Source organism: Parasteatoda tepidariorum, chromosome 1 (assembly GCF_982258835.1).
Source record: "Parasteatoda tepidariorum strain Cologne lab strain chromosome 1, Ptep-v5.0, whole genome shotgun sequence".
In the NCBI taxonomy this organism is placed as follows: domain Eukaryota; kingdom Metazoa; phylum Arthropoda; class Arachnida; order Araneae; family Theridiidae; genus Parasteatoda; species Parasteatoda tepidariorum.
In genome coordinates, this window is record NC_141755.1 from 40,551,664 (window position 1) to 40,672,990 (window position 121,327).

At 29.8% G+C, this 121,327-nt stretch overlaps 3 protein-coding genes and 6 long non-coding RNA genes across 13 annotated transcripts; 8 read left to right on the forward strand and 1 right to left on the reverse strand.

Moving 5' to 3' along the window:
- Window positions 1-1,102: 1,102 nt before the first annotated feature.
- On the forward strand, window positions 1,103-7,478 carry LOC147816403 (uncharacterized). Its single transcript, XR_015433446.1, has 3 exons — window positions 1,103-1,233; window positions 2,180-2,373; window positions 7,351-7,478. It is a non-coding gene; the product is annotated as an uncharacterized LOC147816403 (long non-coding RNA).
- A 3,661-nt stretch (window positions 7,479-11,139) lies between these two features.
- Window positions 11,140-14,194, forward strand: LOC147816404 (uncharacterized). Of its 2 annotated transcripts, none has more exons than XM_087162437.1 (3): window positions 11,140-11,289; window positions 12,115-12,332; window positions 13,746-14,194. In XM_087162437.1, exons 2-3 carry the CDS (start codon window positions 12,128-12,130, stop codon window positions 13,877-13,879), a joined length of 339 nt encoding a protein of 112 aa, XP_087018563.1. In that variant the 5' UTR covers window positions 11,140-11,289; window positions 12,115-12,127; the 3' UTR covers window positions 13,880-14,194. The 2 variants fall into 2 exon arrangements, with proteins under 2 accessions (XP_087018563.1, XP_087018574.1); XM_087162448.1 differs by having other exon boundaries at window positions 11,287-11,677.
- A 2,953-nt stretch (window positions 14,195-17,147) lies between these two features.
- LOC147816405 (uncharacterized) lies at window positions 17,148-22,339 on the forward strand. Its single transcript, XR_015433456.1, has 3 exons — window positions 17,148-17,286; window positions 18,742-18,933; window positions 22,145-22,339. It is a non-coding gene; the product is annotated as an uncharacterized LOC147816405 (long non-coding RNA).
- Window positions 22,340-26,980: 4,641 nt separating this feature from the next.
- Window positions 26,981-34,597, forward strand: LOC107438466 (uncharacterized). Of its 2 annotated transcripts, none has more exons than XR_015433465.1 (3): window positions 26,981-27,148; window positions 32,971-33,172; window positions 34,381-34,597. It is a non-coding gene; the product is annotated as an uncharacterized LOC107438466 (long non-coding RNA). The 2 variants fall into 2 exon arrangements; XR_001583372.4 differs by having other exon boundaries at window positions 26,983-27,152.
- A 3,396-nt stretch (window positions 34,598-37,993) lies between these two features.
- On the forward strand, window positions 37,994-60,654 carry LOC107438468 (uncharacterized). Of its 3 annotated transcripts, none has more exons than XM_087162496.1 (4): window positions 37,994-39,709; window positions 42,039-42,216; window positions 44,694-55,293; window positions 60,483-60,654. In XM_087162496.1, exon 3 carries the CDS (start codon window positions 46,959-46,961, stop codon window positions 50,883-50,885), a length of 3,927 nt encoding a protein of 1,308 aa, XP_087018622.1. In that variant the 5' UTR covers window positions 37,994-39,709; window positions 42,039-42,216; window positions 44,694-46,958; the 3' UTR covers window positions 50,886-55,293; window positions 60,483-60,654. The 3 variants fall into 3 exon arrangements, with proteins under 3 accessions (XP_087018622.1, XP_087018629.1, XP_087018630.1); XM_087162503.1 differs by lacking the exon at window positions 37,994-39,709 and adding an exon at window positions 39,716-39,870; XM_087162504.1 differs by lacking the exon at window positions 37,994-39,709 and adding an exon at window positions 39,899-40,476.
- LOC107438467 (uncharacterized) lies at window positions 51,080-73,194 on the forward strand. Its single transcript, XR_015429895.1, has 5 exons — window positions 51,080-51,367; window positions 60,483-60,654; window positions 67,254-67,450; window positions 70,545-70,719; window positions 72,689-73,194. It is a non-coding gene; the product is annotated as an uncharacterized LOC107438467 (long non-coding RNA).
- LOC139425373 (uncharacterized) lies at window positions 73,195-79,905 on the reverse strand. Its single transcript, XR_011636605.2, has 2 exons — window positions 79,740-79,905; window positions 73,195-75,254 (listed from the first exon to the last, which is right to left on the reverse strand). It is a non-coding gene; the product is annotated as an uncharacterized LOC139425373 (long non-coding RNA).
- A 2,484-nt stretch (window positions 79,906-82,389) lies between these two features.
- Window positions 82,390-89,638, forward strand: LOC147816406 (uncharacterized). The gene is made up of 3 exons (XM_087162520.1): window positions 82,390-82,537; window positions 87,628-87,817; window positions 89,369-89,638. Exons 2-3 carry the CDS (start codon window positions 87,652-87,654, stop codon window positions 89,542-89,544), a joined length of 342 nt encoding a protein of 113 aa, XP_087018646.1. The 5' UTR covers window positions 82,390-82,537; window positions 87,628-87,651; the 3' UTR covers window positions 89,545-89,638.
- Window positions 89,639-94,874: 5,236 nt separating this feature from the next.
- On the forward strand, window positions 94,875-99,764 carry LOC139425372 (uncharacterized). The gene is made up of 2 exons (XR_011636604.2): window positions 94,875-95,132; window positions 99,501-99,764. It is a non-coding gene; the product is annotated as an uncharacterized LOC139425372 (long non-coding RNA).
- The last annotated feature ends 21,563 nt before the right edge of the window (window positions 99,765-121,327 follow it).

Below are 121,327 nucleotides of genomic sequence, written 5' to 3' on the forward strand. Positions count from 1 at the left end.
TATATATATATATATATATATATACGGAGAGAGAGGGGGGAGAGAATGGTTGATCTGAGGGGCTTGATAAATCAACATGCCACAATCTTCGCGTCAACTAATTCTGATTGAAAATAAGTTAACGATAAATAATACTGCAAAAATTAAACCCAACCCCATGTTACTATAAATAACCTGGCTAAAACTTGTTCATCAAAAAGACTATTACATGGGCTGTTAAGTAAAGAATTAAATTATATTATATTCCCTTTGTATAAAATAAGATTGTGTTTCTACCACTACAAAAATACAATTCAAATTCACTAGTATATAAGACATGTTAACTCGATTCTATGGTGGGGTATCTTTTCATAGATGAAGGTTGATATTGTCGATAACAGCTAACCCCACATTTGTGACCTCCGGACGTGATGTGAATGCGCCTACCTTGGCAATAACGCCTACTTCGAACTGAACTTCGATGGATGGTCCACTTTGAACAGTTGACTTGCTACCAGGACGGCGACATTATCCACCTCTTCACGCTGTTGCTACTCAGTCTCGACAACACATAACGTGCAACGTATTCTCTCGACTGCCAAAGGCTACACAGAAGTGACCACGACCGTGAACTTAATACAGCTCTCACGATCAGCACGTGAAAAGTATGGTGATCTTAATACAGCTCTCCCGGCTTTTCACAAAACAGCAATAAATCAACTAGTGGTATCCGTGCATCGAATTCTATCACAGATATAATTCTGGTGGGGGATTACTGCAGCGTTTCTACCAATACAAAAATGCAATATGATTTTACTAGTATATATAAGACATGTTAACTCGATTCTACGGAGGGATACTTTTTCATAGATGAAGGTTGACATTATCGATAGCTACCATCACCACAAGATAAAAAATAAAGTAATTGATTTAATTCAATTATAACAGGATTAGAAAGGATTCAGAATAATTAATTTAATGAAATTTAAGAGCTAGGAAATGTGTTATTCCTATAATGAAATCACAACAACTTTTAAAGCACAGTTAGTTTATTTCAGATACTAAAAACTGTCTGTGTTCATTCGCTACGTCTGCACTTCAATTAATGTGTGTTTCCCGAAATAAAGATTAATATGTTCAATCTGAACAAATATATTGCGCATTTTATTATAAAATTACATTTTTATTTAATTCTTATACAAAGAGACTTCTGTTAAGTATGACAGCTGATCTTTTTGAATTTTCACATAAGAGGTAAGATTTTATAGCGTTTTTTGTTACAGAAATTTTAAATTTCTAAGGAACATACTTGCGTTTATTATACTAAGATAAATAAGTGTCAAAAAAAATTCCAATTCTTTTGTTAAAAATATCTGACAGTTAAAAGCTTACTATTTTAAACTGTAGTTTATATGTGTCGGTTTCAATTAGATTCCAAAATTTTATATCTGATGACTTATATTAATAGTATAAAAACTGTAATAATCAATTTAATTGATGCTATACCTCCAAAAATATTCTGCTTTTTTAAAAACCTTTGTTTTAACCGAAAAATTAAGTTCCTTTTATTGTTAAATTATCAAAATACTATGTTGTTTAATTATTCCTAATATTTATTAATCTAATAAAAATAATTTTATTTCTTTGATTGTTTTTTCGAAGTTTTTATTTAGTTATTACATGTAATTTATATACCCAGTCAAACGTCTTAACAGATTTAACAAATATTTTATGATATATAATAAATTTTTATCCCTATTTTCTTTGAAAAATTTCTTAAAAAATCAATGACTGTTCAAAAATTTATATTTCCCCCATAATTTCTAACTTAATGAAAAAGAAAAAGATTATTTTATTTCACATAAAAATTTTATAGACAGTCATATTCTTTTAAGGAAATTCAAATGTATATTTGATTATTAAACCTAATTTCAAAAGTTAATTAATATTACAATTTATTCAGTCTTCTAATGTGTTATCAACGTACCTTCAGTTAAGCGTAATTCTAAAAATCTCTCTAAGGTATTTTACAAACTACAACCTTCTTAAAAAATTCCTTGAATGAAATTAATGACTATTAAAACTTAACAATGGCTTAAAACCTGTGTTGATTAACAATGAAAAAACTACTATTACTTGAATATATATCAAGTCTTAAAATAATGCTTTGAACTATAAAGTTGTATTTTGCTGTTTCTAGAAATCAACAGTTGAGAATGCTTAGAATACTAGTTGTTTTACTGTTAGTAAACTTTGCATTAGTAAATGCTAATTGTACAATTTTCTGTGGCAATTATACTGGTTGCCCGCCACTGAAGTGTGCTGATAATGAAAAGGCACTGCGTACAGGATGCAGCTGCTGTAAAACATGCGTTCCAATCTCAGAATTGGCAGGTAAGTATGATTCAATGAGAATTTATTTATGTTGTTTCTTACAGTTTTAGAGAAAAAGAAAATTTTTCGTTCTTTTGCATTTGAATTTGAATTATTTTAAGGATGTATTTTTATAACATTCGCAGAAAAGTATATTCATAAATGAACCATAGTGCTAATTAAATAAATAAGTGGTATACTTTGACCTATGTAAGCTTACTTATCAAGAACCATTGACGGCTCACTATCACATCGGATAACCTTTCATCCTATTCCTGAATCAAAGGATAACTGCCGTTTGTACACTGCTTACCGTGACTTAAAAAATTGTTTTAATAATAAAATCCACAATGGAGAATTCATTTGTTTTAAAGCTTTTGCAGTTAACAGCAAATTATCTTGCAATACTTTTATTTTTGTCGATAAGAAATTTAGCACAATGAAAAAAATTATAAAAACTCTCTAATTCAAAGTTTAATAATTCGATTGTTTTACTTTTGTGTCAGTTCACGCAGTTCGGTTCATGCTCTATCTTATTTAAACTGTGACACAATTCTTTGCACCTATTGGCTAAGCTACTGGAAACTAAACTCAGTTGCACGACAGCCCACAGAGTGCCAAGGCCTACTGTGCCCATCTCAGTATTCTTGACCTAGGGCTCTGGGGTGCCGGAGCAGATTTTCCGGTCAGGTGGTCAGCCGAACGCAGAACCCCCAGTGTTTAGTTCGCAAGCATGCTTGGTACTCTTTCATAGACCCACTGAAGGGATGAAAGACTGAGTCAATCTTGCCCGATCCGAGGATCGAACCCAGGACCTGTGGCACCTGAGTGCGAAACGCTAACTCTCAGCCACCGGGCGTCATACCGATTGGCTAGTATGTTATAATCTATACATATAACAGTAAGTAACAAACATATAATTTAAAGTCGATAACCATCTTCAATATGAAAAATACTCTAATATGAAAAATACTGATTCTAATATGAAAAATACTGAGTGGAAAATTCTCCTTCTCTTATATAGAGTCCCTACTAAGATCAGGTGACGACTCTTTCCTCTCATCTCACCCAATAAACTTCAGGCTAGTGTCGATGACATCTGCGGGGAGTCAGGTTCCTAACAATCTTTTTAGCTTAGAATCTCTCCTACTTTGTCAAGATTCAGATAAAATTTTATTTTAAGGTCATTTCTTCCCCTGTATAGGAATTAAATTTTACAAATCTTAAAAAAGATATAGCTAATATACTAATAGGTGGGATATGTACGAAATTTCTTGTTAATATGATCTTGACTAAGTCTGTGAGATCAAAGTGATCATCAACTTATACCTAGAATTAGGCTTCAAAATCAGGATATTGAACGATATTCTATTGCCCGACATAGCTAGAACATCTGTAACAGGTTTCAGTTTTCTTTTGCTAAAATTATTCAATACTGATCTTCAGCCACTCACTTTGATTTCTGGGAATCATTTTGTGTTTTGAAAAATTCTAAGAATTTATTTAATGAACCCTTCTAATCTTCATTTCTTTGTGTCTTTTTCAATCTAATCCTATAAATTAAACCATCTTTTCTTATTTCACCCTGTTTTTATTTTTTTCACGTTACATTCTATTATAATGTGTTTGGAAACTGGTGAAATGACTTTGGATTATAGGACCAAAATTGAACCAAATAGCTCAAATATGTTTGCAAAGGATTAGCAAATAAACCATGCACAATGTTAAATTTAACCATGCTAGTTAATGAGCTAGGAGATTTATATTAAACAACTCTTTTACTTCGAGATTAACTTTGCTTTTACAAAACAAGGCTAGAAAAACCTTCCCAAATCAAGAGTAGAAAGCTCACACCAATGATAAATTCGCCTTTCTAAAATCTATCTTGGACTTTATGGCCATCACTGTAATTAGGTTTATTTACACAGGCTTTTGCATACTTTTTTTAACACTTTAAAAGTAAAGGTAGCCTTGATCACTAAATTTTCAACACAAACAAAAGGCTGTTTAGACAATAATACAGTAAAAAAAAATCAAAACATGGTTTATAGTATCTGTAAATAAAAACTAAAAATGAGATTTTTTGTAAAAGTCTTACTTAAATCTTTACAAAAACAAGTTTCGCAAACTAATATTTCCACTCAGTTTAGAAAACGATTAATTTGTCAACCTTTGTATGCCTACCAAACAAAAATGAAAAGTTTGTATTGGATAGCATGTATTTTTTTTAAAACTTTTTCGTCCGAAACTATAATATGTCTGTTTTATTAAAATAACTTATCTTATTTTAAAATGCGACTACCTTGAGCCATAATCTCATGTAAATGTGATGCAACCTTTAAAAGTTCCTAAATAAAACCATGTTTCTCTCCAATAACTGGCAATCAAGCTTACACAGATTGAGTTTAGTTATTTGCATCATATTCACAAAATACGTAATAAATGATGATTACTCCGGAAAATTGAGCTAGGTATTAAATGAATTTTCTTAGGGGACATAATTTTCAATAATACTTTTTGTATATCAACTTCAAATAATTTATCAATGAAAGCGTTGTTTGAAATGAATTATGTTTTTTTTTCTTACCAACTAATATCGTTTTAGAATCAAATCAAAACATTGAAAGGGACATTTGGAGGAAAAATGTTATTTTATTACTTTCAAATCATACGCTAGATTGAAAATAAATAGTTCTGTTAATAAAATTGTACTATGAGGTAACCGTGAGATTTAATAATATTGAATACATTATTATTTTGAATAAAGTAAAATACTGTAGGAAAATCATCTTTATTGACTATTGGCATTTCTTGTTTAGAATTATTTTTCAGTTTAAATTTTATTATGAAAAAAGAATATCATAAAAAGTTGTATGGTAAAAGTTTACGATTACCGTAAAAACGATTTATGATATCCTAATTGTTTCGTGAGAAATACGCAAAAAAATAACATCAAGGGGTTTAAACTTTGGATCACTTTCCACTGGCCAGATTACGTGAACTATATTTCCCAAATAACGATTTCCCCCCTACATTTTGGGCGAAAAATCCGAATCCATTGAAAAACGGTATGTTCATACAGAGAAAGTAAGTTCATCAGTCTAATTTCTTAACTTAAAACAGGATTTGCATTTACTAATTAGCATATTTGAGGTCACCTCCTTAAACGATTAAGATTCAGTACTAGAACGTGAAGATCCGATCACTAGATCAAAAGTTATTCAGGGTGCTCATTTTTTTTGATATACTGTACAAACTTTATTAATGCATATTTAAGAAGCTATGAGCTTCTGCATATTGAAAATTGATTTTCAGGCAAGGAAAAGAAAAAAAAAATAAATAAAAATATTCAAAATTGTTTTACCGTAAATGGGCAAAAAAAATATAGGTTTCAATAACTTAAAACAAAGGAAATTTAGGTGGAAAAAAAATCCTTGCTAACGTCAGATGATTTGATGTTTGGTGATCAAAAATTATCTTTAATAATTTTAGATTTCGCCCTCCTTTCTCCGGTATAAAAATTTGAGCTCCGGTTAAAAAAATTTCACACTTCAGCACCGGTTGTAAATGAGACACACAAACTCTTCATTTTAATTCTGATTATTGAGGGGAGAGATTGAATAGAGAGAAGAAAATGTATTAGTCATTATTTCAGCTCACTTGAAAAACATTGGAATCATTAGCTATTGCAAATAAAGAGTTTCATTACAGTGAAACCTCTCGAGAGTGACCATTCTCTGTTCCACAGTAAAATAGTCGTTAATGGAGGTTGGTCGTTCTTAGGGGTGACCTTCATTGACTTCAAATTGTATTATCAAAGGTACATAAATTCTGGCAAGCAATTTTAATTTTACCCAGTGTCATTTTCCTGGTGCGGAAATGCCATTAGTGTTAACATCATGAAAACTGAATCGATGAATAAAATTTAGCGCCAATAAAAATTACCTTTACTGATATAATTATGTGTAAAAACAGATGTTTACCAATTGTGAATAATAGAACAATTTTAAATAAATCAACAATTATATTTACTGATTAAGTTTTCCATATCATAAAAATGAGTTAGCTTTAAAAAATGACAAGAGGTTTGTTTGAGATGTTTAGTTTTAGATGTTAACTTTTTCTTTCTAATTTAACTTTCAACTCTAAGTATAAATCATGGATACCACCATCTTTAGTGGTCTCTGACTGCAACATGAGGTTGTCGATCACTTTCAGAAATCGTCAGAAAGACCTCTTTAAATAAGACCCTCTCACAAATATTTTGGATTCATTTGAATCTACTTATTTGCTTATTAATATTTTTTGTTTTGATATTTTTCACGTTTTGCTTATTTGCCTTTTTTCACATTTGGTGCATAGGTTTGCCCGGTCACAGGGAAAGGGTTAAATGATCTCTTGTAAAGGTTTTCTTCAACACAAAGTCTATGGAAAAAATTCCGTTCCTCCCTAAAGTGATTAAAAATAGAGGAGGTTGTTACACGGAGGTGGTCTTTACTGAATGTTTCACTATATTATTATTGCTATTATTTGTTAAATGACAAGATATAACTGCTTAATTGTAACTGAAAATTTTTAATACATAAAGAGGATAAAATTTAGAAAATGTTTAAATGAAAATGAAACTTTTTTAAATGAGGGTACATTTTATGCTATGTATAAATAATGCACAAATAAAGCTCCAAAAGCTGATAATATTCAGTCAGTGTTGAAACACAGAATAAGATATGGAAAACAGAGATGTGTAGAGGTAAAATTACGAACATATTGCAACAAAGAAAAGTTTTATTGTAACTTTTTGAGCTATCCTTTTTCAGCACCTTCTTTTTCTTCTCTTGTTCTAATTTAACAAGATGGAGGCATTGTTACACAAAAACTATACAATCTCTGCTTTTGTAGCTATCTTTGTGCTTTATACACATTGTCTAGCTTTGAAAATTTGTTCAAAATGAAACTTACTGATTTTTTTTAATAATATTTGTTTTCTTTTTCTTCTAGTGAAGAAATAATGATATTCTCTTAGTATAAATTGAGATAACTACCAAACAGCATGAAGAAAATTTATGAAATGTTTGTTTCTGATCTCTTGAACTTTCATGTGCAATAAAGAAATTTTTTGTGCTTTATTAATTGTCTTTAGAAAATTATTCTTATTTTCAAACTAAAGAAAAAAAAATTTGTACAAGACTGCCTTCCGAACTGTCTAGGGATCAGGGAGCTGGTCTTACATCGGAAAGGTTCTGAGTTTGAATCCCGGACAAGGTATAAGTGTCCTTTCATTCTCCGTACTGTTTGTCCTTACTGTGGGAGCAACTTTGGCCCACCTAATATGGTGACCCTGAAAAAGTTTCCAACAAATCTACCCAGTAAATGCCAGCATTGACGAAACGTTAACACAGTTGGGCATTGGAAATAAAAAACAATTTGTACAAAACTTTTATTCGTATAAGAATTCTCGCTTTCTAGAAAGGATTTATAATTACCAAAAATGTGAGGGGATGTAATTGTGTGATGTGGGAAAGGTACTTTTTAAATATTGTTTAATTCACTCAGAACCAGACAAATTCCACACTGCAAAAAAATTCCAGATCAAATTTGGGTATAAAGTACCAGCACTTTGGGTGCATCATCCGTAAAATCCTTTTCACCGTAAAATTAATTTTTCCCCTAAAGTATTATACCGACATTTTAACAGCAGTATTTATTTAGTTGGAGTGATTCAGTGATTTGTTATAATTTTTACTGTAAAAATCACGGTACATCAGAAGTTTTTGTTCAGTAACATGTTCTGGTAAAATGTACCCGCACCGTGAGTGCCGGTACTTTTTACCTTTTCTTTTTTCTCGTCTACTCGCTTCGCTCAAATCTCTATGACTAGTAAAACTATTTCTTGTTTCTTGACGAAAATTAACTTTTAATAGTCTTCGATAAAAATTTAGTATGCGTTATTTAAGATACATCTACGTTACAATACAACATTTTATAAGGAAATTAAAAAAATTATATCAGCGACATCAAACAGGGGGCCTCGCTCTTTGAGAAAAGAGATTAAATATTTCAGTAGAAATATTTGACTCGGTAACAAAATATTCGATTTCTTCACATCTGACGTCGTATTCGAAGTTTTAACACTGTAAAATATTCTAAATATAATTATGGTAAAAAGTATCGGTCTCTTACCGAAAAATCCATTTTTACCGGAACATATGTTATGTAACGAAAATCTGATGTACCTTAATTTTTACAGCAATAAATACCGTAAAATCTATGAACCACTCGAATTAAAGAAATATTACTGTAAAAAGTGCAGTACAATATTTTATGGTAAAAAGGGGATTTTACCGTAAAACTGATCTTAAAAGGATAAAATACAAAAGATGCACTCAAAGTTTCGTTACTTTACACCGTAATTCGATCCAGAATATTTTAGAGTGAATTTTGTAAGTACTTGAAATGTAATCCGATTAAGCTGTTCGTTTATCCGAAATATATGCTTAAAACAAATTTTCAGAAATTTAATTTAAATGTCAGAGAATCCTTAAAGTATACACAGTAAAATTTGTGGTGTATTATCTTTAGGAATTTGATGTTGAGCAACTGAAAAAATTGTGCGAAGAAACACATTTTTTCAAGTTAACACTGTATATGGTTCGGTGATGGGCATGTAAGACTTTCAAAAATGAAACAATATGGCAAAGAAACATCCTCTTTAATATTGAAAGATAACAAACCATCTACGAAACTTCACAAACTCCAATTAACAAGTTATTCTTTAAAAACATTAAAAGTTGTTATTAAAAGAACAATTAAAAACTTAAACTTTTGATTGTAAATGTCGCATTCTGCAGGTGGGCGTCACCGGGAAGAAATTGGGATATCGGGACGAAGTCTCGGACGCTGCACAACAACCTCTCTCGAAGGCAAACTGTCATCTGCTTAAATACTGGACTTCAGCCTTTTCACTCCCTGCCTTGGCCGCCGGTTGATGCTCCTCCGCCGGTATTCCTCCGCGCAGGAACTATTTCGGTTCGTCCTCCTACCTTCGTTCCAATCCTCGATCCTTCTACCTCAGTTTTTCATGCAATCTGAGCTGACGCAACCAACAGCCTCTACAAACACCAAATCGGGTACTCTAGTAATAAGTAAATCGAAAACTCTTATAATGGTAAAATTTTACATCAACTTCACGCTCTTTCATACCATACATAAATAATTTTTGCTTTCGAAAATGCAATTTGGATGGTTAATGGTGTAATGCTAAGAGCAGATGACGATAGGAGTTTTGTCGCAAGACTTCCGTTATACTACATCCAACACATTTTTACGCGTAAGCTTGAAAAAACAAACCATTTAATGTTATTATACTTGCAATGTTTTCAATATAACGCTTTATTTCAATATATCTTTCAAGAAAATAAACAAGAAATGAACTCGGAAGACTCAGGAAGCTCGCTGTGATATTATCCAAAAAATAGCCAATGCTGCTTCTTACACAAATATAGCCAAATAAGGGACAACACTCAAAACATGGCTAACCTTACACATTATTTATGCTGTAATATTAATTTTGATAAATTTGTTTTAGGTTCATGATCTGCTAGAATTAATAAATTGCGGAAAACTCTTATGAATGAGAAAATTACTCTTATGAATGAGAAAACACAAACCAAAATTATAAAACTTGCTAGAATATTTAGCCTGTTCACACGTATGCTGGTAAGCATAACATGGCGGAGGAATACACTGTTTTCTAACTTTCTTCTGGTTATAGGAAGCTTGTTATTGTTTACATTCTGTGAACCATCCATTTGCGCACTTTGTTTAGATATCATGCGAAGCTTCTAGATAGTTAGATACCTTGCGAAGTTTTATAGTTTTGTTTGTGAAGTCGAATGCATATTGTGGTGGACAAATTATGATTCTTTTTTATATCGCAAAACCCATTTGAAACCAGTTTCATATGAAAAAAATTAACGTCTTTTTTCTGAATTGTTAATGTATGACTAGTAAATGGAAAATTCTAAAAAAACACGAAAAATTGATTGTATAGGTGAGGCTAAAATCGCAGTTAATAAAATTTGCTTTGAAAAGTGCAGAAAAAACAATGTGATAGTTTTTATAGCAATGACATTTCTCACATCTTTTCATGTTTTTTTTTCTTCCTTAATTTAATTAATGAAGTCTATTCTATAATCCTATCCTACAATCAGCCAATTTTGCTGATTATAGGATCGCTTAAAAAACGATTTACAAATTTGTAGTAATTCTTCTCTAAGCAGACTTCATTTGAAGCTGGTTTCATATGTAAGACCGGTTTCATATATATAAGACTGGTTTCATATGAGTTCCACATTGGTGAAAATTTTGCAGAAAACATTACGTGTCTAAAAACGTCATAATCACATTTTTTTTAAATTTAATTTAGTCCGAAACATGCAAAATTGAGATCATAATAGTCACTAATATTGTCTAGTAAAATGAAAATTCCCTGGTGGAAAATTAAATACGTGCATTAAATATTAAGAATTTAACACTAGCTCCTTTTATTTCTCATTTCTTTGCCAATTTAAACCTTTGCATTAAAGCTTAAAATCAATTGTGCGTAGGGCGAAAAATAAAATCCTATTTGCTCAGAACAATACGAGGAAAACAATACTCAATTATATAATCTATGAACATTTAATCACTTGTATGAAACAAATCATAAAATAACATCATGAGCTAAAATGCATCAAACTTACAGATGTTAATCTTTATTTGTATTTCGTTTTTCAATTAAGGTTCTATAATACAGAGTGGTAACGATATTATCTTTAGAGTTCCAAAGAGTAATAAATAGTGTTTCTTACTTCTAAAATCCTCAACGAATCAAAGTAACACAGTTTTATGTCAATCGAGTTATAGGATGCTGATGAAAAAAGTTATTCAGTGATTACTGTACGTATAGATACTTAATCCATACAATGTTCGTAAATTTCGGGTATAAAGAAAGAGTGATAAGAAATATTTTTTTTTCAGTTTAGAAATAGATTTTTTTTACCATATTAAAATGACGCGAAATATCTTCATAAAAGTGAACCAGTAATATGTTACCGTCTCTCGAAAGAGTCTTGTTGGATATGATTATTTGCGATTTGGATACGATTTTTTTACCACGTTGGTTATCACTTTTTAACCCCATGATTTTCATTAATTAATGACAGCGCTGTTAGCCCTACGATGCATACTAATGTTCAAAAGTCCTAAACTGCAGTTTCTATTTTTCTATGTTATTTTTCTTCACTTGATAACATAACTGTTTCTGAAGTATCAATATAATAGTAAAGTAAGTTGTTTATTCTAGAATCTTAAAAATACGAAAACATAAAACTCAATTAATAAAATAGATTTAAATGTATATATTTGTGATACTCAATTTATGTAAGTGTGTTTATGAAAACAAGAAAACCTGATAAGTAAAAAATACTTAATTTACAGAAAATATTATTTTTCTTCAATTGATAACATTGCTGTTTCTGAAGTATTTTTATAAGCTTATATTCATTCATATAAGTAAATATTTTAATAACAAAGTAAGTTGTTTATTCCAGAATCTTTAATAATACGAAAACATTAAACTCAATTAACAAAATAGACTTAAATATATATATATTTGTGCTATTATATTTATGTAAGTGTGTTTATGCTAAAAAAAAAACCTGATAAGTTCCGTGTAAAACCTCGATTTTTTTCACAATTATAAAAAATTTTGTTTTTTGGTAGGAAGAGCTTTATAATGTCTTACAACCTGTATAAAGTACTGCTTCTAATGCTTCTGATTTCTTATCTGTATGCAATACCAACACGTCGAAGCCGTGTCCGATGCCCACCGGACTTTTGTAAGAGTTTTGATTGCCCGTCTGTCCAATGTGCTGTAAATGAACATGTTAAAGAGAAAGGGGACTTCTGTGGGTGCTGTGACACTTGCGCCTTGGATTTATGTAAGTTTTTTTTAATCTTTTAACGTTACTTATTACCGATAACTTTTTCTTAAAAGTAGTTTGGAAAACGCCTATAGATGATAAGAATAACAACGCATTTTACCGAAGCGCAATTGTTATGTATAAATGATAGTAAAGCATAAATGACAAATCTCTGTGCAAAAGTTTTACTAGTAAGTGATTTAAAATTCTTATTCAATAAACAAAAAAATAAGATTATTTTGTTTCTAAGATAGTGTCATTTGAAAATAGGACGTCGTAGCGTTTATATCTATAGATTGACAAATTGAAAAACTAGAAATTTAAAAGTATGTTTCAATTTGTATGCCAATATTTTGCCAAAAGTATGTTTGAAAAAATTGATTTTCAGAAAAAGCTGCAACAATACCGTGTATGTAGTTAAATTTTCAAACTAATTGGACAGTAATCTAAGAAGTTACTAAGTGACAGTTAGTACATTCTCTTCAGAAAAAATCTTATGACGACATCGGTTATATCCGCAATTTATTTAAAAACAAGCCATTTTAATCACAGTTTAAAAGGTATTCCTAACGTAACACGTTAAAAAAATGAATTTTTCTATAATGTAATATGAAACGTTTTTTTTATAATGTAATATAAAACGTTTTTTTTATAATGTAATATAAAACGTTTTTTTATAATGTAATATAAAACGTTTTATGAAATGGATTTATAAATGAATGATTTTTTTCAAAATCAATGTTTTCTACGTTGTTATTTATGTTATTATCCAAAAACTTACAAAAGTTTGCTCCCGACAATATTGCTATGAATGCTTACAGTTCCTTGCAAATTGCGAATCGGGTATCTGCCAAACCTGATTGATAGCTGAATCATGGCATTAGTTTATGTTGCGATTCATCAGTCAATCAGGTTCGATAACTGCTAATGTAACGTTGGCTATTAAATTCAAATTCACTAGTATATTAGACATGCTAACTCGATTCTATTTTGAGATATCTTTTGATAGATAGCGGTTGACGTTGTTGGTAACCAAAAGAGGCTTTCGAAATATTTAGAAATGTTTTTGAAAACTACATGCACCAAAGCTGCTCAATATATTCAGAAAAGATTCGGGATTTTTTTTGCCGTGCAGATGATTTCAGCGGTCTTCTTCTTCTCGAATTACAGCTACCCAATTCTCTACAACTACATAATTGTTTTCTTTTCTTCTATCACGTACCATTCATGGTAGTTCTGTTTTTGAGTTTGGTGGTTAAGTGGTGCCATAAAGAGTATTTAGAATCTCATAGTCACTTCATCATACCTAGACATGTTTCAAAAGACTTAAGTTGTTGGGAAATAAGAAGGGTGTATGAGTTATAAATGAGCACCTTGCATACTGAAATGAGAAATATTCTATAGAATTATATTTGTTATTTTCTATTTCAGATAAAGGGGACCTTTGTTTCGCACCTCTTATTGGTTTACCTGATGGATTTGAATGCTCAAAAGGATTATTTTGTAACATCGAAACTAAACTTTGCGAAGAGAGGCCTCAAAGTCAAACACAAGAAGTCGCGTGAAGAAAAAAAATCTCAAAATATCATTTATTAATTTATTAATTAACTCGAATTTTCAGATAGTATAATAATAAAAGCATGTGTAGTTGATGTTCTTTACATTTGTAGCTAAATTATTTTAGATTATTTCCATTGCTAAAGTACATGATAGACATTAGAGTTGTTAACTGTTACTTCCTTTAATTAATTTATTATAAATGCTCACATGATGAGCTTAACTAAATACAAATGTTTTCATTTAACGAGTAAGCAGTATGTTGATTAACAAATTGTAATGGTGACACATCACAATAAATTTCTAACTTCTTTTTTCTATTATTATTGCTATTTTGTTCTTAAGATGAAAATATGTGATTCCTTAGCCTTCATGACAAAGAAGATGAGTGACTACAGAATTACAAACTTATACAAAGTGACAATGTAACTTTTTTCAAATAAATGCAATTCCCAAAAGCCTTAATTAATTGATCTCAATTAGAGAATAGACAATAATTCCCAGTCTTGTCGAACGAGGCAAATTGCTGAAGAATGTAACAGTCTCACCAACTATTGGAATGGAATCTTCCGAATGAAACCGACGGGTCATCAAAATCAAGCTATACAGAGAAAGTGCCACCCACTCAAATCTCTGTAATTTATCTGATTCTTTTAACTGCTTCAATTTCAAATGTTGTACTTACACACTTTTCAGAACAGTCACTTCCTGAGCAAAAAGTAACAAATATATAGACCTTTGTGCTTCTACAATACATTTCTCTGACGCTACAGATGACAACTTTAACGTGGAAAGTTCAATTTAACTGTTCCTTCTATTTTTGGAATCCTCATCAAATGAGAAACTCAATAAGAATATGCAGATCGCAAAAAAACTGACCACTCTGAATAACTTTTGATCTAATGATTGGATATTCTCGTTCTAAACTCAACCCTAATGGCTTGAGGGGGTGACCTCAAATAAGCTAATTAATTAGTGCAGACAATATTTTAAGCTACGAAATCAGACTCAAAAACGTACTTTCTCTGAATAAAGATAACTTTTTTTGGCGAATTTGGATTTCAAAACCCCAAAATATCTGCAATCTAGGAAATATGGTCCCTATAGTATGGTCAGGAGAGATCGCCAAAGTTTGAACCCCTTAATGTTAATTTTACTTTTTGCGTGATTTGCTATTTCTTAAAAACTTTTTAAGAGAATTAAAAAACAATTTTAACACAATAAAAAGTTCGTTTATCCGAAAATTCCTTGGAAAAAATTCTTTTTTTTAAAAAATGTATTATTTTTTCAGTATTTCATTTAATAGTAGTGGAAAATATGTTGAATATTAAGGAATGCAAATTTTTGCACCATTTAAAAGAACATAATTTTGTAATGCAGAATACGAAATTTGAGCAAAATCGTTGGAATAGTTTCTGATAAATCGAAATTTAATCATGTGACTTCTTTGAAATTCAATTTCTCAGGAATTACCGATTCATTTTTTGCCATTCAAAATTACATATTTTTAAATGATGCAAGAAATCGTAGACCTTGCAATAAAACTTTTCGACCATTATTAAATAAAATAATAAAAAAATAATAAATATTAACTAAAAGTTATTTTTTGCACGAAATATTCTTTCTATAAACCAATTTTATAATTGTGTGCAAAAATTTTTCAATTCGCTTGTATAGTTCTCGAGATATAGCGAAATACGCAAAAAGTAAAATTAACATGAAGGGGCTAAGACTTTGGAGAGCTCCCATGATCAAACTATTGGCACCATATTTCCTAGATTGCGCCTACCCCCCTATATTTTGGGGATCAGAAATCTGAATTCATTGAAAAAAAGGTACGTGTATTCAGAGAAAGTACATTTTTGTGTCTGATTTCGTAGCTGAAAATATCGACTGCACTAAATAATTAGCATATTTGAACCATATTTAGCCTCCTAGAGCCATTAAGATAGAGTCTTAGAACGCAAAGATTTGATCATTAGATCAAAAGTAATTCAGGAAGGTCAGTTTTTTTCCAGCTCACTGAACATGGAAGTAATCAAAATAATATTTAAGCTAGAATAAAAACATCACAAAAGTTATCGTAATATGACGAATCTCTAGTAGAGAAGTCGGAAGATAAAATTCCAAATTCTATTGCCTTGCAGGAAAAAAAAGAAGAGTCAAAGGATATTTGTTTGAGGCTATTAATATTAATAAAAAACTTAATTAAATTTTTTTTATAAAACTATCAAAATTTTCTATAGTTGTATACTTGTATTCAAAATCCTTCATGGTTGCGAAAATTTATTCACCTAAAATTTATTCACCTAGTTAATAATTCCCTTTTATATTTAACAAGAAATACCGACACTCTTACGTTAAAAGAGATCGTTAAAAACCTTTCATACGCACCACGGAAAATTTAAAAAGTGGTAACAATTTTGATGAACATGATAAAAGTTCGATAATATTAGCTTGCACTTTAGAATTAAAAACTCGAAACCTATAATCTTCACATCTATCAACCTCTTGATAAATTTTAAAATATTTTAGGATATTTACAGAAAAAATAAAAAAAGGAATTTTTAGTTATAATATTCTAATCAATCTCAAATTTTCTCCGGTGCCTATGTATCCTGTTAAATTTATTTCGCAAATCAACCACAAAACATAATAATCAATTAATAATCACTGATATTTTTTATTGTCTGATTAATCAAAGGGATGTGAGAAAAAGTTTTCCCCAAATGCAAATCTTAAAATTTTTTATATATGCTTTTCTTTCCAGTGGAAAAAAAACATCGGCCAATACTTTCGCTAAAACACAATTTTATTCGCCAAATTTACGATTTAATCGCCTTTGGCACTGATTTTTTTTTCTTCATATTTTTTATTTTAGGTAGCACTTTTCGCGGTATTCCCTGTGCGTAGCGTTGAGGTAAAGAGTTGTCTTTGAGATCCCGAATTTACTCATCGTGATTTGTCAATTTTTGACGTCCTTTTTTAACAGATTTATGCCGAATCATTTCATGGGAAAAAGCAATTATTTTATACCAGTTTTACAGCAAAAAATAATTCTTTGATATTTTAATACTGAAAAAAGGGAATGAATAACAATATAAATAACAACATAGAAAACATTGATTTTGAAAAAAATCATTCATTTATAAATCCATTTTATGAAACGCTTAAGCAGTAATAAATCATTTATATTTCTTTTAAATTCATATCAAATTTTTATTGCAATTTTATCTTTACTTCCCATTAAAGTTTCCTCATTAACAGGATATTTGCCAGACAGGAAGTGTGGATCAATTCCAAGGGCGAATTATTGAACTTTTAAACGCCGTTTTAGTTACTTTGTGTATTTTAATAAACATAAATTTTGTGAAGAGTTTGAAACAACATAATTGTGAGAGATACTTAAAAATATGTAAGTAATTTATTCAGTTTTTATTATGCTTGGATGCAATTAAAGAACGCTTTAATTTTACTTATTGTTTAAACAATTGTGGTTTTAGGCCAGAAAATAGAAATTTTTATATGCGATTTATCAACTTTTTTCACTTAAGGAAAATTATAATAATGTTTAATTCCATTCAACATAAGCGCTATAGAAATTTTAAAAAAAGAAGTTATTTATTCAAGTTATTATGTGTATTAATTTTACTTAATTATATTTACTTAATTATATTTACTTAATTTATTATTTACTTAATTATTATTAATTTCAGTCAATGTTTAAGAAATTGTGTTGTTATGACAGGAATTGGGAATTTTTAATGCGAACTATTAACTTTCTTTACTTGAGGAAAGACATAGTATTATTTAATTTTAATTGCCTTTACTCTACTTCTTAATAATCTGTAAATTATATTAGATAGATAAAAAAAATTATTTTAATTTAAGTTTAAAGCTGATTTTTATAGAGAAAAAATGACTTCAAGAAATTTATTTTCCATCTTATACCATATGAGCACCAATTCTTCTAAGAGATTTCAAACGAGATTGGAAAAAATAAAAATCAGCAGGGACTTTCAGCCCATTCTTATCTACAGCCTCAATATTAAACAATAAATGTTTGTTCAACTCTAATGTTGTTTGTAATTTAATTTTTACTTTTGATTTTTTTAACTTGTCTTTCTTTAATTTACACATTAAAATTATTTTTTAATTGTAAGGTAATCTATTTTATAACCGTTGTTGTACAGCCCACCGAATTTTTAAGGGGGTTGTGTTTACTAATGTTCAACTCCGTAGCCTTGCAATTTTGACCCAAAACACAAAACAAAGGAATTCCTTCAGCAAGTATTGAGAGAAATTTGCCTTCGTAGAGGACTTTTTTATTGAACAAACCCGAATTTGCGTTACGTTGAGAAAAAAGTCTCGAAAACCTCCCACGGTTAGCCTGACGGCAAGGGGACTCGAACCCATGATCCGTCTACCACTGAGGATATATTTTACGTCAGCATTCTGTGGTCGGTGAGAGCAGAGTTCTTGATTTGTATCGACCAGCAATCGCCAGGATTCGAACCCAGTTCACCTCATTGGAAGACGAACGCTCTCGCCCCTGATCCTTCACAGCTCTTTAACAAACTTTAAATATTGTAGATATAATTATTTTGTTCATTATTCTTGTAAGCTTTTTATTTATTTCATTTTAAAAATTTCTGTTATACTTTTTTCGCTTGCAATTATGACGTACATAGCTCTTTTTCTCAAATCAAATACCACAGAAAAGACTTTATTTTTCAAAGCAACCGTGATGCAAGAAAAAGAGGTTTGGAGCCTATACGCTAATGTTTTAGAAGCTAGAAAGCGTATCTTTCCTGAAAAATTTATGTTGCCAACACAATTAAGCAGAACTATGTATTTTATTTTCTTTCAGAATAAAAGAAGAAGAAAATGGGTCTGATTAAATTAATTCTTTTCATGGCACTTGTCCATTTCTCAGCATCCACAATCTGCCATGATGGTCCTTGCAGAGTGGAAGATTGTTCGATACCACAATGTGCAGGAGATGAAGTTTTAACGATGGGAATAGGATGCAACTGCTGCCCGTTCTGCAGGAAAATTTCTGGTAAAGGGCTTCTTAGAATTTCAAACGAATTTCGTTTTCAGATTAAATAAATTGTTCTTTTTTCTGTTAACGCTTTGTTAAACTATTTTACTTTAAAATATCTCTTTCCGGTTTAAAAAAGAAAATTAATTAATATGGCTAATGAGATAATCGTACCCTTGCATTGAGTAGTGCCTAACAGTTTAGTTAAAAGCGTAATCTTTTTGGAGCGGCAATGTATTTATTTATATTGAAAATTACTATATTGTAACGATAATACATCAGCTTCATGTAAAGCTCTAAATTTTTTGTTAAAGTTCGACAGTGTTACATTTAAATGGGCCTGCCAGATGGCCAAGTGGTTAGCCTAGCTTACTGCAAAGCCAATAGCAGAGGGTTCGAATCCTGCTCAGGACATGTTTCTCTCAGTGTTGTCCTCCGTTGTGTGTGGTCTGTGAATGTTACCCACCCTATGAATGGGTATCTGTGGCCGCGTGGGTTAGTAATGTTCCATGACTTCGCTTCCATGACTTTGGACACAAGGTGCTCACCAGGCAACGCAAAATGAGCAACACTTACGGCATCTACCCTTACGAAGAGTGATAAGGTCAGTAAGCGCCATAAAAAAAATTAAAAAATTTAAAAAACATCTAAATATTAGTAGTGATGTTGTAATTTCGCCTATTTTAACAATTACCAACTGTACTGCGCAGTCGTAAATAAATAAATATAATCATTTTAAGCTCCAAAAAACTTTAATCAAACTAAAAAAGACTTTCACGTAGTAACTTTGTACTTTAAAAGTTCAAGAAGAGCAAACATTTTATTTGTGATAAATGTACTTCGGCACGGAGAAGAGAAGTTTGATAAAAATTACCGGAATTGTACTGTAATGATATTCCTAGTATATAAAATCATAATTCTTGTAATCAAAACAAATATACGGTATGCAAACCATTCATTTAGTACTTTTCTCTTCGTATGATAAAGGTTTGCTGGAAAAAGCTCTTTGAACACACTACTTTGTTGATTTTGGTGTTCCCATAGACCAAGACATACGCAAAGAGCTCACACGCTGTTCACAAAGTGCCAGAAATATATTGGTAGTTAAAGAAAAAAATTTTCTCATTGTGATTGTACTTTCTCAGAATAGAAGCAATTTTTCGTCACAGATTCAGAAATTTGATAAACATCTGGTAAATTCAGGAAAAAGGAAATAAAGGTTGTAAAAAAAGCAATTTCAACTAGAAGTAATTATAGGGAATTGTATAGAAAAATATATTCTCTCCTAACAGCTGACAAATAATAAGAAATTAAAACATTCTGTATTTCAAACTAATTTTAATATGAAATTCATTTCAACAATAATTTTGGATTTGTTATATATCGTTTTTTATTGCTAAATAGATTACTAAATTCTTCATCATTAGATTATTAAACTCAATTACTTATTTTCCTTTCAAGATTATTCGATAATTTCTTAGAATCATTTAAACAAAATTACGTTTCAAATAATATTTCCATATTTTTTTTCTGCACAAAAGTGCCAAAAATTCCGAGGATATTTTTAAGAAATGTTTCAAATCTCTCTGAAACATATTAAAATTTTTTAATGTTCTGAAAATACCTCCATATCTTTATTGTAATGATAAAGCATTTCTGTAATTCCAATTGGTCTCTGCAGAAATATTTTTATTCTATTCAAATATTTAAATTTGTTATAAAATAAAAGTCTAGTGATTTAATTATAACCAAAGAAAATAAAATTGGAAATAAAAAAAAATTTAAAATTAGAAATTAAAATTGGTGACAATCAACTGTCTTTACTAGGCATTACCAGGATATAATAAAATCACCAAATCAATGAAACCTTTATGGGATCTGCAGAACTTTTCTATCGTTTATAAATATTATCCTCCCAAAGTGATTTAAGCCAGTACGCATGTACGAAATGAGATATAAAATTATGGTAAAAAGCGATGACACCCTGAGTGCAGCATCAATAAATTTCATTTTTACCGTAAAATGTTATATTGTAATTTTTACATTAATAATCAATTAATTAATGTGACTCATAAATTTTACAGGAAATGTAACTACATAATTACAGTATATCAGATTTTTCGTTGCGTAAAATTTTAAGCCACAAATGGATTTTATAGTTAAAAATACTGACACTGCCTTCACTTTGTACCGTAATTCGATCCAGATTTTCTTGCATATCTGAAAGTTTTGATTTAAATTTCGTAAGCTAGTTTAAGCAGTTTTGTGTTTCTTTGTAAATTTTTAGGTTATTAGTGTTATTGAAAATTTTAAGCACATATTTTAAGTCAGGTTTTTATATTTAGCAATGTATAAACATGTTTCTCAGATTATCTGAGACAATACTACCAGGTTTTGTTCACTTCATAAATTATATTTTCGTTTATGTTATTTTTCTATACTTTTGAAGTTACTGGTGTTTTGTTTTCTGCGCATAGTAACTAAGGCAGCAAAACTTCTACCACAAAATTATGGATAATAATATCACAGGCACTGTCGGTACAGTACATTCTGAAATAAACAGTAAGGGACACTATACGTTTCTCTTTAATCTACTCACTAAACTAAAATTCTAACTAACCTCAGCTAAAATTCTATCATTAAATGAAACATATTGAAATATTTTACATAAATTATGCATTTGAAACATAAAAAGAGATGTTACGAAATATACTTTTTAAACTTTAATTTTAACTAACTAATGGGCCCATATGTTTATTTTAGTTTTTTGCTTACACTGTACCAACTGACATAAAGCAAATCCAAGTTTTAACAGTTTTCCTTATTTACCTTATATTAGAGGGTTGCAAAAGCCACCATGTCTTTTTTATTTTATTAATTTTTTTTCATTAATTTTTTTCTTTAATATGCTTTTACTTATATTTTTTTACATATCTAAACATTAAATGTAACTGTTAACTAAAATACTAAAATTTCCCAACAATTAATCTCTAAAGTAAATGTAACAGTAGCCTAAGTGATCCCGATCTCGAATGATATATATATATATATATATATATATATATATATATATATATATATATATATATATATATATATATATATATATATATATATATATATATATATATATATATATATCAAAACAATTAAATTTTTTACTTTATTACTGGAAAACTGGGTTTTTTTATGAAGACAAAAATAATTATATTTATTTTCAATATTTCAGGTCAACACATTGTTCCACTAGTATAGCTGACTTGACAATCTTCCTGATCATGAGTTGAAATCAGTTGTAATTCTTTTAAAATGAACAACACAGATGCTTGCTATGCTTGAAATTAAATATACCATACTGTATTGCCATATATACTATGTACTTTTATTTACCAGATAATGTAAAAATAAAAAATTATGTTCTCTATACTGTGTAGCTGAGATAATAATGGAACTCAAAAAATGCATGGTGTAATTTTTTGACCGAAAAAGTAGTTATGAATGAATTTGAATTTTAATTATTCAGAAATTTAGGTAACAATTTAAAGTCGGTTATTAATTTTCAGTAAATATTTTGATATCTATAATGTTCTATTTAAAACATTAGCGAAGTTAAAAATGCGAACGATTACAAATAATTAAATAACATGAAATTATTTAAAAAAAAAAAGAAATAGGCAATTGTTTAAGCTCAGATTTCATTTTTTTTGCTATATTTTTTTTCTTTTTCATTTTATTTATCTATTTAGTAATTTTAAGACATACATAATATATTTCATATAACCCAACTGATATATCATTTAAGCATATTTTCTTTCTCCTTTCGGAGAGCTGAGGGCAAAGAAATTAACTTTTTTTTTCATATAATTTAATTTTTCGTAAACTTTCACTTTTTCCAGGGTTAAAAAAAATCGAAATAAATTTAGTAAATTTAGTCGAAATAGTAGCAGAATAATTTTATAAACATTTTTGACGACATTTTACCTCCACCAGCCTAACAGTAAGTCAATAAATATAATCCATTAAATATTTTTTCGGTGCAAACGCTTCCATGGAAAATGAATTCCATAAATAAATTGTCTTTCTAAATCATTAATTATATCCCTTAAATATTATATTAAATTCCAGAATGATCACAATAGCGCTGCAATGTTTAGACTTAACAAAGTGGTCTTTATTTATTCTTATCACCTGCCAACTATTTACAAACAGAATCATGCTTGAATCACCTCATGAAAATCACCTTAATTATGTTTAGTGAATATCTTTTTATTGATATAATTTTTATTGTATTAGTTTCATTAAACTTTTTGATTTTACACCACACTGTTGGAATTTTCATTCTAAAATTATGGTAAAACAAACGGCAGCAGTCTGTCCATCCTATTGAATGTAAAGTTTACGGTAAAGAATATTTCTCACCTTTATGGTTTTCAAACCGTATACGACTAGTATGGTTATAAAATCATGAATGCAAAATTATATGGATTTTTAACTATTTACAGCTACCATGGTTTCAAAACCATTAAGAAATTTAACTGGACATAAAAGCTAGGTTTCTCGTTAGATAATGGACATTGAAGAGTGCAGGACACTGGAAATTCTGCATGTGTGTTAAAGGGAATGGAGGTGTCATTGCTGAGACTCGAACCCACCTTTCCCCCCTTCTGTCGGTCAAGAGATTGACAGATTAGCTCCTGCTGCTTTAATATGTACGTAGTTGCTGAGAACTAAGTTGCTTTATTAGGTGAGCTTAGTTGGTGCATCAAAATTCGTGTTATTTAACCGTTTTAGGTAAAAAAAATAGTTAATAAACGATTTTTCTGATTGTTAATGGTTTTAGTACCATCTTATTTATGGTTATTCGACTGTTTTGTTTAAATATGGTAAAATGTCAGATCGTTATTTAGCTTTTTTTCCGGGAAATTTCTAACAGTGTATGAGGATATGTACTGTTAAGTATCCATTTTTCGTGGAACATTCCTATTCGTCATTATAAACTCATGTTTTTAATTTTCCGATTAATTAGAAATTCTATCTCAGACAATATAAAAAAATTACTCATTTTAGCTAGAGTTCAAACCAATATATTATTGCTTTCAAGAATGAAAACGTGATTTAACATCCATGCAACTACTTGATCTTCTTAGTATTATTTGCTTTACATCATTTACTGATGTCACTAGCCTGAACGGAAATGAGGAATATTTTAATTCATAAATAATTTCGTCGATTCCGCAACTAAAACTCACGTTTTCAATTTTTACATTCATTAGAAATGCTATCTCAGACAATATGAAAAAATTACTGATTGCAACTCAAACGAAGATGTTATACTTTTTAAGAATAAAAATATGATTTAAAATCCATACCAAATCCTTTGCCTTCATAGTATTATTCATTTTTCATCATTTACCAATGCCTCTGGCCTGAACGGAAATGAGAAACATTTTAATTCATAAATATTTTCTTCGATTTCGCTACTACAATTTCTTCGATTTTTAAAAGCATTAAGTAATCTCAGTTGATCATAAGAAAATTTTAGATATTTTTCTGAAAAAAATCTAAGTCGAAAGAAGTTCCTTGATAATTGAAGAGCTTAGTGGAAGAACCAGTTAAGTGACATTTTTAAAAAGACATACCGATGAAACATCTACTCCGTGAAAGTTGAGCTTCACCCTGTCTCCGAATCTTGTTTGATCGGTTTTCGGACTAACACAGCTAGAGAAAATTAGATGCCAGTTTGTTTCAAATTAAGGTTGTTAAAATTTATTCAATGAATGTAAACCTAAATATATGTATGTTTATTTTACCTTTTCAATTACAATTATATTCGATGAAAAATATTAAAAACAGTCCATAAAAGCAAGCAAATGCTAAGCTCATAAATCATTATAATCCTCCTTTATAAAAGAGTTAAAATCAAATAAATAGACCCCCAAAAATTTAGTAAGTTATGCCTTCAAAAATATGCACTAAAACATAAGGATTAGTCGAAAAAACAAAAATAAAGAATATATAAACTTTAGTTCTCATTTACTCAAATTCACTAAAACGTCATTTAACCGGTTATTAAAGCATTTAATTGTACTAAAAGTGTTCTAAACTTGCATTTCTATTGCTGTCATATTTTAGGTTCCTTTGAACTCATCTTCTCTTAAAAGTTTTCAGACTACACGCTTTAAAAATATACATACTTAAAAATATACATAAGCTATTATTCCGTCTTTTTTTTCTTCACTTATTTAGCATCGTGTAAGAAAAGACAATTCAAATGTTTCGAAATTATTTGTATAGTGAAATTACATTATAAACTTTTACATATTATGCTCGTGTAATAACTAAATAACTATGCAATATGGATTTAGAGAAATATTTGGCTGTTAAAAAGCCTCATTAAAACGTCGATGATTTTCTTCGATCATGTCAAGAAAGAACGAAGCGTAAACTAAATATTTAAGAAACATTTTAAATTTGCCGCATTAAAATTACGGTGAATGAAAACATTAGAATTCTATGAAGATATAATAATTTGAAGGCATAAATAAATATTAAAGCTGAATAAATATTTTACAAGCGTTGCATTTATTTTACAAAAAGTGGATTTGTAGTGTGATTTTTACTACCAAAAACAGTGTTCAACTTACGGAACCATGTTCAACCTACAAAAATAACTTACGAAAAAGTAAATTATTCGGACATTAAGATTGATTGCTTAAAGCTGCAAAAAAATTTAATCTTTTTAACACCCGATGGATTATTATCAATTCCAACCACTGTAGAAGTGTAATTAAAATTATTAAAATCAGCATATTTTTGTGAATGAAATTTTATTTTATTTTATTACCGTCGCTAAGCAGACCCAATTTTTTGTGCTTACTACTACTATCGTTCAACTCCATAGCCTTGTAATTTTGAATCCAATTCAGAAGGTAAGGGAACTCCTGGATCAAATAGCAGGCGAAACTTTGCCTTCGTGGTCAAACTTTTTAATGGAACTGTGGTCGATGAAACCTGCCATCACTGGAATTTGAACCTGATCCATGTTATTCTAATGCGAACGCTTCCTCTCCTGATCCCCCATGGCTATGTGAAGGAAATTGAATGATTTGAAATTAATTGAATGAATTCAACATTATTTATGCTTTACAATAAAGAAATTATTTGAAAAGCCATAGAGAATGCTTGCATCCAACAAGTTTAAAATTTCGAGGACAGGTTTAATTTAATTAAATTTTGATGTAATTCAGTTGTTCGTCAGTTTTTAGATTTTATTATTTTCCATTTTTTGAGAACCCTTTAATAAATTATCTTTTTACAATGATATAATTTACACCAGCATTTTAATGATTATAGTTTAAATAATTTATTACCCGTTAAATTTGATAATTTTTTACCTTAGAGATGCTCCGAGAACAACTTAGTTAAACTAAAAAGAAGCAAAAAATAATATATCTTAACATAAAAAAAAATGTTGCGCTCCTTTAAATAAAAATTTTCTTATGTAATTTTCCTTACCAAATAAACACCGCAATTTGTTTCTCATACAAACCAACTCAAACCAAAATAATTCCGAATTCATAGAAAAACAATATGTTTTTTTTTTTAAACTTAAAACACTCCTCCTTGGATTTAGCAAATTTGTTTGCATGTAATTATTTAAATTTTTACGTATAAGAAAGATATAGATTTTTGCTCCATCAGCAAAATTTCTTTCGATTAATTGAGCTAGTTTAAACAATAAACAACCTATAAATGCTTTTTAAATCATTAAAGGATTATTTATAATGCTAAAATTTGTCTCGCCACTTTTAAATGAAATCTATTAATTTTCAACTTTTAAAATTAATCAATTATGTAATTATTTGGAAAACCCGATTGCTTACAATATAATTGCGTCATTAATATAAATTTTTTTAACAAATAAGAGATAACAATAAAATCCGATTTATGTGGTCACGATATCCAAAGCTTTCTTCTTTTTCATAGAAAAATGTAACTATTAGTGTTTGCGGTAGACGTTTTTACACTTACGCAATCTCCTTTTGTTTTCTCAACAACGGCTGTGTTTATAAATGTCAGTTTGACGGCCGACTGTTAAATTATCATATCTATCTTCTGTTGAATTTTCTTATTCACCTTTTTCCTCATTATTGCGTTACTTTGCATAAAATCAAAGCAAACCTCTTTTAAACAGTAATACTTGAAAAAAAGTACATCCAGTTAGTAACTTAACGTGAGTAAGTAACTTTTTATTATAATGAAACATATATTCAAAAATATTTAGATAATATAGATATAAATATTTAACATTTTCCTATATAAATATAGTATGTCAAGTAACATTACTTTTGACGCAATTTGGTATTTACAAAAGTACTCTATTTATGATGAAGATTATGATTTTACTACTTTATTTATGATTCTTACATAACTTTTAGGAAGAATATTATTATTTTTTTTAATAAAAACTTATTTTTTTCAAGTCATGCATAAAGTGTCAAAGTGATATGATAGCATGAAAACATATTATACAAAACATATTGATACTACTGAAATAAAATGAAGAAAAGTATGATTTATGTTCATTAAATTCCGATTATTATGTTCATTATGTGCTCATTTGGAGATTTTGGTCACGAAAATTTTGCTGGTATGGCCTATTTTCACTGCGTAATAACTCTCGGGGGGAATCGAATCCTCAAAAGTTAGTATTCGGCAAAATGCAACAGAGGACGATCCAATCGTAATTTTTGTGAAAATGGACGTAAACCGTTCTTCCGACTTGGTCTCCAAATATCAATAAGATTTAGCATTAATTATCATGGCGTTATTTATCGGGATAACACTAATTATTAAAAATTAGCAATATTTACATTAATATCCTATCATACTTATCGAGTTATGTTCAGTTTAATGACATCGATAGTATTAAAACATATCGATATTGGTTTATATTCATTAAAATATTCTATTTACTCTATTTATTTATTCAGTTTTAGTAATTATGTGAATAAATGCGGTTGGCGAAAGTAATATTTCAAACCAAGTGTTTTCAAAAAGAAGTTGAATTTATCTTATTATGGTTTGGATAAGACGGAAATCAAATGCTGAATTATTAGTAGAATTGCTTTAGATACTATGTTTAATCTAACAACGTTTAAAATGCAAAATAAAAACATTGATAAAGAATAGTTATAATGTTTAGTTGATTTTTAAATCTCGTTTTAGTTTTATCTGAGTCTTCCCTGGTTATTGTCAAGAGGTTTAATTCGGTTGCTTAAATTGGTTTAAAGATAAGATAGCGTGTTTGGCATGTCGCTTAATTTTCTGGGAGTGGAAATCATATTTGCTATTGCAATCTATCTAATTGGAATATACCAGTACTACTGCAGTTAAACAAAAGTTATAATTTTTTATCAGTCAATTTTATTGAATGACAAATACCAACAATCAAAAAGAAATATCGATGCTAAGTGTCCGTTGCAGCGAATGTTATACTCTTGCAATATTATTATGTGAATATTTCTTTTACGGTATTCTACTTACTTTAAATATATGTTTAACAATCAATAAAACATTCGAACCAACTAAACGCGAAAACAGTCAATGGTTTAAGACTTCTCAAAATACATCAAGATAGAAAGATATTACTTTTCATATAATAAACTGGACCATTTTAGTATATGTTTAAGCTCATTAATGACCGAAACGCAATTATAATTATATAAACTTCATCTACTTTTTGGAAAAAAATTGAGAATTCAATAAAAATATTTAAGAACGCTTACCGTTTATGTATAGTTTTAAAATTATTTTTAGCCAATTAGCAATATACTGCTCAAAAAACATATTAAAAGATTTATTGTCAAATCATTGCATGTAAAGCATCAAAATCTATGAACGCACTTATATGGGGTTTAACATCAGAAAATACATGGAAATAGTTTACTTGGATTGTTATTTAATTATTGCTTAAAGTAATATGCAATTTAATATTTTATTGACGGACCAGCTGTCATTGCATCTTTTTGATTTTATTATATGTAGTATTTGCTATATTTATAATTCTACAATATTTGTAAAAAATTATTTAAGTTGTGAATTTTTAATCGTTCACTTCATACTAAGGCAATTAAAAGCAAGACAAGATCGTTGGAACTTGCTGACGTAAATGTGCCAACAAATATTTTATTAAAATCTCACAAAAGTTTGCTATCCAACCTACTGCTATAAAATGTGTCAGCGCTAAAACAAGTCACGTGGTATTTTTATGGCTTACACGTAAGTAAACTTTCAGTAATTGTCATGAATATAAAGTTATTTTTACGAAATGAAAGCTTGGTTATAAATGAACTAGTGTTGACATTATCAAGTACTTTTCAAGAAACAATCCATTTTCATTTGGGTTTTGCAACTTTTATTGTTTAGTTTTAACCTTCTAAACACAGCTTAGAAGTTAATATTAAAATTGTTAAAAATTGTTAAAAATTAGAAGCAAAACTCAATTAGCTTACAAAAAATTAATAACAGTTTTCTTAAGTAATTAATCTAGTTACATCTTTTTTTTTCTATAAATCCTTTCTCAAATTAAATGCGTATAGTCATAATTTAAGTTTACTTATTTATTTATTTTACATTTTAACCTAAGATGGACTTACTATTGACTGAAAAACATTTAAATATTATAATCTTTAAAGTTCATCTCTTAACCCTTTCGAAATATTAATATTATTATAAATAACAGAAATAAAAAAAAATTTTTAAAGCATTTTAAAAAAGTACCAGACTGAGATAGCCTGGTCGGTAGGGCACTAGGCCCATGTCCGAGAGTTCATGGGTTCGAGGTAGACCGTCGCCAATAGCCCATTGTGCAGCTCTAGTGCGAGGTAAATAATGTACCTACCTACCGAAAAATTATTTTTCAAAACATGATTTTTCGAAAGATATGAGAAAAATTGATTTTTCTCAAGTACCTACCGAGCAAACTCATTGAAACTTTTTAGCCAGTTTTAGGATCGTGGTCTAAATGTACCTTTTCACCCAATGTCGATATTAAAGATGCTAATACAAACGGTTCTTAAGTTTCAAGAGATAGACACACACGTGCAAACTTGTTCTATTATTATAGCTGTATACAATCATATTAAATTCCACAGTTACTAGCTTTGATTTCATGGTTGTTGAAAATAAATGTCACTGTTTGGAGATTGACCAAACACAGTTAATGTGTCCATATTTTGCAATCCTATAAGTTATGTAATTTGGGGTTAATTACCATATAGCAAAGATAAAGATAAACACGCTCAAACCCTTCGTTTTATTATTATAGATGCATACCACCATATCAAATCAAACAGCTACTTGCTTTGATTTCATTGTTGCTGAAAATGAATGTCACTATTTAGAGATTGGCCAAATACGCTTCATGTGACCATATTTTACAACCCTACAAGCAATATTGATTGGGGTCGCTATTCATATAGCAAAGATAAAGATAAACAAAAGACTACAGTAAGATAGATGCTTTCATTCGAAGCACTGGAGTTATTATTAACTTTTGGAAACATTTTTTTGCAATTTGCATGATTGCCTATTTATTTTATTAAATGCTCATTTGTAATCTCACTGCAAGGAAATTCGCTTAGGTTTTTTTCTTCTTTTTTCTTTTCTTCTTCTTTTTTTTTTTTTTTTTTTTTGCTCTCACAACAAATAAATGCATTCGTCTTCCTCCGAAGTTTTGTAATTATGTATTGGTAACTATTCGAAATACTTTTCTTTTCTCGTTGTTGCGCTCTTATCTATCCCAAGCTTATCCAAATCTGACAATTTATAAAAAAACTTTTGTCATTTTTAATATCTTACTCTCTGCTCCTTGGGCATCCATAAATCAATGAAATAAAACTCACAGGGAAATTAGTTGTAAATTCGTATTTCATGCTTGTTAAAAGTGGCAATGTTATACATATTACTTAATATTACTTATTTCAAACATATTACTAAAAGCTTATAATCAATTCATTTGAAACAAATATTTACCCACCTGAGAATGTTTTTTATTTTCTTTTATCGGAAGGTGGAAGGATAAACCTTGCGTTTATAATACAAAATCTACTCACTTTAATTATAAAAACAAAATTTTACTTATTTATTTAAAAAATTGGGTAAGAATTTGGAGAAAACTCCTTATTCTATCAATATATCTGTATACACCGAAGTGCCATTACATTGTGACTACCCTACTAATTACATGTAGGACCACCTTTAGCCCTCAAAGCTGCTAGCACCCGCAGTGACATTGATTCCACAAGGTGCTGATAGGTAGTCTGAGGTATCTGGTACCAAGCGCTCACCAACTGGTCCTGCAATTCCCTCACATTGCGAGGGGGTAGCGTGGCAGCACGAATTTGGTTTTCCAAGTAGGACCACAAATGCTCTATTGTATTAAGGTCAGGTGAATTTGGGGGCCAAGACATGACTTGAAAGTCACTGGAATGTTCTTCGACGATTCGACCCTTATGACATGGTGCATTATCCTGTTGGTAAACACCATCCCCCGCAGGAAAAACTGTTGCCATGAATGGGTGAACTATGTTCAAGTAGCTTACAGACGTCAGGGATTGTTCTGTGAGGATTATGGGTCCTAATGTGCCCATGAAAACATTGTTCCTGGGCGAGAAACCATGAAAATCTGGGCGAACCCATTGTTGTAGATGGAGTGTGTAATGGCTCTTCGGTGTGTATGTCAATGATATATTTTTTGTGCTATCTTCTATTTTCAGTGTTTTCCGTATTTCTCCTAATAAGTTGAATGCAGCGTTTAATGGAATAAGAGCTAAAATTGACTCCCCTGCACCAAACGCAAATAATATTTTTCAATCTAAATAAACTGATATAATGATGATATAAAAGAAGTCCAATTTAAAAAAGAAAGAATATTATGACTAGTTTGCTTATTAGACTCCCGTAAAATGCAACGGGAGTCTTTCCTGTGTTAATATCTTATTATATTTAATTTATGTTTTTTATTTAACACTTTTTAAAATCGTCTAAATCTTTACTTAAGAGCTCTCTAACTTAAGACTCATCTTATTTATGATCTCTGATCGGCGAGGGTCATAAATAATACAGAAATCATCCAAATAGCATCGAAATTCGAACCTGGGTCAATGGGAAAATATCTCTCTCTGATATGTCCGGGAAAATCTCAGTTCAGATACGATCATTTTATTTTTTTTTATATCCGTCGTTGAACTGCCGACCCAATTTTGGGTTTACTAATGATCAGCTCCGTAGTCTTGTAATTTTGAGCCAATCCATGAGTCAAGGAAACTCCTGGATTAGTTCCCTTAGAGGTATGATTTGTTATTGGAACATGGAGGACTTTGTAACTCGAAATATTTAACTTGCATCAGTCACCCTTTACTACTCTGGGAGCCTTCAGCCGGTGGGTGTTGAACCTACTACCTCTTGGACAAGGGTCCAGTTCCCTAAAATCCAGGCTACACCGGCCCTCGCTCATTGACCATGTCTAAAAATGAACTCATTGTATCCTAAAAATAAAGTACTCTTAGTACGCATGCGTCAATTCTGGTGAAATGCGCATGCACCCGTGAAAAAGTATCAAACTCACGTAAATACGATATTTCACAAAAATTCATCAGTTAAAAAAGCTAAATTAGTAGAAAATCATTTTAACTACAAAATCAAAACAAATTTACAATGGAAGTAGATGATCTCTTCATTTAACCAATTGTTGTAATATCACAAGATTCTTTTCTAAATTTCATCAACTTATTTCTTCAAATTATCAATCCATGTCCCTGTTTTAAGTTAGAAGGTAGGCTTAAGTAGAATCAAAACATTTAACAGCTGTAAACAGTGAGTTAGCAGTTTTGTCTTTGAAGCGTTAGTCACGCCAACATAGCGTGCAGATATGTAGCATTAAAATAAACGCGACCATGCTCAGTTAATTCAAATCTTACATACGGGTGCGTACGTAAGATAATGTTTAAGTTCGAAATATCATTAAAAAGTTACACAAAATTTTTTTTTCAGACTTGGAAGAGAAATAAAATGTATATCATTAAAATCCTCCCTCTACTTCTTGTTGTTGCTCATCTTTCCATGTCACAGCAACTTTGCCCATACAAGTTGCCATGTGACGTCAAGAATTGTCCACCACCGAACTGTGCAAGTGATGAATATCCAGTACTAGGTTTTGGTTGCAACTGTTGCCCTTATTGCCAGAAACGTTCGGGTGAGTTATAACAACATTTATAATAAAGCTGTTATCTGTAAATGTTAAAGTATTGAAAAAATTTGCTATCACATTCTTAACAGAAATGCTGAGTCTTTCAAAAACGAGAGAACGTAAAAAAAATCAAGCAAAAATGAATGTAGATAGAAATAAACAGTTTGATTCGTTCTACTTAGGAAATCAGGCTAATTTCATTAAATTAAAATTTAGTTGAAAATTTTTTCCTCAGATTTTTCAATCAACTTAAAAATCTATGAGATAATGTATTTAAAATACCTAGAATTTTTTCTGTAATAATGTTATGCAGTCGGAGGAAAAATCTGACAGATGGTCAGACAAATAATACTAAAGGTCAAATTAACGTAAATACAATGATTGTGCCAGACAAAATGTAATGATCTGATAGGCAACAAGAAAAAAAACGCTGTTTAATTGTTTTTCCATTCATCAAGATTTTCACACTTTTAGTTTAAGCACTTAATTTATTCCATTTTTGCTGTTGTTGCATACCTCCGTTGATTAGCAACATTAAATTAGGTCTATGAAATATGTCACTCTAAGAAAGTCTAATACTAGAACAAGGTTTTTGAAAAGATCATATTTGAAAATCATCAGGCAAATGTATCATATGGTCAAGGGTGGCCTGATGCCAGCACACTAAACACAGTTTAGGAAAACCTTAGTTCTATTGGAATAAGACAGACATCTCAATTGTCCACTGATAAACCTGGTGATGACCTTCTGGTCTCACCTACAAAATTTGAGTGATAAAGCAACTCCAGGGTATTTTCATTGGGACCATTGAATAAGTGGGATACAGCTTTTTTAGCTCTTGAAAACAGCTTTAAATAAATTAATGAATCAGGTTTTCATGAATTTACTCCATGCACACAATTTTAATTCATAAACCTGTTATTAATTAAGTGAAATCTATAGACGTAATTTCGTAAATTTAATTCACAGTTTGTCCTGTCAATTTTGTACGCAATACAAATCATGCAGACAATTTTACTAATGCATGCAATATGCCACACAAATAATACAAAATATAATTTTTAGACGGAAAAGACATTTTTCACGATGGGTAATGAAATACATATTCACAATTTGACAATAAAGTTAATTTCCGTATGCATAGAAGATAGCTTAAGTAATTTTTAAATTTAATTAAAATGTGTTTAACAACAGTTATTTTATTTTATTTTTAGGTGAAAATAACGCAGTGCCAATTGGATTATAAAGAAATATTTCAAGATCATTATAGCTTTCTGGCATTCAATACAATAATTTACAGAAATTAGTTACTTACTACATTTTGAAGAAGCTTTTAGAAAATCATTGAAAGAATATATTTTTGTGTTTAATGGCATTAAAAATTTACAATATATAATGTACAATTGATTAAAAAAATCTTTTAGATCCAAAGCAAGGAAAAGGGTTTCGTGAAAAGAAAACCGTACCATCAAAAGCATAATTAAAGGAAATCAATATAAAATATACTATGAGTGTTTACTAATACCGCAAATAAAATATAACATATTTCAGGACGATAGAATGAAACAAAAGTAACCAATTAAATATCAGAAGTAACTCTGCAGAGGGTTCCATAGTTATTGCCCTTAATATACATTTTTAGTAGCTTTATTAAAATTAATAACAAAAAAAATTATACACATTTGGGGGTTAATATTTAAGTGGGAGGAAATGCTATCGAAATCTAAAAAATAACAATACATGGAGGCACATACAGTTGGGTACTTGCACTTGGCAAAAGACTATGATACCCACACATGGGACATATGTCAGAGCCAGTTGATTGGTCATAACCTAAATGGCGTGTTAAAGTTGAGCTAAGTTTCTCCGCATGAGTTAGAATGTTAATTAACGTGAAGTTAACTAAATACAGTGCCGTTGATTTATTACTTGTTTTCGTATCTTTGCCTGTTTATCCTGCCTGTCTTTGTGTTAAGAAAGAAATATATTGCGCCATGTGCAAGAAAAATGTCTTGCTTATGGTAAATTTTGACTAATAGGAGTCGACATCGAACAATAGTCTTATTCTAAATTATACTAAATATAATTAATCTTTATTTTGAACGGAAAATCTTCTAATAATACATATAGCTTAATCTGATTTAAAAAAAGCCACCGAGAAGAGTAACTACTGTTTGTTCACCAGGTATTGGTATTTGACTCCGCCTTAGGCACGTGGTATCCGACGATACCATTTCGCTACTTTTGGGAGAATGATTTGAACAAACCCGTGAATGATAACCAGTTGCCGAAGTTTGGAAAAAATATCGGTATTAAAGATTTAATAAATTTGATGAAGTTCTTTTGAGTGCGGGCATATTCATATTTTAAACTTATGATTCGAAATATTTCTAATTTTTAGGTTATGATATATATATATATATATATATATATATATATATATATATATATATATATATATATATATATATATATATATATATATATATATATATATATATACACACACCGCGTCAAGTGCTTATTTAAGTTACTAGTTTACTAGTTTTCATTGTAATTTTTGTACATCCTATGAAAGCATGCAACAAATCTATTGTTGTTTGCAAATTATTAAGTGCCTAAAATAATTGTTGAACAACTTATTCTGTTATCTACTTGTTTCTTTGATAGCTAACTATTATTTGATGCTAGGAATAACGCTTTGTTTAAGAAGTAGCGTAGTTGCCGAAATTGTACTTCCTGTTCGCTTCTAAATAATACTGGTATGGTTTAAGAACTATCCAGAGTCCACATCAACCATATAAGTTTAATATCTTTTAGAAATAATTTCTTTTCTTCCAACAATTTAGCTTGCTGTTAAAAGGTTCTACATTTTGTTCACGATAGTGTACTTCCTGAAATCATATATCACTTTTTATTATTCACCTAAGGATGGAAGTTTACCTACATGTTCGTGTATAATACAAGTTCTATCTCGTTCGGATGGTCATTTTAGGCATTCAAAAAATCTAGACGTTTTGGAGGTGGCAAAGAATGTAAGATAAATTATGTTACAGCTTCGTAGAAAGACAACGCATCCACTCCTACTTCTTTGCCTGTGATTTTTAAACCCTTTTAAACTGCACTTTATTTAAGCAGTTGATAAGTGGTTGCAAAGTTACCCCGGCTAGATTATCACGCAATAGCAAGATTCCAATCTGGTGACCGAGACTTATAATAAACTAGCAACAATTGAAAATTCTATTCAATGATTAAAGTTCTTTTGTGTGTGGCTCATTGATTAATATATTTTTAATGAAATTAATTTTCGTCAGCTGAAATTTTAATCAGAGACGAACCAATCAGATCCAATTGATAAGCTTCTTTGTGATTGCAGTAATCAGGTGTTTAAGACCAATCTACTTTGCCTTTATCTGCATTGTAGGTTTCAATCGAATCAGTCTTTTAGATTCCAAACACATGAGGGCGAATTCGCCTTGAAATAACAAAGAGCTGTAGTTTTAACAAGAAGCCCTTAGAAAAATAAACTGAAACAATCGATTGAACTTAAACTCAACAAAAGAAAAGTTAAAGAGTTTGAGATATAAAAACAAAATTAGATTAAAAAAAACAACCTCAAACTAAGTCTTACGAAAATCGAAAACAGTTAACTAAAATCAAAGAGAAGGTATCAAAAATTTAAATAAGTTAGGTGTATATTAAAACAGCTAATATCTATTACTTTGCAAGATGATGCAACTATTGCAGTTAATCTTAACCAATGGTTTGCTTTGACTGTGAATCTCGCGGGGAAAAAATTATTGACCACGTTAATCTTCATCTACCTACGATCCTACTTCATCTACCTTCATCTACCTACTACGGTACCTCACGATACAATGGAGCTAACACATTTTATATACTAGTCAATTGAGATTGTATTATTGTAGTGGTAGTTACACTACCTTACTCTCCCACTACAATTTTATATAGGATAGAATTCGGTAAATGGATATCACTAGTTGATTTATTGCTCTTTTGAGAAATACCGTGAGAGCGAGAGATCTTTAATTGTAACTGTTCGGAAGAATTCACAGTTCCCAGTGATTGTAATTAATAATCTCTGCTTTTTCAACTAACCTGTGCTATTTTTCATCTAGTAAGTATTGGATGGTCTTTCCCCAAACTATAAATCAGTTCTTACGGGATAATTATTCCTCATCATAACATTGTATAATTAGGTATCATTCGTTTATGGGTCTTTCCTATATTTTAGTTTAGTAAAATGTTTGAAGAATGTAGTTGAAGTACAGTGTGCAAAAAAATAAACGAAACTCCCAGAGTTACTTTAGATTAGATTTTTCATTTTAGTATTACAAGGGATAAAATTTTTCATGTTCTAGAACTCGATGTTCAAAGGGGTGACCACAAATATGCTAATTAGCGCAGACAATACATTTAAGTTTCGAAATCAGACGCATAAACGTACTTTCTTTGAATAAACATACCGTGTTTTCGACATATTTGGATTTCTGACCCCCCAAAAATATGAGGTAGCTGCAATATGATAAATATGGTGGCAGTAGTTTCGTTCAAAGTTTAGACCCCTTAATGTTAAATTTATTTTTTGAGTATTTCAGCATATCTCGGGGATATTGAAAACCTTTTTCACACAGTTATAACATTCGTTTATCCAGAGATACTTCCATGCAAAAATTAACTCCAGGTAAATATTGATCAATTTTTATTATTTTATTCATTAATAGTCGAAATTATTTTGAATTTTAAGGTACACAATCTTTTCGCTTCATTTAAGGTAATGTAATTTTGCATGCCAAAATTCGAAATTTGAGTGAAATCGTTCGAATAGTTGTTGGTAATTCGAATTTTAAAAAGCCGTGTTTTTAAAATACAATTTCTCACTAACTATTTCGCCCAAATTTTGTATTTTGCCATGCAGATTTACATTCTTTAAAATTATGTAAAAATTATATACCTTACAATGCAAGCTTTTTTAGACTATTATTAAATAAAATCATAATTATTTATTAACAGTTATATTTAGCATGAAATTATCATTGCATAAATGAATTTTATAATCGTGCTAAGCGTTTAAGGGACGGATCATTTTTCAAACATTGTGGCTACACTCCTTATATTTGAAGTTAGAAATCGCAAATCCATTGGAAAAAAAGGTATGTTTATTCAAAGAAAGTACGTTTTAGTGTCCGATTTCGTTACTTAAAATATCGTCTGCACTAATTAATTAGCATATTTAAAATCACCTTCTTAGACCACTAAGATTAAATCCTAGAATGTGATGATTCGATATTTAGATCAAAAGTTATTCAAGGTGGTCCGTTTTTTATTTTGTGTACTGTACATTTCGACAATAATGAACTAAAAAAACTATATCAGAAAAGAATCGGCAGCTTGCAGATTTCAAATAAATCAGCGATACGAAAGTATCTGAGATCTGTTAAAAAAATCATCTGAATAATTTGATCAGATTTGAATAAATCCAAATAATTCAATCAACTCATGAGAAAATATTTTGGTAATCAAAAAATAAATTAAATTATTCTTCTAAATTGCCTTAAATAATCATTTAAATAAATATCAAACAAATTTTTACTTTCTTGTAAGCCGTTTGGAATACAGAATTATATTTCTAAAACAAAATCATGACGGATTAGGAAAATTTTATTTCATTTCCTGTATTGAGTAATTTTTCGTGACTTCAAATAGAAAATGAGGAATTCCAATTACTGAGTATGTGATGTGAGTTAACAAAGAGACACGTGAATCAACTAATAAAATATTACCACGCATCATTATCTTAACATAAATTTAGAGCTAACGTCTCAATGATTCGATTTCATCTTCGGCAATATTCCTTTTTCAACTATCTGATTGATATGAGAACCAATTTCATATTTGGATGAAATTAAGAAATATGAGCTATTTAAAAGGATAAGCAAACTTCTACAACGAAATATAATATTTAAAAAAAAAATTGGTACTTTTTGATTTGCCGGCACAAGGAAATTCAACTATTTTTCTTATTTTTTATTTAATTTTTTTAATTTAATTCATTTTCTATTTAATTTAATTTTTGGTGTTTAAAAAAGTAATAAATAAAAGTAGGTGGAGGTCTACATTTTTTGGTGACTTTACGTTTGTGCCCAGCAAACCGAAAAATACCGAACATTTGTATATAATATGCATTTAAAAATTTCAAGAATGAAATCTGCTCAATTTATTTTCTTCTTCGAAAGATAAATGAAAAACATCTCACTAAAAAAAACGCAATAACAGTAACCCTTCCATGTAAAAAAATATATCTCAGATATATATGTGCAATAAAACATTATGTAAAGGACAATTACAGATCAAAATCGTTGTCCTCTACCAAAATTAAATGCAACAAAAACATTTTTCCCTCTTTATTTGTTCAACTGTTGTGTATATTGAAAAGTACAATAAAAATATATTAATAAAACAGCTTAAAGTATATGCTGTTTGATTTTTCTTATCAGCGGAATCATTTCAATTCCTGAAGTAGTAAGTAATAATTCGAATGTTCCTTAATTATCAGTTTAAATTGCAAAAAACAAAAATAAACTTCCATAATTACTTTAGTTTAAAAGCAATTTATGATCGGCTGTAAATATCATTGTAGTATTTATTCTGGCGAGTCTGAATACAGCATATTTTTTCCGAAAGTAATGATCTTGTAAATAATATCTTAATGTTTTCTTGCTTGTATAATTGTTTGCTTCCTTTCTAAAATTAACTGAAATATATCGATGTTACCACTAAAGCTCGGAACCCGTTAATGTGCACACTTTATAGCTAATCTGCAAATTGACTGATTCGTTCCGTTAAAATGTAGAATTAATGTTTTTCAACGATTTATCTAGATAATGTACGCATTAGCGATTTCCGCATCGTTAAAGTTCAAAAATTCGTTTCACTCATTATTTAAATTAATTTGTTGATTTTTTTATTGTATTTATTGATTTAATTCTTTAGATACTGAGAAATAAATACATCACATAATGTTAATTTCATTTATTGTAATAATATTGTAAGCCATTTAATTCTTTGTGCCATTCGATTTGAGTGATTCTATCAGCTAGTGTAAAGATTGTTGAATTGTAATAACTTGACTTTTTTAGTTGTCGAAAAATATATCATTACGTTACGTTACATTAGATTACGTAAATTTGAGAGTACAGAAATATTCTAGTAGTTTCAGCAAAGATCTTATTTTCACTTGAACGAGTGTCCAGTAGGCAATGAGGTGTGTGTCCAGTAATGAGTGTCCAGTAAGTAGGTAATTATCATAATTACAGATTGCCTAGGTATTTTGATAGATGACACAAGTTTTTGATACTTTAATGGATTACCTGAGTTTATTTACATTTTAGCTAGATAATCTGTGGAATTAAGGATTTCTACACTTTAGTGGTAACATGGATATGTTTTAGGCTATTTGAAAGATCTATGAAATTGAAAAGTATTTATTGAAACTTTTTCTGCTTTAAGCTGATTAACTCAAACTGTTTTAGAATTAATTGTGGTTGTAAATATTCATTTTTATTTTGATTTTTAATGAAACTAGCTTAGTTAAAAAATACACATATTTCTAGCTTGTTATCAATAAAAGTAATTTTCATTAACTTTTGTTATTTACGATGATAAACTACCAGTTAAGATAAGTTTTCTTACCTGTGAGTCCGGCCCCCTCATCAATACACACCAATTCCGAAATATTATTAAGCAATCTTAAAAATTTCGCTTTGCAAAGAAAGCTTGCTCCACTCCTGTTGATCTTGTCTTCGCTAAGTTGATCTTGTTTGAAATGTGTCCTAATATTTGAGAACATTATTTGCAATGACTACATTAAAATAGAAATAATTTGTAAATGCTTTTATGATATTTAATATAAATTTAAATAAAAAGTTAGAAGTAAGCTTTACTTAATTGGACTCTATCCAAGGATATTCAATCAACAAACAATTTGTGCCAGGGATGTTAAAAACACAATGTACAATGGCTGTTTTTCTTAAATAAGGGCCGTTTCTAAATAAAAAACAAACGAAAGAAAACTTTCATGAAGCAATTTTATTTTTTGATTCCACATGCGTTTCTCTTTTTTTCAAAATCGTTGCTAAGTTTGCTTAATACTTAACATACCCTAAAACTAGATTTAGAATACTCTCTTCATAGTAACTTGCTGACTGTTTCAATAGCCAAGGGTTACACCTGTTTTTACGTTTTCGTCATCGTTGTACTGGTTGCTGTTAAAATGATGCTTGAAGCATTGGAAAAGATAGAAAGTAGTTAGCGCAAGGTCTGGGCTGTATGGAGAGGTGATCCAAAGCTTCCCAGCCTAAAGAGTCCAATAAATTTCGGGATTGAGCTGTGGAGAAAGTCAAAGTCATGGAGCAGCAAAATTTCCTGTCAGCTTGCCAATAGGAAGCTTCGTAAGCCTCGCAAATGTTCCGGTGAATATATGCAGCAGACAGGTTTTTTGAAGACTAAAAACGCATCACTGACGTACCTCATACGCTGAGGCAGCTTTGTTAACATTGAACATTTTAAAGACACTGAACTGACCGTACAGGTTCCCTACACAACTGTAACTGAGCACAGTTGTTTCCAAGGGATACCAAGACACGATGCAAACACTCGTTGCGACTCACAGCAAAACGACCCTTACTTAAAAAACAACCCTCGTAATCACTTTTAGGAGATAATATAATCTTGGTGTATTAGCTTAACCTCCATCAGTTGAGGTACCTTTTGATAGATGAAGGTTGACATGGTCGATAATTAATTCCCTTCATATTTATAGATTGTATAACTTTTATATTTCTTGGTTTAGAAAAAGATGTGGAAGCAAGTAATTCTGTTGTGTGTATTAATTACTGTGGTGAATGCAATTGCATGTGGAAACTACTGTGCAACCCATAAATGCCCAAAACTACAATGTAAAAAAGGACAAATAGTAATGAAAAGAGGTAGTTTCTGTGGATGCTGCAATACATGTTACACCGTGCTAAGTAGGTTTTTTCTTTTATTTAATAAAATAGACGTTATTCTAATTTTCCGTTTCTCAGAAGCTATTAGACCGACTTTATCTAAATTTTAGATATTGACTGGTAATATCATATCAAGGGACAGTTCCTATCCCTTTTCTACGCTCGCCAACTTCCGGAGTTGCTTTTGCTGTTCTTTTCATGTACCTTCGTTCACTCATAGGGTACTAATCTATCTAATATTTTAATCTAGTTTCCCATGAATAATGATACACTTCTTAAAACGTTCTGAAAACATATAGAATGAAATTCACATTTCATACACTACAATTTTAAGCCTTTATTCAGAGAAAAACTCACAAAATAAAAATCAAAGAAAAGAAAATGAAAAATGAAATGCATAATAATATCCTAAATAGACCTACATACAGCTAACTTTTTTAAGGCCGATTTCTACTGATTTTGTTGTTCTCCAGTTTTAATTCAACGCCTTCCTCTCCTGCGTAAATTAAGTTTCATAGAAAGTAAGTTTGGTAACATAAAGCAGTTTGGTAACATAAACAGTTTATATTAATTACTCGTTTCGCCCAACTTATATCTCGTTTTGTTTCATCTTTACATTGATAACACAATTAACCCCTTCCTTCTAACTCCCGTGAATATGGCGGGGTGAGGTTTCGCTCTCTATTTCTCGCTCCCGTGATATTGACGGGCTGGAGTGTTCAGTAGTAACGCGCCAATAAGAATAAAACTAATTAATTTCCTTTGCCCGGAAAACATTTTATTTCACATTTTACACACCAGATGGCAGTACCAGGATATTTTTAAGGTAATTGAAGATAGTTTGTTTATTTTAAACTAGATGTTAACACTAATCAAATACGTAATACAAACACAAAAGCCAAAAAAATAGGCACTTTTATGACCGTTTTCTTGAAAATTAACCGATCGTTAAGGGGTTAAAGCAATTTCATCAGATTCGTGACCACATACATTTATGAAATGCAAATCGTGTACTGTAAAAATTACTTTTTGCATAAAATCATTTTTGGGATAGTCTTATAAATTAAGATAAAAGTTTTTTGATGTGTGCAATTAGTTTTCAATATATGACAAAAACGGAAGAATGAGGGAAATAACATTAAGGTTCTAAATCTTTAAACCACCAGTCTCCAAAAAATTGGAATTATGTATCTTTAGGATCGGAAATATGAATCCATTAAAAAAACTATTTTTTCAGTTAAAATACATTTTTTGTATCTGGTTTCAGAGCTCCATAATAGTATTTCAGTTGATACTGTATTATTTTTTTAAAAATTGTTTCGTACTTCGCTATGTATTCAACACTATACAAAGCTCAATAAAAAATCGAGCACCTTAATAACTTCTGATCGAATGATCAAATTTTTACATGTTGAGATGTTATTTTAATGTAACAAGGAAAGGATCTTAATAGTACAAGCTAATCATATTTGGGTGATTTTTACGATACGGAAGCATTTACAAAAACGCACTTTCTCTAAATAAGCGTTCCTGTCTTACGGCAAATCTGTTGTTTTTTTTCTCTCAAATTATATGAGTACTGCGATCTACAAAATGTCTCAATAGAAAATAATCCAGAGCAACAATCACCTAAATATGAATTTCTTTCATCCGAATCATGCCACATTTTTAAAACTAAATGTAGAAAATTTTATGCTTTTTTTCGTATTGGATACATTTTAATGTTTATTACATATGTTACAATGAATGAGCAAAATTTGTGGTTATTGACTTATTGAATGTTAACATGTCTTATTGAATGTTGACATGTTGAATGTTGACATGGTGGTTATTGAATGTTGACAGTCACATAATCACTTCGGTGAATGTCCGAAATATACATTAGATCTAGTTAAGTGTCACTGTCCTGTATACATTTGCCCGGTATGCCCTACATGAATGTTTTTTTAAGAGCAAGTGCCATTGCCCAGTATGCAATTAACCGGTACTCAGAACACTGATGTTTCTTCTAATCTATCCTAAGCTCATATCAAAATATCGAATAAATATAATATTATCAACGAATAAGTTAATAGTAAGTAAATATACACTAGGTCCAGTTAAGGGCCACTGCCCGGTATGCCTTGCATCAATGTTTTTTAAGATCAAATGTGACTGACCAGTACGCATTTAACCGGTACACCGAACCTAGTCTATCCTCAGCAGATATTAAAATATCAAATAAATATAATAGTATCAACAAATAAATTAATATAAAATTGGATATAACAAATATTTCGGACATTCAAAGCGACTATGTGATTGTTGTCATTCACGAGTAAAAGTCGACATTCGCTTGATTTTAGTCATTCACTGTAACAAATACACTCTTTTCTATCTAAACATCAGTTGAAATATGCATTGCTTGATTCATTTAAAATAAATAAGATGAAATAAAGCTTTTACATTTATATGTTTGTAAATGTGTTAAGACATTCACATTTTTTTTCTAATTTTAGAAGAAGGACAGAGTTGCTCCACGTTGCATTTCAGAGGTGGTCCTCCCCCAACTTCTGGATGTGATAAAGGCTTAGAATGTGATCCAGAAACTAACAAGTGTGCCTAATGAAATCCTCCGTAAATATGTGAAGACCAAGGGAGTAGAACGGCCTATGTCTACTTGTTTTATTTTTTTATAAATGACGATTGGATTTCCATGTGTTACTTGTTGAGGATTATTAGCTTTTAAGAATCAATACTGAGAATATATGGTTATCCCCGAGATTTATTACGTAATGAAAATGAGTCGTATTGTAGAAAAACTCTTCCTTTACGTGCGCAAAATTCATTTTTCACAAATCAACTTTATGGACATAATCTTATCAAAATTCGTAAAAACTATTTTCAAGAAATTTTAATGCGTAGGTGGATCAAATATAAAGTAGACTTTTTAATAGCAGCAGATGATTTTTATTCTCATTGCTATGGTTATACTGAAACTTTATCAAGAGTCTAAATAATTGTCTGACAGTGTTTAGTTCTTTGTAAATCGTTTTTTAGTAACTTGAATCATGAGTGAGAATAACTTTCTTAGAGCAGTTACACAACGCATAATGATTAAATTTTTAACAAGATAAAGTATCAAATCGATTGAAATTTTGAGAAGATTACAGGCATAGCTAGGCAATAACTGGGAGATTTTGCACTTTTACGTTAGCTTTAGTTCGTAAGATTGACTGCAACTGTACATGCTTGCGTTTATTGTAGATGCTATACTTTGATAGCATCTACAATATCTTTGCTGTATCTTTGTGTTATGTTGGCGTGATTTACTCTACAAAGATAAAGGTACAAGCACGCTGCTTATAGCTGTTAAATGTTGTTATCTCTTTAAGCTTGCCTATGAACTATAAACATGGACATTGAATGTGATTTTAAAGAAATTGGTTGATTAAATTTAGAAATGAATCGTGTGATCTTACAGAAATTGATTCTTTCAATAAAAAAAATAATTTTATTGACTTTTGTTTAACTTTATGGTTGTCTAATTGCACCAATTCAATAAGAAACTAGATCTATTTTCTCTATTTCAAAATGTTAAATAGTATTTATTTCAGCTATGCAATTTAGTGAAAAAGGAGTTCAATAATCAATAAAACTTCAATTATATATTTTTTAAATATTATTAATAATAAAATTGATCTGGATTCTTTATAGCGGAATTCATCAAACTTCATAATCTACCAAATTTTTCTGCTCATGGAACCACAGTTGTGTGTAGAGTAAAGCATCCTGAATCGTATACCACAGCATTAAAGATACAGACTACGTCCGCTGTAATTGTTTGTTTTGATTTTGTGGTCGAAGTTAAAATGATATTCCACGACGTTAGCGTTTTAAACTTACGGATTTTTTTAAGATCTTTTATTTTCACTTGCGTAAGTTAGATATATTTTCACGGGTGCATGTGCAGTTCAAAAGAACTAACGCATGTGCAACCGAAGAGCGCATGCGCAATTACTTGGAATTTTAATAACGGGAAAGTACGGAAGCTAACGCAAATTTGCGAAATCTCCCTAATACTCTGACGAGGGTTCAAGTATGCAAATGGCACAAGTTATTTAAACAAGGCCATGAAGAAGTTAAAAACATGTCTCATGCTGACCCACAGAGTGCTCTTGCAACAATGCGACTCCCCATAAGGCCCCAGCAATAAAACAAAAGTTACACCGGGAAACAGTTAAACATCCTCCATATAGCCAGAACCTTGCACCATCAGACAACCATTTGTTTGAACCCATTAAAGAAGCCTTAGGGGGAGAAAGATTTTCATCCAATGAAAAGATTTTGTGCTCAATTCTTTACTGCACGGCATGTTACGAATTAATTCTTTTTGGCGGCGTCAATTCGTCGCCAATCAAATTATATTTTTTTTTTTGTCAGTTGTTCTCGATACACTCATGCCTGAAGGAGCATTTCTTGAAAGCTCCTATTTCTTATATTTTGTTGTTTTGTTTCAGTCTAATTATTACTTTTTTCATTGTTACGTTTGTTAATAAATATAAAAGCACATATTAATTGTTTTCTTACTGACCAGGGCATCAAATGGTAGAGATATACGCATATCCCGAAACTCGAAATAGATTTTCTATCATTTTTTGGACCTAGAAACCCGGGAATTTTGGATTTTAATTTGTGCTTCATTCTGGATTAATTATTTTCTTGAAATTTTAGAAAACTTGAACTTACAGGTACTGTACTTTTATTTATTTACTATCTCGAAAATGGAAACCATTGATAAACTTAAAGCAAAACGAAAGATTGCTAGAACTAATTGTACTAAGTTAATTACGAAAATTGACACATTTGAACAGAATCTCAATTTTGAAGATGAAATTCATCAGAAACAATTATCAGAATATTTACTAGATCTCGAAGAAAAACGAACTGAGCTAAAAAACCTTAATGAATCAATTGAGGAACTAATCACGGATAATGATGTTTTTGAAACAGAAATTAAAAATTCTATGGAATATGATGAAAACATAGGTGACTCCAAAATGAAAATTAAACTGTTGTTAACAAAGTTTAAAATAAAAGAATCAGTTGCCACTAATAATGTTAATGTTCCAAATGTTAATGTTTCGAATGTTAATGATAGTAAAAATATTCCGATTTCTATTAATTTGCCTAAACTTAACATTCCAACTTTTAATGGTGATTCAACTACATTTTTAGAATTTTTTAATAGTTTCAGTAGTGCTATAGATTCTAATGAATCATTAAGCAATGTTAATAAATTTATTTATTTAAAATCTTTTCTTTCTGGGGATGCTTATAAAACGGTAGCAGGTTTCGCTTTAACAGAAGAAAATTATAAATCGTGTTTGACCTTGCTAAAAGATAGATATGGAAAATCGGAACATTTAATTAATTGTTTTGTAAACAAACTCTTGGAAATCGAACCAGTTAAATCTTCTTCAAATATTCAGGGGCTTAGGCATTTGTATGATGAAAGTGATATCAGTATAAGAAATTTACAATCTATGGGTGTAGCATCAGATAATTTTGGTCATTTATTAATTCCGATTTTATTAAAACAATTGCCCCATAACTTAATAGTAGAATATCATCGTAAAAGAGATCATAATAAATCGGGCGATATTAGTGAATTAATGAAATTCATAAAATTTGAAATTGAATCTCGAGAAGCAGCTAATGCAGTTTCTGTGATTTCTATGAAAACTCACGAACCAGCTAGATTAAAAAACGAAACTAGATATCCTAAAAACAGAAATATTCCTACATCAGCCGCTTTAAATACAATTGTTAAAAATTCTTGCATTTTTTGTAATTCATACTCGCATACAGGGTTAAAATGCAAAACCTTTACTGATGAACAGAAACGTTTTAAATTAAAAAAGGAAGGACGCTGTTACAAATGTTTTTATAAAAACCATTTGCTAAATCAGTGTAAAGTTAAAATCAAACCTTGTGAAATATGTCAAAGTTTTCAACATAATTTATTGTTTTGCCCAAAGTTAAAAAGTAACAATTTATTACAAACTTCTCCCCCAGATAAAACCGAAACTATTCAAATTCAAGAGAATCAAGCGGTTATGTCTTCTGTTTTCAAACCTAATCAATCATTAAATAATACTACTTTATTGCAAACTGCTAAAGTTCATGTCGAAAATGGATTTAAAAAACTAATAGCTCGAATACTTTTTGATTCTGCTTCTCAAAAATCTTTTATTCGAAAAGATTTGGCTAAAGCATTAAACGCGAAAAGTTTAAGAAAAGAAAAACTTTTTGTTTACACATTTTCAAATCGAAATCCTTCGGAAAAGGAATACGAATGTGTTAATATCACATTACGCAGTAGGTTTCCCCCCTACTCAAGTATAAATATTGAAGCATTAATTACCGAGGAAATATGCGCTGCTCAATTATATTCAGAATTTGATCCCCAATTAATAGAAACTTTACTTTCTCAAGGATTTAAAATCGCTGATTCATGGGATGATAAGAAACCCATTCAAATATTGTTAGGTGCTGATTTCTTATATTCTACTTTAAAGGGTGAGTTATTGAAAATAGGCAATAAATTATTCCTTCAGCCGACGTTGTTTGGAGATTCTTTAGTAGGTCAGGTGCCAGATGGTCCTTTTAAGGGTGCGGCTTCTTGTTTTAACATTTGTTGCACTTTAGCAGATACAACTGTAAATGATTTGTCATGTTTATGGAATATTGAATCATTTCTCACTACTAAAGAGTTAGGAAATAAAATGAACTCGGATCATCTAATTAATTTTGAAAACAAGTTGCGGTTTGAAAATGGAAGATATGAGGCGCCGCTTTTATGGAAATCTGAGACAGCTCGTGAAAATTTATGCGATAATTTTGAGATCGCTGAAAAAAGATTTTGTTTTCTAGAAAGGAGATTTAACGCTGACGAATCTTTATTTGAAAGATATAATGAAGTTATGAAAGAACAATTAAAAGAAGGGATTATCGAAACTTGTAAATCTAATTGTTTTGTGGGCTATACAATGCCGCATAGGGATGTTTTTAAAGAAAATGCTTCCAGTACAAAAACAAGAATAGTTTATGATGCCAGTAGTAAACGCGGAAATAATTTAAGTCTTAACGAATGTCTTATATCCGGCGATAATTTATATGCTAATCTTGTAGATATAATTTTAAAATTTAGGGAACATAAAATCGGATTTTGCGGAGATATTGCTCGAGCTTTTTTACAAATACAAGTTTCGGAATTTGATAGAAATTATTTATGTTTTATCTATTATAAGAATTGCGATAAAACTCAACCCCCTACAATGTTTCATTTTAATAGACACTGTTTTGGAGTCACCTGTTCACCTTTTGTTTTGGCAGCAACTATCAAAACTCATATTAAAGCTTATAAAAATGCGCATCCTCTTGCATATGAAATGCTGAATAATTTCCTCTATGTTGATGACCTGTTTTATGGAAGTTCTTCTGTAGAAGAAGCCTTTCAGTTATCAACAGATGCTGTGTCTATTTTAAAGGATGCAAATATGACTATGAGAAAATTTGACACTAACTCGAAAGAACTTAAAAATTTGTGGAAAAACTCTAATTCCGAAATAGGAATTAATGAAGACCCTGATTCTCATTTAAAAGTTTTAGGACTTAAATGGAATAATGAAAGTGATATTCTCGAACTTGATTTAAGGTCGTTATTGTCAAATTTAAATGCAAATAAATGCACTAAACGGAATGTTCTTCATATTGCTGCCAAAATATTTGATCCATCTGGATTTATTTCCCCCATTTTGATTCGTGTTAAATGCATTTTACAAGAATTATGGCAACTTGGAATCGATTGGGACGATGAGTTTAGTGGTGAATTAAAGGACAAATGGATAATATGGTGCGATGAGATTAATGAACTTCAGAACTTGAATATTCCTCGATATTATTTTCCCGATTTAAATTTAGTAGACAAAGACGTGCAACTGCACGTGTTTTCCGATGCTTCACTGAAGTCTTTTGGAGCTGTAGCATACTTCAGGTACAAAACATCTAGAAGTACTTTTAGTACTAGTTTTGTAATTTCTAAGTCCAGAGTAGCACCCCTTAAGAAATTAACTCTACCCAGATTGGAGTTAATGGGAGCTATCATAGCCGCAAGAATGGTGAAACATCTCAAGGAACTATTTAAAAATCTTGATAAAATATCTTTGTGGTGTGACTCGACGATTGTGCTGCACTGGATTAAAGGCTCAGCGTCCAAATGGAAGCAATTTGTGTCCAATAGGGTCACAGAAATCCAAGTAATCACAGATCCTAGTGTTTGGAGACATTGCACAGGCAAGGATAACCCAGCAGATCTCTTAACCAGGGGGATTTCTTGCAAGGACCTGATTTCTTCAAGAAAATGGTTTCATGGCCCCGCATGGTTAAGTAACTCAGAAGACACATGGTCATGTAATCAAGAGTCTGAAATTGAAGCTGACATTGTAGAGTTGGAATCCGAATCCAGAACGAAAGTTTTGGTTTCCTCAACAATTGTTTCTGCCAAGTTAATAGATCCTGATAGATATAGCAGTTTAAGAAAACTATTAAGAGTAACTGCTTGGGTACTCCGTTTTCCGTCATTGGGGTGGACTTTGCTGGTCCTCTCTTTGTTAAAAACAATGAAAGTAAACAATACATCCTGTTGATTACATGTGCGGTGACAAGAAGTGTTCATCTTGAGCTAGTGGGAAATTTATCAACAGATACTTTTCTCCTAGCCTTTCGCCGTTTCATTGCTCGACGTGGTTTACCATCGATAGTGTTTTCTGATAATGCGCGTACCTTCAAACGTGCTGAATTGAAAATAAAATTGATGTGGTCAATTTTGAATGATACAAAGATGAAAGAATTTTGTGCCTATAATTGTATTAAATGGAAATACATCGTTGAGAGAGCTGCCTGGTGGGGCGGTTTTTACGAACGCATGGTTAGATCTGTAAAAGTTGCTCTTCGGAAAACCCTAGGTAAATCCTCCCTAACTATTGAACAATTGATAACTGTTCTTTTCGAAATTGAGGCAATGATAAATTCTCGCCCAATAACTTATGTTGGAAGTGATGCGGAAGAGCCAAATGCCTTAACACCGGCTCACTTTCTTTTAGGTAAAAGAATAACATCTTTACCCCCGGTAAGACTTCACCTTGATACAAACCTCTCTTCTAGGAAAAACCTAATTAGAGCTTACAATTATAGAGAAAAATTAATGAGAAATTTTTGGTCTCGTTGGAAGAATGAATATCTTCTAAATTTAAGATTGATTAATTCAAATTTAGTTAAGGGTAATATCCCTCCATTTAAGATTAACGATATTGTTTTGATTAAAGAAGATCATTTGCTTAGAAATTTTTGGAAATTAGGTAGAATAATTGAATTATTTCCTGGGAGAGATGGCAAGGTGAGGGCTTGCAAGGTAAAAACTGAATCTTCAGTTCTTAAACGCCCTGTACAATTATTGTACAATTTAGAAATTGCAAACTGAAGTTCAAATTTATTAATATTATTATTTAAAATAATTAATTGGCATATCATAATGTTATTGATGTTTAAAAAAAAATATGTAAATAAATATCTAGAATTGCATTTTAATTTTATAATATTTAGTTAATGCAAATGCTTTAACTAATAATTTCTTGATTTACTGTATTAAATGTTGTTCGTTAAACAATATTTTTTCTAGATAACTTTCATTGAATTTTACTGGTTATATTCCTGAACTGAATATGCAGTGAAATTTAGATTTTTGATTACTTTATTATTCTTATATATATTCTTATTCTCGTATTTGTATATGAAAAAGTGTTTTATAAGTGTTTAATTATCTTGAATGTTTAATATTGTTCTCCAGAATTATTGTATGAAAATTTATTTTACCAAAAAATTTTTTAGTTTTTTTTTATAATAGTTTTATGTTTTTAATTAGAGCATAAAATAAGATTTGTTTTGTTGTATTTTTGAATTTAGCTCTAAAATTTGAATGTTGATGTTACAAAACTTTTTGAATATTTGCAATTTGAAATATTGTAATTGAAAATTCTTTAATCAAACTTCTCTTTTTTTATGGTATATTGTATTTTTAACAATTTTGATGAACCCCCATGGTTCATGGGGGGGCTGTGTGTTACGAATTAATTCTTTTTGGCGGCGTCAATTCGTCGCCAATCAAATTATATTTTTTTTTTGTCAGTTGTTCTCGATACACTCATGCCTGAAGGAGCATTTCTTGAAAGCTCCTATTTCTTATATTTTGTTGTTTTGTTTCAGTCTAATTATTACTTTTTTCATTGTTACGTTTGTTAATAAATATAAAAGCACATATTAATTGTTTTCTTACTGACCAGGGCATCAAATGGTAGAGATATACGCATATCCCGAAACTCGAAATAGATTTTCTATCACGGCATACTTCTTTCCATGTCACCAGGATAAAAAAAACTTCAAAGACGTTGAAAAAAATTTATAGAAGTTTACGGAAATTATCTAGAAAAAGTATTTTGTATACGTTTAAAGTACTATTTTAATATTAAATTATTAAATTAGTTTCATTTATTTTTCTCCCTTCATGCCATTTAACTCCACTATTGACTTTAACATTTTAAGTTTATGGTTGCTTTATGTCATAAAATATATTCATGAGTATTTTCAATCTCCAGTGAAAAATAGAAGATTCCTATTACAAGTTTAATTATCCTAAGACCGCTGTGTTATTATATATTGTACTAAGGGACTACTGTGATTAAATATTTACTACGTTAACGAACCCACGTAAATGATTGCTTCGTAAGATTGTTTTTAGTAAATCAGTTATTTTTTAAGATTAGCAAAGATCATTTTGTAACTACAATGCATTAATATTATAAGTCTAGGTAAGCAAATTCTGTTAATATGTTAATTGTAATGAAATAAAGTATTACTAGTATGGAAAAAATAATTAGAACCTTGGGATACAAAATATGACACCATAGGAAGAAATAAAATATAATTACTTTGAATAGAACTATACTTTAAACACTTATACAATTAAAAAATAAATAAATAAGGTTAGTTATGCTTATTCGTGTCAACAAGTTAATAACCGAAATGTAAAAGTATTCTGCGTGCGTTCGACAGGAAATATATATATATATATATTTCTAGATAGATAGACAAATATTTAAAGGAAAGGAAATACAAGTTAGCTGTGCATATTTTCTCTAAGTACTGTAATCTAAAACTAAGTCCTACAATCTGCAAACAATTCGAAAAATGTATCATTTTCTTACGCAATAATTTAAAATAACTATAAAAAATTATTAAATTTAATTAATTGAACATTTTGTAAAAGGTATATTGTGACCGCTTACAACTAGCATGGGAAGAAATCCCAAATATAGAACTATACGGGTTTTTAACCATTTACAACTAGCATGGTTTCAAAACCTTAAAAGAGTAATTTAACTAGACATTTGAGCTATACTTTTCATTAGGTGATGGACATTTCAGTTAGATTGTGGTTGAGTTGCGTTTTATCAAATGAGCGTGGCTTACTTAGTTTATCTGATTATTTAACGTTTCGTAAGAGATTGGAAATACTTGACATTTAGTGTTGTTTATGGTGCTGCCCTCCCTGCGTGAATGAAAATATCGTATTAATATAGTTTAGGGTCAAGAATTGGGAAGTGCAGGATGCTCAAAATTCTTCGTGTGCTAAAATGATTGGAGGAAATATTGTGGTGTCAGCGCAGGGACTCAAACCCCCATTCTGTTGGTCACGAGGTTGACTTGTTCGCTCACTCGACTATAACATGCACCCAGCTGCAAGGAACAGAGAGGCTTCATTAATTGATGCAATAAAATTCTGGCTATTTAAACGTAATAGGAGAAAGCAGTTAAACTGTTTTTCTCACAGCTAACAATTTGAATACCATCGTATTAATGGATATTTGACTGTTTTGTTTGAATATGGTAAAATAACAATTAAATAAATTATTTAACCATTTTCCCCGAGAAATTTCTTATAGTGTAGCAATCATACATGCCGAAAATAAATAAATACTTAGTTATTAATGTGTTTTAATAACAGTTTTTAAAATATGGTCGATTTCACAGACATATATATGGTCATTTCAGGCAAGCATGTAGTCTTTTTCATAGACATACTGGATAAGCTATATTGGAGTTTGCAAATCTGAATTAATATTCGTAATTAGTGACCCTTTGGCAACGCGTTGGACTCACGTTCGTGGTAACAGGAGTTCGAATCTAAACGGCGGAAGACTCCCCATGTAGTAAATGGTGACTGGTGCACGTTAAACCTGTCGGGACTCAAAATCCTCCATGTTCCTATAACAGATTCTTCCTCCAGGGTTGCTGAATTGGAGATTGATCGCTCTCTGGTTCAGATCAAAATTATGCTCTTTGGATGAAGGAAAGGATATTAATGGGTCCGCCCTATAAACGGGCGTGATGCATGGGTGTGGTAGAAGTCGAATTTGGTCATAGATGGCGCCATTGGTAAATAAGAACAATCACACACCTTGCCTAAATAGCCTACGACAACGAGAAAAAACCCTAGGAATTTTATAAAATGCTGTTTATCAAAATACATAGACTTAAGCCAGACTTTTCTATAATTCAGACTACTGTGTGATAACTACGGCGTCGCTCGCGAACTTTGATTGCAATGATTTACAGTTTCGCCAGCTGGTGGTGTTAAGAAATTGCCACTTGCGATGCTGGTTCTAATCAATATAACTCAGTGCTTGCAAAATATTAAAAAAGGGTTATGGAATTATTCCAAATGGACACGTAGAATCCTTTCACAACGTGAATTGACAGAATGATTATAACTAAATCAAAAAATTCCTTTTCAAAATTCGTTGTATCATTCAAATAAATTATATTATCATAATTAATATGCTTCTCACATTCAACTTGTTTGTTTAATCAGCTTATCCAGACTTTTGAAATTCCCAAACTATTCATATAAAGGTGTTGCAAACTTTCTAAAAATGCTTTCTTACTCGTTTCATCTACGAGAAGACACTACCTATTGAAACCATAACTAGTATTCAAAGAGTGAGTAAGAATGTTCTCATTTTAATAGTAACTGTGAAATAAGTTTGTTATAAAAACTATAGGCTTGATGAGTTTTTGGTCTTTTAATTAACATCCATAGTTTTATATGTATTGAAAATTAGATTATTAGAAAATTATTATTAGAAATTAGAAAGTTTAAAGATCTCAATTATTTTTCATAAAAGTAAAAAAAAGTGGAAATTTCGAGGAAATAAATGTTTTTATAAAGTGCACATTGAACATGAACTTATTATGCTTCTAAAAAGAGCATATTAAACATGAACTTATTGTTTTGGGAATATTTTTTAAACTGGTCGCAAATATTTGGGCTCTTTAGGAGCTGAAAAATAAATTAAGCTGATACATTTAAATTAGGAAAACCTGTTACATTTTATGATTAGCAACTCAATCTTGTCTAAACACTCTAATTAAATAATTAAATATAGATTCACTTTTGAATCAATATCATTACTTTCGCTTCCATCTATTCCTTCCCATCTTCAAAACCATTTAACACACATCCATGAGCTGCAGAGATCGACGCTGCCTTTTTTGAAGTTGATAATGTACTACACTCAGGAAAAAGTATTATCTGAACTACTTGCATATGGAAAAAGTCACCGTGTTTCTGGCTGAATGAAAACACCAAAAAACACAGTTGTTTTTACCGGACGGTTTAAGTAATAACTTTTGGTAAAATTAACAAAAAATTTGGTTTTATTAATATGCTGTTTACCAGTAAATGTGGTTTTAACCAAATATTCGGTAATTTTAATAATAGTAGTAGAATTTGTGATGACTAAAGTTTAATAGCCTCTTTTTTATTTAATAAATACTTATTGATGTTTTTTTTTTGCTAGTCAGTTGTTTTTTATTTCCATCTAAGCTATAAGCTAACATAATTATAAAAAACGTGTATTTGTGAATATACAAAAATGTGTATATTAGACGAAACTAAATCAGTAGAAATTTGAATTTCACTGTAATCCTTGATGTGTAACGATAAATAAATGCATTTGGTTTAGATATTATCGCAGGCTCGTGTGCTTCTTATAACTACGAATGATTTGTGTTTGGTCAAATAAAAGAAAGACGGCACAGCGATATTAAACCCGCTAACTGCTGCATTACTTACAATAAATACTAACGGCCTGTCACTTTACCGCCGTTCTAACAACAGCTCTGAAACGTGGAAAGCGGGATATTCCTGCTATAACACTGAATGCATGTTCTTGCTATCTTTCTCAAACTCGTGCTGTCTGCTTTTCAAATTGTGAAAGATTTTAAGCTAATCTTTGTATTTACAAAAAAAAAACTTTATATAAATTTTTTTTTAAATAAATCCTACTTCCAACATGAAAGAGGCATACAACAGACACATTAGCAGAATCTATCTGAGTTGTTGTAGTTCATTTACGTTGCACTAGAGCTGCACAATGGACTGTTGGCGATAGTCTGGGAAACATCACTGAAGATGATCCGAAGACATGCCATCCTAATTTTGATCCTCAGGGGATAGTACCCCTACTTCGGTAATCCGACAATCTGCACTCGAAGTCGAGTACTTTACGGTAGAACAGTCTATCGAGGACTAATACCGCACACCCTCGGTCCCTATGCAGACTGATCTAAGTGATCACCCGCCCGCACACTGACCACAACCAGTGATGCTTGACTTCGGTAATCTGCTGGGAACCGTGTCTCAACGATCAGTAAATTTCGTGACTCAATCTATCTGAGTATAATATCTTTAAAACTCCTGAAAGAATTATTTAGATCCATTCTTCCTCTGATCACTCCTCTCCTCTTATCATGATGCCTTCAGGTATGGTATAAAAAGGTAAGGTATAAAAGGAAAGACATTAAAACCACTTTTTTGATTAAATTTACTTCTTTTTTTTGTTATCTTACTAATTGCGTGAACTATAAATTTTAAGACTATAATTTACCGTAAACCGTTACTATGTGAACGGAAAAATTACCTAACTAAAGATTCAAGTAGCATACCTACCACACCTACAAGTACGAAAACCGCCATGGTTAGCCTAATATTTTGATTTTATTACCAGAATTATGGCTTAGTTATATGGCATAATTATACTTTTTACCCAAAATCTCAGTACCATACCGCTTTTCATAAATTTTACCAAAATTCTTTTCACCGTATACGCACTGTAGAAAAAAATATCTGAGCAATGATTATCGTTTAAGTCAAGAAATTCTATGGTACTACCTCTAATATTCTATGGTTATTCTATGTATTATACATTCTATGGTTAACCTCTTAATATTCTTCATCAGAATATTTAGAGTGTTGTAGCATGGAAACATGAACAGGGTTTTTTCTGATCCCCAAAGAAATGCCGGATATATATATATATATGTTACACAATCTGTCTTAAATGTTGAAAAGTAAAAATTATACTATAATGACTTGTATGACTATATATAAAATCTCTTACTAAAATGCATTAAATTCTAAATCTATCTAGCATTTGAAACACTTTATAAATGAGGCCACTAATTGAAATATGATTTAAAATCTAAAATAATATTTTAAAGTTAATGTATTTATATAGCCATACAATCTTAAGAGTAATAGTGTTTTTTTTTTTTTTTAAATAATTGTCTAAGTGTTTTGAATTAAAAACAACTTTACTAATTTATATGTCAGTGCATGAGCTACGTAAAAATATGGAACAATTGTATCATGCATAACAGTATGTCACAAAATCTTCGTATAGAATTTTCTTTAAAATGAGGAATTAAAAGCCTATTCTCTAGGTTTATATTTCATTGAAGCAAAAATCAGTTTTTATTTCGCACAGAGAAAAGGAGATTTAAAATTATCAATCGATGTTGCCTAATAATACTGAAATACGCTAGCCTTTCATAAATTACAGAATTTAGCATCATTATTTTCTCATGAACTGCTTTTGCTTTTTTTTTCTCTTACATCTTGCTTCCATTCATAGAGCGTGCTTTATGAATTCGATTATAAAAATATTTAAAACTAAGCTATCTGTTAAATACTAAACTTGTCACCTTATAGAGACACTTTACACACTCTTTATAGTCACACTTTATAGAGATAGCTAAACCTACTCTAAAATATCAAGTATGAGTAAAAAAATTAGTTGAATCGCTCCTGAGAAACAATTACAGGCAGGTTAAAGTAATTACAAAATAAAACTTAGAAAAGTTTAAGTCGTTTATTTAGTATTACGTTCGACATCTTTGTATTCTTAAAATTATTTCATACGTCAAACATAATATCAGAATTCCTTACAAATATTATAATCATCCGATTAATATAAAAAATAATGAAAATAGGTTGTTTAAAAACCACTTTACAACTGTAAAAATCAGCGAATTTCACAATATCACCCACATTGAATAAAACTTCGAATTTTATGATTTCAAAATGATATTTTCTTATTAAAGCATTAAAATATCATGAAATTAGTTATTGCATTCATAAAATCATAGTGATGCTTCATTTGTGCTTGAATCAAAATTAGGAAGTTTTGCTTCATTGCTGTTTTACGGAAACGGCATTTTATTTTATTTAATTTTATTATCGTTGTTGAACTACCGACCCAATTCGTTTGGTTTGCAACTACTAATGTTCAACTCCGAAGTTTTGGAATGCTGAACCCAATCCAGAAGAGAAGGGAACTCTTGGATCAAGTATTGGGAGAAATTTGCCCTCTCTTGATGGAACTGACCTGCGTTTGCATTACATGCTGAGAAAAACCACGAAAACCTCCCACGGCTAGCCTGACAGTAAGGGGACTCTAATCCATGATCCGTCTACCACTGAGGATATTTTACGTCAGCACTGTGGTCGGTGCATGCCGAGTGTGGAATCAACCAGCTAGGATTCGAACCCGGTTCACCTCATTGGAAGGCAAAAGTTCTATCCCCTGGCCTCGAAATTACTAAGGTTGAAAAATGAGCGGGGATTACAATGAAATTTGAAAAAATGAGCGTCGATAATTTGTTAGAGAATAGAAAAAATATCATACGGTCCGATCTACAGGCAGCAGCAGTGCTACGTTGTTGTCGAAATTCGACACGCTGAAGGAACCAATTTTTTTTAAAAACTTAACACAGAGTTTTTATCGATATTAAAACTTATTTGAAAGTTACAGTAATTTCAAGCTTCTTTTTTTTTTTTTTTTTTTTTTTTTTTTTTTTTTTTTTGCTTTTTAAATTCTAAAAGGCTTAGATACTTAATTGCGAAGATATGTAAAACAAATATGGAGAGTACGACGAAATAAAGAAATTTCAGAAATGACAACTAGTTTTAGAATTATTATTTGTTCATCTTGTTATAAAAAAAAGTTTGTTTATCTACTGTCCATGGAAATGCAACTACTATATTGAAATTTGATGTGCCATTTTGTTCCATAATTTTAACGAGAGTTTTTTTTTCAAAATTCTTATTTGATCTTTTTAAGTTACTGGATTATTCCTACGTTCTTGGAAATTCAAGAGCTTTTACATGTTTTTTTCCTTAATTTTTCTCTTTAAGTTTTGACTAATAATCCATTGTTGCAAAAAAAATTATTTATCCCTTACGAGGTCTTTATTTCATAAGCTAACGCTGTAGTAGATGCCAATCAAAAGTAGCAGGAGAGAGAGATTACATATTGCCAGATATAAATCTTAGCATTTATAGTAATATTTTTAAAAATAAGAATTAACTTAATAAACTATAATAAAAACCGATCCCTATTTGAATTAAATAATTCTCTTCAACGAATAAAATTACTTCGCATTTATTTCCTCGTATTGAATCTCACAAACTATGTTCCCCACTTTATTGTTTTCAAGTACAGACGATAATTTTTGAAATCTAGGAATTGATTTTACTATGATTAACAAATTAACAAAATGTTCTCACATAAAGCTACAATTATTTTAAAACCAAAATGTTCAGTAATTTTGTGGAAAATATTTACGTTTAGGATTAAAGTAAATACGGGGATTCGCCAGTGGTGCGAGCAAGGACAAAACTTACCTTTATTGTAAAAACAAAAAGACATGCTTACTCTGTGCGCAGAAGGATTTAAGAAATAATCAGATTTTTGTAGAACTATCGGGCAGTAAATGATGAAATCAACCTATTAAATATGTCTATTTATTGTAGTTTTTCGTTAACTATTTACTTGATATTGTTATAGATAAAAATGTGGAAAGAATTAGTTTTCCTCGCAGCAATAATCTCAGTTGTGTATTGTCAATTGTGTGGAGATATTTGTAGCCGCAGTAAATGTCAAAAGCCTGTCTGTGAAGAAGGAAAAGTAATAAAAGAAAAAGGTGGCTATTGCGGCTGCTGTGACGTTTGTGTACCAGGTAAGCATCTTACTATAGTTTACATTTCCTACACATAAGCTAAGTGTATCCCTTTTTACCTTCCCATCACATTTTATATACCACCATGCAACAAATAATGTTTCACTAAAGAAGACGAAAGCTAATCAAAAACTACTTCCCTCAAAAATTTTTACAAATTTTTAATTTTCTATCAAATATCACATAGTAAATGGACAAAATTTTTTCACTATCCATATTTTATCGTTATGTTTTATATATTCTTCCCCTTAAACAAATCTAGACGCTGCTTTTATGTTTACTCCGGTAAATGTTGTACGCAACTTTATTTTCAGTTTCAGAAACAAAGAAATTTCGCTTAGGGATATAATTCAGGGCCTCATCTTCATGCCTAAGTTGACAATCTCACCTATGGCCTGGCAGATTATGGGTAAAAGGTGAAATTTCAAATTTCCTGATTCAAAACTTCGATGTTTAGAATCCAAAAATAGCAAAATCAACACCTTAGCATTAAGAAATATTTTGCTCCCAGTGCAAGTAAAATGTCGAGCTTCATTATGTCAACCAATTCTATAAGATGACCCAAAGATAAATATTTTTTTTCGAAATTGAAAAAATGTTTAAACATGTATATTACTGCAATAAAAATTTATTTACTCGATTACATGCATGATTCCTGTATAAGCTGTGTTGCTTTTTCTAATAGTACATAGATAAGTCTTTGGCCTACTCTTACAAATTAAGTGAAGTTTGACATGAGATCACCACAAGAGTGAAAGTAATTGATTGATTTACCTCAGAATCACACTGATAGATGGCAGCACCACTTACACGTGAGGGTACTTCCTCAGCTTAGACATAGATCTGAAGGGGAAAGAAATTTTTTTCTAGACCCCTGTACCCATGGTACAGCTCAGTGACCGACGACAGAACTTTCTATTCCACAGATTTTAAAGGCACATATATCGCCTGTGCTTAGTGAGTCATAACGGAGTCAGGGATTGAACCCGTACCCATCCGGACTGGAGTCCGATTCTCTAACCACTGGGCTAATGACCCGATTCTCTAACCACTGGGCTGAATATGTTGTTCCTTAAGAAAGATTAGAATAAACGGAATTATAAATTAATCAATTATCTTGATGATGATCTTGAAAAACTATTATCATTTATAGAATCGGCTTCATACACTGAGTGTTAGACAAAGAAAATCAATACAAAATAGAATAATAAAAAATTATCTAGAACTTTTTCATATTTTTGTTTACTTAAGTAAAAATACTTGATGGAATATTTTTGATTGCAGAAAATAAAGAAAACTGTATCACGATAGTTTTCATGGGACTTCCCGAGTGCATTTACATAAATAAACAGACAACCACGCCCAAACCAGTACACACCAGGTTGAAGAGACAAAAACCTTTTTGCCCTGGATCACAGCCTGGAGCCATTTGCAGGATAGATTAGAAATTTGATCATTGGAACATTAAAAAGAATCACTTAAAATGTTTTTCTTTTGACTGTAGTGGCGTTATTTTGCTTCATGTGCTACTGTCCTAAAATGTGAAGCCAAGGTTCATTAATGTAATTTAGGAAATCCAAACTTTGTAATACTTTTGTGTATACTAATGTGAAGACAAAATTTAATTTTACTGTATTACTAGTTTGTTGAATGTTTTATCAATAAAGACTGGATTAGAATTACTTACAATTTTAATGATTAAAACAAAACTATTGCCATACATGAAATTAAAATGCATTCGCTGTTAAACACTGGGTGTTTAACAACAAAAATCAACACAAAATGGGAAAATATTTTCTCCGTGACTTTTTTCCGATTTTGTTTACTTAAGTAAATACTTAGTAAAATATTTTAATTGCAGAAAACAAAGACTGTAAATCGGCATATATCCTTTGTTTATTTCTATAAATTTGTAACCGACAGCCATGCCCTAGTCAGTACACACTAGGAGAAAAAGACAAAATCCTCAATGTCCGGTTATCCAGATTAGAGCAATTGCTTTATAAATTGAAAATTTGAGCATTCCAACACTAAGGAGAGAGTCACGTAATTAATTTTTCCTTTTGAAAAGAAAGCGTCATTTTGCTTTATGCGTTACTGTTCCAAAATATGATGCCAAGATTCTTGACTGTGATTTGGAAAGTTCAAATTATGCTATACTTTTATATGAATACAAAGCTTAAACTTACTCAATTTCATAATTTATGAATTTGTTTTTAATCAATAAAGACAATAGGTAATTACTTAAATGATTAAAAAAAACAGAATTATCACCCATAAAATGAAAATATATTCGGCCTCATGCACTTAATGTTATATATAAAAAAAATAATACAATAATGAGAAAGAAATTTTTTCTCTGACTTTTCACACTTTTGTTCACTTAAGTAATTGCTTGATGAAATATTTTTACTTGCAGAAAGCAAAGAAAACTGTATCCCGATAGTTATCCTGGGACTTCCTCAGTGCATTTATATAAATAGACAGACTACCACTCCCAAGCCAGTACACACCAGGTTGAAAAGACAAAAACCTTTTTGTCCTGGTTCACAGTTTGGACCCATTTGCAGAATAGATTAGGAATTTGAACGTTGAAACTTTAAAAAGAATCACTTAAAATATTTTTCTCTTGACGGTAATAACATTATTTTGCTTCATGTGTAACTGTTCTAAATGTAGAGCCAAGGTTCATTAATCAAGGAAATCCGAATTTTGTAATACTTTTGTGTATACTAATGTGAATACAAAATTAAATTTTACTGTATTTAGTTTGTTGAATGCTTCCTCAATAATTGTATGCATTGTTGAATGCTCCTCAATACAATTTTAATGATTGAAACAAAACTATTGCCATACATGAAATTAAAATGCACTCGTTGTCATACACTGGATGTTAGATAGGCAAAATCAAAACAAAATGGAAAAATATTATCTCCATGACTTTTTTCCATTTTTGTTTACTTTAGTAAATACTTAGTAAAATATTTTGAATTGCAGAAAGCAAATACTGTTGTTGTTGTTACTTTACGTCGCACTAGAGCTGCACAATGGGCTATTGGCGACGGTCTGGGAAACATCCCGGAGGATGATCCGAAGACATGCCATCACAATTTTGATCCTCTGCGGAAGGGATGGCACCCCCGCTTCGGTAGCCCGACGACCTGCGCAAGCAAATACTGTAATTCGGCATATATCAAGGGATTTCCTTTGTTCATTTGTATAAATTTGGTACCGACAGCCACCCTCAAGCCAGTACATACCAGGAAAAAAAGACAAAGTCTCCATTGTCCGGGTATCCAGATTAGAGCTATTTGCTTTATAAACTGAAAATTTGAACATTCCAACATTAAGGAGAGAGTCACGTGATTTTTTTTTGTTTCCTTTTGCCAAGTATAGCGTCATTTTGTTACTGCTCCAAAATATGATGCCAATATTCTTTAATGTGATTTAGAAATTTCAAATTGTGTTATACTTTTATGCGAATACAAAGCTTCATACACTGGATGTTAGATGGACAAAATCAAAGCAAAATGGAAAAATATTTTCTCCATGACTTTTTCCCATTTTTGTTTGCTTTAGTAAATACTTAGTAAAATATTTTTAATTGCAGAAAGCAAATACTGTAATTCGGCATATATCAAGGGATTTCCTTTGTTCATTTGTATAAATTTGGTACCGACTGCCACCCTCAAGCCAGTACATACCAGGAAAAAAAGACAAAATCTCCATTGTCCGGGTATCCAGATTAGAGCTATTTGCGTTATAAACTGAAAATTTGAACATTCCAACATTAAGGAGAGAGTCACGTGATATTTTTTTTTTTGCTTCCTTTTGCCAAGTATAGCGTCATTTTGTTACTGCTCCAAAATATGATGCCAATATTCCTTAACGTGACTTAGAAATTTCAAATTGTGTCATACTTTTATGCGAATACATAGCTTAAACTCACTCGATTTCATGTTTTATGAATATTTTTTTTAATTAATAAAGACTGGAATACCAGACATTAGGTAATTTCTTAAATGATTAAGGAAAAACAGAGTCATCACCTATGAAATAAAAATATATTCGGCCTCATACACTTAATGTTATATATGAAAAAAATAATACTATAATGAGACAAAATTCCTTCTGGGATTTTTTAACATTTTTTTTCACTTAAGTAAATGCTTTGGGAAATATTTTTAATTGCAGAAAACAAAGAACACTGTATTTAGATAGTTATAAGGAGATAGGAGATAGACTAGGAGATTTCCTGAGTGCATTTATATAAATAAACTGAAAACCGCACCAAAATCTGAGTGAGAAAAGACTTATTCCCAAACTTACTTTTTGATAATAGTAAACAAAGGCTTTTAGCACCCATGACATTCCCTTCCTCTCTAATACATTCACAACTGGACATTCAGTGACCGGCGAAATATGCTCCAGGCATACCGTGAAATTAAATTTCTACCCATGAAAATACAGGCCTTAGGATAAATTTCCTCGCGTAAAATACATGCCTTCTAACTGTAAATTAACACTATGCTCTAAAAAGTTATGTTTAATTCGGGTATTAATGTTGTTTAAAACTCTGGCTTTTCTTATTTTGATTGTATTTACTAATTTTTTTGACGAATTAAGGTGAACTATGCAATGAAGATAAATAGTTCAGTGCTGCCCTCTGTTGAGGAGTGAAAGAGTTTCGCTTTCGCTGTCCGTTACCACTAATGTATGGATAGTACGAGAAAGTTGATGTTTGGCTCCGACTGTATCCAACGCTGTGACTTTTGTGTCCACAGTATGGCGCTATAATCACTATGGAAAAGAGTGCACATCCCTGACTTGAGTTAGAAAACTTTATTTGTCAACCGTAGAAAGTTATTGCTATATATATATATATATATATATATATATATATATATATATATATATATATATATAATAAAAAAATAAATACAAGAAAACACTAAGAAAGTTAAGAAAAACAATAAGTATCATTTATTGCGCCGTGGATAAAATTGTTTGCTAAAAATTTCTTTATTAATTTATACAATTTTCCATGTGCAAATCCATTTCGGGCAAATCCGTGGCTAAAATTATGTACTAAAATTTTTTCTTTGTTAATCTTTCCATGTGCAAATCCATTTCGGGCAAATCCGTGGTTAGAATTATTTACTAAAAATTCCTTTGCTAAATAATTTCCCTTGTTAATCTATACAGTTTTTCCATGTGCAAATCCATTTCGGGCAAATCCGTGGATAAAATTGTTTGCTTAAAATTTCTTTATTAATTTATACAATTTTCCATGTGCAAATCCATTTCGGGCAAATCCGTGGTTAAAATTATCTGCTAAAATTTTTTCTTTGTTAATTTTTCCATGTGCAAATCCATTTCGGGCAAATCCGTGTTAAAATTATCTATTAAAATTCTTTCTTTGATAATTTAAATAATTTTTCTATGTGCTAATCCATATCGTGCAAATCCGCGGCTAAAATTATTTGCAAAGCAGGCAATTTATGTTTCTCTTTTCTATTTTATATTTTTTCTTAAATAAACATCTATCTTCTAAAACTATTTATGATCAATTTTTAAAATTATCCACTATAATATTACCTTGCGCACATCCATTTCGGGACCATCCTTGGTAACTAACAAATCAAAACTCAGAATAACAAATCACTTCAGCAGTGCAGTAAGAACGACACTTTAAAACCCTCTTGTTACACTCAGTTTGCGCTTTTGCTTTCATCTTTTGTTTTCATATTTTGTAATCTGGCAATCTTTCTGCGAAAACATTTTTAAATCATTCTTGAAAAATATCTGCCCATGTAAGTTGTTATGATTTTGCTACTCGCTTTATAGTCCCCCCTTTTTAATGTTTTTTCTTTTTATTTTATTTTATTATCTGTTTTTACATGTTATTTTTACTTTTTATGATCTATTTTTATGTAGTTATTTTATAAAAAAAAATTTTGAGTGCTCCTCACACTATTGTATTAATATATTTTGCTTTGGCTTTATTGATACAATATCAGAAAGCACTCTGTTTTGCGGATATAATCGTGTGGGCTGAAGAAAAGATTATATCTTTTTTTTCCGGCTTTTTTTCAGGTTTTTTAACTAAAGTTTCATTTTTTATTATTATTTTTTTTAAATAATATGTTGTTTGTTATTTTTTTACTTATTATTTCCCACCCCCTTTTTTTCATATGTCTTTAATTTTTCTTTGTTTTATTCTTCATTTTGAACATATATATATATATATATATATATATATATATATATATACAACAATTGAATAACAAAAATGGTGGTGGCTATTTCACTCCAAGTAGTGTAAGGAACTTTCTTGGTGAAGTGAAGCTCCTTGATGCGAGAGTTATGCATTACATTTTACTACCATCTTTATTGCCAAGTAATTGCCAACATTTTTGACGTTTAAAGCGTCGACGCTAAAATTTTTCACAATATCGTTTCAGCTAGCGATAGCGGTATCATTCAAAATTAACTCAATTCTTACAAAATTTAAGGAAGGATTAAGGAATCATTCTAAATAAATCTTGGAATGCTTTCACAAAACTAATTGCTGTATGATTTATAACCTTTACTTCCAGATTTGTCTATTCATTGTACTAAATTAAGTTGGCATAATCTGAATCTCACGAACTTGTATATTGAATCAGCCTTTCTATACGTTTTCAACATCCAAACGATTCTTTTAAAAGAGTTGCAGCAAACTTCCAAAAATGTTTACTTGATTGTTTCTGTCTATAGGAAGATACTACTCTTTGAACAAAGTTACATTCGAAGTGTGAGTATAAATGTTTAGATATTAAAATTTAATAGTGATATTGAGTTTTACTAATTATGGGAAATTAGTAAAACATGGGAAACAAACTTTATTTTGTCACTTTGGGCAGCCTGTTTTGATTGCTCTTTGTTAAAAATTTATATAAATCACAGCTTTTCATTAATTTTTATAATATTAGACATAAATTTTAACAGCTTGCATTTCAGGTTTAAATAAACATCTAAGTAAACAGATTATTCTATCCTATAATAAAAATTGTCTTTTGTCAGCCATCAAAAGTGCTTCGAATTTTAAAACGACCTATAAACGTATCTTTTAAGTCAGCGATTTCTATCATAAATGCAAAAATTATAATTGACCTCTATAATAACTTCAATGCAAAATACTCTTTACTAGAATTTCCTGATAACTTCTAAAATTTTTTAAATATTTTAAAAGACAAGATCAAGTTAAATAATCATCTGCATTTACATAGCTATATAGTTTTAAAATAAGCCATACCTACTGCACGCAAAAGCTCTTACTCGTAAGAAGCTGGCCGTATTATATTAATACACTCTATAACAAAAAAATCGACGCACCAAGAACGCACTAAGATGCGAAAAATCAACGCTCGATCAGGCTGGAATGATGCCGACTGGGAACGTATAGTCTTTAGCGACGAATCCCGCTTCCAACTGTGTCCTGACGATCATCGAAGAAGTGTTTGGAGACGCACAGGGCAGAGGGAGGATCCTGCCTTCACTATTGCACTCAACAAGGCATTATGGTCCGGGGTGCCATTTCTTTTGACAGCCGGACCCCTTTGGTCGTCATTAGAGGTACACTTACTGCACAGCGGTACGTCGACGACATCCTAAGACCTGTTTTGCTACCGTTCCTTTTGCAGCGCCCTGGGCTGGTTTTTCAAAGGGACAATGCCAGACCACATACGGCATGTGTTGCTATGAACTGTCTGCAAGCTTGTCAAACTCTTCCTTGGCCTGCCAGATCACCAGATCTCTCTCCCATCGAGCATGTCTGGGATATGATGGGAAGGCGATTGCATCTGGCACGGAATGTTTATGACCTCGTTCGACAATTGGATTGAATTTGGCAGGGAATACCGCAACAGACCATCCGGGAGCTTTATCGGTCTATGCCACGCCGTGTGGCAGCTTGTATCCAGGCTAGAGGCGGGTCAACACCTTATTGAACTTGCTACTGTAACTCTGCAATAAATTATTCAATTGTTCTGAAATTTGAATCATTTACTATTCGGTATATTGTCATCCTATCGAGTTTTCATCAATATTTTAATTTGTTCATAAGTTCTTGCAATTTTATGAGGGTTTTTTTCTCGAAGTTCTTCTCACTTTTGTTTATTTCAAATAATGACTATTTATTTATTCTTTTGGAAAATTTTATTTATTTCTCTCGAAATCATTATTTTATAAGATTACGTTTGAGTTCGTGTCATGATTAACAAAAGAAAAATATTAAATATTACTGAAACTTAGATGTATATTGAAATTTTAAAAACATGAAAATTGTTTTACAAATATCTACGCGTTAGTGCTTTATATTATACTAAAGGACCCACACATACTACGCTAATTCACTGGAGATTTATGATTTAAGTAATTTATAAGTACATCACAGCTCTACTATGTATGCTGATAATCTAAATAAAATGAATTTCTCAAGCAACGCTTACTTCCTGTGAAACGTTTGATTCTTATGTATATTCATGTTGTATTCATCATAATTTTATTTTCTTTCATTTCAATTCTACTAATAAATAACATTCGGAGCAAATAATTCATAACATTTCTTAATTTAGAATATTTTAATTTATAGAGCCTGGAGGCACACAAGTTTTAGGTCATTTTTTGTATTCTAAGCTCATAAATCTATAAAAATATCAAAGAACAAGGTAAAGAAATGGAGAAAATATTTCACATTTATATGTGTTGCGATTTAATTCATACTCGATTGTAAATTTTAGTTAAAACATAGTCTATTCTCATCTTTAAAAAATTTTCAGAGTTAAACTTATTCGAAAAACCAATGATAAAAAAATAATTGCTTCACTCACTCCGTCGAAACAATAGTAACCTTATTTAAACATATAACTGTAAGAAAAAATTCTTACAAATTTGATAATGTATTCAGTTTTATATACGACATCCTCATGCTTTATCTGATATAAGGAATATCAGATAAAAACGGTTTAAAACATCAAGCAAATTTCCCGAACGGTTTTACCCACACTACAAGTTTTCAATATATAAACAAATAACTTGAAATTCGGTTGTTTTATATTCGCGATTTTTATTGGTGAAGTCCTCCCTTCACCAATGAAAATCGCGAATTTTAGAATGTCTCCCACACTGTATTATTCTTCGAATTAAATCATAGTAAAATCATAGTTTTTTTGAAGTCAATGAATTATCGTGAAACCTGCTTTGATTAAAGCGTTGTATACCTAAATATTAGGATGTTTTGCGCTAGAGCAGGGGTGTTTCCCAGGTAAATGTATGCTGATTATATTAAGTAAAAATATGCATACTGAAAAATTTATGTAACAAAAAGAGCTGATTAACGCTTTATGTGGTAGCAATGCTACTGTGAATGACCGACATTTGTGGTTGCTGATTTCTACCGGTAATGGTTGACAATCACATAGTCGCTTTGGTGAATGTCCTAAATATATATTAGGTGCCACTGCCCGGTATACATTTGCACGGTATGCCTTACAACAATGTTTTTCAAGCTCAAGTGTCACTGACGAGTATGCATTTAACCGGTACTCCGAACCTAATCTATCCTCAGCAGATATTAACATATCGAATAAATATAATAGTATCAACGAATAAATTAATATCAAATTGGATAGAACAAATATTTCGAACATTCACCAAAGCGACTATGTGATTGTTGACATTTACCAGCGAATGTCGACATTCTCTTGATTTCGGTCAACCACGGTAACAGCAATAAAAAGTTATCGGATTTTCGCAAAACTATTGGATGAAAATAACTATAATCAAATAATTAAGTATTTTTAAATACTACAGTTTTCACATAACTGTTTACTTGGTATTTGTTTTAGGTAAAAATGTGGAAAGAAATATTTGTGCTCGTAGCAATAGTTTCTGTGGTATATTCTGAAAAGTGTGAAAAAGATATCTGTAGCCGCGTTAGATGTCAAAACCCTGTCTGTAAGGATGGAGAAGTAATTAAAGAAAAAGGGGGCTACTGTGGCTGTTGCGATAGTTGCGTACCAAGTAAGTGTATCTCTAAATGTCTAGATACCCACTTTGTACAAAATAATTTTTTACCATTGGTGAAACCTAAGCCGTGATGGCTCGGATGATAAAGCGTTCGCCTTTTAATGAGGTGAACCGGGTTTTAATCCCAGCAATGGCTAGTCGTTACGAATGCCGCACCCGGCTTGTACCGACCACAACGTAAAATATCCTCAGTGGCCGACGAATCACGGGTTAGAGTTCCCTTGCCATCAAGCTAACCGCGGGAGCTTTATTGATCTATGTAGCGCAAATGCGGGTCAATTCCATCAAAAAGTCGTTCAAATTTCTTCCAATACTAGATCCTGAAGTTCTCTTGTCTTCTGGATTGGGATCAAAATTACAGGGCTTCGGAGTTGAATATTAGCAATCGCAAAACCAAAAGAGTAGGGTCAGCTGATCAGCGACTTGCTGTAAAATTAAATACTGATGATATCTAATCGAACAATTCCTTTCATATAAAATTTCAGAATAAACTTCTATAAAAATGTGTCTATCTCTTTTTAAATTAAAAACTTTTTTCCTCATCCTTATTTTATAGTTGTTTCCAGAAACAAATTATGCTACAAAATTTTTCTTTACTCCAGTAAATGCTTTAAACAGTTTTGTTTTACCAATAAAACAGAAAAAGATTGCTTCAGAGCCCTGCCTTCATATTCAAATCGCCTATGCCTTAGCAGATTATCGGCAAAAGGGGAAATTCTAAATGTCCTGCTTCATATCTGTTTGCAGGACCAAAAACAGCAACATTGAAAATACCAGGGTTGTTTTTTTAAGTGAGGGCCGTTTGAAAAGGCAAAGCAAGCAAAAGAAATTTTTCACGAAGCAAATTTATTTTCATATTCTACTTACGTTTCTATTTCTTTAAGTACAGTTTGTTTAAGCACTTAGCATATCTTAAAATATTGTCGGAAAAGATTAAAATGAATCAGCGCAAAGTTCGGGCTGTAGAGAGGATTAGTCCAAAACTTCCCAGGGAAAATAGTCCAATAAAGCAGGGATCTGAGCTGTGGAGAAAATCAACGTCATAAAAAATAAAATACTTCGCACTTTTCAGATTAGTCCAAAACTTCCCAGGGAAAATAGTCCAATAAAGCAGGGATCTGGGCTGTGGAGAAAATCAACGTCATAAAAAATAAAATACTTCGCACTTTTCATAAAAAATAAAATAATAAATAAAATAATAAATAAATACCTGTCAAAATGGCAGGGAATTTTGTAACTTCCCAAATCTGCCAGGGAATGTATGCAGCATGCAGGTTTTTTACCGACTTAAAGCGCATCACTGACCATATCTTGAGCTTGGCCAGACATTTGTTAAATTTGAACATTTTAACGACACAGAATACTTATACAGGCTGCAAATGAGCACACTTGTTACTCAGGAATGCCGGTATCAACGAAATGGCTTTTACTTAATATACAGCCCTCGTATGTTTGTCCCCGTGAAAGCGAAAATTTAGTATTCCTTTATATCCATTAATCGTATACTTGCAAGTGACGTTATCCTAGGAATATCATGACATTTGAAAGAAACCAGTGAAGTTCACTTCCCACGCGTGACGTCATTAACAGGTATCCAATAAAATCTGATTTAAATCACATGATCAGGTAATTTCACTTCTTCTCGAGTTGCAAGCATCCAATGTCATAACATGACCCAAAGACGAATTTTTTTTCTGTTTTATAAAAGTCTTCAAAAATGTATAGTATTTTTTTTTAAAAAAAGTTTAGATTTACTAGCTTACATGCATACTTAAAAAATATGTTTTCTATTTATTAAGAATAGACTGGAAGGCATTATGAGTTAATTTAAAAAATTGATGACAAAATCATTAATACTTATGAAATGAGAATTTCCTTCTGTGTATTTTAATTTTAGGATGTGTGATATTATTTTATTTTTGTTCACTTAAATAAATGCATGATGAAATGATTTTAATTGCAGAAGAAGATTGCGTCAAGGTATATATCTTTGGACGTCCTACGTATTATTGTTTCAATAAACCAACAACCACGCCCAAGCCGGATTGTATCAAGATAAATATCATGGGATTTCCTACGTGCATTGATTTAAATAAATCGACAACCACACCCAAGCCAGAATATACCAAAAAGAAACGACACAGTCACAAATGCCCTGGTTCTTAACTTGGAAATGTTCGCAGGTGCTGAAACAGGAAATTTGATCATTGCAACTTCAAGAAACGGGATGCATAATATTTCTTTCTGCAATTAAAAATGCGAGGTTATTTTATGCCTTGCTATTCAAAAATATGATTCCATGATTCATTAATGCGTTTAACAAACTTTTCAAAAATGTACTGTACTTTTATGTGAATACATTTTCAAAAATGTATTGTACTTTTATGTGAATGCAAATTTTAAATTTACTTAACTGCATGTTAACTTTCCAAATACATCTCACAACAATAAAGACTATATAAAATGGCATTATATGTTTATTTTTAGTATTGATTGTTAAAACAGAATCGACATCACAGAAGAAACTACATTTAGTGGAAATTAGAAAAGAAAAGTTGGCTTGATGTTCGAAAAAATTTTAGAACAATCGCTATATTATTTATATGGAAACAGACACTTCTCAAGAATTCTCTTTCTTTTCAAGTAAAAGTGGATTTTCTGATTTTCTTGCACTTTTTTTCCCCTTACTCTTTAACATTTAACTTGCGCCTCTAATGTAAATAAATGAAAGGTAGGAAATTTCTGGAATTTACAAAATGAAAAACTTATAGAGAACATAATACCTCACACAGAAATTTCTTAGAATTGTATAGTTCGAAAAATAAAAAATAAAAAAATTTTGTATCTAAATGACTTTTTTTATCGATCGTTATACACAAACTATTATACCCTATATAATACTACAAACAAAGCACACGGGGAAAAAATCTGGTAAAATTACCGAATTGCATGGTAATGACATTTCTAATATAAAAACAATATATAGTTCTGTTAATAAAACCAAACTATATGTTATCTATAAATCATTCATTTGGTATTTTCCAGTTCATATGGTAACGGTTTACCGGATGCTCTGGTTCTCAAAATTACAGTTTTTAATACCAGACATTTCATAAAAAATGCAAATCATAAAAGTAAATTTTTCCGAATAAATGGTTTTTATGCCATGCTTTTAAAAATCATGATGAAATAAGCAAATTTTGCCAAATTCAACAAAATGTTATCACATATTATAATATTATATTTTATGGTTAATTTTACTATAATTATTATCGAAGTGTTTTCGTAAAACTTAAAAAACTTTTTATGTATCCCAGAGAGCCAGAAACACGTAATTTTTACCATATTCTGGTAGTTTTGAATATCATTTTACATACCTTTCTCAATATCACACTTTTATCATACATATGTACGTTTAACATCATATTTTAAGTAACTTTAAAATTTAACATAACTTTTAACATACTTTTATCGGTATTTCAGTATCTTACAAACTTTTGGGTATTTTGGGAGTTTCATCTAATTTTAAAGGATAAGAGGAGGAGAGGCTTAAGAGTTAAGGAGGGCTGTTGGCTATCTTTATGACTCAAAGGAATCATCTCAAATATGCAAATAAATTAGAGATAAATGATGAGAACAGACACAAAAACTTACTCTCTTTAAATAAACATACCTTTTTTTTACGAATTTCGATTTTTGTCTAACAAAACAGGGGGGGGGGGGGTGGAAAGTAACGGCAATCATATCAACATATGGTTCTTGGGAATGGTAAAAGCTTGAGCCTCTCAATATTAATTTCACTTTTTGGGCGTTTTCAATATCTCAGGAAATTTTTGCCACTAATCGAATAGTTTTGCACAAGACTATATGGCATATGGCAAGAAGCCATATAGTCTCCCATTGAACGGGAGGTAGATATGGACCATGCAATGAATCAAGGGATGGAATTATTTTACTGACTTAGAACTTCAAACACCAATTTCGCATTAAAAAATGCTTATTATTTTAAGAATCTGAATACTTTTTTCTAATTAATTCATTGAACTATTATATGTTATACACTATTAAATACTATAAACTATTATATATTATGACCTATTAAATGCTATAAACTATTAAATACATCGAGCCAGTTTCAGCTTTTTATTTTTAAGCGCAGAAGGTAATAATTCAAAAAGCTCTGAAATTTTGTGGTAAATACATGGTAAATGCATAATAGGTAGTATGGCTCCACTAGGAACTGATCATAAGGGTGGGCTGATCCTAAAAGTGAACTAATCATCAGAGTAGAGCACCGAAGTCAAGCATCACAGCCTGCTGTAAGAGTGAGGTTGGGTGGCCACTTTGATCAGTCAACGAAAGGACCGAGGGTGTGCGGTATAGGTTCTCGTAAACTGCTCGACTTTGTGCGCAGGTCGTTGGGCTACCAATGCGGGGAACCATCCCTTCCGCAGAGGATCAAAATTGTGATGGCATGTCTTCGGATCATCTTCAGGGATGTTTCCCAGACCGTCGCCATTGTTCTGCTCCTGTGAGACATAAATAAGCAAATATAACAACTTACCTTTTTTACATTATAAGCATGTCTATTAATATAACATACGCATTCTAGCAAACATATCCTTATTTTAATTTCTGTATTTTAGAAATATCTTTTAATTCATAGAAATATCTTTTAGAAATATCTTTTAATATCTTTTAATTCATATTGAAAATAGGAAATCGGTACGAATAACAATATAGTGTTGTACCTTGGACCATTGGATGTTACTCCTTAGAAAACACTCATTTTCATATCTTCTGCTCTTAACTCCCTAGATGATTGAACTAGGATATTTATATTAATATTTTTCATATAGTCTGTATAAACTAAAATAAATCGAGACTAAAAATAATAACAAAAATTATTTTACTGGAATATTTCTGAAATCTGTACATTTTGTTGAGAAATTAAAAAAAAAATATTACATATTGTTAGCGGCATAGCCCACAAGGAAAACGTTTTCATACTAACTGAACCTTTTGCACATACCATAGACCGCTCGAAGCACACACTTATTTGACTTTATTAAGCCTAAAAAAATTATTTTATAATTTTTTTAATAATTTTATTTTATATTTTTGTTATTATAATTTCGTGAGAAAATTTCAGACTGGTTTTTTTTTGGTAAAAATAAATTAACATAAATTAATCGCTACTCCATATTATGAAACATTTTCATCAAATATCAAAATTACTACGTCATTGTGAAAAAAACAATCATAATTTTCTATTAATCATGTTAAATAATTTTACCAGCTTAGCTGTGACAAAATATTTAAAACACATCTGGTACGAATGCATTTATAGTTGTTTCAGTAAGCAGAATTCAGTTCACTTTTCATTTGCAGAACTGAAATTAGAAGTTTTTGTAAGTATTTTATATGTCGATATTATTTTAATTGTTGAATAAATCCTTTTGATACAATTGAAACAAATTGTTTGAGTAACTACTGTTACATAATATTTTTTTAAAACTACCTTAACGTTTATTTCATATCCAAGTTACAGTTTCACATTAATTTCCGGTTAAAGTTCAATTTGTAATAACGTTTTGCCTAATTTCGATCAATAATATTTGCTACTTAACAAATAGTTTGTTCCTAGCAGAATGTATTTCAACATTTTTATATGTAAATGAGTTGTGCATTTTTTTGTTCAATTTTTAACTTTTTTTTAACTGGAACAAAAACTATGATGAATGTGCAAACTAAACTTTAATGTTTTCATGAAATACCTAAGGAGAGTTTTTAATTCTTAAAAAAAGTATATTGTGAAGGAATAATGCTTCTGAATTATTGTGTCAAAAACTTCATGAATTTTACTGATTTACTGATTTTTGTTTAGAAACACGTGAAAATTCGAATTTGTAAGCCAATCTCCTATTAAAGACAATTATTTGCAATATGATTGTGGCAACAGTAATGAAGTAATTTCATGGAAAACAAATATACAGTATGTTACTCTTCCATGAAACATTGGAGAGTAACATACTATAAAACAGTATGCTACTCTTCTATGATCCAACAAATGAAGTTCAAAAATCAAGTCACGAGGCGACCATGTAATCCTGTTTTAGTTATTTTTCTTACACGTTGGCAGCAAAAAAGTGACAATATATTTGGATAAATTTAAACTCGAATGTGTTTAAACTTGCAATTCTTTTATTTCATTCAAACACAAACCAATTAAAGCCCTGACGATTGAAATATGCAATTTATACATGCAATATTAATTTTGAAACATACATTTTCGACATTTGAGTTTAAAAATATAAACAAGCATAAACCCGTGAAATTTATTGCTCTTTCCGATTCAAAATGTGAAATATTCAACAAATTCGACAATCGACATCGAGTTTAACGGAGGAGGAAGAATGTTATAGTATATGCAGTAAAGCCCAATTAATGTCAGTTGTCAATTTTCAGTCAACTAAATAAATATATAGATATTTATAACGTATTCATATTGTGCTAAATTTTAAATTTTGATACCTACCATATATCAATTGTCTATGGCAAAATTCACATGGCATTGTTTGTATTTTAAATAAGTTTATTTTTATAGATTCATTTTTTTTTAAATAAAAGCAAATAAAATTACGTTTTCTATATTTGGTATGCCTTGAATAAAAAAATTCAAAGTGAAATATTTAATTCATGTAAACAAACTATGTTCTATTTTTTAATTATGCTGATAATTAATTTGCACAGGTTCATTAATGATTTAGAGTGTAATTTATTTTAATAAAAATTTTATGCTAGTGAAGTTCTATAATTGATTCAGGATAGTGATGAATTTTATAAAGAAAGACAGATTAGTTGTGATTTTTACTTTCATTCAACTAGTTTATGTTAGAATGAAAGGCATAAAACTTCATAAAATATTCATAATCATCTATATAAAGATGTTCTATGATTTGTTTCAAATGTTATTTCCTAGTAGCATTGAAATAGAAACTCATTCGTTATGCATATAAATCAAATCAATGTTCCACAAAATGCTTGTTGCATATATGTTTTTTTAAAAAAAATTGCTAACTTACATAAAATGCAAAATTAAAATATGTAAGTGCATCAAAAGGGAGAGAAAAGCGATCACAATTTACAAAGCAATCCGAAAAAAAGTTTCTGGTGAGTGGTGGAGACTAACAAACGCAGAGAGCTGGAGTACAATGTCCCTTAAAAATAGAATTTCGAAAGTACAGATATTATATCTGCTATAGGAAAATAATAATTTCTGGGGATAATTTACATTTCGAGTCTTTACGTAGTCTAGATTGAGTATAGAGTTAAATATATTAAAATATTACTTTTTCTTAAGTTTACCGCTGCTAAGGAATTATAGAAATTTATATAATATGATCTTGAAAAAAATGTAAGTTATCTAAATACTTAACAAAATTTTTCAAACTAGTAATTTACATTTAACTGCTACTGCAACAATCTGCTAGAAACCTCAATTTACATAATTAGCAAAATAATTAGTATTCCGATTTTAAGGTTTAAAGAAATAAATACGCAAAAACATTATTTTTTTTTTAATTTTTAATTCTTTTTCTTTTGTTAATAGAATTTTTTAAAAAGATGACAAATATTTTGGAAAGGTGCAATAAAAAAAACAGCTAAAAAATATTGATAAAAAATTCGAAAAATTCTAAAATTCATACTCATTCATAAAATTTTTATTCGACTCATTCATACTGTTATCTCTTAAAAAGGGAACAAAAGATATAAGAAAATTTGTAAATCAATTGTGTAACAAACTACTGTTAATAATTATAAGCACCCACCTTTAGTTTACTTAGGATGTAAAAATCGCTACTCTTTTATTTATCTTAATTTCCATAATAATAAAAACCAATCACAATTTTAATATTTTATATTAAACCTCACCCCCTGACGTTGTTCAGGGATCCCTAAATCAGTTTTTATCTTTCACGGACCCCCTGAATGGTACCACGGACCCCTGGGGATTCATATGGACCACTTTGGGAAACGCTGTTCTAGATGCAAAGTTTTGAACAGATTCCGAATCTTCTTGTTTACATTGCGCTAAAGGGTGTAAATTTGTAGCTAATGGTATAATTTTCTGGAACTTTTGGATCAAAAGATTGCTAAATATTTCGAAATTATTTGTGTTAGTAATTTCTCAATCTATTTTTAAATGATTAGCAACTGAATCTTTTAACTTTAATTTAGCTATAAAAAAATTTTCCTGGTCTATCCATTGAATTAAGAGAGCTATTAAATTTAATTGTCCAGAAATTCCATAACAGTTAATTCGTCACTATCACGGCGATGTTCGGGTAATAAATTTATGAAATCTGAGTTATTTTGGAGAATATTATTTTCTCGTACTTCCACACGTTCAGGTGATCGTTAACGTCTTCTACTCATTTTGGCTCAACATATTTTGAATTAAACAACTGCAGAAATTACACTAAAACTGTAGACGCACGTGGCAAGACTCAGATAAAAAAAATTTGGCGTGACAGCTAAGTTAATTTCTATTCCTAATTATTAAATTAAAAAAGAAATAATTATTAATTTTAAACAATCTTAATTACTTTAAAGTAATTAATTATTAATACCTTAAAACCATTCATTCACATAACGAGATTGTTAGGATAGAAAACCATGTGTCGAAATTAAAATTATTTTCAATGTTCCCTAGCATTTAAATTTTTTTTTAAAAATACCGTGTTTTTTTTCATCGGCACAAATGTTTCAAAGATGAATTACATTGCATTGTGATTTATGAAAGATTTAAGAAAGTTCAACATTATCTATATTGTCACTCATGGATCTAAATACTCTTAACGATAATAAACTAACTTAACTTAAATTCATACCAACACAACAAATCTACAATTTAGTTTTAAGTTTAATCTCGATTATATTAGCTGATTACATATTAGAACAGAATACTTAACTAGCAGTTTATTATTGTACAGTACAAAATTGCTACGTACCTCTGTACCACACCTCCCTCAGCGCAACCTTTGTTGTCAGGTTCTCTACATCAACTGCCGCACTAGTTCGAACTGTGTTCTTACTTTCTTGGCAGACTATCCCTTGCGTGTGGTGTAGTCGAATCCTCGCCGTAACAACACTTCTCATATTTCATACCTTGCCTAAAAAAATCCGGCAATGCCGGCGTTTCATACTTTGCCTGGTAACGTATATATATATATATATATATATATATATATATATATATATATATATATATATGGGTCATTCTCACGAAAATTGTCATTTTTCAGTTCATAAAATCCCGAAAAAGTAAAGTGAATAAAAAGCTCTAAAACTTTTTATATTAATAGAAATATGTAATGGCATTATAAAGAAAGTATATATCCTATAAAATATACTTAATATTTAAATTAATTAATTTTTTAAATAATTAATTTATAATTCATTAATTTATAATAATAAATTAATTTAATAAATTAATTAATTGATTTAATAAATTAATTTATTAATTTTTTAATTTATTTTTCAAATTAATTAATAAGTAAATTAATTATTTTCACTATTTAAAAAGTGAGGGAATGACACTAATAGTGAGGGAATGATATTTTATTTTAATACATGTTTTTATCTAAGTTACATCTACCTAAAGTTTGAAAATTATAACATACTAAGTATATCTAATATTTATTATAATTTACTCTTATATATTTAATAGTTTTTGCAGGTTTGGGAAATAAAATTGGCTGGCACGATTGAACAAAAAAAATTTAATAATATACTCATCTTGAATCATTCCCTCACTTCAGCGCCATTCCCTCACTTTATACACTAGTGAGGGAATGACGAATTCAATAAAATTTAAAAGTAGCAGTTAGGCCTAATTAATTTCTGAAGTCAATCACATACAATTATATTTATACAAGAAAGCAACATATAATTATCCACTTTCTCGATGAAGTTGTATTTTATTTTACTCTAAAAAATGACATGAGGGAATGACAAATGTAAAAAATTTTACCTGGTTTGATTCATTCAAATTTATTCCACAGCAAGGCTTCTTTAAGTTGAAGATGGAAACATACTGCAATTTTGTTCTATGGTGCCAGTTGTTAACTTCTGAAGTTTTTATTAAAATATTTTTATTCTAAGAAGATTGCAGGTGATAAAAACATTGTTGTGAGGGAATGACGCGAAACACTGGGGACAAAGTTTAAAATAGTGCTGTGTTAATATTTTCATCAGAAATTAAATTTAAAATTGATTTTCTGAATTCTATATTTTAGTATTCTGAAATAAAAAACACGAATTTGTAAAAAAAAATTTATTTCAGTAACAATTTTTTTCTTTTTTTAAATCAGCAGTGGGGACAAGTGAGGGATTGACATATTTGTATATTTTAATTACCTAAAATAAATAAAAAATAAAAATTGATAATTTTATTTTTATTCTTTTGTTAGCTTGCATTCTGAAGGACACTTTCCCTGAATTTTTTTTTTCGTAAGCTGCAAAACAAACATAAAATATACTGGGAACATGAAAATGACTGTTTTTGTGAGAATGACCCATATTTTAAACTTTGATTTTCTCGATTCTCAACACACTGGCTTTTAAGAAAGGTTCTTCAAAATAAAAAAAAGCTCTAATTATAACACAAGAATTCAAAAAACTCTAAATACAAAACATAAATGCGTATAAATTAAAAACAATATAAAAGAAAATGAGAACAAATGGATTTAAATAGCTGACCACTTCTAATAAATGCGTTATTCTTTTAACCAAACATGATTAAAAGTAATGGAATTATTCACCGCTTACAATTTACAAATCACGACAAACAGCTAGAATTAAAACATATTCGTCAAAACCGTTACGATTGCTCTATTCAATAGAAAACAAGCATTTTATTTTTATTTTATTTTCTGTTTTTACATGTTATTTTTACTTTTTGTGATCTATTTTTTTGTTGTTGTTTTTATAAAAAATTTTTTGAGCGCTCATCACACTATTGTATTAATATATTTTGCTTTGGCTTTATTGATACAATATCAGAAAGCACTCTGTTTTGCGGATATAATCGTGTGGGCTGAAGAAAAGATTATATCTTTTTTTTCCGGTTTTTTAAAAAAAATTTCTTCGTTTTTTTTCTTTTTTTTTTAAAACTGTTGCTTGTTATTTTTTTTACTTATTATTTCCCCCCCCCCTTTTTTTTCATATGTCTATAATTTTTCTTGGTTTCATTCTTCATTTTGAACTTATCTAATGAGTTCTGAGTTAATTGCAGCTTAAGCGTAATAAATGAAGCTTATTGTTTTTTTCAACTTTCTTCGTGTTTTCTTGTATTTATTTATTTATTTATTATATATATATATATATATATATATATATATATATATATATATATATATATATATATATATATATATATATATATTTCCACATACAGATTTTCATGTCAAAAATTAATGCATTTTGCAGATTGGATAAATTGAAACAAGGGAAACTTTCATTGCTAATCTTGGAAGCATAGAAAACTGATTAAGTTGGCAAACGCAAAGCAAGTCTCTGATATATCTGATTTTCATAAATTGTTTAATAATAACATTTAAGTTTTATTTATTCAAGTGGAGAGGCATAATGAGTAGATATTATCCCATCGCAAGCATGCATTTTTCATAAAGATCATGACTAATAAATCCCCAATACGTGTCTTTGTTCTTAGCTACTATTATATAAAAATGCTGCAATTTCCATTTTCTATAGTAACATTCACTTCAGAAAATACTTTACTTTAAAGGTAATGAGTTTATGACTTCAGTTCATTTCTAATATATCTATGTTTTAAAAGGAATAAAAATTAAAATAAATATTTTTAAAAAACCCATTTTTGTAGTGGATAATAATAATTAAAAAATAAAAATTTGAAAAACGTGGGGAGCATGAAATGCATAACAGTAATGTTATATTAGTGTGCGTATGTGTGCTCATGTGAATATATATATGTATATCCGTAATTGTATCTGAATATTGATGTGTATGTGGAATATCTTTGTGTATATGCATGTGTATGGGTAAGAAAATGTGTATATGTATGTGTATATGTACTGTTATGTAATTCGTACACCCCACGTTTTTCGTCTTTCAAATTTTTTGTTTTTAATTATTATTCTCCACTAGAAAAAAGTGGTTTTTAAAAATATTATTTTTATTTTGATCTTTTTTTTTTGGTACTCATTTCCAAAATCTCAATTTTTTCTCTCACTGTACACAAAACTTTTCAACTGACTTGTGACACTAATTTGAAATATTCGAATCGACAACAAAATACATTCGCGAAAATACTAAATTTTCTTTATTTTAATTTTATTTTACTTTGTATGTCTTCTTTCTCTCCATTTTCATGCATTGTCATCCAATTCTGAACTATGGGCCAAGTTTGAAGTCTGTAGCTAGTCGGGAAGTTAGTTTTAAATCGATTACAAAATTCCACCCGAGCAGACATACACGAAGGCAAGTTAATATAAACGTGGTAAAAATATTGCATGATCTAATAAATTGATGGTTGGAATTAGTAACCATTGATTTTATTGAACAATGAATAATGTATTTATTTAAAACAAAATATTTTATATCTTGATGCTAGTTAAACTACTGATCTCTGATAAATAACCCGATGGAAATTTGATCAATTTAATATTAATCCTTTGGGAATTCCCAGGCACAAATTGGATTCAGTTTGAATGCCCGAAACAGTCTGATTTATACCTCAATGAGTAGTTTTTAAAATTTATTTTCTGAATACGACTAACAGAACGAATAGCTTTGAAATGTGCGGGAGATGTTTCAATTTTCAATTGTTGTAAAACTACATGAAGTATTATTGTTAGAGGCATGAAAGTTTTAAAGATTTCTCTGACCTATAATAAAATCGTATCAGAATTTCTTAGTTGCAAAGCACCTTTTATGTATTATATACCTATATATATATATATATATATATATATATATATATATATATATATATATATATATATATATGTAACATAAAAAGCTTCAATTAATCTTTTTATGTTAGTTTCTTTGCTATAAAACTTCATCCTAATTAATTATTCTAATCGAAATACTTTCTCACACTTTTAAAAGCCACATCCTGTTCTTAAATCTATTTTTGGCTCAAGTATGCATTTAATTAAGAGCAGGACAGTTTTCCCTTTGCTCTGTGTGGGAAGCATTCGATCTATTTCATAATCCAATAGCAACTACTAAGATTTCCCTCTTTCCCTAAATTAAGACATTTTACGGATTTTACTTTGCAAGATTTTCCCTAACATATAACCAAGGAGCGCAACTTTTCGTGTGCACTTTTACTCATTCTCATGACTGCTCTTGTCTAATAATTAATAAATAAATTTTGTACCCTCCTTCCCGACCTATGACCTGTTTTAATCCTTCCACTCGGCAACGACGTTATAAGTCGACAGGATTTAACGGTCGGGAACGGGGTACGGTACATCAACGATATGGAATATCTCTCATTTAAAATTAAATAAATCAACTTCGGAAGAGGGTACTTCAAAAATATGGAATAACTTCAAATCATTTATTCAAATGAACAGTTGGTAAATAAGCAGTCAAATTCTTCTTCAACTTATGGCAATAATTCATTCACCCAGTATCTTCATCAAAAAAAAATAAATAAATAAACTCTTCAAAACTTTTTGTTTATTATAAATGATACCTACGCACAGTGGAACTAAACGATCATCCGTTTTCCATGTCTATGCTGCATATTTTGTCTACGTTCCTGAGAATACTAGAAAGCTGAGCTTCAATTCCTTCCTTGGACTAAAAAGAAAAACTGCATCGAATTCCTGATAATTAAAATGTTTTATTGAAACTATCCCTTTGAGAAAGCGTTGATTTTGCCACTCTTAAGTGCTGAGCTGGATCTTATCGTCGATGAATAATTGTTCTCACACCCACGATGGTCTACTTAAATATTCGACATTCAAAAGAAAAATAAGCTTCAATTTCTCAGTCACTATTGGTGTTAATTTACGATTCATCTTAACGAAGAAACAAATTTTTTCCCTAGCAGCTCACGTCTTTGGTTTTGGAATTGTGTTTACGGAATTTCAACGCATTCCCCATCTCTGTTGTGGTTTTCAAAATATCTCGGACTAATTCGAACTTTTTCAGGTATCCTTTGAGTTAAAGTTTTTTACATTTCTCATAAATCAATTTCTTAAATGATTATGGTTTTAATTTTTTCCCATATTTGATGTTTCAAAGTGAAACTACTTTTTATATATTAATCGTATTTACTGTTGAAATTTTTTTTTTCTTGAAATTTTTATTTTTAGTGAATTGATTGTCATAAGAAATGTTTCGAGAAATTATTTTTAAATTTATTGTTTTATGTGTTACAGCTTCTATGATTTTTTGAGTAGTAGAAATAATGTTTTTGTTTTACTGTAGTGTTTAGGATTAATATGAAAATGCTATTTAAATTTTTTTTTTCTCTTCGTAATGCAACTGCAATAATTATTGAAATTCAATTTTAATATATGAATGCAATTACGGTGTGGCTAAAATTAAATCAAGAAATGTTAAAACTAATACAAATAGTTTGGAATAATGAATAAATTACTTGTTGTTAAAATTTAAATTGAAGTACAACCAGACACTAATGCTTGAGTCCAACGTTGGTAATTAGTTCATAGCTCTGTTCTAGCTCAGTAATTTCCATAAACAAATCGTTTCTTTATTTCTGAACTTTAATTCCAGCATACAGATAGGAAAATGATCAAACACAAATTGAAAAATTTAGTAACCAAATACACTTCAAAAACACGTTTAAAATAGAAATGAAAATATTTGAATTCATAACAATTGTGACAAATTAAATTATCAATTAAGATCTCTGCACAAAAATTACTTTAAAAAATGTCCGAACTAAAATTTTTGAAAAAAAAAAAATTATGTCCAAAATGAAAGATAAATGAAAAAAAAAAAAAAAAATAAAAGGTAATTTGCAAATAAACCTAACTTGCACTTCAGATTAAAAATAAGGAAAATAGCTAGATCAGTCAAAAATTAAAAACTGATTTACCTTAATACCATATTAAATTTGAAAGCTTGTTTTGGATTTCAATTAGTGATAAGTTGTGTTAAACAGGTTGTAATGCAAAATCTGAGAAGACTGATCACCTTTTCTGATTATAAAAGCAATTTGTCTTTACATATTTCCTGAAATCCGGGTTAATAATTGCAATAAAAATACCAATAAAGAAAAAGTATAAATAAATATAGAAAGTAGATGGAGAATAAGAGAGAAAAAGAAATGAAAAAAGGGTATAGAAGGTAAATTTTTGGACATAAAAAAAAATACGGATATTTTGCTATTAAAGTGATAAATATTAAAGGTAAATAATAGATAAAGTGAAATAAAGACAATCTTGGTCTTTAGAATAACAACCACTGTGTCATTTTTTTTTTAATTTTTTCAAACAAGGTAAACAAGACTCAAATCTAATTTCAGATTTAAATTTTTCCTATAAAAATGTTTTTTGTGTTTTACATTTTAAATTACACATTTTTAACAAATGTTTATAAATTTTTGTCATCATGACTGAAGAGATAACATAAATTGGTATTATGAGGAATACTTCTTGCAGAATAACTGTAATGTGATCTTTAAACAAAATATTTTTGAAACTGAAAAAATTGTTAAGTCAAAAGAACTGTTGAAAATGAAAATCTTAAAATTGCTGATGATGCTACTACAGATTTTTGTATGTGTTAAAATTTTTACCATGAGTACAAATGTGTATTTTTGATAATTCAAATATTACTTTTATATATTGTCAACATTACAAATTTGGTTATTTTAAATGTGCTTCTACCATAGGGAAGATTTTGCAAATGGATAATTTCAAAATTTTTGGATTCTAATTAGACAATTTTGGCGAAGGGGGATGTAACATAAAAAGCTTCAATTAATCTTTTTATGTTAGTTTCTTTGCTATAAAACTTCATCCTAATTAATTATTCTAATCGAAATACTTTCTCACACTTTTAAAAGCCACATCCTGTTCTTAAATCTATTTTTGGCTCAAGTATGCATTTAATTAAGAGCAGGGCAGTTTTCCCTTTGCTCTGTGTGGGAAGCATTCGATCTATTTCATAATCCAATAGCAACTACTAAGATTTCCCTCTTTCCCTAAATTAAGACATTTTACGGATTTTACTTTGCAAGATTTTCCCTAACATATAACCAAGGAGCGCAACTTTTCGTGTGCACTTTTACTCATTCTCATGACTGCTCTTGTCTAATAATTAATAAATAAATTTTGTACCCTCCTTCCCGACCTATGACCTGTTTTAATCCTTCCACTCGGCAACGACGTTATATATATATATATATATATATATATGTATGTATATATATATATATATGAAGTTTTATAATGATTACGATTACATATGTCTGCATGTTGGTAATATTTATAAATCATTTAACAATCGAAAATCAAAATAAATAATATAAAACAAATAAGCTTAAATTCACAATATAAATAAAAGTCTATAAAAAAATTCAGATTTTTTTTTCATTTATTTAAATATGAAACGGTTTATATGAAATACGAGTAAATGAAAATAACTATTTCAAAAATAAATGATTTTGGTACCGGGAAAAAAAAAATACTAAAGTAAGAAATAACATTTTTTCGGATAATAGAATTTGTCAATTTTCTACTCAATATCGAATATATTATATTTTTATGAAAAAAATTTCTTTTTGAAGAATTGACTGTTTTCAAACATGACAAAATATTATTTTTGCGAAGTTATAGGTTATTGTATAATGTAGTATATTTTTAATAGGCAGAAATTGTCCTAAAAGAAAATATGTACACTGCTATCTTCTTGCTTCTTGCTTTCGTTCACTACAGTAGTGCAGTTGTCTGCGATGAGAGCTATTGTGGCGTAGAATACTTTTACATCAATTGCAAGCAAGGCTACAGACCAGTATATGTAGTATGTAATTGCTGTGCTACTTGCGAAAAAGTCCTAAGTAAGCTTTATAGTATTTAAATTCTACAACAATTACTAAATTTCATTTGTTCATAGTTGCTGTATTTTTCACTTTCTGGTCATAATTTCTTATAATTGTTGGAATGTAAAAACCGATTTTAAATTTGTAAACAGTGCAATTAAAATGCATAAATATTTAAAATTTATTCTGAATATTTAGGCGTTTTAATTTATTTGTATTAAATTGGGGTCAATATCTTTATACGATACCTTTAAAAACTAAGTCAAAAATTTTAACGCACACATTTCAGCATTACTCTAAAAATAAAATTCAAAAAGAACATTTCTAGAAAAATCATTAAAAATTTAGTTATAAATAAATAGTTTTCGTGATTTTGAGGGAGAACATAATAGATGGGCGAGTTGATAAGTTTTAAGCAGGGATTCTCAATACCTGTGAACAAGAGAATTTCTTGCGTTAAGCAGGAAATGAATAAAAATAGGTTAGAAATTTAGAATGCAGTTATTTTTATTACAAATTCAAGTAGAACAAATTCTTCTTTTTAATTAAAATGATTTAAATTGGCGATGACATAATTTCTGATAATATTACACACACACACACACACACACACACACACACATATATATATATATATATATATATATATATATATATATATATATATATATATATATATATATATATATATATATATATATATATATATATATATATATATAGGTCAGAAAAAGTCTGAGGTATCTGGTACCAAGCACTCACCAACTGGTCCTGCCATTCCCTCATATTGCGAGGGGGTAGCGTGGCAGCACGAATTTGGTTTTCCAAGTAGAGCCACAAATGTTCTATTGAATTAAGGTCAGGTGAATTTGGGGGCCAAGACATGACTTGAAAGTCACTGGAATGTTCCTCGACGATTCGACCCTTATGACATGGTGCATTATCCTGTACGTAAACACCATCCCCAGCAGGAAAAACTGTTGCCATGAATGGGTGAATCTTGTCTGCAACTATGTTCAAGTAGCTTACAGACGTCAGGGATTGTTCTATGAGGATTATGGGTCTTAATGTGCCCCATGAAAACATTGTTCCTGGGCGAGAAACGATGAAAACCTGGAAGAGCCCATTGTTATAGATGGAGGGTGATCATAATGCAATGGTCATAATGTATATATATATATATATATATATATATATATATATATATATATATATATATATATATATATATATATATATATATATATATATATATATATATATGATCTTTAAAATCTTACATCTCATACAACTGGATTCATATTTTTTTTATCAAAAAGATCCTACTCAATATTAAATTGGGTCATACATTTTGAAATGATCACTGTAAACTTCCTCAAAGAATTAATTACTGAGAAAAATCATTGTAACACCTTACTCTTTATGCTATAAACTTTTGGAAAAAGAGAAGTTGCATTTGGGAAAAGCCTTTGTTTGAAATACGTATTATTTAAATGAAATTCAAGCAATTTAAGTTTAATTAAACATACAACATGAAGAATTTTATGCACCATTTTTATTTCATTTCAGATAGAGGAGATAAATGTGAAATAAAAGCTGAGCCTGCTGTTGAAGTTGATTTTGGTGCGTATATAGTTAATGGGGGACAAGTACCAAAAGTAAATTACAGCTATCCTCGCTGTGGACCAGGACTTAGATGCAATCCCGATAGCCACAGATGTGAACCTAAAGCCACATCGGGATAAATATTTTATACCTTTTTACTTTGCTTCTTTTATTAAAAAATGCGAAGGAAAATGTGTTGAAATTGAAGGATTAAAATAATATATTTTATGTTGTTTCATTTTCCACCTTCTTTGTTAAAAAAATTATCAACATTTTAAAAATAAATTATGTTCTCATATGTTATCACGAAATTATAAAAAATTAATGTTGAAACTAAAATAAGTTACAATAATAATTCCAATTTTTTATACAGAAAGCTAAATTTTTGTTTTTATATGCATTTTAGCATAGGGGCTTTTGAGAATGCTCACATCAAAAAGAAATAGTGTGGCAGCATGAGATTTTAGTTTGAATGATGCTTTTTCCCACTGTATAGTTTTAAGCAAAAATTTATTGAATAGGGTGTTCTACATTACTGCCCTAAATATGTATTTTTAATAATGCTTGTCAAAATTAATGTAAAAAATGTAGACACATTGAGTGATGACAATTGGATATTAATCAAGAATCAAATGAAAAATACTTTCTAAATATATTAAATCACTGAGCACCATCAAAGACATCAGGTAGACAGGATCAATAAATGCAATGCCTGTTGAAGAAACTATTGAAGTTGTTGAAGTGCCTGTTGAAGGTATTTCATTAAAAATCATCTTTATTAAATATTATCTGGATCAATTACTATTACACCAGTAGAGCTCTTCACCAAAATATGTTGATTTTTGTGCTCCTCCTAAACGAATTTGTATCATTTTTTCATTAGCTTTGATTTTTAGTTTTTAATTGCTACCAAAATAAACTAAGCATTGATGGCATCAATAACATAATAGTGATGTTTTACATTTCTTTTTAATTATCATTACATTTGGTTTAATTACATTTCTTTTTATCATTGCCTCATTAATTAAGCATTGCCTTATGAAAAAATAAAACTTATATAAAAATTCTGCAATTTCCATATTTTCGACAGGAAAACTTACTTCAGATAATTCTTTACTTTAAAAGTAATAAGTTAATTATTTTATGTTTTAAAATTTATATGTTTATGAACTTATACGTTTATATACCGTGCAGTATAGCAACAACTTTTCTAATAAAAAAAACATAAATTAAAACATTTCCTGCATAATAGAGGTAAAATTTCATGCAAATGACCATTTTTGGAAAATTTGCTTTTCATATAGTAACGGCTTACCATAAATTCAAGTTTTCAAAATTGCAGTTTTTATTTCCATACATCTAATTAAAAAAATGTAACCAACTAAATGATTTTAATGCCAGGCTTTACGAATTCAAGATAAAACTTGCAAATTTTGCCACATATTGTTAAACCATATTTTATTGTAAATTTAACAAAATTTATTTTCAAAGCACTTCAGTAAAATTTATTGAACTTTTTGGTGTTCCCATAGAGCCAGAAAAATGGTTAACTTTACCATATTCTGGGAATCATGACCATGCTTTCTTTTTTCTCAGTTTGCGATATTATCTGGACCAATTACTATTACACCAGTGGAGCTCATTACCAAAATATGGTGATTTTTTGTGCTCCTCCTAAACGAATTTGAATCATTTTTCCATTAGTTTTGATTTTCAGTTTTTATTTCAATTAGCAATTGCTACCAAAATAAACAAAACATTGTTGGCATAGCATAGTGATGTTTTACATTTCTTTTTAACACATCTATATCATTTCCTCATTAATTTTGCTTTTCAGCAAATAACTTTTGTATTCCAATTTTACTTTTTTTTTGCATTTTTATTTCAATGGTAAATATTAAAAAACTTAACTATACATCATTGAGGTCAATATCATGGAAATCTTTAACCTTTGTCTTCAAACGCGTTTTTATAAAAGCAAAATTGATAAAGAGATAATATTACTCGTTTAAGTGTATAACTACAAACAAAATAAATAAGTTTCGATTCAAATAAGTTTAGAGCTACTAATTCTGTGACGTAGTATTCTGATATTTCCACTTAAGTTTATCTAACATAAATATATAATATGTAATTAAATATTAAAAGACGTGCAATAAATTCCTTTTTCATTAAGGAGTGCTAAAATCCACCTGACATCAATTATGTTATCTTCTAATATATTTGATGAAATGGAATCATCTACAGTTTAATTTGGTTTAATTTTAAACAATGTTGATTGACATGGAAACAATGATGACCAAAACAAAAATTTTATTTTTTAAACCTCTCCCGAATGATCTAATTTAAATTGGAGAGCAATTTTTAGGATTGGAGGCTAAAATTGCCCACCGACTTTACAGTCGGTGTAAAGGGCAATATAAGATGCAAAATTTTTGCGACCGTTCTGTAATAAATTACAGAATGGTCGTAAGAACCGTTCTGGAGTTATAACAGAGGCACACCGATAAACGCACGCACAAACTTTTAATTTTATTATCATAGATTTTAGAGTTACGTTATAAAAAGCGACAAAATATTTGCTTCATTCGAAATGGGTGTAAGGCTGCATAACCTTCTATAAAATTGTGATAAACCGTAGACAAAATAAATGATATTTTTAATGATTTATTAAAAACATATTGAAAATTAGATATCAGTCGTGATATCTCTACGGTTTTCGATGCACAGAAGTGGTTTCGGTGGAAATTTTATAAACAGAGCATTCGAAATCTTCGACATAAAAATATAAAGAAAGGGGCTCAAAATCTTTAACCCCCACTTAATCTTCTCAGAGAAAAATAAATTCTGTAACTACTGCATTGTAATATTAATAACATTTCTGAAAAAAAAAAAAACTTTTTTTTGGTTAATGAATCCAAAATATTAAGCAGTTGAACAATATATTGGGTACTTTTTCTGTTGAAATGATAATGGTTTAAATTAGAGTCCTTATTACCACACATTCAGTAAAAAATACAAAGTAGGAAAAGAAAATTAGACCAAGTAATGACCATGCTATGTTTACTCATGCCATGTTTTGTCATGCCATGTTTAAACACTAGAAGTGTCGTTGGGGGTAATTTTGATTGTTTTTTGCCATTTCTTATGTTATTTTTGCAGTTACACGTTTAATTTCGAAGGTCATATTTTCATGGCTTTTCCTAAATGGTTTTTAAGTAAAAAAAAATAAAAATTTCCTGCATTTCTGTTGACTACAGAAGTAAATAATTATTGATATGCAGTCAAAGGGCATAAATAAAACAGCCAAAAGTGGTCCTTCCGATCCCTATAAGAAAAACGTTCATTTTTTAGGTTTCGCGTCTGTTTTTGATTTTGCTGAATTATATGTATATATATTGTAAATATCTGTTTTCTTCTATTGTAAATATATATGTATATATATATATATATATTGTAAATTAATATCCATCGTGTTAAGAGATCTCACGGCAACAGTTTTCATGAAATTATTAATATCTTAGATTCGATTACCGAAGTAGCTTAGTTTGATAAACTAGTTCGTTACTGTTGAATTATAATTTAGTTATTTGCGTCTAAAGGAAAGCATGTACATACTGATTTTAATCTGTTATATTTGTTATAATCTTGGAAAAGATAGATGTTGAGGATTGTTGAGGAACAGTTATTGCCTTGTAAATAACAATGAAAGCTTATTGTATAACGCTCAAGCCACATAACTTTGATTTCAACTGATGTAAAATGTGAAAAATATTTTTTTATTGGCTATTTGCATTCGAGTAAGTTGAAAAATGGCAAATGAATTGCAACCAGGGAAAAGTATAGTGTTCTAATCATGAACTCCAGGTGCAGCGGAATTATTGCACAGAAACGGTGCAGCGGAAACAGAAGAAAAATTAATCCCTAAAAACTCTTACGTATTGTATTTTCAGCAATATTCATCATTTAAAAACATCAATTACTCATGAGGGTCAAATTGATCGCGAATGACGATTAGGTAAGTCCCAAATCAGCTTGTTCTTGTGCTAAGGTATCATGAATAAATTACCAAATTTTATCACTGATTATAAAACCATATATTATTGATACTTTTGACAAAATCATCACCAAAACACTTCAATAAGAATTATCGAGCTTTTTGGTCTTCTCATAGATAAACACGGTAAAATGAACCATATTAGGGCAGTTTTGACCACATTTTCTTAGAGCTCGTGGCTACTTCTAATCCCTCAAACGTGAAATTTCTCGTTCAAGGAAAGACTACAGCTTGCAAACCATTCTAACCATTCTTATTACCTTTAAATTTTTCCCTGTTGCTGATGTAGGCAAGGGGTGTGCGATTGTTCTTGTCGTCGAGTGGCGCCATCTATTCGAAGGAATGACTTCTGCCGCACCCATGCGTCACACCTGTTTATAGGGAGGAACTCATTCATACATCCCCAGATCGCATATTTGACCTGAACCAGAAAACGATCAATCACCCATTCAGTACCCCCAGAGGTATAATTTTGTTATGGGAACGTGGAAAACTTTCTGACTCGACAGATTTAACACTCAAAACTCACCATTTACTAGTATTTGGCGGGCTGGATACGAACTCCCTTTCTCACGAAAATTTTGATTTAAATAGTATATTTCATTTTTAAGAAAAATCCGTAGATTGAAAAGAGAAAAAATAATAATAAATAAGCGATTTCAGTAAAAAAAAAAAAACTTGCAACTGTTCATACCTAAATAACAAAATTTGATTCTACTATGAAGACACATAGTGTTTTGCTTATTTAGCTTATTATCGTAGCATGTAACGAGCTCGTACCAATTTTTCAAGACTTATTCTTTATATATATTTTTTGCTTAAATTACAACCTAGCATTTTATATATTTCATAAGTAAGCATGCTTAACGGTTTTCAATGTTTTAGTTAAGACTTAATTCTGAATGGTAAGGAAAATTTTAAAAGAATTTTCAGTGTCATCAAAGTCATTACGAATTGTGACTTTAGTACAAAGTCACCACCTTGATTGAAGGGACCTAGGGCCATATAATTTGTCTCCTAAAATCCTTAATATAGTTACAAATAAGTCTCATTAAACACAGAGAGAATATTTATAATTCCTATGCTCCTTTGAAGTGTTTGGTAGCATAAGAAGGAAACTAAAAAATAATTTTTAAGCTATATTTTACAGCTATTTAACACATTCTGACTGATGAATATTTTGAAGTTAGATGTAGAAATATTCAAACTGTAGGAAATATCTTAAAGCTATAAAAATGAAGTGGTTACACAGGTTCGAAAGATTACAAAATATATACAAAGTATATTTCTGAATAGGTCTCATAACGTGGTCTTTCACTTCAATATTTCTACATATTATTATTTCGATATTGTAAATCTCAAATTTCAAAATCGTTGAATCAATTTAATTCAATGCTTATACAATAACTAATTTTATACAACTGCCCTGTTTTTAAAACAGGATAAGCTTGCTTTCGTGAAAGCAAAAAACCCGAATTAATCTCTATTTGAATTCATATTTTAATGGATAACAATCGAAAATATTAAGCATAATTTTTGTTCATATAAAGTATCAGTTTAAATATCACATAATATTTATTAGGTCAGAAAAAGACAGCAGAATAGACATGTACAAGGCTATCTTCTTGATTTTTGCTTTGTTCCACTCTGTAACTTGCGAAGAAGTTCTAGGTAAGAAAAATTAAATTATTTATCACTTTTTTAATAAAGTATCAATTATATATATATATATATATATATATATATATATATATATATATATATATATATATATATATATATATATATATATATATATATATATATATATATATATATATATATATATATATATATATATATATATATATATATATATATTAAATGTTCCTTTAACAGAAAAACTTGATAAAACGAAAAAATTTCGTTGATGAACTTTATTCATTGAACAATAGTACAAGATAGTGCGCATTTGTGAAAAAATGGACACAATCATGGGTGTCCTCCTTCTGTTCTCATGGAGACTCATCTATATAAGCATAGATGAAAGTTCAGTGCTTTAGAGATAAATTTAGGTTACTTTACACCATGTGGCAATATGTTTACTCTATATGCATAACTGAAAGTTCAGTTGCTTTTGTGACAAAATTAGGTTATTTTACACCATGTTGCAATATGTTTCGTCTATATACATAGCTGAAAGTTCAGTTACTTTTGTGACAAAATTAGGTTACTTTACATCATGTTGAGCTGAAAGTTCAGTGCCTTTGTGACAAATTTTGGTTATTTTGCATAATGTTACAAAACATTGTAACAACTGGTTATAATAAAGAATTTTCGAATTAATTTCTTCTTTTTGATTTTAAATTCGTATTATTGAATAGAACAACTTAAGTCAAGACACTTGCAGGGTGCAAATTTGCCTGCATGAAAATTTCATAAGTCATGCAAAATTTCACTTCTAATTATAATATAATTTGTTTTTGAAAATATGAATATAGAATTTTAGTATTTTAGTAATTATAGATGTTTAAAAGTAAAGAATAAAAGGATTCTAAAACAGTATCGTGTTCTTAAATATTACCGGTGTATTCCTTCATTTATGGTTTGCTTGTGAGGCAATGTGTAGTCAAGTTTGATACACTAGAAAAATTTATTATAAAGACATTAATTAAATTTTCATGTAATTTTACCTTTTTTAAATTTTTCCTGCATTTTGTAAATAATTAAAAGTCGTGTGTCAAAGCAGAGTTAAGGAGTGTAAGGTTTGCTATTTTTTTAGAGTTATCTTTAATAATTTAGGTTTTCATCTAAATTTAACTATATATTTCGCAGAAAAAGAAAAAAAATTATATACTTAAGTTTCGAAATCATACACAAAAACGTACTCTGAATAAGCATATTTTCTTTTCCACGGATTTGGATTTCGGAGCCAGCAATCTTGGAAGCAGCAATCCTTGAAGGAGGTGCCAGCAATCTTGGAAATATTGTGCTAACGATTTTGTCAGGAGCGCGATCCAGAGTTTGGACCAATTAATTTTGAGTATTTCACCCTATCTCGAGAAATTTTTTCAACAAATAAAAAAAAATTGCTCACATTATTAAATTTGTTTATCGTACGATAATTACTATCGTAAAGTACTGGGTGAAAAAAAAATTGCTGGAAAAGGTGAATACATGGTCATTCCTCAATACCTCCAATATAAAATCGTAAAAATCTAGAAAAAGGAGCACAAAAAGCTTAATACCTTAATAGTCCGTTGAAAAATAAGGAACAGTCTGCAACCAATATAATTAATAGGCCTGTCAGGAAAGAAGGTGGTGATCTGTTGGACACATGCACATATTGGACACATTGCTTAAATAAAACATACGTTGATTGAATCAACATTAAATGGAAGATGCATTGCTTAATTCGCATAACAAGAAAAAACAGGTCATTTTGTAAACGGGCCGTCTTTATTTTAGGCTCAATAAAAAGGAGTTGCTGCCGAAAAATTTCAATCATTTTAAAGAAAACAACAGATGAATTTAAAATCGTCGATTATTTCGAGGAAAACAGCCGATGAACTTTCAGTTGCGCCATCCTTCCTACTGGGGAAGATGGAAAAAGAAAAAAAATCTCCGTTTAACGTAGACGGGATCAAGAAAAAATTACGAAAATCGAATGCCCGTGTTTCCTAGTCCTAGACCTCTCGGTTGGTCAAGGTGCCTGAGGCCGGAGTGACCCTTTACCCCTTCATCATGTGATGGTGTATCTATGTGGTGAAACCTTGAGGTCCTTGCATCCTAAAAATAAAAGTAAGGAATTAATAGTGAGCACATTTCTTGAGTGATATCATAAAAATGATACATTTTTGCAATAAAGTAAATAAATACGTAAAAGTAATAACGCAAAGTATGCTTCTGGTAAGAAGTTTGTCAAAATTTAATTGTACTTCCCAGGTACAATTCTCTTTCTCACTTCACAATCTCAACATTCTCACATTACATCTAAAGATTTTCCTTACATTTCACAGTTCCCTTCTACTAAGGCATAGTCAAAATTTTTACAAATCAGGTTGATTTGCGCCAACGCTTTCACAATCTTTCTTTTTGTATTTTGTCTTTATATGATTTCATATATTTAACAGTACCATTTGTATATTTATAAGAGCCATATATATCTTTATTAATGCCATTGCCATATAATGTTTATTCACTATATTCGCGTCATTGAGTTTACTCACATGGTCAGTTGTTGTTGTAGTTCATTTAAGTCGCACTAGAACTCACACGGTCAGAGTTACATCACTTGCGAAAAAGTGCGACTGGCCTCAGGGAGGCGCCTTCAGCAAAATTTTCGAACTCAAAAATTGAGTCGAAATTTCGGCTTTTCAGTCAAACGCTTTCTTAAAAAAGTTTCGATTTAGTTTGTTTAAGTGGTGATCGAAGCTGTCAATCTCTACTTAAACAAACTAAATCGAAACTTTTTTAAGAAAGTCCGAGTTTAAGAGCCGTTTGTCCCTTAAACAGGAAAACGCTATAAGCGAGTTGCAGTTGGAAAAAATAGAAGTTACGGTTAAGACAGGAATAAAAAGATAAAATGAAAGATAAAGAGTTTAAAAAAATAAGGTAGTTACGGTTAAGAAATAAGAAAAAAGTGTAGAAGTAAAAGATTACGCAGGGAAACATCAAAGAAAGCCGATGCACCTGCCTTTCTACGAATTTGAGGGCAGCAAACCACTTCCGTAAGAGAAGGTTTAAAAAATACAATATTGATTGAAGGAACTCTGTAAATTTAGATCTAAAGCAAATAGTGAGTGACACAATTACATGCACACACAAAAAAAACATTTTAATTAGTATTTACAATTCTTTATTATTCTATTTAATAAAAAACGGTAAATTTTTTAATCGTAAGGTATACAACTGCTTACATTATTTAAAAAAATATAGTTTTATAAGGCATTATCCAAAATTTGGCCGAAATCGGTTGAATAATTCCTGAGAAATTGAAATTTAAAATACAGCTTTTTTTTTTAAATTTGATTACAAGGGACTGATAATTTGACTGATTTCGTTTAACTTTTGCCTTTTACCATTTAAAATGAAATTCTTTAAAGTAATAATAAATATTTTAGATACCTTACTACTCAAAATTGTTTTGACTATTATTATGTAAAATTATAAAAATTAAACAATAATTAATGTTATTTTTTACATCGAATTATCTTAAGAAAAATTAATTTTATAACTGTGTGCAAAAAGTTTTCAATTTGCTCAATAATCTCTCGAGATAGAGAGAAATAGGGAAAATTGTGATTATATTAAATGGTCCAAACTTTTTACCGCTTCCCTGATCGAACTATTTGGACCATAAATCCCAAATTGCAGTTGCTCCCTACAGTTTGAGGATCAAAATTTGTCAAAAAAAAATCAAGTTCAAAATAATAAAAAAATAATAAAAATTTTAAAAAAAGGTATGTTTATTCCGAGAAAGTACGCTTTCGTGTCTGACTTCATAACTTTTATTGTCGTTTTCTTTAATTAATTAACACAGTTGAGGTCACCCCCTCAAACCTTTGAGATTGAGTCCTAGGACATCAAAATCCAGTCTTTGTATCAAAAGTTATTCAAGGTATTTCGTTTATTTTTTGCGTACTGTACTTAAAAATTATACGGTAAATAGCACAAGTCATAAATATTGTAAACAGTACAAATACCGTCACATTAAGATGGAGTGTTGTTTTTTTTTAGCTTAGATGAAAAAATACCATAGATGTAATTGCTGGGAAATCTTGCAGGCAATTTTAACTGTTAACCCTAACTGTACCTTAGCTTTATACGATTAACCTTCCCTGTACAAAAGAAAAATATGCTCATAATTTAATTAAGAAGGAATACTAAGAAATAATTTTACTAAGTTACTAAAAATTAAAAGATTTCATAATTTAATCTTAAAAAGAAAAAAAAAACAAGAGTACAAGATTTTTGCTATCTTAACTAACAACATTCCTGTGCAATAATTTATGCTAAGTCAATAAAATGTGTTCTTTTTTCTTTTGTCTCATATTACAGGTGTGGGAGAGATATGTCAGGCGGACGACCCTTCCAATGCTGCAGCAGCTGCGTCTCATGGCGGTGATAGAAATAGAGCAGATGCCCCAGCACGTTGCGGACCTGGTTTGGTTTGCAGCTATTCGTTTAAAGATTCTTACCGCAGATGCCTAATCAAACCATAGAAGTCAAAATACGTGTACAGAAGACAATTTCAAAGATGCGTACATCAATTTTTGTAAAGTATCTCCACAAAAATGTTGAATAAAACATTTATATATATAGTTTTTATTGTATTTATAGAAATCTGTTTCAGCTTTTGTACAAAAAAATTCATATTGACGACATATATTTTTTGAGCGTGTAAGAAAAGTGACGTTGTTTAGTGTCCCTGTATATCACCTAAGTTTAGAGAGTTACAGCAGTTTGAGAGATATCTGCTATAAAGGTTGCGAAAAAGAATTATAACTTAGTCGGTTGCCACACTTGACGAATTTTTTCTCAAATCCATTCTCTTATTTCCTGTTTAAAGGTTTATATACGCAGTAGAAAATTGGCGTAATAGAAGTAAAAAAGAATTAGACACTAATAAGGATACGGAAAAAAATAGGATTAAGTTACGAAGATTGTCATCGCATTATTGCTATCATACCCATTAATCCAAAATTATTATTATCATTTATTTATTAGATAAATATTTAGAATAAACGCTTTAACATTTCGAATCATCGGTTGTGATAACTGCATAATTGATATTTGTCTTCTTCTCTCCCAATAATTTGAATTCCTGCTAATATACGTTTCTTTAGACTTCACGAAATTCGTTTCTTTTTCAGTATTCATATTTGCATTACAATCACCACCTAGACAGTAATCATGAATAAGGTAATCATAAAAAAACTTTACATTTATATTTTTTAATAGCATTAAAAATCCATTTTGATGAAAAGAAAGAGAAGGTAAAGAAACAGAGCCTGGAAAACAACTCCAAGAAATTCACAGATTATCGTCTGAATATCTTTACTTTAATTTGTGTTACTTTTTTCATTAAAATACTCGTACAACTTAACTCGTAAATTTTTGAATATGTAGTTGATGAAGTTGATCTAGACTAAAAATGTGCGGACATGAAAAACCTGAAACATTACTCATTTTCTCAATGGGTAATAAACAAAAGAAGCTCCCTTGATGATATGGCAGCAGTATTAAGATGCATCAAGCTACTTTTTCACTAAACAAGAAACACAATATTAAGTCAAATTTAATTAAATCATTTATCACCTGCATTAGTTCTTCAAATATTAAAGCATGACTTTCTCCTTCCTGCCAAAATGTTTGCAAGGAATAAAAATAACTTCTTAGCATAAAAATAAATATTTTACAATTTTTTTTTTATTTGGTATAGAATATCAAAAATACTTTCATAAAAATGCAAAGTATAGAACTATCCTAACCTTAAAATTTAATTACTTCAGAAAATAAATTATTATCCAGCTATAATATCTGCGCGTAATATGATATTGAGTTGAGATTAATTTGAAAAGTGAGAAAAATGAATAAGTGCTTCTAATTTTAAGATTAACATATAAAAAAATTCTTGTGAATGAACTCATGTTAAGTCGACGATAAATACTTGTTTCATTTATTTTCGGTAAATTTCGACCCTCAACCAAATAGGGAGTGCTAACCTAAGAGCTCTTCTTATAAATAGGCTTGTAAATATAACGAAACATATTTTAAAATAATGAAATTAATATAACCTTCATTAATTTTATTGAATATGTCCTTATGTACTGATACTTAAAAAAAATTATTATAACAGATTACTGCCATGGTGATAATATTAATAATGGAACTAATATGCATATTTGTTTCTCGCAAATTAGTACGACAAGGAATTTATGTAGCCATTCATTCCGACAGGTCTATTTAGTTGTTTGGTCGCTAACCTCATGTCAGAAAAATTGCATGTTCTAATCCTAGTCAGTGTCAATGATCTCCCTTAAGAAAATTTGTCATAGGAACGCCTATGTTAATCTATGGTAAGCTATGGCAACCAAAGAAACTGATGCCTTAGAAGAAAGCAAGATGCCTTAAGCCTATGGCAACCATAGATATTCGTACGGCATTTACATGGCAAGATGACATACGTCTTTGGTAGCCATAGAATTTGTAATGGCGTCGTGTTGTTGCGGAACTTCTGCATGCTCGCGGGGGTCCTACACGATATTAGACAGGTATACCAGTTTTTTTGGCTCTTCAGTGTATATATATATATATATATATATATATATATATATATATATATATATATATATATATATATATATATATATATATATATATATATATATATATATATATATATATATATATATATATATATATATATATATATATATATAGTATATGAAAGCTGATAAGATTATTTTTTTATTTTTATTTCCAATGGCAGACATGAAAGACAAATTTGTAGCAAAGAACAATATAAAGAAAGAACAAAAAACGGAAAAAAGAGCTACAAAAATAAAGAGTCTATAGGTCTGTAATAATGCATCTCGCCCGCCAATATCGTTCCCACAAGGGCCCAGGAGGAAGTGCAGGGCAACGACTTAGAAGATTAGCTTCCATTTCTTCTTGTAGGTTACATAATGGACAAAAGGGGCTTGAAAAGATTCTGATTTTATACAGGTGTTTTGATAAACAGTCATGGCCAGTGGCGAGGCGAAAAAGGGCCACAGATTTTTCTCTTAGCCATGACGGAATATCTTTAATTCCTTCCAACCAGTCCTTATTTTTATTTGCTTCTTGGAGTTTTGCCTCAAATGTTGTTCGAAGACAGATTTTTATTAGCCTTTTTGCGGTGTGGAAAGGAGCTGGCTTAAGAGATATTTGTAAAATCTTGGCAGCTTTTTTGGCTAAGAAATCTGCAGTTTCGTTACCTTGAAGTCCACAGTGCGCTGGTATCCATACGTTATTAAATTTCTCAAGGTGATTCTGTAGTTGCGACAGAGCTACGCTTATTGCCGATACTTCTGCATCGAAGGCTGTTCTAGACGAACCGATCGGGGTGTAAAATGAAAAAAGGTTGCAGGAAACTCCGGCTCCTGCATTAGTGCCTTCAGCCAATCTTGAACCGTCTGTGAAAATATGTAGCCATTCGTTCTCTGGGTACAGTAAGTGCAAAGTCTCCAGGGCGATAGATTTTAAGACTTGATCATTTGTGTCTCTCTTGGAAACATCTTGACACAGGTTTAAACTCAGTGAGTATCTCTCTTTTTCGATGGGGCACGGTGATCTAATAAGGTCTTCTGTTTTCCAAGTAATATTTAGTTTGTCTTTTATTTCAACGACTCTTTGGAGCAAAGCTGATGAGATAAGTATCTTCATTTGGGCAAATTACTTCCAAACAAGATTACGGCTTTAAACGGTTTACTATATTTGGCTATCATCTAGTTAATACGAATCCTATACGCAGAATTTTACTTTGCTGTGGAAAATAAAATTCGTTGCCAACTTAGGTTCGCTTTTGGTTCCTCAACTTTTTTACTCCAAAAATGTCCAATAAATCCAAAAAATTTGAGCTGAGTTAAGTAACGTAATACATTTTGATGTCGTATGATAACAATGTTATTGGAGAATTTCAAAGACAAAAATACTTCGTAAAAAAGTAGCATAACTGAAACTAATAGTTAAACACTTTTTCATCTCACTAGTCACACTAATAAGTCATCGTAGTTAAGTCGTTGTTTTGGTTACATTAACTTGCTTCAGAACAGCTTTTATAAATCCACATTGTTAAGATAGTCTTACGAAGTAAATCTGCGTCAGTTAAGGCAAAATTAAATAACTTGTCTACAGTATTAACTATTATTATATAAATAACTTATCTATTATTATATAAATAACTATATACATTAACTATGATCTCAATAAAAACATTAAGCAGACATTCTTCAGAAATATCAAACCTGAATTTTGCACTCAAGTTATCGTCTAAAATAACTGTCTTTATAATAATTTTTCATTTATCGTTCCTAAATTGTTATATACTAAATAAGATAATTTGTTAGCCACTAGTAGGCTGCACACCATGGATCAAAAATTAGAAATCTTTACTTAAGCATAGGGCGTGCGACACATTTTTCTGTTAAATGTAATGTTCGATTTTATAATTTTAGTAAATGTGAGAACTATAATTTAATGTCCAGAATTTTCTGCAAATCGTTGCCAAAAACAAACAAAAAAAAGTATCAAATAAAGGATTTAAACACTTTAGATTTTAGGGTTTATCACCGGAATATCTGATTTTTTTTCTTTCTTTTTTTAAACTGAAATAATTTTGCCATAAATTGGAAATGTGAATTTACTTTTGAAATAGATTTTTTTTCTCATTTTAAAAAGTTAAAAATCTTCATATAAAAAGCGAGTAATCTGATTTGCTTGATATTAAAAATTTCAGCTTAATATCAATATATTTCATTTGCAAATTGCTGTTCCGAACCTTTCAGTCTCTGTTGCGTTTTCTTCATTGTTTTAAAAAACTTTAGGACAGCTAAATATGAAAACATTTACAACAATACTTGAGAGAGTTAAATAAAACTTTATTCATTTGTATATTGTTTAAATGGTTCTTCTAAAACATTGTTGCCGAAAATGATCATTGTTAATCACACCAACAAAGTAACAAAAAATATTAATTCATCATTCTTATTTGAGCTTTTATAAGTGAATAACGTCTTTTTTGACAAGTGACTTATAATTTGTGAAAATGAGTGAACTTTTTCGTTTTGCTGTGCTTAATCACTGGCAAAAAGAGTTGATAAGAAATCCAAGGCCTTATCGTAAGCATGAAAACTATTAATTTCATAGATTTTCAGTAAAAGATAAATTTCGAAATATCAAAAAATCTTGATTAGGATCTATCTAAGACTTTTTGGAACTAAGCAGGAAGTGGTGATATACAATATTAGAAGTCTATATTGCTTTGTGTGAGACAATCCCTAACTTCTTCAATGTGTGATTTCATTCAGTGCATAAATGTTTTAATATAATCTTGTTTGAAAATCCTTGAAAATAAATTGAATTAAAATATGAAAATTTTTCCACAAATTGTAAATGGAAGTATTAAAATAAAATGAAAAACTTCAAATAGAAATAGAAAAGAAAAATATGAAATAACTGCTATTATTTGTGCAAATACAAATATATTATTACCTTTTAATGATCTGAAATTCGATTTTTTTTAAAACTATTTTATATTCTGAAGAATGAAAAAAAATTTTAAAGCTACAACTTATTTTTCCTTTATTATAAATTAAAATAATAATATACTTTTATAAAGGTTTTTATCGCTGCAACACACGTTACACTGTAAATCATTACAGATCAAATTTAGGTAAAAACTACCGGCACTTTGGGTGCATCATGTGTAAAATACATGACAACCTGGATGACGATACTTTCTTATGATGAAATTCATTTTTTCCGGAACATCTCAAGGATCAAAATATTTTTGCAATAATTATTTCCTTAAAATCACTGAATCATTTATATTAAATAAAGAATCATTTATGTTAAATTAATATTACTATAAAAATTACGGCATAATATTTTACGGTAAAAATAGATTTTAGCGTAAAATTTGTTTTACGAATAATGCACCAATAGTACCAATACTTTGCACCGTCATTTTATTCGGAATTTCTAATTGTAGAAATAATGTTATTCTGCTTAAAAAAGAAAACATATTATGATTTATTTAATGAAAAATAAAGTTATAAACCTTTAAAATTACATTCATAATCTTATAAGCTAACAGAGACATTTTTATTTCATTGACAAAATCAAATACCTAAAAGCAATAAGCAATTATAATTTATAGTGACATTTTGTCGCATTTAATTACAATAATTATCACCTAATTATGTAGTCTCATCACCTTTCTTCATATTTCAATCAAACCTTAAACATTAAAAAAAGAGTATTTAAGTCCACTTTAATTCGTGTAAATTGTAAGTGTATTTTAAACTGAAGAATGTTTCGTTATTATACCGTTTCGTGAGCAGTACTAAAGCCGGTTTATACTCGATCAACAATATATATCTATATTAGGTTAATAGGAACCTATCTCAAGAATATAAGTATTAGCTTATTCATTAATAACCATGATTGGTATTACTAATAGTTAAAGGATATTTTTGAGGCCCCCGAAATGGGATAGTGCTAGTATTCCTAATGTATTTTTTAACAAAACATTTAAATTATTATCCATGTGGAACGGAAGTTCTAAAATAAAATTAAAATCATCAAAAAGATGTTTAGAAAAAAAAAATTTATATGTGTTTTCATAAAGATTCATTACTTTTGAATAAATTCAGATAGATCACTTAGTTTTTATGTATTTCAGTCAAATCTTTTTTTTAGGTTCCTTTTTAATTTCAAGCAATTACACATTAGTTAAAAACTATAATATTATTTCTTCTCAATATGAATTTATGCTATATATAGCAACAATTCTTAAATGTGGTATAGACAATGTTGTATAGATCTATATTAAATAGTTTTTTTTTCCTCATGAAATGAGCTCGGTTACACAGTTATTATCATTCCAATTATGTTTGAAAATTTAGTTACAATTATTCAGCTTGTGGTTGATTATTCAGTTATTATATGTTTAACTATTATAAAGCATTTTTTAACCCAAATTTAAAACAGTCAAATAGAAGCTAAATTAAAATTTAATTTATAATCTTTTTTCAGCTCCTGGATTTCTTGCAGAGAATACCAGTAGTAGTTCATCTGACACAGATGGGTAAGTATTTGATTTAAATTGCGAAATAATATAATTTCTTCAAGGAAAAAATGGTAATTTTTTAAAGTTAAAGACATAAATGAGTAAAAAACAAATAAATATATAAATAAGAAAGAAAGAAAGAAATATAAAGAAAAAAATCTCTTAGAAGAAGTGCGAAGAAACTATCGTATTTAAATAATTTAGATTAAATATAAATATTTGAAAAAAATATTACATTCGATTTTGCCCTTAGAACACGTAATATGGAAAGAAAATATCAAATGGGAGTATCGAAATAAAATGTTAATATGAAAATGAAAGCTATGTTGAGAGTTATTTTTAACAAAATTTATTTCATTAATATTAACTTGGCATTTAACTAGTCTTTATAATTTCTTAAATAAGAATTGAGCAAAAAACTTATGAAAGATGACCATCTAGAGATAATTAAATATTCTGTCTATAAATATCTAATTGTTAAATATGTTCTATTATTTCTTTTTTCAGCTACGAAATGCTGGCGGTTGAGAGTGAGATAGTGAGTGAGGAGTCAAATTTGACTTTTGATGAGGATGACGCTAATGATAGGTACTATTTAAAGTTATTATCTTTAAGACATCATAATATTTGTATTTTAAACTACTTTAAATATTCAACAATATTTGCTGCATATTAGTACACAAAATAATACCATGGAAAAGAATTCGAAATTTTTATTTTTTTGCATTTGGCACTTTTGTATGATGTGCTACCTATTGCAATTTTTTTTTAAAAATAAATTATGCTTATTAGTTTTTTAAATTTTATTCATTCATACAATTAGCACTAAAATAAAAAAATAAATCAAAGAAATCTATTCTAAATAACTTACGATGTTTTTTTTAATTGCACGGCAGAATATTACTTTTGCATACATATTTTTATATGGGAATTAGTTAGAAACATACATGTAAAATATTTTTAAATTATGCAAATTAAATTAATTTGCTGTTGTGCGAGATAGTTAAATATCAAAAGTTTATACGATCATAAAAGGAAAACGCAAAAACAATGAAAAAAAAATTCTCACATGTATGTCATGCATTAAAATTGAAGCAGCTATATAATGTGATAATTTCATTTTTTATCTTTAGCGATGATATGGAAGAACTGAGTGCAGAAATAGAGCATTCGGAGTCTTCTACAACTGATGATGAAGATGGTGAGATTTTGGATAGGTAATCTATTTATCTTTTATTTTATTATTATTGCGATAATTGTCTTCAATGAGATTTTAAATATTTGGCGATTTTCTGTATGATATATTGATTATTGATACTATTGACTATTGATATATGATATATTGATACTATTAAACATGTTCATGTATGTCATGCATTAAAATTGAAGCAACTATATAATGTGATAATTTCATTTTTTACCTTTAGCGATGATATGGAAGAACTGAGTGCAGAAATAGAGCATTCTGAGTCTTCTACAACTGATGATGAAGATGTTGAGATTTTGGATAGGTAATCTATTTATCTTTTATTTTATTATTATTGCGACAATTGTCTTTAATAAGACTTTAAATATTTAGCGATTTTCTATACGATTTATTGAATAGTATTTATGTTGCTACTTTTGCATGCTGATTTTCATCGTGGAGACTTTAGAAAATAAATGTGAAGAATTCTTTTTAAGGGATGCAAATTGAAGTAATTTATGATAATCAGAGCTTAATGTTTTAAAATAAGTAGTACTAAATTCATGAAAATATGATTCAATTCTTATTAATAAAAGACATGCTATTATATGTTAAGCATATGTTAAGCTCGACTTGCTAACTATATAATATGATAATTTTATTTTTTTATCTTTAGAGATGACTTGGTTGAGTTGAGGGCTGAACTAGAGCCAAAAGAGTCATCTTCAAGCGATGATGATGATATTGCTATATTGAATAGGTAGTTTAAACAGTTTTAATGTTATTGAGATTAATTATTTTAAGCAAAATTTTAAACACTTTGTAATTTTTAAAAGCATGAGCTGTTTTTTAGATGTAAACTTTCGTAATGGAATGAATAGAAATATATATTTAGAATTTATCTAAAATGTACAAAGTAAAGGAATTTGTTCTGATGAAACCTAGAGGATTTACAAAAAATTGATACGAAGCGTAAAATGCATGAAATGGTTCAAAAAAACTAATAATAATTTTACTTTTTAATGTGTAAATATTTCAGGCAAATACTGTTTAAAAAATTATTTCTCAAAATTACTTCGAAATAAATATAGTCAAATTTTAAAACTCATGCTCAACATTGAAACAACGTGTATATTTATTTTGATGTATCATGGCAAAATGTCACATCATCGTCAAATGTGACAAAATTTAAATTTTATTAGTTTATAACGATTAAATAATCGAAGAAAAAATTAATTTGATGATAATTTCCTGCACTTATCTCCATTCTAAATTTATTTCACGAGTAAAAGTTGTCTTCAGATTGGTAATGAACACTTTTCTACTTAACCGCCATGTTTATTTATAAATGAATATGAGCTGTTCTTTTGAACATGTCACTATACGTAGAGGTTTCAATTTCAATTATACATTTCTTTGAGGTATTCTATCTCATTTTTTCACTAATTATTTCATTTACTAATTATAATCATTTTTTCATTTTAACAGGGAAGGCATTTGTTGATCTTGAGGTAATTATTCCACGAACTAATTTCTTTTTTTTATTTTTAGCAAAAAAATGGAGGAATTGCAGGCTGATATTGAGCCTAAAGAGTCAGAAATGATTCTTGATAAAGGGATTGTTGCTATGACTGGGTAATTAGAATCATATTTTAAACTTACATAAAATGAGTCTTCAATTAATTAAAACACCATATTTAAATTTTTAAGGCCCGGAATTATAATTTTACTTTATTTGAATTCTTTAAATTATTTTCTTCAAGAAACAAACAACCTATATTCTATTTCACTCATATTCTAATAGAATGGGTATTTTCCGCTTACATTTTCATGAGATTTCTGTTAAATAGTAGTAGTATTTTAATCCAAAATTCAAAATCTGACTTTCTGCACTTCCATAGTTTTGCGTAACTCCTTCGTACTGTCCATAAATGCTCATAATTTTATTTTATTTATTGAATGCAATTCCGTTTAATGTAAATATATTTTTTATATAGGAATGTTTTATCAATTTATCTACTTTATTATCCAAAACAGGGATTGTAACCACAATCTAAAAAACATGGTCTCAATGGATCAGTTTTGTTTTGATCAAAAGAACTGTTGATACACATAAAAGTTACTTTTACTCCTTGCAAATTTTGCTATCTCAAAGAGTTCATATTTTTAAATTTTTATTTTTCAAGAGCTATTCAATTAATTCTTTCAATTTCTGTGTTTTGTCTTTTAACATTTCTTAGAAAAAATTTCCTGAAAAATTTGCTTTCACAAAAAATTCAAAAAGTTTAAACCATTTGTGTTTTTGAAAATAATAATTAATTTCAAAATATAATATTTTGCATTGGAATAACTTTTGAATAAACTGACTAAAATTGCAACGTTCTCTCTTATGAAAATAGTTTCCTATTCCGTCACAAGAAATGAATCTAAATAAATATTTTCATATCTGATTTCATAACCTTATGCCTGAACAGATATTTTAGCATATTTGAGGAAAGTCACACAACTCATGAAAATCCAATCTTTAAATCAAAAGTTAATAAAGTGTTCAAGTTTTTATTTCCTCTCTTTTTAGCTTAAAGTACACAAATTTTAATATTAAATAAATTTTACTAATTTTCTTCTTTAATTTTAGTAGTGATAGAAGTGGCCATTTTTACTTCGAGATTGATTCGAGGGAAAAGAAAATTCTGGCCAAGGCTAATAAAGTGAAAGAGTCACTGGACATAGTTGTTGGATTAAAGAGGTATATATTAATTGCTATCGATCTTATTCAAATAAGTTCATTTCTTTTAATGTGAATTTAAATCACTGATATGCTTTACTATGTGGCTTAAAAGTATATTTTAGAACATATTTTTTTCATTCTACTTCTTCTCCTTAAACTAAATAATAATAAATAGTAATTAAATGCGTTTTCATGTAATATAAACTTACATTGTGTGCAAAACTTTGGAGAAAAAGATAATTGTTATTAAAATTATTGGCGCTATTTATTTATATGCAAAAGTAATAAAAATACATATTTTTGTTGTTTGTATTTTATATATTGACTTACTAAGAATTATATTTTTTTAACATTTCTCTTGATTTGTTTTTATAAAGTAATTTCGATTGCTTGACTTTATTTCGTAAGGTTGATCGAATTATTGACCACGATTTGTCTTATTTAATATGAAATTGAGTCGTTATGCATTTAATATTTATTTATTCATATCGATGCATATATAATAATTATAATAATTTAATATTATGTATTCATACTTATATATTCATATCGATGAATATATAATAATTACAATAATTTAATATTATGTATTCAGATATATATATTCATGCCTGTCATTTATATATTCATTCATATAAAAAGTGAGATTTATGTTTATGAGTATTTTTTCATAGAAGAAAAGACTAATTTGCTCATTTGTTGGAAGTAAATATTAATTATAGTAATTTATCTTCTCTTTTTAAAAATCCATAAGTTAGTACCCAGACAATGCAATTTGAGGCATTTAATGCGTATCTATAATGAAAATACTAATTCATATAAATAAGAAATGAATGAATTCTTACAGGTGTGGAGATATTTCTCTTTTGACAAAAAATCTGGAGGAAAAATTAGCCCAAAACCCAGATTTTGCTGAGAAAAGAGAATTGGCAAGAAAGAGAGAGAAGAAAAGCTTCCGCAACCTTGTGAGATGCCTAGTTTCTGGGTGTTTCAAACGGAAGTAATTCTTTCTTAACTGTGTGATATTAAAAGTAGGTGACTTGATCTGCATCTGTGACTCTCAACTAAGACTGCGTAGCCCTATTGTGTGACTCTTAAAATGGACAATGCACAATGATGTGGCTTAAAATTGACAATGCACAATCGTGTGACTTAAAAAGGACAATGCACAATGTGTGACTTAAAATGGACAATGCATAATTGTGCGACTTAAAATGGACTATGCACTATTGTGTGACTTAAAATGGACAATGAGCAATTGTGCGACTTAAAATGGACAATGCACAATTGTGTGGCTTAAAATGAACTATGCACTATTGTGTGACTTAAAATGGACAATGAGCAATTGTGCGACTTAAAATGAACAATGCACAATTGTGTGACTCATAATGGACAATGCACAATCGTGTGACTTAAAATGGACAATGCGCAATTGTGTAACTTAAAATGAACAATGCACTATTGTGTGACTTAAGATGGACCAACCTAATTTTACCATCTTTAATAGTGAATTCTTTATTAATTCATTAAGACTGAATGTATGCCTGTAAAATTAACACTGAGTGCAATAAATGGAACCTGTTTAAAGCTTCGTTATTATTTTTGTATTACTCTTATTATTAATAATTATCAAAATTAATTTTTATTAAAACTGTATGTTACTGCTCTGTGTACTAAAATAATTTAATAAGTTAAACAGTTTACAGAAAAAGGAAAAAAGGAAAAAGAAATCCTTGGAGTCTACTTTGATTACTCTCTAACCTCAGAAACTACCGCAGTCCATTTTATATCATATAGGGTAAACTAACCAGTGAAGGAACACTTAAGCTTCGCTTGCCTTTTAAAAAATCGTATTAATTTCAAAATTCGTAATATCAGTTAAATGACAGTGTCAACATATTTGTTACTAATTGCAAACTAAGCAAAAAAAATTTCGAGAACTTACATAATATTGTTTTAAAGTTTTGGTGGTTCAAATAACAAGTAGTAAGAAGACCCAGTGAAGGAACAGCTCTTACCAGTGAAGGAACACAAAATTGCCCAGTGAAGGAACACTTAATTTTGGTTATTTTTTAATGCTCTTTATGAATTTTTTAGCCATACAAATACAGTCGGACATCTATTTAACGAACTTCCATTCTACGAATTTCCCTATTTTACGAATTTTTTAGAGGAACCAAGAGCATTTTGGAAATTTTTTTGTAAAATAACTTCCATATAGCGAAGTGAATTTTCTATTTAACGAACTTTTCATTGAGATAAACTTTCCCTATTTTCCAAAATATTTCTTAACATTTTAAGCTTGTTAAAGCAGTTTATGGGGGAAATGACCTTGAATTAATTTTCGAAGCCACTGCTTTATGAAATGTATTACTGTTTTGTCTAAAAATTATCTTAGTGAAAGCAGTAAATTCCCTTTCCCTTTTTGTTTGCACTTCAAACGAAAAACTCACTTCAAATTAACGGATTTCATCCGTAGCAATTTAACTTAACGCAAGTGGTAATGTTTGTTTAAAATTACTTTTATAATAAATGCAACTATATTTTTATACATAAATTTAGACTTTTTTTAGTTGAAAATGTATATAGCATGATAGTGTAACACTGGATAATGTTTTGCTCTATTCTTGCTTTCCATGCAGATTTCTTTTATGGTTAAGATTTATATGATAAATAGTAGATACTAGTTTACAAGATAAAAGTGTATCAATTGCTATTTTAATTATGTCTAGTGTTTAAGAATTTAAAACCTGTTTTGTGTTGTTTAAGTATTTTAAGAGGTGATTTTCTATTTAACGAATTTTCCATATAACGAGCTTATTATTGGTATTTAGTGATTTTGTTAAATAGAGGTCCGACTAAAAACAAGACTATTTGTGAAATTATAAGATACAAGTACTTGTAAAATGCTAACTTTTTTCTGTAATCATGAACTAGAAATTAAAGTGATGTTTAATACAAAATAAATAAAAAAAAATCATTCTTTCTTATAATTTGACAGTCAAATCTAAATCATTGTGTCACCCGATGCTGTTTATTATCATTATTATTTTATCACCTTTTTGTTTACTCTTTTTCCTCTTATTTCTTGAAGCTTTTTTTCTTTTTTAAGTATTTTTTCTTTCTTTTTCTTTTCCATGTTCTCTTGTTTTAATGTTTTTTAGATCTTTCAGCCTCTTGAAATTTTTTCCATTTCTTTGAAGTTAGTGCAAAAGGTAATTTATTCGCTTTTCTTCTTATTTGACCTTTCGTTTTTATCATCAATATTTGGCCAATGTAAATGGTTCTTCCAAACTTCTTCTGATTTTTCAGCAACATTTCTAGAATGCCTTTCTCGAAAATAGACGGGGGAAAGGTGTCTTGAAGTTTGAGGCAAATCCATCTCTTGTTGACTTATATCTAGAGGATCTTTAGAAGTACTGATTTTACTTACAGAATCATTTCTTTTTTCAACTAAGAGAATCAGCATGAGGACTCATTTCAAATTCGATATCTAATATGCATTCATTATCAATACTAGCTTCAGTTCCTAAGTTTGACTTAACCAAGTGGTCTTCTTTTAATACGTGCTTCTTCCATATTGAAAAAAGTGGACATTTTCACATTCTTGGACATTTTCGATATTAGACTCTTCCGTCAATGCTGTGTTAAAAATTTACAACATATCTTGAGGGATTTCCCTCTCAGGCTTCTGAAGAAATTGAGTATCGTTTCTGTTTAACTTTGTTTTTTGTTGAGGAACTTGCTTCTAAATTCTAACATTGTAAAGTAGTTTCTATATATTATATAATCACGTTGCTATCCTATAATGATAGCTTATTAGGAGTTCTTGGTGCAAAAGCCAGCGAAAAAATGTTCTATTAAAATTTTTATGATTATATTTAATTAGTTTTCGATTTGCAAACAATGTTTATTAAGTTGCCTAACATTTGATGTAACTACACAACCCGTTAATAAATATAAATTATAATTTTTCATAAATTAAGCTATTAAATTAACATTTTGAACTGAAATTATTTCAGGAATTATTCATACAATTTTTAACAAAATTTCGGTTGTCCTCTATATAGCAGAATTACTTATTCTAGAGTCATGTAAAATCATATATCACACATCACTGTTCATTCACTGGAAGTATTCCCAGTGTAGGAATATGCCTGTTTCTTCACTGGTTAGAAGCTGTTTTTTGTCTTTTAAACAAAATTTTGATGTATAATATGACTAAAAGTACAAGAAAATTACAAAATTTCTTTTATTTTCATTAACTGAGAAATGAACCCAGTAAAGAAACACTTGTTCCTTCACTGGTTTTTCATCGTTTGGTGATCCAGTGAAGGAACATGCCTGTTCCTTCACTGGTTGGAAGTTGTTTTTTGTCTTTTAAACAGAATTTTGATGTATAATATGACTAAAAGTACAAGAAAATTAAAAAATTTCTTTTCTTTTCATTAACTGGGAGAAAAACCCAGTAAAGGAACACTTGTTCCTTCACTGGTTTTTCATCGTTTGGTGATCCAGTGAATAAACACCCCCTTATCTCAGTACTTGATTATGCTATGGTGCTTTAAAAAAAATAAAACGTAACTTCAATAACTATATTTTGAATTCTCTTTTTCACAGTGAGAAAAATAAGACTACTACATGCAATTAATTCCACTTCAAACATATAAGTACAAACACTCACCTTATAATTTTTTCAACGAAACAAGGTGTTGCAGAGATAATAACAAATTCAAAAATTTTTTCAGAGAAATCTATTTGACCAGATAATCCAAAATATTGCTAGATGACTTCCTATTGTTTGGCAGTAAGCTATTTTTACCAATCAATCTAAAGAAAAACTTTCAAATTCTTATTTTTAATCAATATATATGAAATGTTCCTTCACTGGGTAGTGTTCCTTCACTGGTTGGTTTACCCTAGCTCATTTTATTAATTCTTTTTTCCTCACGTTTGTTTACTAACAGTCAAATGTGCTATAACAAATTTCATAGCTGATTTTAATTAGTTTTTTCTACTTTCTTTGTAATGCTGTACAATAAATTTCATTCTTTTGTCGTATTTGTACTATCCGCAATGGGATGAAGTAACAATAGTTTAGCAAAAAATCAAGTTGCTGTAATGGAAAGATTTTCGCTTGTATAAAAATCCAATTTTGAAGTTTAATTACTCCAAAATTAATACGAAACTTAAACAAACGTTAGGCTGATTGTCCATCTATAAATATGTGAGTAGGTAGTTGCAAAATATCACATTTAAAAGAGCTACATGAGTGGTGCTTGTTTTCCCACATTTAATTACTTGGCGCACTGGAAAACTTCAACATTAATTTATTATTATCTCAAAAACTAATGGTGGCATCAATAACATTTTGATATAAGGATATTTCTTTGACACTTCCTTAGAAATATGTAAAATTTTATAATGTTTTATCAAATGATTTCGAAGTTGCGAGGCTTGTAAATGTTTTTCCCTTAAGTTTTCGGAGGCTATGCCGACAGTTACTTAAAAAATAAAAATTATAGAGAGGTACTTTCAAATAACCTCTCTGATTAAATATAAATTTAATCAATTTGTTCCATTTTATCTTTGAAACTGACTAATCTTAAGAGTCCTATTATCTTTTGAGAGATCTCAATTGTAAAATGTTGTTGTTTTCGCTTATGGCAGGATACTTGCTTTTCCGTATAAAATTCTATAAGCAAACTTTTAATTAACTTCTTATTTTTAACTTCTTATTTTTTATTTATTATTCTTATTATTAACTTCTGATTTTTTAAGGGGGCATAGACATCACTTAGTGGTATTATAAGAGTGGCGATGACTCAGTGTTTAAGTGTCATTGCGAATAGCTGGGGCTCGATCTCCAGTGGCGGCTTGCAATAAGCTAAGCTTTTTATATCGTAAGAGTTTGTCAATATATCTCCCAAATTAATTACCCAAATCGTACAATTTGAGTACCCAACTTTGAAACACTTTTACTTAAAGGTAATTTAGTCCGAATTTATTTTATTAATGAATTTATTTATTAATTTATTAAAGAACGAACAAAGAGTACAACAAAAAATGATGAAACAGAGTTCATGAATCTAACATATCTCTAACCTCCCAATAACGCTAGGCGAGAAAAGTCTTGCCCTGAGCATGACTGTGGCGGAGTCCATGACCTCTTTAGAGCTGCACAGAGTGCATACCGGGGGAAAAATACAATTTTGAGTCTATAAGGATGGCTTCTTAGGCAGTCATATGCGGTAACCAGGCAGAATTCAGCCACTGCTCTACGCCTTGGGCCATTACACAAATTTAGGATGATAATCTTCCAGGATTTTTTAGGAAACAAGATTATAGAGGTCTTCCTGAGAACAAACTTTAATAGATATTTCAATAAGATTTTTAATAGCATGGAAGGGCATAGGGCGAAAAATTCTTTGCATAATTAAAGAACCATTTTTAACCAGAAAATCGGCTTTCTCCTTTCCTGTAACTCCACAGTGGGCAGGAACCCACTAGTGTACTATAGTTTTCTCAAGTGATGCCAGGTTTTTAAAATGATAACGGCAGTCCGATATGTACTGTGTTATGAGATTATTGTCAGAAATGATAGTTAACACAACAGCTCTAGAATCGCTGAGGATAACAGCTCTTGTGAACTTTTCTAAGCGGAACTGCAGCTGGAACAGAGCTGTGCGGATCGCAGCAATTTCTCCGTCAAACGCAGTGCTCTGTCCCACAGGGAAGTAGAAAGAAAAAATGTCGGAGAAGACTCCGTCACCTGCGTTAAGGCAATCACATAATCAAAAAATCAAGAAATAAATTCTAGTTATTTTGTAAAAAAAAAAACTTTCAACGTTTAATTTAAAAATAGTTTTAAAAAAAGTTTGAACCATAAAGGTTTGAAGGATATTTATTGTCAAAAGATGCATTAATTATTAAAAAATTCGAAATGTAAACATTTGCTCAATAATTCAGGAAAAATGCTATATATAAAAAATGATTTATTTAAATTTGCATGTAACTGATTATGCATCTAAAAGTAAATTTTATTAATACTGAATTTATTTTGAGTATTTAAATACGTAATTTGTTTTGAAAAAATTCCTGATTTTTTTTTGCAGTGCAGAACCTATAAATAATAACCTTTCTTTTGCAAACATTTTCACGCATTCATGCTTTTAATCCTTTCACTCTTCAATTGTAGGAATTATACAAATGAGAAATATCCCTAAAAAATTGAATAATCTGTCAAGCATGTATTTATGCAATGAAAATAATTATAATAACCGACTGATAAAACATTTTATCAAGTACAGATCTTTCAGTCATTTGGGGGCATTCAAATACTTCATTAGCATGTTTTTGATAATTTTGAAGCCTTTCCAACTTTTAATTCCCTTTCAAAATTAAAGAAGAAAAAAGTTAAAGATTCCATCGCAATTTTATGGAAAAGTGCAAAGTATGTTTTTGGAAACATATGAAACACATATTTATAGAACGATTTACAAGATCGAGTCGAACGAATGAGACCCAACCATTCTTTCAATATGTTAATAAAGTATCTTGCTTTTTTTACAACCAGGTGTGTTATTCTCTAGTAGACAATTTTTTTCGCAAAATTATAAAAGAAAACCCAAAACTAAATTATGAACTACGATAAAAAAAAGCGTTTTCCTTATAAGCATATCGTTTGCTTACAAACGAAATCAATATATAAATTATCTCTAGGTACAAAAAAAAATAAAAAACAAGATTCAATAAGCAATATACATAGATTTAAGTCATTTTTAAATGCTAATAAAACATTTTGGTTTAGTGTTTTGAAACAATGGCTCTTATTTATTTAGCTCAATTTAAGTTTTATTAGCTCAATTTAAGTTTTATTATTTAATTCCCTTATTTGGACCTCCTCGCCCAATTCATCTTCCTGGAAAATGGTCATTCAAAGAACTACGAACGATGACACCCCAATGAGGTGGCGTGTACCATCTTGTTGCAGAAAGACATGTGGCTGAAGCTCTTCCAGTTGTGGAAATACGAAGGTTTCCAACATGTCTAAGTATACGACTGATGAGACCGTCTCTTCTGCAAAAAAGAAAGGCCCAATGACTCGGTCGTGCATTAGTCCACATCACACATTAAAGTTTGGGGAATCCTTTTGTGTCTCACGGTGTTCATGGGGGTTTTCAAATCCCCATATGAGCACATTATGGCGATAACCAATGCCAGAAACATGAAATGCCAGAATTACAACCGCAATAGCCTCTGTGAATGCCGACATGCTTGCCGCTACCTGGCGTGAAATTGACTATCGACTTGATACTCTCCGTGCGACGAAGGGGGCACGCGTGGAAGTTCATTGACAAGGGTCATGAAACTTTTTGAGTCTATCTAACCATATATGTTATTAATTTTAATCTATCTTTATTATTTTATGAGTTATTAAACATCAAAATGGGTCCGGGACTTTATAAACACCCTGAATGTATATATATGCCCTAAAGTATTAGATTTTTTAAGGCCCACCGAAATAGAATAGTACCAACATGTATATGAAACAAAGACTATACAGAATGTATATGTTTATATTTTCTAAAACTGGGTTCAAAGACTTTTCTTGCCACGTTTGTTTTTGTTTGTGTATGTTTATTTTGTTGTCCCTCCCTTTAGCGGTGAGTGGTCTTTTGTAACCTTAGCCATTTGAAATAAAATAAAAATTATTTTCCAAAACATTGTTTTAGAGAATGATCCACTGTTTATATTAAGTTAGACTCAGGTTAGTCAGTTAAACTTTCCAAGTTCTTGATCACGGATATGGCTTAAGAAAAACGATAGATATGTACTTTTTCAAGAATTCAAGAAATCCCCAATTGCTGCACATTGTTGGAATATTGGGCTAAAATTCAGTTTAAACAATACCAAAATTATTTCTACCCCAGTCACATTAGCTCATCTTGATGCCCTGGAATCTTGTTTTATACGTATGAATGATGATTCCCTTGATAACGACATTAGTTCCTCATCGTCTCTCCGTACCTCATAGAAATGCATTTTACCTTGATGGCCTCTCTCGACCGCTGCGGATTTTCTTGTTCTGTTCTTCAGCTTTTACTCTTCGGCCACTGTGGTTTTTTCTAGTTTTGTTTTTCACCTTTAGTTACATATTTTTAACTGACAACTTTACGTTTCATATTTCAAACCACTTTTGTCTCTTCTCATTCACGTTCACGTCTAGAAAATAGTGAAACTGGATACCTGTTCTTGAGCTCTTGAAACACGTCGACTGTAGTTTAAATTTTCCATACTTTTGAAGCGAATGAAGTTTTTATCAAATAATATTTTAATTCATTCGGATTATTTATTTAATTTAAGATTAAAATACATCACAGAATCAGCAGGTAAAGTTTACACAACGAGCAGGGTCTATACTTAATAATTTGCTAATTCTAAAGCTAATCTTTATTTTTTTTGCGCTTTATTCCTGTAGAAATTTAAAAAAATCAACAAATATATTTTGAAACAATTTTTACAGATAAATCATATTTATATCATTTTTATCAATTTCATTATCAAAACACTTGCTGATACGAATTAGTAGTGATTCAGTAAATACGAATCAGTAAGTGACTCAAATCATCTACGGTATAGAATTTGACTTCTGCCACACCCATACATCAAACCTGTTTATAGGGTGGACCCATTCATACGTCCATTCTTTCTCTCACATATCGTAATTTTGACCTGAACTAGAGAACGATCAAACTCCAATCCAGTACCCCCGGAAGCAGAATTTATCATGAAGACATGGAGAACTTTGTGACCCGACAGATTTAACATACACCAGTCACCATTTACTACACAGGGAGTCCTCGACCGACTTGATTCGAATCGAACTTCGGCTCTCACGAACGGGAGTCCAGCGTCCTACCAACTAAGCTGTTCCGGTCCAAGATTATATTGTAGAAGTAATAATTAGAAGCTTACACTTACCCTGCGAAGTATAAAGATTTGGTGCAACTTTCACGTTCCTTTGCTTCGATTGATGTGTCATCCACCATTACCTCGATCTTAATTATGGTTGCTTCAGGTAGAACTACAGATTTGGAGGAATCATTTCAAGCTTAATTCCAGTCATTCTTGATTGAACGAAAATCTCCGTGAAATTGGTTTTTGACTCCTTACTGGTGTTTTCCTTCACGAGTTCTTTGATGAAACGAAACTAATGAAAATTCTTTTCTTTTTTTTTAACGTTTACTTATTGTTTCTCAAATTCGAGACCTTTCCTCTCCCGTCTGAATTCTAAGGGGGGGATTCTAAATATGCCTAATAATCTATTTTTCCCGTATGATGAATGTTTATTCGAATTAGCACTATCTTTCGATATATGAAAAATATATTGCCCCCACTCCGGCAGAATTTGAGATATAAAGTGTGCAATATTTTAGATTCTCTATTAATCGTTCCTCACAAAACTATGCTAAAAAATTCTGCAGCAAACAGTTTCTTAAAGAATTTTTATTAGTTAATAGTTACTAGCTTTTAGGTTTTTGATAAGAATCTTTATTTTTACGCAATAAACGTTAAATGAAATTTTTAGCTTTATCCAAATCACTTTTCCTTTAAACTGTAATAAAATAAGATTTCAAAAAAAGTCTACAAACTGAATTAGTTCGAAATTACTAACTTAAAATCACAAATCAAATCATTTTACTGCTTTAAAGTTTTGAGGAAAACTTAATGGAAATTTTAAAAATTACTAAGCGCTATTGCTCCTAATATAATGAAGCGACTAATAAAATTTACTTTATACCTTTTTTAAGGCTATTGTGCTGGAACGGAAAACATTTTAATTTATTTATTTACTTTTCATTTTATACTAGCTGAATCCCCGTTCTTTTTATGGGGTGAAAAACTAAGCATCAAATAATCAGTACTGAACAACACTACAAATTCGAGCACAAAACGTTCTTTTTTATTTATTTATTTATTATTTGAGACAATTGAATTTAAAAATGTGAAATTTGAGGAAATAACAAAAACAGATTGAGTATGTGGCGAGGTAAACCTACAAGAAGGTATGAAGGATGGAAAGCAAATTAATGATTAAATCATCAAAACAAAGTTACATATTAATTCTTAAGTTA

Coding starts and splice junctions, on each gene's coding strand:
- LOC147816404 (XM_087162437.1), top strand. CDS start 12,128: ATGTCTTACAACCTGTATAAAGTACTGCTTCTAATGCTTCTGATTTCT. Junction 12,333..13,745: donor CACTTGCGCCTTGGATTTAT/GTAAGTTTTTTT, acceptor TTTCTATTTCAG/ATAAAGGGGACCTTTGTTTC.
- LOC107438468 (XM_087162496.1), top strand. CDS start 46,959: ATGGAAACCATTGATAAACTTAAAGCAAAACGAAAGATTGCTAGAACT.
- LOC147816406 (XM_087162520.1), top strand. CDS start 87,652: ATGTACACTGCTATCTTCTTGCTTCTTGCTTTCGTTCACTACAGTAGT. Junction 87,818..89,368: donor TACTTGCGAAAAAGTCCTAA/GTAAGCTTTATA, acceptor ATTTCATTTCAG/ATAGAGGAGATAAATGTGAA.